This window comes from Nicotiana tabacum, chromosome 1 (genome assembly GCF_000715075.1).
Source record: "Nicotiana tabacum cultivar K326 chromosome 1, ASM71507v2, whole genome shotgun sequence".
NCBI classification, from domain to species: domain Eukaryota; kingdom Viridiplantae; phylum Streptophyta; class Magnoliopsida; order Solanales; family Solanaceae; genus Nicotiana; species Nicotiana tabacum.
Window position 1 is genome coordinate 122507078 of NC_134080.1, and position 144179 is coordinate 122651256.

At 38.8% G+C, this 144179-nt stretch overlaps 5 protein-coding genes across 8 annotated transcripts; 3 read left to right on the forward strand and 2 right to left on the reverse strand.

The window, feature by feature from the left end:
- The first annotated feature begins 8585 nt into the window (after positions 1-8585).
- Positions 8586-15876, forward strand: LOC107819375 (protein MOS2). Of its 2 annotated transcripts, XM_075253196.1 has the most exons (3): positions 8593-10245; positions 15448-15543; positions 15680-15876. In XM_075253196.1, exon 1 carries the CDS (start codon positions 8742-8744, stop codon positions 10182-10184), a length of 1443 nt encoding a protein of 480 aa, XP_075109297.1. In that variant the 5' UTR covers positions 8593-8741; the 3' UTR covers positions 10185-10245; positions 15448-15543; positions 15680-15876. The 2 variants fall into 2 exon arrangements, with proteins under 2 accessions (XP_016500970.2, XP_075109297.1); XM_016645484.2 differs by lacking the exons at positions 15448-15543; positions 15680-15876 and adding an exon at positions 15097-15438 and having other exon boundaries at positions 8586-10245.
- LOC107819376 (cytoplasmic tRNA 2-thiolation protein 1) lies at positions 15650-20956 on the reverse strand. The gene is made up of 10 exons (XM_016645485.2): positions 20764-20956; positions 20558-20672; positions 19566-19708; positions 18527-18646; positions 18066-18178; positions 17878-17970; positions 17711-17751; positions 16533-16599; positions 16289-16400; positions 15650-16019 (listed from the first exon to the last, which is right to left on the reverse strand). The coding sequence occupies exons 1-10, from the start codon at positions 20851-20853 to the stop codon at positions 15855-15857; spliced, it is 1059 nt and encodes a 352-aa protein (XP_016500971.1). The 5' UTR covers positions 20854-20956; the 3' UTR covers positions 15650-15854.
- Positions 20957-30429: 9473 nt separating this feature from the next.
- On the forward strand, positions 30430-90028 carry LOC107815379 (ATP-dependent DNA helicase Q-like 2). Of its 3 annotated transcripts, XM_075253208.1 has the most exons (21): positions 30430-30670; positions 30784-30854; positions 40162-40382; positions 41425-41571; positions 41638-41853; positions 46767-46871; positions 46980-47084; positions 47173-47295; positions 48608-48696; positions 52582-52618; positions 52698-52731; positions 57177-57229; positions 57299-57376; positions 57456-57521; positions 63034-63100; positions 63196-63249; positions 75256-75363; positions 75798-75862; positions 76229-76307; positions 77082-77299; positions 89569-90028. In XM_075253208.1, exons 2-21 carry the CDS (start codon positions 30788-30790, stop codon positions 89755-89757), a joined length of 2121 nt encoding a protein of 706 aa, XP_075109309.1. In that variant the 5' UTR covers positions 30430-30670; positions 30784-30787; the 3' UTR covers positions 89758-90028. The 3 variants fall into 3 exon arrangements, with proteins under 3 accessions (XP_075109309.1, XP_075109307.1, XP_075109311.1); XM_075253206.1 differs by having other exon boundaries at positions 57177-57376; XM_075253210.1 differs by lacking the exons at positions 57177-57229; positions 57299-57376; positions 57456-57521; positions 63034-63100; positions 63196-63249.
- A 3310-nt stretch (positions 90029-93338) lies between these two features.
- On the forward strand, positions 93339-93874 carry LOC142163798 (uncharacterized). Its single transcript, XM_075220942.1, has 2 exons — positions 93339-93344; positions 93494-93874. Exons 1-2 carry the CDS (start codon positions 93339-93341, stop codon positions 93872-93874), a joined length of 387 nt encoding a protein of 128 aa, XP_075077043.1.
- A 1240-nt stretch (positions 93875-95114) lies between these two features.
- On the reverse strand, positions 95115-100154 carry LOC107762838 (uncharacterized). The gene is made up of 11 exons (XM_075220946.1): positions 99705-100154; positions 99516-99571; positions 99355-99442; positions 97666-98472; positions 97102-97401; positions 96922-96952; positions 96615-96824; positions 96442-96504; positions 95931-96351; positions 95719-95839; positions 95115-95630 (listed from the first exon to the last, which is right to left on the reverse strand). The coding sequence occupies exons 1-11, from the start codon at positions 100152-100154 to the stop codon at positions 95115-95117; spliced, it is 3063 nt and encodes a 1020-aa protein (XP_075077047.1).
- Positions 100155-144179: the final 44025 nt, after the last annotated feature.

A 144179-nucleotide genomic window follows, 5' to 3' on the forward strand; every position in this document is an offset into this window, starting at 1 on the left:
TTGATTTTGCTTCTCGAGTACCAGGTGTTCCTTTGAATGTCCTTTGTTTCTTCTCCTTTTAGTACCTACCGGTGAATGATTTTGTTTTAGCCGTTAAACTCTTGCAACTCTTTGCCATCTCCTATACTATTTTTTGAGAAATTATATTCTCAGAACTTGGTAATAAAGAGATGACTCATTCTTGAATCTAATTGGAACTCTACAAAGATTTAAAAAAATGGTACGGTGAGGCTCTAGAGTTTTCAATGCATTGAGACATGATGAATTTAGAATTTTCTCTGTTTCTTCTTAGAGACCATGTCAATCTTTTGTTCTATTTCTTTAGAGACTATCCATTTAAAATTTCATTTTGCCTATGAAATTCTTTGCCTTTCTGCTTTATTTTCTATTTTTAAAGTGTTTTTGGATAATTTGATGTATATTTATATTTGTTTTTTTTCTCGTTATTCATGTTTTATTGGTGAGTTTGGACATGAATTTGGTTATTTGTTCAAATGCCTTTATGAAAACTTCTTTCTTAGTTGCACACGTTGCTAAATTACTTAACACACAAATAACCAAAAACAACAATGGAAAAAGGAAGAACTTTTACGTTACCAAGTTATTCGGCGAAATGTCCAAAACAACTAAGTAGTTTTTTTGTTCCATTTTTCCCCTTAAGGTTTCTATTCATAAACATATGTCATTAAGCACTTCTTAGGGTATATTATTGACAACTAAAAAGAATTATGGATTATATGTATCATATTTATTGTAGAAATATTTGTATGAAGCATTTACGTAGATACAAGTTGGGTCAAGTGATGATTGCATAATTTTTAAAGGAAAAAAAGAATGTAACTTTTGGAAACTATACAAAATAAAAAACTTTCCCAGCTTCAAATGCCTCCCTAAAAATTTTCTTATTAGGTGCACAAACTACTACATCACTAAATATATTAAATTTTCATGTGAAGATAAATATTAATGATAAGGGAAGAACTTTGACACTACAAAGCTCTTTGACAAAATCTCCAAAATAACTAAGCAGTTTTTCTCTTTCCAGTTCCATAACATAGACATCTTCCAAGGCCCAAGGGTACATTTTTAACATTCACGAGAAAGAATTATTAAACAATATATTATGCGTTATATGTCATTTTTGTTAAACAAGTATTTGTTTAAAATGCATTTACCTAGATATGAAATTGATCATTGACGTTCAAGTTGGATCAAGTGATGATATTAGTAGATCGAAATGTAACGACTGACTTCGACAAGTAAGATTTATTATGCAGAGTTGTATAATAAGCAACTTGTGTGAACAAAGTTTTGTAAATCCTTGGATATTCTGCAACTTTGTAATGTTTTTGGTTAGCTGCATTATTTTATTTGTAAAAAAGAAAAAGTCGTTCCTTATAGTTCATAATTTTTTGAATAAATGGTGGAACTTTATTTTTTTAGTAACTGCAGTTCATAGATAAAAACTAGTACAATTTAATTGCTACTATGTGAACTTCGCTTTTCGTACAATACTGAATTCTTTTAATTCCATATTGTAGAACTTGACAGTTAAATAATGTGGTATTCACATTTATCTGTATACCTTTCAAACTTACACTTTATTTTTTCCGTCACCAAAAGTTGCCCATCTGTCGGAACATTGCAAACTTTTAGATTGTGTATGTGCTAATTGTTTGTGATACAACTTGTTCTTTCTTACAATTTTCCTTGTAGCTTCATATTGTTGGTAAGGTTAGTCTCTGACTAGGGATAACCCTACTGCATAACATGTCCTTCATCCCTATTTTCATTCATCGGTCTTCCACTCTTTATTCTATATTGAAAAGCGCCATTTAATGACAACTTTATATTGATGAGTATGCCTTCTTTTTGGTGCAGACAACCAAATATTGATTCATGTTTCCAGATTCTTAACATATGAACAATATATTCATCTCAATCTATAGCCTTCAAATTTTTCGATTCCAACAAGATTTTTTTTCTTCGGGAAATGTGGTTCTCAGTTCTCTGTTTAATTAAGCTCTTAAATTATGTAAAGTATCATTCCATATATTTATTTGTATATGTTGAATGTCCTAGATTTCCTGGGATTTTAATTCTTTATGGTAAAATTAGTTCATAAATTAGGATGCTCCAGTGTAATTTTAACACATTTAGCCATGAATTAATGCCTTAATGGGAAGATTCTGTGTCATATTCGTGAGTTATCTCAAGAGAGACCGGTTGTTTCATGTATTGTAGATATATTTTTATGGTATCGAGCTTCATTTAGCTTTATGTCAAAGATCCTTTCATTGGTGTTTCGTTCAAGAGAGAGCATGTATTGCAAAAAGAGGATGGTTGAGGCTGGGTTAAGCTATCAAGTTTTTAATGTTCGTAAAGCAGGAAAAGTTGATCAGAGCAAAAAAGATCTTGAAAATCCTATTGTTGGTTTAAGAGTTCTTTACCTTTCTCAGTGAAGAAATAATAGATACTTACACCTCTTAATTAAGATCCAAACTTAGGATCGAGTTTGCACGTGTAATGCTCTCTGCTGAATTCTACAGCAAAAATAAGTAGGGCATGATGCTATGTTTAACATGTAAAAGAGAACGTTATCACAGCTTCAAAGAATAAAAACAAAATTTTAGAACAACATGCTAATACTAAGGTGTCGGGCCGGGGCTTAATCCGAGCCTATCTTTCTAGTTTAATATAAGTTGGGAGTGTTCTCCATATTTAAGTTTTTATACTAATTTATTTCTTTGTTATTCTTAATATTTTAATTTTAATACTATAAAGATTATTTCATTAGTACAATGAGGTTTTTTACCATTGCGCAAGCAAATTTAACAAGTAATTCAAATTATACTCAATTCCTGCTGACCAAATAGTAGTAGCAATTAGTTGGGAAAGAAGAAATAAATGCTAAATGTTATGAAATAAAGACTATAAAGTAAAGACAAGTATAGAGAGAAACTGATATATTATTCGAATTCAAACTGTTGTACATAATGAACTGAAATCTCTTCTATTTATAGAAGAAAGGAAACTGCTCTGTAAGCTGTTACTACAAGCTGCTGTGTAAGCTGCTACAAGCTGTTGTGTAAGTTGTTATTGTACCAGATATGGATAATCTTCTACTGAGAGCAATATTTATCCATAACGGAGTACTGAATGGATAAGCTTATTATATCCGGTATGGATAATCTTCTACCGGGGTAATGTTTATCCATAATCGGGTACTGAAAAGATAAGCTCATTATACCCGGTATGGATAATCTTCTACCGGGGGTAATGTTTATCCATAACTGGGTACCGAAGTGATAAGCTTCTTCAGGAAGCTTATTTCCAATATAGTACTAAATAGATAAACATATTTACGGTGGAGTCCCATATGGATAAGCTTCTTCAGGAAGCTTATTTACAACGGAGTACTAAATGAACATCCATAATATAATATATTTATAACATTCCCCCTTGGATGTTCATTAAAAAGATAATGTGCCTCATTAAAACCTTACTGGTAAAAACCACGTGGGAAAAAAATCTCAGTGAAGGAAAAAGAGTACACATATTTAGTAAGACGCATTGTTAGGTGCCTCATTAAAAACCTTATAAGGAAAACCCCATGGGAAAAAACCTTAGTAAGGGAAAAAGAGTGCATCGCGTATTTTACTCCCCCTGATGAAAACCTTGTTTCAAATATTTGAGTATCCGCATTCCAATCTTGTATACCATCTTCTCAAAAGTTGAAGTTGGCAAAGATTTAGTGAATAAATCTGCTGGATTATTACTTGAACGGATTTGTTGCACATCAATGTCACCACTTTTCTGAAGATCGTGTGTGTAGAATAATTTTGGTGAAATGTGCTTCGTTCTATCTCCTTTTATCAATTTTCCCTTCAATTGGGCTATGCATGCAGCATTGTCTTCGTATAAAATTGTGGGTCTTTTCTCACATTCCAACCCACATATTTCTCGAATGAATCACTGATCTCAATCATATTCACTCCCTGCTTGCCGGTTTGAGATCGAGCTTTATGGGTATCGGATAAATAACCTGCATCTGCATTATCAATACGATCTGCACCACTTTTGTTAGCATTAGCAAGATAAATAAGTGCAACATCTACACCGAGATAGAATATTTCAGGACCAAGGAGCTCCTCATCCTCTTCTAGAGGTTGGAACAGATCCTTATTCACTTCAAGTGATTGAATATCCAATGGTGTACTTAATGGGTACACTTTGTCCATGTAAAAGCATTTTTAAGACCCTCTTGGAGCTCTTCTGGAGTTCCAATTTATGTCACCAACATAAACAGCAAGTGTAACAAAGTCTGATGACATTTTCTTTATAAAAATACATGGACAAATAACATAATTTATGTAACCTTCTTTCAGCAAATATTCACTAAGGCGATTATACCACATGCGCCCAGATTGCTTTAAACCGTACAAAGATCTTTATAATTTGATCGAGTACATTTCTCAAGACTTTGAATTATATGCTTCGGGCATTTTCAATCCTTCAAGGATCTCCATATAGATTTAGCCAAATAAGTCATATAGGTTAAGACTTGTATATAAATGGTACGACATCTTCAAGTGTCTGTACTGCTAGTCCGATCCTCACAATCGTTTACAATATTGTGCACTATATTGTATTAAATGTATCGTCGACGATCATTTTGTGTCAGTTCCGAAGCGACATAACTTGTGGAGATCTCATCACTTTCTTTATTTTCAGGTACTTGAACTTTTCCGGGAGTTTCATGAAATGTTATGTCGTGGGCTCTTCTAGAGCATATTTCCTCCTCATTATGATCATTTTGATCATTAGCTCCTACTATTTTTCAAGAATTGTTACCTTTGGAACCGATTGGTCTACTACGCTTCATGCGTACAGTAAACTCTATCCTTCAGGGACTTTAATTTTAATAGGAGCATTTGCAGCTGAAATATGATATTTAATTTTAGATCAGCAAATGCTTCTGACATTCGACTTGAATTATCTTCTAAGTGAGGATCATGATAATTCGATTCATATAGCATATTTTTCAACTGCTTATTCCATCCCCCAAATGTTAGAAAAACTAACATATATCCCCAATCATCTTTGGGAAACATATCTTTGTGTATTATGGTAGAGAAATTAATCATATACCACGCAACAAAAGATAGTAAAAATATTTGGTTTCTGATCCTAAACCAATTGTGAAGGGAGGACTTATCATATATTGTTGATCTGATGCATACAAGTGTTGCTATATGCAATTTAGAAAATCTTAGACCAACACATGAAGCTTTGTTCTCATAAGCAATGGTTTAGACATTAATAGGAGGTATTCAATGCTAAACCAGCTTGGATATAAACCAGCATTATCAAGATGAACTGTCTTGATTTCATAATCTGAAAATTATGCTCTTAATCGAGAAAAGCAATTCCAAATGCCAAACTGCAGGTTGACAATAATTACACATGTAATCATCTCATATATGCACCTATAAGTGGTTCACATGATAGGTGAACGGACCCATATTCACCTTTTATATATTTTAGAATCAGGGGTCTTAGTCCCAACTTTAGCTGGTATAATCAATTCATTATGAGAACAAGCAACACATGAGAATTCCTGAAGAATCTTCTAGTTATTTAGTATATGCTTATTTGAATTCTCAAATAGCTCATTTAAAAATGGCAAATGAAAACTTCAAGTTTATCATGTCATGTGCTATCTCTTAGTAAATTTCTGGTTTACTATGGCATAAACTTTTGCTTTAGTAAACTTCTGGTTTATTGTGATACATGATATAGTACAAATTAAAGAATAAGGCAGGTAACTTCTCACATACATATTATTTTACCCCCTATGATTGTGGAAACATGAAGATTATCAATCTTCCAATCATTTGTAGTCCCAATATGATAGCCATTTGTATTAGTAAACTTCAGGTTTACTACAATATATGTTTTGACCATAATCATATAATATGAATGACATATTTGTATATAAGCTCTTCGAGAGCCTTAATTTATTATCCACAATCTAATATTTATCTGGCACTACTGGTGTCATGTATTCTTTAGGCAAACATTTAGCTCTTCAGGAGTTATTGATACATTTTGTACTATCAAATATTGCTCAGATACTGCTGGTGTCATGAGAGAAAATCACAATCAAATAAACAATGTAAAACAATTGTTTAAGCACACGAAAACTCTTCTTCATAATATTTTTCCACTTCATGAGGCAATTTCAACTATGTTACTTCTTCAGGAGCAAATTTAAAATACGAAATATTGAGTATATATTCTCTCGATTATATTAACTCTTCTGGAGGTGAATTGTAATGTATTCACATCAAGAGCGCGTGCATATTTACCCGACTTATTAGTATTGTCACATTCACTTCAGGGAATGGATTAATGTTATCAAAAGTTCTCATCCTTCAGGAAATCGAACATAATTATCTGAATGCGCATTAATCACATCAAATTGTGATGCCTCAACCTCTTTTAAAATATTTACTACTTCAGGAGCAAATCGAGGCGTGCATTTAATATAGAGAATATTTATGTAGCTTATCTTCAATTGTAACTATAGAAAGCCTAAATTATCACTTCTGGTGATCATAGACATATACCACTTCTGGTGGTTAACAAAATATAATTACAATGAGATATATGAAATATAACTACTTCTGGTGGTTGTATATTTCTTGCAAACTCTGCTAGAGTTTAAGTTGATCTAATAATATTATCCATATTCTTTAAAATGACATAAATAAGATATATTATAGTAAACATCAAATCATAATTTTTCTTTATGTACAACAATTACATAACCATACTATCTATTGCAAATAACAAAAATTAAAATATTTACATTTCTACAGATTCATCACCGATTACATGACTTGTTTCTCCTTCTGGGAGTGCAAAGTAATCAGCTACATCCAAATGCATGAAGTCTAAATTATCTTCAGAAATAAAATTTGCTTCAGCATTTTTCTCTGTCTTCTTCAGGGAGGCTTGATAAAGCTCAACCAGGTGCTTTGGCGTACGACAAGTACGTGACCAGTGTCCTTTTCCTCCACATCTATAGCATGCATTTTCTGCATTTGGCGTTTGCACCGCTTCATGCTTTTGTTCCTTCCTTTTCCACTGCTGGTGGTGAGGAGGCTTCTTTGGTGCATTATTATTACCATGATTGGGGTTTCTTCCCCGACCACGGCCATGACCACGACTGGGGCCACGACCTCTTCCACGTTTAGCTTGGTGGAAGTTCGTCTCATTCACTTCAGGGAATGGACAAGAACCAATAGGTCGGCTTTCATGATTTTTCATTAATAGCCCATTATGTTGCTCTGCTATAAGAAGATGTGAGATAAGTTCAGAATACTTTTTAAATCCCATCTCTCGATATTGCTGCTGCAGGAGCATATTCGAGGCATGAAAAGTGGTGAAAGTTTTCTCCAACATATCATGATCAGTAATATTATCACCACATAATTTTAATTGGGAAATAATTCTGAACATAGCAGAATTATACTCACTGATAGATTTAAAATCTTGTAGCCTTAGATGAGTCCAATCATAACGTGCCTGTGGAAGAACGACCATCTTCAGGTGGTCATATCTATCTTTCAAATTATTCCACAGTATGACTGGATCTTTAATAGTGAGATATTCCATTTTTAGGCCCTCATCAAGGTGATGGCGTAGGAATATCATTGCTTTGGCACGGTCTTGGTTTGATGCCTGATTTTTATCCTTGATGGTGTCTGCCAGACCCATCGCATCAAGATGAATTTCAGCATCAAGCACCCAAGACATGTAGCTTTTGCCCGATATATCCAGGGCTACAAATTCAAGTTTAGAAAGATTTGACATTATTTAGGAAAAGAAAGTTCTTACCTCAGATACTTTCAAAATATTTGCTCAAGATGGTAGAGCTTCGTGCTGATAACATGTTATGAAATAAAGACTATAAAGTAAAGACAAGTATAGAGAGAAACTGATATATTATTCGAATTCAAACTGTTGTACATAATGAACTGAAATCTCTTCTATTTATAGAAGAAAGGAAGCTGCTCTGTAAGCTGCTACTACAAGCTGCTGTGTAAGCTGCTACAAGCTGCTGTGTAAGCTGTTGCTGTACCAGATATGGATAATCTTCTACTGAGAGCAATATTTATCCATAACGGAGTACTGAATGGATAAGCTTATTATATCCGGTATGGATAATCTTCTACCGGGGGTAATGTTTATCCATAACCGGGTACTGAAAAGATAAGCTCATTATACCCGGTATGGATAATCTTCTACCGGGGGTAATGTTTATCCATAACTGGGTACCGAAGTGATAAGCTTCTTCAGGAAGCTTATTTCCAATATAGTACTAAATAGATAAACATATTTACGGTGGAGTCCCACATGGATAAGTTTCTTCGGGAAGCTTATTACAACGGAGTACTAAATGAACATCCATAATATAATATATTTATAACAAAATTATAGTAGTACTAGTAGGAGTATTTTCTTTTTTTGTTAATACACCGAAATCATATAATTAGAGTATTAGACACAAATCCAATTTCATTCCAAAGTGGCTAAGGTTTTGTACGGCATTATCACCTTTTAACAAAGTAATCTCCTTCAAATCACATTCACATCAATCATTCTCGGGTTTTGGATATCGGCAAATTCGCCGACGTTGAAGTTTGCGATCGCCGACTCCGGTTCCAGCGACAATGAAGCTATCGTTTTCTCTCTCTTCAAAGCCATCTTCAAACCTAAAAAAGCATCTACCGTCTTCTTCTCAGACCTTTTCCGCCGACGATCCCCGCAGCTCCACCAACCCCACCGATAAAGAGTACGTCACCGAATTTGACCCGTCCAAACCTCCGGCGAGTTCCACCAAAGACGCACTCATAATACCTCCAAAACCCAACGAATGGCGCCCTATCAAACGGATGAAAAATCTTGAACTCCCTCTCCAACCCGATTCCACCTCTTCCGCCGATCAACCGCTCCAATTCGAACTTGACACTGGCGGCACTGCTGTCGATCCGTCGTCAGATTCCATCTCTTACGGCCTCAATCTCCGCCAATACGAAAACTCTAACCCTAACCCTAACACTAACCCTAACCCCAGCCAAATGATTGATCCGATGGCGCGTCAGTTTAAAGAAGATATGAAGAGGTTACCAGATCATAACGGGATAGATGAATTTACTGATATGCCGGTGGAGGAATTTGGGGCTGCTTTGTTGAAAGGTTATGGGTGGGTTGAAGGTAGAGGGATAGGTAGGAATGCTAAAGAAGATGTTAAAGCTGTTGAGTATAAAAGGTGGACAGCAAAAGAAGGTATTGGATTCACACCTGAAATACCAGAACCAAAACAAAGTAGTAAGAAGGGTGAAGGAGGTGTTAAGGGAGATCATAGTGATGTTAATGGTGGGAAGAAAGATAGGGAAAAAGGAGGGAAAGGATTATATGTAGGGAAGGAAGTGAGGGTAGTGAGAGGAAAAGAAATGGGAATGAAAGGAAGAGTTTTGGAGGTGAAAAGCTGTGGGGATTTAGTAATTTTAAAGCTTGCGAAACGAGACGAAGAGGTGAAACTTCAGGCACGGGACGTGGCTGAATTGGGTTCAGTGGAAGAGGAGAGGTGTTTGAAAAAGTTGAAAGAATTGAAGATTAAAGAAGAAAAGAGTAATAGTAGTGATGGGGTTAGAAAGCAGTTTTTTGATGGTAGAAGTAGAGATGAAGCGACAACGGAGCGGAAAAAGGACAGCAGAAGAAGTAGAGATGAAAGGCGAGATAAAGTATCTTGGCTTGCTAGTCACATTAGAGTTAGGATTATAAGTAGGGATTTGAAAAGGGGAAGGTTGTATCTAAAGAAAGGGGAAATTATGGATGTGGTTGGGCCGACGACTTGTGATATATGGATGGATGAAACTAGGGAGTTGATACAAAGTGTGGATCAGGACTTGCTTGAGACAGCTCTGCCAAAGCGTGGTGGTCCTGTTCTGGTTCTGTATGGCAGGCACAAAGGTGTTTATGGACACTTGGTTGATAAGGATAGTGAGGATGAGACTGCAACTGTCCGAGATGGCGATACGAAGGAGTTACTCAAAGTGCGACTTGAACAAATTGCTGAGTATACTGGAGACCCAAGCTATATTGGTTATTGATCCAGTCCTTGTGAGTAGAATTTCGCATTGGCATGATTAGGAATTACTATTCAAATCAACGGTATTGAAAGTTTTACTTCCCTTTTCTCTCATTTTATATGAAAGTACACATTATATTTTCGTTGTTATTCGTATAAGTGAATTGAAGGCTGTGTTCTCTCCATTGAATTACTTGTAATTTTGATGCATGTATAAGCTGCTGCTGATATGTTTTCTTTTAACCACTTTTAGTTATTAATAATTCAGTCATTTCATTTTTTTCGTCATCTTTAAAGCTGTAACTCTTCTGTGTTTGTTCTACACTATTGCTTTAAATCTAATAAATCATTGATTATAGCAACTCTTTTTGAACCAAACTAGCCTCCATAAGTTTTTTGATTCTTAGGTGAAACAATTGATGCACAAGTGTGTTCCAACTTTATTCGCTAGTTGGACATTTAAGAGAATCCTCAGAATCAGTATTAGAGATGATAGTGGTAGCAATGTTGGATCTCCTAGACTGTTCTTATCCTCCATCTTATATGGAGTCACTGACTGCAGCGGCGGTACTTATCCGGTTATCCCCAATCTTGGCGACAAAATCGAAAAAAATAAAAAACCAAGTGGAGAGGACTCAGTTTATGCTGTGGGTCAAAGCATAGGAAATGTAACAACTATATCCTACTGGAAATCTCATAGGATTGCATTGCAGCACTGCTGATAACTTCTTCAAACCCGGGAACAATCAGCATGCATCTTTACTTCCGAAAAAAAATTTCTTTACTAACCAGTGTTTACCCATTAAACGACATGGTATCTTGTTGCTATAAATTGACCGAATGTGTCTCTTATGGAAGCTTAATTCAATTTTTTTTTATCCCAGTCAAATACAGGTCTTTGCTACGATGTACTTCACGTCTAGCAAACCACAGAAAGATCTGATAGTTTTAATGTGCAGGGACTTTCTTAGTCAGTATGCTGATATTTGTAAAGCATGCTTGGATACGGCATGCAGCTGATTAATTAAGTGAACTCGCTCAGCATACATCAGTATCTTATTTTCCCATCGTCTGGTTCTGCTAATGATATCCTCAACTAGTTCATGTAGGCTTAGTTGTTCAGCTTGCTAGAAGTAGAGGTACTCTGATGGTAGTTGCTATAAGCAAACTAATCAATCCAACCAAGTCTTCCTTCCTCATTTGATTATTGTGAAAGATAAGCACAATTCTTTTGCAAGTTTCAACATAAGTCTTAAAGTTCTTGAAAATCATGCAGCAAGTCTTGATGAAAGAAATTGACAGCTCAGTGGTTCCAATATGTGTAATAGACTAATAGCTGTCTCTCTTGACATCTCTGATGAAAATCAAAAGTATGAGCATGGAAACTTATGTTGGTACATGCCTATGAATACCTCCATTCCTAGTAGCAGTGGGTCGGGAGGGATATGCTCCCCTGTCCAGGTCCTCAACCACAGCCAAATATCCCACTGGAGCACCATCTAGACACACTGAGAATCGTGTATTAGCTGAGAATCGTGTATCAATGCAATTGACAAACAATTGGAAAAATTCAAATACGCCGAGTATAGCAGCAGAATTGCCCAATTTATTATGTCATGTAGCTGCATGATGTCAATCCTTAGAGCGCATTGTCCCACACTCATTTGTTATTTTCTCAGCTAGTTTCTCTGGCTATTGCTTAGCAGATCAGTGTAAATCTATCATTAGTAGCTTTAGACATAACCTTATAGAGTTCATTACGACCGGCTATAGTTCTGAATACCATGTGTGCACCAGTGTCTAGGAGAGGAGTTAACAACATGTAACAGGTACGTATCAATAAGAAGTTAACATTAGCGGAAATGAAATCGGAAGCCCAATATCCCAATTTGCTGTGAAAAAATTCATACGTACACACTTCTGTTTCCGTCCTTACCTTTCTTCAAGTTGAAGAGAACTACTTTGATTTCATATGTTTGATATATTGTGCAGCTTAACCTGTTCTTCAATATTCAATCTATTATGAATGAAATTCTGAAGGATGACAACCTATGTATCTAGTTTGTCTTTTAGATATCAGATCGTAGAACCCAATGCCTTCTTTCTGAAAACCATTATTTTTTTTCTTCTCAAAAAAATTATCATCCTTCTGTTGAAGCCATCTAACCCTTGCATTTGATTTATAAGGTTGTTTTTAGTATGAAATAAATCTGCACTGGGAAGATAGCTTGCCAAAAAATACTCTGGACCTCCTTTGCACAAGGTGGACATGCTTAAATCATCCCGGGACACTTCGATGTCTATTTCAGAAGTGGTATGGTGGGTTAGATGAAAGGAAAGAAATTCTAAAGTTTGTGAAGATATGAAGGACAATGTAGTTAATCTACAATTCAAGTGTATATTTTTGCATAGTGTTTGGTGCAATAGGGTGGCAGAAATGAGAATGAAGGTGGCAGAAATAAGGATGTTGAGATGGATGTGTGGGCATATCAGGATTAGTTAAGATTAAGAATGAAGATATTCGGGACAAGGTGCATGTGGCCTCCGTGAAGGACAAGATGCGGGAAGCGAGACTTAGATTGTTCGGGCATGTGAAGAAGAGAGATAATGATGCCCTAGCAAGGAGGTGTGAGATGTTGGCCTTGGTTGGTCTTAAGAGAGGTAGAGGTTAGGCCACAAAAGTGTTGGGAGAGGTGATTAGGCAAGACATGTTGTTGCTTTAGCTTACCGAGGACATGACTCTTGATAGGAGGGTGTGGAAGTTGAGAATTAGGGTAGAATGTTAGTGGGTAGTCGTGTGTTTTCCTTATCCATGGCAGTAGTATTAGTATTAGTCTTGTACTTTCTTATTTTTAGATTTCTGTTATTACTTGTTGTTTCTTTTGCTTCGGTTTTTTTGCTATGTTGCTGATATTACTGCTGGTTGTTACTGCATCCTTTTTTCATCATTCTTTGAGTCGGGGGTCTATCTGAAACGTCTCTACCTTTTCAGGGTAGGTGTGAGGTCCGCATACACTATCCTCCTCCGACCCCACTAGTGGAATTACACTTGGTTTGTTGTTGTTGTTTTGGTGCAATAGTGCTACAACAAGTGTATTAGAGCCGGATGCCACGATTGACTTTGTCAGTTCTTTTTTACACACTATAAAGTTCCCTTTGGATGTACTGTTCGACGGCATTCCCGTAGTGCTGGCTTTTTACATCAATAATTTCCTTACATTACCTATAAAAAAAACTTGCCCCTCCTGCTGAATAGTGTTCCAGTCTAAAGACTTTTCGCAAAGCTGCTTTTGCAATTTGCAGTAGCTCCATCTGGGCTCTTGCTTATGACTCTTGATGCTGTACAATTGGGTCTCTTAGAAATCTTTGAACACCTTTCTGCCTTAAATTTTCTCTATCGTTTCAATAAAGCTTTCCAAGACTTATTTGATACCATGGATTCCAGTTTTATTGGTGATTCTTCCTTTTCCTCTTCTTGGGATCCAGGTATATTAAAAGTCCTAGCAAGATCCTTCACGTCAGTATCCTCTAAGCAATTGTTAAAAACTTGCAAAGTTTGATAATGAAAAAATAGCACCACCTCTTTTCCCCTATACACTTATGATTTTAGATCCCTTAGCAAGATCCAAAAGAGAGACCAGTTGGCCGATGTGAGGTATTGCCTTAAAACTCTCCTTCCCAGTCATTTTTGGAGCCTTATATGATATGCAGTCATAAATGACATGGTGCATCCATTCTTCAGATGAAATGGCTTGCAAAGACTAGCAATAATTGTATTATCCTCCTAATGATCCAGTAGCTTAAATTATTGATGACACCCCTTCACCGTATGACTCAATTGGAGTAAAAGAAAATTTTCTTGCCCTCCTTAAGCATTTGAGAAAAGCGAAAGAAGAAAAAATTGAAGTTGATAAAAAAAAATGTTGCGAACAAGGAATTCAAGTAAACATTCCGAGAGAGATGGAAAATACGTACGGATTGGAAAAAGAAGGGTTAATCTAATAATCAAACTAACATTCAATTACTAGATTAAAATCAAGGGGGAAGAGAATTGAATTCATGCATGAAATTCCTTACATAGGAAAATCAAACAGAGTTTCAATGAAGAGATACAAGGGTTCTTCCCTTGACACTCACAAGGAGCCTCAATATTTCAATCAACAAAAACTAATGAACTATAACCCTACTGCAACTATTTATGCTAGGGATTACATTTGATTTAAGTAATTTACCAAAATACCCTTAGAATTCATCTTAATTAAAATATGCTAGAGAGGCTAAGTCTTGGTTTCCTCCTTGTAAATAACCACTTAAGCATATTGTAGACCTTCAAATCCTCTTAAATGGCTCTCTTAAGGTTTCTCAAGCACTTAAAAGATGTTAGAACTCTCCAAATTCATGAGTGCCAACTCGGGAGTTATCAGAAGTCCTAGCAGTTGTTCACAATTGGAATATATTTTTTAGATCAGTCGGCTCTTCCGTTTACATTTGAGGTTCTTGGATTTGATTGTATGTGATATGTAGGATTTCAAGTGATTAGGGGAAAAAGTTGGAGTATGTCCTTTGGGTTAGATTGATTTACTTTTTGATGAAGGATGTACTACTAGTCCAAGAGGAGTCAGATGATTATATTGCATGTCACATAACTGCTTTTGCTTGGTGTTTTTAAAGGGGGATGTTGTCATATGCAGATCCAAATGTAATCTTATTTTCTACTTTTGATCTTGGATCAGATGATTATATTGCATGTCACATAACTGCTTTTGCTTGGTGTTTTTAAAGGGGGATGTTGTCATATGCAGATCCAAATGTAATCTTATTTTCTACATTTGATCTTGGATCAGATGATTATATTGATGTTCTGAAAAGCCCTTCGATGAGGCCTCTTGGATATATTTTCATTTAAATTAATGAAGTTGTGATGGAATACGCAGGAAATACTGAATCATGGATGTTCATTAATGAAGGGGTGCGCAAGAAGTCATAGTTGCTGAAGAGGACTCCCATGTTTGCTTATACTCCATATAACTCACGTCAATTGTACATTTGTTGAACCTTTGAATTTCTTAACTTGAATTTTGTGGTGCGCGAGATGTCATAGTTGCCAAAGAGGGGTCTCATGTTGCGCAAGAATTCATAGTTGCCTAAGAGGACTCCCATGTTGCTAATACTCCATATATTTTAGCTCATCTGCATTGTACATTTGTTGAAAATCCTTACAGACATTGAATTTCTCAACTCTGAATTTCGTATTGATATGAGGCTTTTAATTTGTATTGCTCCAGTGTTACAGTGAGATAACGTGCTCTTGTTACGGAGAAGCTGCAGTTGTTCTATTCAGTATCCTTTGCCGTGTCTGTGTCTCCTCAATTCGGAGAAAGGTACATGTCTATTTGGACTTCTTTAGAGAGTCTTACAAGTGGAGGCGACGGAATTCTTATTCTAATTGGATCGTTGATAAATTGAAGTATATCAGTGAAAAGAACGTTATTAAAAGCTTTTGGAATAAAATTGCAGGATAGACTTGGGAGGCTTCTTTCGGACCTCCATAAATGCAACAAACTCGGATTGTAATAAGCTACATAGTTGAGGCAGTACCCTGAATTAAAGCCGTTCTTTTAGCTGTTTCAACCAAAGATCGCAATGATCACCACTGAGAATTCATACAACGATTATACAGCTATATGATAATTCAAAAGTCCAAGCTTCCACACTGCTTGCTCTGTAAATTTTGTGTTCCATTAGCTTGTCTCATATTAGTATTACGTTTGTTATCAAGATCTCGACTCCGCCCAATGCCTAACTTCGGTAAGCCACGATTGAGGCCCTCAAGCAAGACACATGCTTTGCACCATTTCTGCAGATTTACACAAGGAATGTACCAGTGAGGACTCAATTCAGTTAAATGCAAGTACTAACAAGCAGTCCTTTCTGTAAAATTTAACCAGTCAAGTTTGCTAGTGCATAGGAGATTGATGTCCAATGACAGCACTTACGAGTTACATCTTGAAGAAGTAATAACCAGTAAAGGGAAAGCATACTGATCATCTGAACAAATTATACTTCAAGATAGATGCTAGAACTCGAGTATTGCAAAATGCAAGGCACTAGAAGAATCGTCTTTACCTGGCTGGATATATAACCACATCTTTCACAATTTCCTTGTTCTGGCATCTTTGTAGAGGTGGAGATCCGAAAGTCCTCGCCTGATTTGATAATGTCGAGAATGGCTCTTGGTCTGTCATCATGATTACATAGTTATTTGTCAAGAAGAAAAGCATTTTGCATCCACAGAAAGACTAATTTATACACCACAGAAAGCACTTTAAAAGAAATTTTCTTTTCTGGAAGACTTTCAACTGGGAACTACCTTATCCTTTCTAAATCTTTAATGAACTCACGAGCAAAGCCACGGTAAGCATTAGGGGAATAAATACCTGCATTTCATAACAGCTAACCTTTTTAGGATGATGCACAAGGATATGACAAAGCTAAAACAAATTAGTAAGATGAGTTCAGTATTGGATCATATGGCATCTAAAGGAAACAAGCACTTGTCGCTGCCACTTATTCCAGACAATTATATTGAAAATATGTTTCACGCGTGCAGTAGAGATGAAGCCTCAACGACATTGAGTGCTCGGACGTTCACAATACATACGTAAAAGAAATGTCCCACAACCAGGAATGAATGTAAAACCATAATCAATAGATGGGCAAAGGGCTGGCAATGGTAAAAAATTCAAATATTATAATATAGACATTATATGCATGTCATACAAGAAAATTATTACCAATAGATGATCATTAAATGTTCCCAAGTGCAACAAGGACATATAATGGAGGTAGTTGCAGATTCAAAAACATCCAAATTACTACTTCCTCCGTCCAACTCTAATTGGTCAACTCTCAGAGCTTAAGAGTAAAATCTTGTCGATAATTATTATAATGAGATTGATAAAGAAGAGCTCTGTAGTTTGAAGAAGTGAAGCAGTTGGCCGAAAAATATCACTATATGGAACAATACAAGGTAGCATTAGGTCTATACTGGTAGATCTTCAGACAGAAAAATGTTAAGATAGAGGTCAACTTTTTGCTACAGACAGCGCTAAAAAGTAGATCAATCATAATGTGGTTGGGGAAGTACTTGAGTAGTTCAGATGTTGCTACTTTCATATATTGTAGACAAAATATATTTGAAATGTATTTTTGCAATGTAGATAGTATATGGTACATGACTATCATTTTGTTCAGTAAAGGGCATATAGAATGACCAGATGTGGGGAGAAATTTTTAGTACTGAGCTATTCTAAGATGTAGCAATTTTAAGACATGTTCATACTGTCACTTTCTCTCAAAAACCTCTTTAACAACATATGCGCCTCTTTCTATTGTAAAGGAGGGAAAGAGAGAGAATAAGGTGGACCAGCATGCACACGGCACACAATAAAGAGCTTCAACAAAGAGAACAGAAATAATAACAGCAAATAAAGAAAACCAGAAGTCCTAGTACTAGAACTGAAAGTGACGGAAAGAGAATACACTTACACTCTGTAGAGAAGTAGTCCAGCTTTTTAAAGTATGCGTACGTAAACAGCAAGTTAAGATAAGACAGGCATAAGTGACCACAATCAGAAAACTAAGATTTTACTGAGGAAGAAGCAGCTCCTTGGGGGTTATAGTAAGGGGTACCAATAAACCCTAGAAAAGGATATATGACAATTTCCTTCTCATATGTGTATTTGAAAGGCTTGCATCTTGGTATTGGCCCGTCTTCTCCAGTAATTATAGATGCGCATCTACTCAACCTGGTTTGTTAGAGGTAAAAAGCCTATCAATAATTTGGGGAAGGAAAAGAGTAAGAGAATCTTAAAAGAGAACTAAATTGCATTTTTTCTTTTACCTTGCAATATCACCTCGTAAAATATTTAAAAGGACTGTTTCAGCAATATCATCCGCATTATGTCCAGTAACAAGCTTGTCTACCTTTAGCAATGCAGAACCTCGATCAAGAGCCTTACAAACAAAAAATAATCACTGTGATATCCATATTACCAGTTTCGAAGAAGAAGTTTCAAGAAACTGCAACTTCCAGGGGAATGTAAAGCATTCCAAACATTACTACAAGAAGAATGCCAAGAAAGCAACTTCAGGAGATTGCTAAGTGAAAAACAGAAAACTATGTCAGCCACAGAATAGAACTCCCCATATTTCAAAACTTAGTTTGTACTCTTGCATGTACCTTTTATGCAATGACATATATTACATAGAAATTGCTGGGAAGGTGCGAATTGTGTGTACAGACGTTGGAGACATTTATGAAAAATATAATCCTTAAACCCAAATGCAAGTATGTCAAATTACCTGACGACGAAAAACACCACAAAATGTGCAATTATTCTTCAAGCCTATCAATTTCACTATTTCATCCATTGTCCAACCATACAATTCGCTGTAGGAAACTACTTTTAGAGGAAGTCCATACTGAAAAGAGAAGACAACAATAACACTGTCACAATACAATTGAGTAGATATAGAGGTTAAAAATTAGTCAAAATTTCAAACTCGTAATGTAGAAACTCTAGATGCTGCAACACCATCTTAACACCCGGAAAATGACAACTACAGATGCTAATTTGATGCTAAAGTAGCAATTTAAAATTATACTGGACGAACACCATCATTAGAGGAGAAAAAAGCTATAGTTAGAGAACCAAGAGATATTGGTGGACGATGTGAGCTCCTCAATTAGAATAAACAACTACACCCCCAAAACCAAGTTAGTGGGATCGACTATATGAATCCTCACTATCCTAAGCCAGAGAATGTTTGGACATAGCAAGTTCCTACTGAATGTTTGCTGACCCTGGAAGTATAAAAGAGTCGCGATCATATACTTTTACATTGTCCTTCTCTCATGAAAGTGCAGATGAAATTGTCTGTTACCATGCAAGATACCATTCTTGACTTAGCTGCTTTGAATGAGATGGTTCAAGCTAAGATGCTGGTAAAGGAAGAGAGGAAAAACTTTGGGATTTTTCCGCTGTTTGACAATAATATAGGAAAAATGGCTGCAACAACTGCAATATTTCATATTCAAAGTTCGTTATGACTAGTTTAGGCACTATGGTTTACAAAAGACAAGGTTCCATTCACCTCCATCAAAGGATTGGAACATCTAGCACAAGATGGCTAAAAACAAGCTATGCCCTAAGACATACACAGACTATGTTGGTCAAGTTAAGAAAAACAAGTGAGATAAGCTTGGCTTCGTGCAGTTTTGCTCTCATAGGTTAGCGAGAAAAGTCAAAGATAAAGATGAAGCATATGATAGATTACAGAGTTAGTAGTTATTTAACGAGATCTATGATTCAAACTGACAGCTTTAAAAGATTTTCCCTGCCTGTAATTCATTTCTTTTGACTGTTTCAAGAGAGTCATCTCTGTAACCAGTTATGCCTTCATCCACTGATAGTAAGAAGAGATCCAATCCATAGTTGTGTCTACGGTTCAACTCTGACATTACATATGCAAGCACTGTTGAATCTGCAAACAACCAGATTACCATCACAATTGAGGCTAATTCATCAAGTATGAAAGAAGGCATGCTTAAAAGGAACCAGCAACTTTCACATATGGAAAATATTTTGTGCAGCAACCAAGGGTGTGGCTAGCGGTCAATGAAGCGGGAGGAGAACCATGAGTTCTCATGTTCAAGTCCTAGTGGAGACAAAAACACAAGGTGAATTCATCCTATCTGCCTAAGCCTTGATCGGCAGAGTTACTTGGTAACTGTGATGTTGGGAGATAGCAGATATCTGATGGAATAGTCGAGTTGCGCGCAAGCTGGACGAACACCATCATCATTAAAAAAGAAAAACATTCTACCCAATTCCAATTAAAAAAGCAGCTCTCCACTATGGGGCAATTTACAACAACAGATTAACCAGGGTGAAGATATACCAATTTCGACAAGCTTAACGAGGCTTGCAGTATACAGTAAAGATCCATGCTTAGTAGTAGGTGATAGTGGATTTAGAACATTCACAAGAGAGTAAAGAAGGGTAATACTACTCTCTCCATTTCAATTTATGTGACATTATTTGAATCGGCATGAAGTTCATGAAAAAAATGACGACTTTTTAAAACTTGTGTCTAAATCATGCCATAATATTTGTGTAGTTCTAAAGCCTTTAATTAAGTATAAAACGGGAAGTGTAATGTTAATTATTTCTAGCTATAGAAATGTGTCATTCCTTTTGGAACATACTAATACGGAAATAGTGTCACTATATGTTAGCAATTTTTTGTCCATGATGGCATAAAAAATTTAAAGTTTTGGTCGAAGGTATCGACTAGAGAGGCACAGATTCTGTGAAACACATATTAACTGACCTTTTCCACCGGAAGCTCCAATAGCTATACGTTCCCCAGGCTTGAAAAGCTGGTTATCCACAATAACCCTATGAATCTCATCTTCAAACACTGCGTAAAAGCACTCCCTGCATATCTATTCAGAAAAAGAGAATAAAACTTTAGCTCTTCAAAATGAGAAAAGGAAAAAAAAAAAAAGAAGTGAAGAGGAGGGAGCGTGAGAATACTTGTTCAAGGGTTTTAGGACGTTTCAGGGCGGCGCGTTTTTCGTTACAGAGGGTACACAGTCGGCCCCTTGGCTTCGCCGCCTTCTCCATCTTTCACGCTAACTAACCACCAATCTGATCTCAGGCCGTCACCGGTGAAAGCATCTAGCCATCTATATTCAGTTGTCTAAGTTTTTGGCCAATATTGTACTTTGTTATAAATATATTATATTAGGTATGCTCATTTAGTACTCCGTTCGATACCTGATTATAGATAAATATTACTTTCGGTAAAAAAGATTATTCATATCGGGTATAATAAGTTTATACTTTCAGTACCCAGTTATGAATAAATATTATTCCCAGTAGAAGATTATCTATACCGGATATAATAAGTTTATCCTTTCAGTACCCAGTTATGGATAAACATTACCCACGGTAGAAGATTATCCATACCGGGTATAATAAGCTTATCCTTTCAGTACCCAGTTATGGATAAACATTACCCCCGGTAGAAGATTATCCATACCGGTTATAATAGCAGTTTACACAGCAGCTTCCTTTCTTATATAAATAGAAGAGATTTCAGTTCATTATGTACATCAGTTTGAATTCGAATAATATATCAGTTTCTCTCTATACTTGTCTTTACTTTATAATCTTTATTTTTATAACACGTTATCAGCACGAGACTCTGCCATCTCGAGAAAATATTTTGAAAGTATCTGAGGTAAGAACTTTCTTTTCCTAAATAATGTCAAATCTTTCTAAACTTGAATTTGTAGCCCCGGATATATCGGGCAAAAGCTACATGACTTGGGTGCTTGATGCTGAAATTCACCTTGATGCGATGGGTCTGCCAGACACCATCAAAGACAAAAATCAAGCATCAAACCAAGACCGTGCAAAAGCAATGATATTCCTACGCCATCACCTTGATGAGGGCCTGAAAATGGAATATCTTACTGTTAAAAATCCAGTCATGCTGTGGAATAATTTGAAAGATAGATATGACCACCTGAAGATGGTCGTTCTTCCACATGCACGATATGATTGGACTCATCTAAGGCTACAAGATTTTAAATCTATCAGTGAGTATAATTCTGCTATGTTCAGAATTATTTCCCAATTGAAGTTATGTGGTGATAATATTACTGATCATGATATGTTGGAGAAAGCTTTCACCACTTTTCATGCCTCGAATATGCTCCTGCAACAGCAATATCGAGAGATGGGATTTAAAAAGTATTCTGAACGTATCTCACATCTTCTTATAGCCGAGCAACATAATGGGCTATTAATGAAAAATCATGAAAGCCGACCTACTGGTTCTTGTCCATTCCCTGAAGTGAATGAGACGAACTTCCACCAAGCTAAACATGGAAAAGGTCGTGGCCTCAGTCGTAGTCATGGTCGTGGTCGGGAAAGAAACTCTAATCATGGTAATAATAATAATGCACCAAAGAACACTCCTCACCACCAGCAGTGGAAAAGAAAGGAACAAAAGCATGAAGCGATGCAAACACCAAATGCAGAAAATGCATGCTATAAATGTGGAGAAAAAGGGCACTGGTCACGTACCTGTCGTACGCCAAAACACCTGATTGAGCTTTATCAAGCCTCCCTAAAGAAGACAAAGAAAAATGTTGAAGCAAATTTTATTTCTGAAGATAATTTAGACTTCATGCATTTGGATGTAACTGATTACCTTGCACTCCCAGAAGGAGAAACAAGTCATGTAATCGGTGGTGAATCTGTAGAAATGTAAATATTTTAATTTTTGTTATTTGTAATAGATAGTATGGTTATGTAATTGTTGTACATAAAGAAAAATTATGATTTGATAATGATATTTACTATAATATATCTTGTTTATGTCATTTTGAAGAATATGGATAACATTATTAGATCAACTTAAACTCTAGCAGAGTTTGCAAGAAATATACAACTACAAGAAATGGTTATATTTTGTATATCTCATTGTAATTATATTTTGTTAACTACCATAAGTGGTATATGCCTATGATCACCAGAAGTGATAATTTAGGCTTTCTATGGTTACAATTGAAGATAAGCTACATAAATATTCTTTATATTAAATGCACGCCTCGATTTGCTCCTGAAGTAGTAAATATTTTAAAAGAGGTTGAAGCATCACAATTTGATGTGATTAATGCGCATTCATATAATTATGTTCGATTTCCTGAAGGATGAGAACTTTTGATAATATTAATCCATTCCCTGAAGTGAATGTGACAATACTAATAAGTCGGGTAAATATTAACGCGCTCTTGATGTGAATACATTACAATTCACCTCCGGAAGAGTTAATATAATTGAGAGAATATATACTCAATATTTCGTATTTTAAATTTGCTCCTGAAGAAGTAGCACAATTGAAATTGCCTCCTGAAGTGGAAAAATATTATGAAAAGGAGTTTTCGTGTGCTTAAACAATTGTTTTACATTGTTTATTTGATTGTGATTTTCTCTCATGACACCAGCAGTGTCTGAGCAATTTTTGATAGTACAAAATGTATCAACAACTCCTGAAGAGCTAAATGTTTGCCTAAAGAATACATGATACCAGTAGTGCCAGATAAATATTAGATTGTGGATAATAAATGAAGGCTCTCGAAGAGCTTATATACAAATATGTCATTCATATTATATGATTATGGTCAAAACATATATTGTAGTAAATCTGAAGTTTACTAATACAAATGGTTATCATATTGAGACTACAAATGATTGGAAGATTGATAATCTTCATGTTTCCACAATCATAGGGGGTAAAATAATATGTATGTGAGAAGTTACCCGCCTTATTCTTTAATTTGTACTATATCATGTATCACAGTAAACCAAAAGTTTACTAAAGCAAAAGTTTATGCCATAGTAAACCAGAAGTTTACTAAGTGATAGCACATGACATGATAAACTTGAAGTTTTCATTTGCCATTTTTAAATGAGCTATTTGAGAATTCAGATAAGCATATACTAAAGAACTAGAAGATTCTTCAGGAATTCTCATGTGTTGTTTGTTCTCATAATGAATTGATTATACCAGCTAAAGTTGGGACTAAGACCCCTGATTCTGAAATATATAATAGGTGAATATGGGCCCGTTCACCTATCATGTGAACCACTTATAGGTGCATATATGAGATGGTTACATGTGTAATTATTGTCAACCTGCAGTTTGGCATTTGGAATTGTTTTTCTCGATTAAGAGCATAATTTTCAGATTATGAAATCAAGACAGTTCATCTTGATAATGCTGGTTTATATCCAAGCTGGTTTAGCATTGAATACCTCCTATTAATGGCTAAATCATTGCTTATGAGAACAAAGCTTCATGTGTTGGTCTAAGATTTTCTAAATTACATATAGCAACACTTGTATGCATCAGATCAACAATATATGATAAGTCCTCCCTTCACAATTGGTTTAGGATCAGAAACCAAATATTTTTACTATATTTTGTTGCGTGGTATATGATTAATTTCTCTACCATAATACACAAAGATATGTTTCCCAAAGATGATTGGGGATATATGTTAGTTTTTCTAACATTTGGGGGATGGAATAAACAGTTGAAAAATATGCTATATGAATCGAATTATCATGATCCTCACTTAGAAGATAATTCAAGTCGAATGCCAGAAGCATTTGCTGATCCAAAATTAAATATCATATTTCAGCTGCAAATGCTCCTATTAAAATTAAAGTCCCTGAAGGATAGAGTTTACTGTACGCATGAAGCGTGGTAGACCAATCAGTTCCAAAGGTAACAATCCTTGAAAAATAGTAGGAGCTAATGATCAAAACGAGGAGGAAATAAGCTCTAGAAGAGCCCACGACATAACATTTCATGAAACTCCCGAAAGAGTTCAGGTACCTGAAAATAAAGAAAGTGATGAGATCTCCACAAGTTATGTCGCTTCGGAACTGACACAAAATGATCGTCGACGATATATTTAATACAATATAGTGCACAATATTGTAAAATTATGAGGATCAGACTAGCAGTCCAGACACTTGAAGATGTTATACCATTTAGATACAAGTCTTAACCTATATGACTTATTTGGCTAAATCTATATGAAGATCCTTGAAGGATTGAAAATGCCCGAAGCATATAATTCAAAGTCTTGAGAAATGTACTCGATCAAATTATAAAGATCTTTGTACGGTTTAAAGCAATTTGTACGTGTGTGGTATAATCGCCTCAGTAAATATTTGCTGAAAGAAAGTTACATAAATTATGTTATTTGTCCATGTATTTTTATAAAGAAAATGTCATAAAAATTTGTTACACTTGTTGTTTATGTTGGTGACATAAATCTTATTGGAACTCCAGAAGAGCTCCAAGAGGGTCTTAAAAATACTTTTACATGGACAAAGTGTACCTATTAAGTATACCAACGAATATTCAATCAGTTGAAGTGAATAAGGATCCGTTCCAACCTCTAGAAGAGGATGATGAGCTCCTTGGTCCTGAAATACTCTATCTCGGTGTAGATGGTGCACTTATTTATCTTGCTAATGCTAACAAAAGTGGTGCAGATCGTATTGGTAATGCAGATGCAGGTTATTTATCTGATACCCATAAAGCTCGATTTCAAACCAGCAAGTAGGGAGTGCATATGATTGAGATCAGTGATTCATTCGAGAAACATGTGAGTTAGAATGTGATAAAGGACCCACCAATCTGATCTCAGGCCATCACCGGTGAAAGCATCTAGCCATCTATATTCAGTTGTCTGAGTTTTTGGCCAATATTGTACTTTGTTATAAATATATTATATTAGGTATGTTCATTTAGTACTCCGTTGTAAATAAGCTTACTGAAGAAGCTTATCCATATGGGACTCCACCGTAAATATGTTTATCTATTTAAGTACTCTATTGGAAATAAGCTTCCTGAAGAAGCTTATCACTTCGATACCCGGTTATGGATAAACATTACCCCCGGTAGAAGATTATCCATACCGGGTATAATAAGCTTATCCTTTCAGTACCCAGTTATGGATAAACATTACCCCCGGTAGAAGATTATCCATACCGTGTATAATAAGCTTATCCTTTCAGTACCCAGTTATGGATAAATATTACCCCCGATAGAAGATTATCCATACCGGGTATAATAGCAGCTTACACATCAGCTTCCTTTCTTCTATAAATATAAGAGATTTCAGTTCATTATGTACATCAGTTTGAATTCGAATAATATATCAGTTTCTCTCTATACTTGTCTTTACTTTATAGTCTTTATTTTATAACATCCTTCAATTTTTTAGCTAGTTTTATTTTAGTCCCTTAAATATAACCCTCAGCATATTTAATCCCTTAAAATGGAGTATATTTAGCTTGTGAGACCCCATGCATTTTTTTCTCTTCTCTTACGTAATATGCGTAACGTGGCGTGGTTATATTAGGTATATACGATTGGGTATAGCACATTGGGAGAATAATACTGAAAATATGTGGTAATATCAAGGAACTAACTAAAACTTTAGGTCAAAGGAATCCCTTAAATAAAGGTTCGTGGTTAAAAAAATGGCTCGGGTAGCACCCCGCGCGTTCGGAAGGTTTAAGTTAACTTGCACCTGTGGGATAAGACTAGGAGTATCTAATATGCTAAGAATAGTGTATTATGAGGTATTATAATATCACACGGGTCACATGTTAAGTTTTGGAGTCAAGCAAGTTGCAAAATAAAAGTCGGCAAAGGTTATCGTAAATTTCTAATAATTTTTCTAAACTTTGGGTCAAATGTATCAGATCATTTCTCCCAATATATAATGAGTTATAGGACCCACAACCTATCGAATTGAAGGTCTACAAGTCTACTACGCAACAAAAAACCTCACATCAAACGGACATTGGAGTAAAAAGTTATGACTGTTTTACCCCGAATTGTCCAGGCTAAAACCGGGTCACGAACCGAGTCGGGTCAAACAAGTGGTATAAGTTGGAAAATCTGACTTGTAAGACCCCAAAACATTTTATTTTCGTCCCAAAACAGTGAGGGAGCTGAAGAGAGGGTTCCATGGTGTTCTTGAGTGATTAAGGTACGTTTTTAACGATTTCTACCGTTAAAGTTTGTCCTCGTGCCTAGAAACTCAATCTCTACGCTTTGCAATCGTTTCCCCCTTCTATTAGCTGTGTTTGGAGCTATTTTTGGAAGATAGGAATTTGTTGTTCTTACTGGTTCTTCAGGCTTTATACTTGATTTTCCAAGGTAATCATCTTGGGACTTTTTTATGATCGTTTTTACAAAGTTCTACGGACGTTTCGTCAAGTTAGGGCCATATGGCAAATATGCCGATTTAAACTCAATTATGAACTGTTTATAGGTGCGTATAAGCTGTATATATATAGTGTTTGTGAAGCTTAGGACATAAGGAACAACTTTCGTGAAGGAACTACAAGCATTCGGACGTTCGTTGGGAAGGTATGTTAAGGCTAAGCTCCGTCCTTCCTTTTTGCACGAATTATTGGAAATTCCTAGGACGTCAAATATGATATTTTACTATTATATTGCTAGAAAGACCTTATGTGAAAGATAATGGGATCGTAACTAAAGTATTTTCATGATGCTATTAGGTTGATATTCCACTCGTTCGGTTAATTAGGGTATTCGACATCTATAGATGTCATTTTGTCTGTTTTCTTATCCATATGTTTATATATATGAATTCTTATTCGTCTTTGGGTTGCGTGACTAAACAAAATAAAGGCATATAGTATTTATGATCAGTCCTTCTTCCTTGTTAAAGTATATTTTAAAATCTCTAAAGTGACACATCGATTTCCAAAAATCTCAAATATAAATTTTACGTTTAAACTATTAAAACACTTAATTTTTGATATACTTTCCTTTACTAATTATCAAGAAATCAGGTATAAGGACTAAGTGAAGCACCTTAAGCTTTTTATGAACATCTTTAGAGTTAAGTTATCTTTCTAAAAGTGGAGTTAAGTTTTCAAGCTTATTTATTCAAAGAAAACATATGAGGTTCCACGAGACAATTGTATGCGATACGAAGGTGATTATGAGATCATGAGGATAAGAGTACCTATGAGCCAAGATTGGCTAAGTTCTTGTTATGGCCTATTATGTGCATTCAAAGTTCATATCATACATGGCATATTATGCATGGACTTCGAGCTATAATCGGAGGTAAGGGGCCTATTTGCCCGAAAAACTATATATATTGTACAGATGGCCACAAGTTGGCAATATGATACCGGTTAGCTACCGGGAGAGACCACCATTGCTAGCATTTGGTTGGGTATGTCATGCATTTGCATCAATATATATGTATTCACGACATACGCTTACACAAGCATACCATGCATAATTGATTACTATGAGGTCGGATGTCGGTCATGGAGGCTATAAGAGTTTCAGTGTCAGGTGATTTCAGTATTATTTTTTTTACATCAGCTATGTATGATTCTACTTTCTGCCTTACATACGAGTACATTTTTATTCATACTGATGTCCCGTTGCCTGGGGACACTGCATTTTTGTTTCGTGCATGCAGGTCCAGGTAGAGACTCTAATCGACCCCTCCGCTAGGATTTCGGGGTTCAGTTGTGAGTTGGTAAGCTCTACCTCTTCCTGGAGCTTTCATAGGATGGTTACTTTTGTGTACAGTTTGGGTATAGTCGGGGCCTTGTTCCGACAGTGCTTATGACACTCTTAGAGGCTATTGTGGACACAGTATTCTGGGTTTCTTTTTGTAGCTTTTCAGTCTCCAGCCCATAGGCTTGGCATGTATATATATGTGTGTAGGCATGTATGTCTCCAATCGCGGCCTCGTCGGCCAGCTAGTACTTTATTATTTTGGCTCGTCTACCTTTGTTTATATGGCTTATTGTTATTCAGGTTATGACCTTAATGGTCCATGCTTAGTATTTCAGATGTTGTGCTGCCCGATCTGTTGGACCCCTAGTTTAGTTAGCTAGTATGTTTAGTGGATAACTCGATCGAATACAGTATCGAGTGCCAGTCGTGCCTCCCCTAGTTTGGGGCGTGACAAATCTGTCCAAGATTAATTACGAGATTGGTTTCGGCACTCATCGTCTTTTTAATTTACTTATCAAAAATATTTTATAAACCAACACCCACTAATAGTACAGAGCTGATAAATTTAAAATTTTAATGTTAAAACTTTTACTTTTAAAAATTTCGGTTGATTTTTCCAAAAAGAAAAGTTAAATATTGAAAAAAATAAAGCTGCCAAGATCACTTCTAGGCATATTATTGAAGCAAACAATAACCAGATCAGCATTATCACTTAGCCCGCGCCAGAAACTATTTACATCTGCTAGCCGAAAAAGTATATAAAATTTGTATAATTTATATTAACACACATACACACACACAAATAATATACAAATTTTATACGTTTTTTCGGCTATTATTTTTACAGAAGCTATACAGTGTTATTTTCTCATTGAAAACCGGCACAGAAGGAATATTTTCAAGGTCAAAATTTTAGAAGAAATTATTTAAAAATGAGGAATTAAAGCGATATTTTGTGTTATTCAATAAAAGGAGAGGAAACGTTTTTCTTCAGAACAAAAGATTTGATTCATGAATCAGAGTTGGTTAATACCGTTAGTTTTTGAACACATTCTGTCAGTGAGACTAAATGTGATCCACTTTAACATACTTAAGAGACTAAATATACTCAGGGTTATATTTGATGGACCAAAATAAACCTACCCTCAAAGATAAAGGACAATATTGGTAAAAAATTCTTCAGTTGTCCCGCTATTTCAATGGCTAATTGCCCGAAAAAAAAAACATACAAGAAAAAATGACAAAAAAGGCCTCCTATGTTTGAAGTAGATTCAAAATAGTCCTTTAAACAACGTCATAGCATTTTTTTAGTCCTTAAAGTTTGTGACATTGCACTTTTTATTTCCGTCAAATATTTAACAAACTCTTGATTGATAATTTTAATAAGAAAACAAATCAACGAGAACTCATATTTGGATGCTCATTTTGTATCGTTTCTACTATTTTTTGTATCTATCTTCAAGTGTCAAGTGTAGTGTAGTGTTGCAGTTTCTAGGATTTGGCAATACTTTCTCCATGCTAATAGTTGAATGTTTTTTTAACAGTTTCAATTAAATCTAACAGTTATGCTTGTTAAATATTAAACGAAGACTAAAAATACTTTTAGCAAACTTACAAGGCTATTTGTACAAGAATATTTTAAGAGACTATTTAAACCTACCTAAAAGGGACCATTTGTGTCATTTGATCCACCCACAACAACAAAAATGGTATTCCGTTGGTTCCAATTTATGTGACACTCTTTTTCAGTCAGTACCAAGAGAATATAATATTTTCTTATTTAGAAATAATTTATCTTTAAAATTTCTATTTTTTCCTTAATGAAGTCACACACACGTACATGCGCACACACATATAAAATAATATTTTAGACTATAAGTTTACCGTCTTTCTTTTTTCTTAAATTTCGCGTGGAATCAAATAGCACCATATATACGAAGGGAGTACAATAACATGTACAATGGTCTATAACTTAAAAAATTACCCCTTTTACTTTCTACGTGGCACTAGGAAAGTTGAGCTTTGCACAATTAAATGATTTTTTTTTTTTTATTTATTTATTACAATTGTTGAGGTTTGAACTCTCCACCTCAACTATGGATAGTTGTGAGCTATCCAAGTGAGCTAGCACTCAATTCCAATTAATTAAAATGACTGGTCCAATACAAAGCATAGGCCTGTTTTGAATCTCACAAGCCCAATTTTGATTAAATTCTTCAACTAATTTTCTCATTCTCTATGTAGCGAAGTGCAGAACAGAGGAGGCGAATATTAATTTTATTTCTTCAAGAAAATCATATGCTGAAGAAGAACACTACAAACTCATAGGTATTTTCTGGGTTTCTTTTACTTTTTAGTACTATTTCTTAATATTGTTTTTATATAAAGATGCACAAGATAGTGAATTCATTGATTTTCTGGGCTCTTTTTTTTGTCTTTAGTAAAATGGGAAGAACTGAAGAACTCTTTGAGGAGCTTATGAATGTTGAAGTAGAGCTTCACGACGTCCAAGGTAAGCTTAGTATACTGTTTTTTCATCTTTTTTTCCTCTTTACCTCATCTTTTTCTTTTATATTCGTTCGTCAGTAACATTGATTGAAAGGTTATTCTTTGTTTAATTCTACTAAGAACCAAGATACATTGTTCTATATTTGGTCATGCTCTCTCTGATGTTTATATTTGTTTGTCAAATGTTTAATCTGTAACATTGTGTTAGAATATGTCATAATGCTAACATAAAGTTTTTTTTTTTTTTTTTTTTTTGTATTAATTGCTTCTTGTATAGTGTGATATGTCATTTTTTTTAATGACGGTGGTGTCCGGGCTAGTTTGCGTGCAACTGGACCATTTTAGGTGCCAACTAACTCCTACTACATAGTTAGTGGGTAACTCTGGCTACCAAGGCTTGGGCTGATGGGAAGAAATCATCTAGTAGTGACATATGGGCTTATGATTGTATTTTGGAATTTTCTAGTGTAAATGGAGAATTTTTATTATTGTAGAAAACATTTGAGGCTCTCTTTGTGTCTAAAGTTAAAGCCTTTTAGCACTTTTGACCACCTCAGATCTTAGAATAAGTGTATACTCTACTGTGTCTATAGCAACAAGAATAACTATTCGTTTGTAGTTGTTAACTAGGTCTAAGTGTCTTGGGAAAATGGAAAAGAAAGAGAAAGAATGTTGCGACATGTGATGGTGAGATCATAATATGATCTTATCATTGTTAACAAAGTCGGGGAGCATTTTTGTGAATCACGGTACTTGTTGGCGACAATTAGAAAAGATTGAGATTTTGTTAGTTTACTCTAGGTCTCCTACTTTTGAACTTGATAATGGGTTTCAATATGTTGACTTGATCACCAAAGTCTTAAATTGTTTCAGTTACATATAGGGTCATTAGTGGAAAAGATGTTGAGTACAAATATTGGATTTCATATTCTAATTCATGAAAAATATAGACAAGCAGAGAGAGAGAAAGTAGTTGGACTATGATGGTTGAGATGCTTTTTCAGAATGAGTAGTCGCTTCTGATTTTGGCATCTGGAATCTGACAATATTAGCTACTATGTGCTACCTGGTTAGTATTTGTTACGACTAGGCTAGAAGGGAAGCTGGATGAGGTTTTAATATATACAGATATGAGTTTATTGAGTTGGTTTGAGCTTATGCTTCTTCCGTCGTTGTGAATACCCAACTTAATGCTATGATATAAGAGCATGATATTTTTCCTTTGATAGTTAATAAGAGTATACTATAGATGTGTGGCTGTGTTCCAGTAAAAAGTGGTGAAATTATATCCATAAGAAGAGCTTTACAAAGAGCTTATGGGGCTAAGAAAATCAATCATGATTCATGGCCTCTGGCTCTAAAACATTAGCTAAGCACATGTTGCAGTTGCACTAAACTAAGCAAAAAGTTACATTTGTGTTTGAGAGGATTTAGATAAGCCCCTCTCGTGCCAAGTTGAGGAGGAAATCAACTGTGAATCTTGGAAAGCACCATCTAATGCCCAATATATTGATGAAAAAGCACCAGATTTGTATGGTGAAATTTGTATAATAGCATGGTATTGTCCGATCAAACACATCAAACAACCTTGCCAATTGGAAGCTCCGGAAAGGCAGAATCTTATCCATTGATTTAGTATCACCTCAAGTGAAAGTGTTGGTTTACGTTTAGTCAACAATGGCATGCCAATTGGAAGAGTTGGTGGAAAGAGTTGGAGTGAATGCTAGGAGGAAGCTTCCTCCTTTTATGTCACCCATGACATCAAGAGGAGGTAGTTTGATGTCACCAATGACATCAAGAGGAGGTCTTTACCTCTATAAATAGATGCACTCCTTCATTTGTAGAAACCATCCCAAAAATAATACAATACATTGTAGTGAGTAGAGAGTTAAGAGAGAAATTCTCTTAAGTCTAATTGGGAATTCTCCCCTTCCTTTGTTAATAATAAAAAGGCAACTGTAAGGATTATTTTGATCCGAACCACGTTAAATCTTGTGTTCTTTCTTTTACGTTTCCGCTAACAATTGGTATCAGAGCAACATGATTCTTTAACGATCCAAGGAGGAAGAATAAGCAAAGATGAGTTCCATGAAGTTTGAAATTGATAGATTCAGTGGACGCAACAACTTCAATATCTGGAAGATCCAGATGATGGCGTTACTGCGGAGGGAAGGTTCAATCCATGCTATTGACGGAAAGTATCCTAAGGATATATCAGCTCCCGACAAGGAGAAGATTGAAGGGGATGCATTGAGTGCAATCCAACTATCCCTTGCACCTAACGTGCTTTGTAAAGTGAGTACGGGTACCGAAGAGACGGTCAAACAGTTATGGGAAAAGCTAGAAGGGCTATACCAAGACGGATCAGTGACAACAAGGATGTTGTTACAATGGCGTCTTCACACATTTAAGATGGGTCGGGTACTTCATTACAAGATCATTTAGATGCGTTCAGTAAACTTGTCATGGACTTACAGATTGCAGGATTAAAAAGGAGGAGGAGACGCTTGCATGTGCTTTGCTATTTTCATTGACTTTAGGATATTGTGATATTGAGAATTCAATGATGTATAGCAAAGAGCCTATCAAGCTTGAGCAAGTGCGGCAAACACTTAACTCTAGTGATGTGCGGAGACACATTGAAGGAGATAGAGATAACCAGGCAAGTGGGCTCTTTGTGAGAGGCCGGACTAGCCAACAGGGAAAGAGCAAATTAAAGCACAGATCAAAGTCTCATGTGAACAAGAAGAATACAGAGTGTTGGGGTTGTGGCAAGAAGGGGCACTTTGAACGAGACTGCCCAATGTCAAAGTCCAAGGAAAAGGCGAGTGCATCCACAGTTGAACAGGTACATGATTTTGATAATGATTATGTACTAACAACATCGTGTAATAATAATAGTAGTTATGGAAACAAATGGGTGTTAGACTCTGCTTGCACTCTGCATATGACGTTCCGAAAAGACTGGTTTAGCAGCTATGAGAAAAGTGGAGGAACCGTAGTAATGGGCAATAATGCAACTTGTGCAATAGTTGGCATTGGCTCAGTTCGGGTTCGCTGCCATGACGGAGTCGTGAGGACTATTACACAAGTCCGTCATGTTCCTGATCTGAAGAAGAATTTGATCTCCCTGAGTACTCCGGATGAACAAGGCTACAAGTACATGGGCGAAGCAGGAACTATAAAGGTGACTAAAGGTTCTTTAGTCATGCTGAAAGGCAAGCTGGAGAACGGCCTTTACACATTGGCCGGAAGCACCATTGTTGGCTCTGCAAATGCATCTACAGTGCAGTTATCTAATGATGACAAGGCAAAACTATGGCACATGAGACTAGGTCATATGAGCGCACATGGACTGGAGATGTTGAGCAATCGTAACCTTTTGGAAGGTGAGAAGATCAACACACTTGACTTCTGTGAGCACTGCGTTCTAGGGAAGCAGAAGAAGGTCAACTTTAGCACTGGCAAACACAAGACAAGAGGAGTGCTAGACTACATCCATTCAGATTTATGGGGTCCCTTTAAACTTCCATCGAAGGGCAGAGAGAGGTATCTTCTCACTTTTATTGACGATTTCTCACGAAAGGTTTGGGTGCATTTTTTGAAGGCAAAAAGTGATGCTTTTGAAGCATTTAAAGAGTGGAAGATTTTGGTTGAAAATCAAATGGAGCGGAAAATCAAGTATCTTCGCACAGACAATGGCTTGGAGTTTTGCAATGAAGAGTTTAATGAATTCTGCAAGGTTCATGGGATCTCAAGACATAGGACTGTCAGGCATACCCCACAGCAGAATGGAGTTGCCGAGAGAATGAACAGAACTCTTCTTGAAAAGGCTCGTTGTATGCTCCTACAAGCCAAAATGTCCAAAGTATTTTGGGCTGAAGCAGTTCACACTGCTGCTCATATTGTCAATCGATCTCCAGCATCGGCAATTGACTTTAAGACTCCGAATGAGGTATGGTCAGGTGAACCCTCTAACTATTCATACTTACGAGTATTTGGGTGTCCAGCTTATTATCACGTTAATGAAGGAAAGCTTGAACCAAGGGCTAAGAAGGCCATATTCGTAGGGTATGTGGATGGAGTAAAATGGTACAAACTTTGGTGTTTGTCTTTACTCAAATTTATAGTTAGTAGAGATGTCACCTTCGATTAATCCACTATACTTGATCCCCGTAAAGTTTCTGTGGAGTTTTCAGGAAACTAGAACGACGAGCAGGTGGAGCTTCCGGTGGAGCTTGCCAAGGAAAAGGATCAAGAGACTCAGGTTAAAGATGAGTCAGAAGATGCAGACCTTGAATAACTTGCTCTCAATGAACCATACACAATTGCGAAGGGGAGAGAGAAGAGGCAGACATGAGAACTGGAATGCCTTATAGATCAAGCAAACTTGATTGCATATGCGTTCGTAACTGCACAAGAAGAGATTAAGGATCTGGAGCGCTCCTCGTATATTGAAGCAACTTCTTGCAAGGATGCTGTACAATGGCAGTTAGCCATGACTGAGGAGATGGAGTCTCTTCACAAGAATCAGACATGGTCTTAGTGAAAAGACAAAAGGGGAAGAGGACAGTTGGATGCAAGTGGGTCTACCGAAAGAAAGAGGGAATTCCTGAAGTGGAAGATGCTAGGTTCAAGGCGAGATTGGTTGCAAAAGGTTTCAGTCAGAAGGAGGGAATTTACTACAATGAGATTTTCTCTCCAGTCGTGAAGCATAGCTCAATTCGCGTGCTACTAGCATTGGTTGCCCAATTTGACTTGGAGCTTCAACAGCTTGATGTCAAAACTACTTTCTTACACGGTGATCTAGAAGAGACAATCTATATGGATCAGCCTGAAGGTTTCCTAGCCGAGGGAAAAGAAGATCACGTATGCCAACTAAAGAAGTCTTTGTATGGTTTGAAGCAATCCCCTAGACAGTGGTACAAGAGGTTTGATGCATTCATGACTACACATGAATTCTCAAGGAGTGCATTTGATAGCTGTGTGTATCACAAGAAGATGTCTGGTAACTCAATGATTTATTTACTGTTGTGTGTTGATGATATGCTTATTGCCGCTAACAACATTACAGAGATAAATGCTTTGAAGAAACTGTTGAGTAAGGAATTTGACATGAAGGATTTAGGAGCTGCAAAGAAAATCCTTGGTATGGAGATTTCAAGAGAAGACGGTGTTGTACATCTTTCTCGGAAGAGGTGTATTGAAAGGGTTCTCGAGAGATTCAATATGCATACGTGCAAGCCTGTAAGTACACCATTAGCTCCCTATTTTAAACTTTCAGAGTTACAAATACCTCAGTCCGAGGATGAGGTGGAGCATATGTCAAAGATTCCTTATGCCAGTGCAGTTGGTAGCATTATGTATGCTATGGTATGCAGACGTCCAGATATTGCTCAATCTGTAAGTGTGGTAAGTAGATACATGTCCAGCCCAGGAAAGAGGCATTGGGAAGCTGTCAAGTGGATATTGAGATATCTCAAAGGAGCTTTTGGTGTTGGGCTGACCTTTCGAAAAAGTGGTGGAGGTATTTCAATTCTCGGTTATGTAGATTCTCACTATGCAGGAGATCTTGACAGAAGAAGGTCCACAACTGGATACATTTTTACTCTCATTAGCAGTGTCGTTAGTTGGAAGTCGACTCTGCAGTCGATTGTCGCTTTATCTACGACAGAAGTAGAATACATGGCAGCAGCGGAGGCGGTGAAGGAAACTATCTGGTTGAAACGTTTAGTAGCGGAATTGAGTTTGGTTAAGCTGGAATCAACTCTTAGATGTGATAGTCAGAGTGCTATTCATCTAATGAAAAATCAGAGATTTCATGAGCGCACTAAGCACATTGATGTCAGATTTCATTTTATTCGAGATGTTGTTGAAGAGGGAACTATCAAGGTCTTGAAGGTTATCACAGACGATAATGCTGTAGACATGTTAACCAAGATAGTCCCGCTCGCTAAGTTTGCACACTGCAAGGACTTGGCGGGGGTGTGCATCAACTGATGCAACTCCGAAGAGAACAGTTGTTAGGTGGAGGTGGTAGGTTCAACAATGGTTTGATTCTTCTTGTTTCTTACAACGGGGTTGCCCAGTAAGCTTAGAAGTTTTGGCCAGAGTTGTTCACACGCACGCTCGAAACGCAAACCAAGGTGGAGATTGAAAGTGTTGGTTTATGTTTAGTCAACAATGGCATGCCAATTGGAAGAGTTGGTGGAGAGAGTTGGTTGGATGCTAGGAGGAAGCTTCCTCCTTTGATGTCACCCATGACATCAAGAGGAGGTAGTTTGATGTCACTAATGACATCAAGAGGAGGCCTTTACCTCTATAAATAGATGCACTCCTTCATTTGTAGAAACCATCCCAAAAATAATACAATACATTGTAGTGAGTAGAGAATTAAGAGAGAAATTCTCTTAAGTGTAATTGGAAACTCTCCCCTTCCTTTGTTAATAATAAAAAGGCAACTGTTCTCTGGTGGACGTAGGATTATTTTGATCTAAACCACGTTAAATCTTGTGTTCTTTCTTTTACGTTTCCGCTAACATCAAGGGTAATGAATTTGTCGGTACAATGACTAGTTAGGAGCTTGAGTCCCAAAAATTGTTCCTTTCCTCGTCCCCATCCAACTACCTACCTTTTACCATGAGATTTTATCTTACAGGTAGATTTTATCATTAATGATTTTTCTTGCAGAATTTTGTTTCCACACTCTTTCGAGAGGTGATTTATCCATCTTATGGTAAAATTGATGTGTGCAGTTAAGAAATATTTTTGGTTCTATGTCTTAAATGTCATCAATAATAGTTAAGAGATATGTCATCAGTGTATAAAGTACGAGCCTTGTCTTTTCCCAAACTATATGACATGCCTGGAATGGACAAAATAAAGGCAACAACTTGGAATTAATAGATCGCCACAAGATACTACCTAACTGAGTATCGATCTTTTCCCACTGTGCTTTGGCTTTTTCATCTCCCTTACTAGGCTTTTTGTTAAGTGATCTTGAACACCTTGATCTTTACACCACAACTCCACAGACGAAGCCCAAGATAAATAATTTGAACTCCCAAGTAGGGGTTCAGAAGTATTCATAAAGGCTGAATTTTCAACTCACTATTTTTGGAACCAAAAGCATCAAGTCCGAGAGACATGGTTGGATTGAAGAGAGGGCTAGCAAAATATCAACAAATAATAAAAAGCAAGTCGAAATCTGGATACTGTTGCCGGGAAAACCAGAAATTGTCGCCGGAATCTGGAATTTTTCGCCGAAAAATAAAAAGGCCATCAGATTTTGGTGAAACTTGGATAGGTAGGCTCGGAAAAGCCTCGCGAACAAGCTTTCCAAAAGAATTTTTTTGAAATTTGGACGGAAAAAGGCACAGGCGCCGGCGCGTAAGTTGAACCTCCGCCGGAAAAAAAAACTGCTAACGACGCATGAGAGCACGTGAAACACTTTCTACCGGAGAAATTTTGGGGTTTGGTCGCCGGAGGCTGATCTACCTTGTGGTGGTATTGGTTTCTAGACAAAATCGTTGGAAAATAACTTTCTTGCGGACATCCCTAATTTGCCGGAAAAAGGACTGTATTTTTCCTTCCCGAAAACGCTGGAATTTATACACAACGATAAATCTCTCACGATTGCTCTGATACCATGTGAGAAATCACGGAAGAAAAATATATTATATTGATTTTTAACAATGATTTAATGAGCCCTATATATAATACATGTTCTACTACTACATATGGGACTAGGATTATTTACGCATAACTATTTAATAACATTTAGATAGGCAGATAGAAAGCAGACTATGTTTAATTTTGACATTTTTTGGTCATATGTACTTGAAGGTCATCCTCACTTTTACCTTTCTTTACCAATAAAAGTTTCTTCCTTTATGCTAAGAAACCTTTATATATTTTCATTATTTTTTAGGTATTCCTGTACTGAAGAATTGTACTATTTTTTTTTTTGATAAGGTAAATAAGTTTATTAATGTTGGAAAATTATATACAAGAAATATACCAAAAGCAGAGAAACCTACACCAAAATATGGTTCTCTGCAAAAGTCACCCACTCACCTACACAAATAAGGACCTCATCATCATGGGTGCACAAAAAGAAACTAGAGACAAGAGGCTATTCCTCAAATGTACAAAATCATTCTCGATCCTTTCAAATGCTTTTCTATTCCTCTCCCTCCACACAAACCACATAAGAGATAGTGGGGCTACATCCCATGCCTTGTGTCTTCTCTTTCTCCTATTGAAATTCCAGCTATACAATGCCTCCTTTACTTAACTCCGCATAACCCACTGTATTATACTATTTCATAAGAAAATTTTGGAGGCTGGCATTTGGCACACCTCTTATTAGAAAATAATCAAATATCCATGGGGTAGCCAACAAAATAACTTGAATGTTTAAAGAATAACATTAATCAAGCAAACTAGATTGAAGGCCAACATGATGTTTTCTTAATAAATTAAGGGATTGCATATTCTTCTGTCCGGCAGTGTAATACAGAAATCATATATTTTTATTTTGTGTTGATCGACAAGTTTATATATTTTGCATTGTTACTTGTTGACTACTATGTTGCTCGGACTCTCCGAAAATGCTGCCGGGTGCGTGTCGGATCCTCCAAAAATAGTGTTATTTTTGGAGGATCCGACACGGGTGCGGCATCATTTTGGAGAGTCTGCGCAACATAGGTTGACTATGGTAGATGAGGGTCATCTTAGTTTAGCTATTAATGTTTGATTCTCCTCCTCTTCTCTTAGCTAATGGAACAAATGTCATAAAAATTCTAAAATGTCCTTATCCATTTTTTTTGGTTTATTTGGTGTAGCAACTCGCATCAAAGTGTTCACTTTTTTTAAAGCACCAACATGTCAAGGTTGTGTGACGTTTTCACCGAACAAAAAAACTCAAGACAATCTATTGCACGTCTGAGTTGTGACTCATTTCTCCAGCTTGTCTTTATGAACATGGTTCCAAACATGGATTACTTCCTTTTGGAAGTGTCTTTTTACATAAATTTAGTCAATGTAATTTGTATCATGCTGATAAGATGTTATTCTGGACAAGTCAATCCTCACCCATCTACCATTTTGATTAACAAAGAGTTTAGGAACCTCGTTACAGCTAATCTTTTATGATTTTATCTGTTGATTTTAAATTTCCTTTTTTCATTTTGTTGTCTCTATTGTTGTTGCGATGGAGTTCCTTCCTTAAATGCTTGAAGTTTCTGTTCTTCTGCATTGTAAATTATTCATCCATCTGAAATCATTGTCTTCAATGTCTTCTTGTCCAGACCAAATAAAATTATTGCTAGATCGACAAGAGAAATTGCATGAGAGACAATCTGAACTTAAAGCTTTGTTGGAAAGTTGTGAATCATCTAGTGGCCCGGGTGACGATAATGCTGCTGTTTCAGTAGACGACTGGTCAAGGCCGTTCGTATGGGACTCTCAAGCTGATGACATTAGGTTTAATGTTTTTGGCATATCAAAATATCGTGCAAACCAGCGGGAGGTTGGTCCATCCTGTCTACATTTACTTTTTACTGGACTTATATTGCAAGGTTTTGCATGCTTACAGAAACTTTACAATTCATCTTTAAGAACAAGTGTGGCACAGAGTTGTCAACATAAAACAAGAGGTCTGAGTATGACCTAGATCTGTTCTTTTCTAACTTCTTTTTAGTATAGGTGAACCTATCAAAAAGGATTTCAGAATAAAAGGTGGAAGGGGGAGGGGATTGGGGTATTTAATCTTTGGTGATAGTCACTGCAAGAGTTTAGAATTGTTTCTACTTGCACGGTATCCATTATCCTAACAGTCTTGCTCATTCAAGATGAATTGTTTATTGTTGTTTCACTTTTGGTGTAAAGAGGAGCTATTAAAAGATGCTGAATGATGAACTAGGACTTTTGTTTCTTATGAACTGTAAATGTGGCTATCAGCACAACCTTTGCTGAAGGTCTATAATACTCGTACCTGTTTAAAAAATTTATAGATAAGAATATTCCAATGGATAGTAAGCCATGTGACGGATGTACGGATGAACTAAAGAAGTTTCAGCCTATCAAAGCTCTACCAGGTCATAATCAATTGTATAATAGACATAAGCCTTGGTGGGAGGTAGCAGGTATCCACTCTAATAGTCGAGGTGTGTGCAAGCTGGCATGGAATGGATTCAAGATTGGCAGAGAAGAAAATAGCGGGATTCAGTGTCTTATAGGGATGCCTGTACAATAAAATAATTAACGTTGCTTGAGGAATATTTGCCTTAACCTGCAGGATAGGTTCCGTTTCTGGAAATTTTTATTTGGGAGTAATTTAATGGTTGATTTTCGAATCATTAATCATCTCAATTGATCTGTCTGTGCGTTTCTTTTCCTCGTTCTGTAGATTATAGATAGATATAATAGTCCCTGTTTGGATATTACTGAATCCAAAATGCACAGAACTCATAAGTAAAGATTGACATTAAATTGTCTAGTGCCAAATTTTGCAAATTTAATAGTGATTCTTCAAATTAGAGATTTTCTGATGTACAGTAATCTGTTTGTAGATAATAAATGCAATAATGAGTGGAAGGGATGTTCTAGTAATTATGGCTGCTGGTGGGGGCAAGAGTCTCTGCTACCAGCTTCCAGCAGTTCTTCGTGATGGGGTGGCTCTTGTTGTCAGTCCTTTGCTTTCTCTTATTCAAGATCAGGTATCTAAGCACCTATTTCCATCTTCCTCGAAATGGAACAACTGCTGACAAAAGTTATTGCCTCAGGTCATGGGGTTGGCTGCTTTAGGCATCCCAGCTTTCATGTTAACCTCAACAACTAGCAAGGAAAATGAGAAGTTCATATACAAGGCATTGGAGAAGGGCGATGATGAGCTTAAAATATTGTATGTTACCCCAGAAAAGATATCCAAGAGCAAGAGATTTATGTCAAAACTTGAAAAGTGTCACCATGCTGGTCGTCTTTCTTTAATTTCAATTGATGTAAGTCCACAATTTCGTATTTTTCCACTCCTGTATACTGTATTTGAACCTTTAAGGATATCTCTTCTTTTTCATTCTCTCATCTCTGTCTTTGAGGGGCTAGCAGTCTATCCTGTGCATAACATTTATTTCATGTCTTTTTCATTACTTTATTTTCTTTGCTTTGTTGTTGCAACTATGTTGAGGGGGGAGGGGGTCTATTGGCAACATTCTCTTTATCCCTACAAGGTAGGGATAAGGTCTGCGTACACACTACCCTCCCAAGACCTCACTTGTGGGGTTCCACTAGGTTTGTTTTTGTTGTATTGGCTTAATTGTGGGATTAGACTGATGTACTTTCAAGGTTTTGCACCTCTCAAGTACAAAGAAGAGGGAAAAACAAAAGCACCCTGCTAAAGTTTTTCACAAATCTAGCGAAAGCGTTCTTCAAACTCACGTTAGAAGAATGTAAGATGGAAAGAAACCTCACTCACACGTTCCTCAATCTCGTAAGATTGCAAGAAGCGTTGAATAAAGGAAGAAGAATAAAATAAATGATCAATCACGTTTTTAAAGCAAAAGCTTAGAGAAACTAATCATCCCTCTTTATTTTCAGTATATTGAGCCCTTTAAATAGGCCTTATAATGAGTAACATTGATGAGATTAAGGAAAACTAATCCTAATTAAACTAGAATAAGAATAAAATTAAGAAAAACCTATTCTAACTAAAATAGGAAATGGAATTCTTGTAGGAATGGAATACCAACTAATAATCCTATTTGACTAGAACTACAAATATAATCCTACTAAAAGAGGAAATTAGAAATCCTAACCTTTATGGAAAAGAAATCCTAATCTTAAATAGATTCTTGAATTTCTTGGATCCTAGGCCTTCTTGATCTTGCATCATAAACTAAAGTTCCCGGTTTAAAAGAGAGAAAAATCGGGGGTTTGCTCCCTTTCAAGGTCTCAAGTTCGAAACCCACTGGGTGCAAACAATTTCTGAGGGCCATCGGACTGGGTAAAGCCTGAATTAACCATGGTGCACTTGCGAGAAACTCCACGCCGAGGGCCTGTGCACCCCCGGGATTAGTCGGGGCTCTTAGAGACTCGGACACCCGGTGCAAATCAAAAAAAAAAGAGAGAAAAATAAAACATTTGACCTAAGTTGCTCGGATTCTTCACTATTACTGCCGTACCCGTGTCGACACGGCGTGGGTCTGGGCGTGGAATTCGTACCGGATCTGGTCAACCAAGTTTGGATACTTTGACCAACATCGACAGAGAAATTTGGGACAAATACAATAATGTTTGAAATCAAAATAAAAGTTAGGGTGAAATTGAAGAAAATTGAATACCTTGTATATATAATTTCTATGTTAGTCCTTTCCTTTTATCTCCTTTTAGGATTCTCCTCTTGACCAATATTTTTCTTTCTCAGAATACCTTGTAAGTTTTCCGAAGTATTTAGCTAAAATTGTCCCTTATCTTTGAGGGTAGGTCTAACTTTGTCCTTTAAATATACTCCTGAGCATCTTTAATCCCTCAAGTTTGCTAAAATGAAGCTGCTCTGGTCCTACTAACGAAATCTGCTTGAAGACTAACAGTGACTACCAACTTGATCCTCATTCTTTTCTATCTTCTAGTATCTCCATTTAGCCTTCACTTTTGAAACTTGAGCGATGCATAGCTTTTGGTAAAAAACTTCATCATCTTTCCAATGCCAGAATTTGCAAGATCTCTCGTAAGCAAAAGAAATTGTGAACAAATGAAGAGATAAGCTAGAAGAACTCAACAGTTTATATAAAGATAGCCTTTTGTTCAAAACCAGATCTTCAACAAAATAGCTAGAGTTGAAAATTACTCATCTAGCTCTGAGTATATAAAATAACAGTGTCACTCCTCATCTGCATAAAGCTTTGAAATCTACAAATCTGTCTGTACCCAAACTTATAAAAAATGGAAGGCCTCATAATATTAATTGTAACTATGTCAGTTTCAATTTTCATCTAACTTGAGACCGCAAATAACTCTAAAATTTTCGATAGTTTATATAACTGTTTCGTGAATTTAATGAATAACTTTTTCAACTAGTGGGATAAATGAAAAAAATATTTAAGAGTTAGAATTTTTTAAAAAAGCTAAGGTAAGTTCTGATTCACAAGGGAAAAAAGTTTCCAGGTAATATAAAATCAAATCCCACTCTGAAGTAAATAAACAAAGAAAATTAAAATTTCACCTTGAGTTTTTCTTCTTGTCTTTCTCCGTAGTAAAAGCTTTTCAATGGCCATTGTAGTATTGGGGAAATCGGGAATGGGTTTAGGTTTTTTTATTGTTGGGTTTTCTTCTTTACCGTGAAACGTGAGTTTTTAACTGGCATGGGCTGTTACCGTTAGTCTTCAACCAGATTCTGTCAGTAGGACCAAAGCTGCTTCACTTGAGCAAACTTAAAGGACTAAAGATGCTTAGGAGTATATTTAAAGGACAAAGTCTGACCTACCCTCAAAGATAAGGGACAATTTTGACCAGAAACTCAAGTTTTCCACATAATGTCTCATAATTTAGATATATTTTTATAACTCTATTTCTAGACATTTAAATTATTTTTAGCTGAATCCTCACACCCGTATCCGTACCTGGATCCGTACCCACGAATCTTAAAATTTAGATCATGAAGGATCCGACCTCTAAATCCGCACCCGTATCAGACACCCGCACGCGAGTCCGAGCAACTTAGCATTTGACTAGTACATGTATGTGTACAAGAAGCAAGGACAAGATATCCACAAATAAAAGAAAGTTTGATCATGAACATATAATATCTTTATTGATCTCACATAAGCTTTTTATCATTCGCGTATGAGCTTTAGCTCCTCTACATGGATCCTTTTTTTACCCTTTTGGATTTTTTTGAATGGAGCATTGCACTTCAAATAGGAAATGCAGACCCCGCATGTTTAAATCTTGTTAACCTATTAGCTTTGCTTGAGTATTTTAATTTCTCCTCAAAGCCTTATTATCTTGACCAAAGAAATGAAAATGGTACTGTTAGATAGTTATGTGTAAATAGTCCTAGTCCCATATGTAGTAGGAGTAGAATATGTATTATATATATGGCTCATTGTATTATTGTTAAAAATAAATTTTTCTCTCGAGCATTCTCACATGGTATCAGAGCTTCAGTGAGAAAATTATCGTTGTGCGTCATTGCAGCGACATCCGAGAAGAAATATCTCTTCGCCTTGCAATTTTCCGGCAACTTTATCTTGTTCCTAGGGTTCATCACTGCTACAATAATACTGTGCATATACCAGTACCACCATCAGATCTGAGACCCTTGTGCGATCAAACCCTAGAAATCCTAATCCCATCGGAACAGAAAAGTCAGTCATCGTGCGTCTTTCCGGTTGACGACTCAAGATTGATTTGCGTTATCTCCTCATCGGTAAGTGTTGTGCAAAAACCAACACTACCATGTTGTTCGGAAAAGTCAGGCGACAAAACCCCAGTCAATCGCTCCGGTAGAAAGTCCCTCACGCGCCTCCACGCGCCACCAGAACTAGGGTTCCGGCGAGCTACAATAACTTTTCCGGTGCATGTGAGCCATCCCGGTCACTTTTTGACAAAACTTCTTCAAGACAACTTACTCGTCTAGTGATTCCGAGCCTACCGATATAAATTACATCAAATTCTGATAACTTTTATTTTTTTCGGGGTGAATAGTAAATTCCTGAAAAGTTTTTGTTTTTTGGTGGTGTTTTAAAACATATTTTGTAGTGTGGAATTCGACTTAGTCTCACTATTTTCAAAATTTTCCGGCGACCTTTCGGCCAACTTTTATTTATCAACAACCACCTGCTTTTATTGCTCAAGGGGAGTCTAGTGGCCCTATATATCGAATGATCAGCTTGCAGATATTTTCACCAAGTCCTTCACTGGTCCTCGTATTAGTTACATACGTAACAAGCTCGGTACATATGATTTGTATGCACCGGCTTGAGAGGGAGTGTTAGATAATTATGTGTAAATAGTCCTAGTCCCATATGTAGTAGGAGTAGAATTTATCCTAGTCTCATATATAGTAAGAGTAGAATATGTCCTAGTCTCATATGTAGTAGGAGTAGGATATGTATTATATATAAGGCTCATTGTATCATTGTTAAAAATAAATTTTTCTCCCGTGCATTCTAACAAGTACAAGTGAGTCAAAGCATAATACAAAAAATGCCATTGAATCATGATAGTTGCATTCTGAAAGATATCACGGGGATTAGGTACTCTGATTTATAATGTCACAGAGACACGGAGTATAAACTCTCTTTGTACTGCTTGATGAACGTGGAAAGAATCAAGTGTTGCTAGATCTATTTTTCCCTTCCTTTTTCTGTTATGGGATAAAAGATAATTTGAGTAAAAGACAAAAGCTCGTCTCCAATCTCTATGGTTTTGTCACACGCTATCCATAGGGTATGTCCTGCTTATCCAAGCAGGCGAGGATGCTACAATTCCCACATAATATTTCAAGTTCTCACTTTTTTGCTTGTTGAAGGTCAAGAAAATTAATCAAGTTGTATGCAACAATTTTCTAGATTTAATGTATGTTTAAAGGTATAGACTATACTTCCTAATTGTGTCATAATTAGGAATGTCTGTATCCTAGAGAGTTGAATCATTGAAAGTTGTTGCAAATCTTGTAAATCTTATGGTTTCATAGATAGTTATTTTGGTTTGCAATAGAAAGCTGCTATCAACTGTGAAATAAAACTTTGATATTTGGAATACTGTGAAGAGTAACTCTATTTCTTTATTTCTTCATTTGGAATTTTCCCCGTGCTGACTGAATATAATCTGTAGCAGCAGTAGTGAAGTAATATGCCATTGCTTTGATCTACATGTCAACTTACGCCAATTACTTTGCTCAAATTGCTTGCAGGAGGCACATTGCTGTAGCCAGTGGGGCCATGATTTCCGTCCAGATTACAAAAATCTTGGTATTTTAAAGACTCAGTTTCCTAATGTTCCTGTGGTTGCTCTTACAGTATGTATTTTCTTATAGCTTGAAGAGAACAAATTTCCTCCTTTATTCATTTAACTTTGTTGATTAACAATTCCTGAGCAGCAGCTGGACTTGAATATTTATTTCCAGGCAACCGCAACAAAGAAAGTACAGGATGATTTGATGGAGATGCTTCATATTCCTAGATGTGTTAAGTTTGTTAGTTCAGTGAACAGACCCAATCTTTATTACATGGTATAGCTGTACTCAAAGTAAAGTACAATTATAAATTTTGCAGCAATGGGCATCTTATGTTTCAAATTTATTTGATTCATTTTTGCAGGTGCGTGAGAAGTCATCTGTAGGGAAGACAGTGGTTGATGAAATTGCTGAATATATTCGAACATCATATCCAAATAATGAATCTGGGATAGTTTATTGCTTCTCCAGGAAGGAGTGTGAACAGGTACTAGCACTAGCTATGTTGTGTAAGACTCCATCTCGTGCTTTAGTTGTATCTGAAAACATGGTGTTGCACTGTGCTCGGGCACATACGAGTGATGGTGCTTGATTGGATGTGGATAGTTTTACAAGGCATTCAGGTGCTAGAAGTTCACTGCTTGGGTGCCTAACGGGAACTCTTGATATCTTGATATTGCTTAGTTGAACTAATTACACAGCATGTAAACCACCCTGTAAAAACTCTTATTGTTTCTCCCTTGGACTGGGTTGGCAGATTGTGTGTGATCAATTATTGGTGGTTCAAGTTGGGTGAGATTTCTTGTTCAGAATCTCTAATGGTTGTGCAAAAAGGATGCAGCTCATGCATGATTTTCTTTTGATCAGTAGGATGAGGTGTGAAAGGATCATGTTATTAACTGCTTATCAAAAAAAGAATAATGTATTTAATCTTGAACTTGTGATTCATCCTTGGTGGAGGTGGTTTAGCTCGGTTTATATTTTGTGTCCAACGCCTAATATGCAAGACATTAAAGTTCTTCATCCTCTTTTGATACCTTTTTCTTGTAAGACGAGGAAATGGTGCATGCTTTGAGTCTGAGAAGAATTGGGTTTGTGATGTTCTTTTCTCGTGATGTACTTGCATCTAAATTGGCTTTCCTCCTTTGAAATGCTTATGATTATCCTGTTTATATTAATTAAGTACATTCCCTGGAATTTTATCCTGTTTGGTTGGGGGCTTAGCTCATAGAAAATCAAATAATTATACAACCTGCTTAAGCTTGTAATTTAACTCGTTCTAGCTGTCCACACTCTAGCACTTGCTTTTGGAACTTACTTCCTTTGGATCTTCACTTGCAAATCCTTCTTCTTATACCTAATTTGGTTACAATCTTTCCCCAGCAGTCCTCTTTTATGTGGAAATGGCAAAAAGTTTAAAAGAAGTAAAGAAGTTTACTTCAGTTTTTTAATTTATGAGAAGCTAAAGAGGGATGTTATTCACAAAAACATAGTTATGCAAAAAGGCGCAACAAGTTCCATTCTCATTGTGTTTAGATAGACTGTACGGTAGATTAATGAGGCTAAGTTTGGAATATTCTGTTCTGTTTTCACTTGGTGAGACATTGTGGTTTTGGTCACACAACGAACTGTAAAATTCTACGGAGGTGCATCACTGGTTCAGAAGGTCTATTGGTTCGAGTATAAGGCCGGAAACCTGGAACATTCTGAGCTCATTATCTTTTTGATTGGTCTGGCAGCTCTTATTGTTTTACATCTCAAACTTTTGTTTCACCTTCTTATTTGGTCACAAACTGTAGGTTGCACAAGAATTGCGGGAGAGGGGAATTTCAACTGATCACTATCACGCCGATATGGATGTAAATGCTCGTGAGAAAGTACATCTAAGGTATGGAAAATTTTCCTTTGATATTTCTGTCGGCTCATTCTATATATACAACTAGCTTTTTACTGTAATTATTCATGAATAGTGTCTTCGCAAACAGATGCTTTATTGTACCTTTTTAGAGATTTTCCTTTTCCTTTTTTTTTTCTATCATGTCATGGACTCTTGTGCTGTGTGAATCAGCAAATTAAATAAATAAAAATGTGTTCTCTTCAACAACTTAAGCTTTTAGATGAGATGGTCGTACACTTCAACATGGTATCGGAGCAAACAAAGGTCCTGGGTTCGAATCTCACTGTCAATTATTACCAAAATGAATTCCATGTGCTTGGCCATGAGACCTGCACGTGAGGGAGCGTGTTGCATGCAAAATTAATTAATAATAGTGTGTTCTCTGAAACAGATTAGGCTTTCGACGAGATGGCCGCACACTTCAACAAGTCAAAAGATTTGATTAAGAAAACACCAAGTAGGTGTCTTTCTCCAAAAAAAAAAAAAAAACACCAAGTAGGTGTTAAAAAAGTTATGTACAAGCTGTGTATGACTCAATCTCAGTCATCTACAGCCATATATCAAGTATGTCCAGCAAGATATGACTGCTCCTCTCATTATATGAGATGTATATGTCTATGGGCACGTATTATTCGAAGACAGTTCTTTTAACTGGAGTTCCTTTAATTGGCAGATTATGTCGTATTACATTTGATGTCCCACATTGGAAGAAAGTATTATACTTTGTCAGTTATCTATAAAGCCTCACAAGGATAAGACATTTGTCCATGCATTCTCTCAATCTTTTCTATTATTTTATCACATGGTATCAGAGCCTTTATAGTGTTGGTGGAGATTTAATTGTTCACTTATGCCGGGTGGCTTACTAGCCAAAAGTTCTTATTCAAGATTCCATTTGCTATCCTAAATCTCTTCCTGCTGACCATCCAACACCATCCAACACCATCCAACAGCTAGGTGTCTATTTTCAGTATTTGTTTGGTGGCTGTTGCAGCAGCACCTTGTCTCTTTCTAAGGATTGTTCTTGCAGCACCATTCCTCCTTTTCATGGCTGTTAAAGCCGATTGTTCCGCTACTATGCCTCTTTCTGGTGATCATTCTGGCAGTAACATACCTCTCTCTCCTGTCTCGTTGTTTCTCACTACTCTGATATTGTTTTATAGTTTCAGCAATATTAAACTACTGTTAATCATAAGTTGTAGCATATTAAACCATTACTTCCACTTAAGATTCTATGCTTCATTTTTCTTTTTTCTTTTCTTTGCAAAGGTAAATTCTCATTTTTGGGATTTTAGGAGAGTTTTGGAATGTTAGAATATGCTAAATTAAACATATTGATCCCCCCCTCAAAGATAATTATTTTTCTTTTTTTAAACTTATCTGTAAGCTCCTAAGACACTTGTATAAGGAATTCTCCCAATCTTACTTCTTATATTTTCACATGGTTCTACTTAATAGCAAAGCTAAATAAGCACTTATAACCACTAAGAATATTTTTATTACTGTTAGCATAATATCAGGTGCTTGTAAAGGCAGGATAGACATATTTCTTAGAGTTGGTGTCATTTCTTCAAGATGGATATTGTAATACTGTAGAAATAGTTAAGTAAATAAAAATGCACCCTCTCTGACAGCTTAAGCTTTTAGATGAGATGATCATACACTTTAACATGGTATCAACAATTCAACATGATATCAGAGAAGGCAGAGGTCTTGAGTTCGAGTTTCACTACCACCATGATCAAAAAGAACTTCCATGTGTTTGCCCATTAAAACAGGCCACGTAAGGGGAGATGCTGAAGATGTAATTAAGTAAATAAAGTTCTACTATCTCTAACAGCTTAAGCTTTTGGATTAGATGATTATACACTTCAACAGTTAAGTATCCACATTAGTTGAGGGAATGCGTTATATGGTCTTGTGCAATCTCACCCGATGATTTTTAAGGTTTAGGTAGGCCCAAAGTTCATTTACTTAACATGTATCAGAGCTAGGCCTATCCATATTTTCGGTTTACGTAATGTTGGGCCTAATGTTATGTTATCCACGCTTCAGATGTCTAGTTCTAGGTGTGCAGAGGTGTTAAGTGTCGCATGTTGATTCAGAGCATAGTTGAGCATAGTTTTGTTGTCTCCTCATATGGTCTCGGGTAATCTCTCACCTCATGAGCCTTAAAGTTGAGCTAGGACAAAGTCCATTTTCTTTACATTGTTAGAATGTCCCACATTGGCTGAAGGAATGGGCTATTGTCTCCTTATATGATGTTCGGTAATTCTCACCTTATAAGCTAGTTTATGAATTTGAACTAGGCTAAAGGGTCCATTCTCGTAACATAGTATAACATGATATTAAAGTCAGACCTATGCTTGTTCTTGGGTTATGCAATGTTGGGCCCTTAGATTATGTTGTCCGTGCTCTAGATGTCCAACCCTGGGCATGTGGTGAGAAGAATAAGAGGTTAGAATGTCTACAATGACTTAGAGAATGGGTTATTGTCTCCTTATATCATCTTGGCAATCGTCATATCAGCTAACTTTTCGAGTTGAGTTAGACTCAATGTCACAGATGTCACATGTTGTAATAGACTAGTCACCTCATAGACTTCCTCCCACATTATAAGAATCCTTTCTGAGTTGAATAAGAATCCTCTTCGCCTCCAAATTAGGTGAAGTTTGCAACAACAACAAACCCAGTGTAATCCCACAAGTGGGGTCTGGAGAGGGTAGTGTGTACGCAGACCTTACCCCTACCTTGCATTTCGGGTAATTAGTACAGTTGGTGACTATTGATTTGCTTTTTCTTGTTGAAAAACTTCCTGCTCAAAGTTATCTTTTGGAATTTGGACATGTTCTTAAGCTAATGCCTTTAGATATCTAATTTACATTTTACTCCCATGGCATCTAAAAGCACATCATGCATGTCCAAACTCTAAAAAGGCACAGCACTAGTTTGTATCTTGTTCACCATGGAAGTGTGCTCCGAGTGAGTGAGTTCTCACTTCTCACAAAGTTCTGCGTCTTTGTAGTCCTAACGTAGGTGACATTTGATGTTAATGTGCTTTCTGTGCATTCGATAGTTATTTTGCTCGAGAGCTGGCTGTTGGATTATTTTGTGGTAAAGTAAGCTTCTAGTTTCTGTTCATGACATTTAGGCTTTGCTATGGGGATCACGAAGCACTACTTGTTAAGAGTTTTTTATTTATTTTTATTGTTAAGAGTTTCTTTTTTGTTCTTTATGTTTTGACTTTGTCGCTTAAGGACATCTTGTCAGTCCTTTGTGTGCTCTTCATGTCTTACTTAAAAATCTTGTTTCTTTTTTTCCTCTTATGATGTGTATAGTTTGTTGTAAAATGTTTTGCTTGATGAGATCATTTTTTGTTTAATGCCTTCTATCATTGTGAACATTTAGGGGAAAATAACTTACCTCGTAGATGGTTTATGTCATTTTCCTTTATAAATATCTCAATTGTTACTCTATTTCATTTGTTTCAAATAACACATAAAACACTGTTGTTATTCTTAGTATTCAGAATTATCACCGAGACTTCATGCCATGTTACACCCCCACTTTCTACTGTTATTTCAAATAATACATGGCTTTTAGTACACAAAATTATCACGAAGAGATCACCTCATGCCCATCCCCACCTTCTGCTATTACCATCAGTTACCTACCTTTACACCCAACCAATCTCTGGAAAATGATCTACCAAATAGTTTTCCCAAAATTACTACACATTGAAGATATTTCTTATTATTAGCTGCCAAATAGTGATTTTATTCTACTATTTTAGCTGCATGGTTATAGTTCATGGTATCAATTTCTTAATTGTAAAATCTTATTCTAATTCAATAAGTATTATATGTGATGTCATAGGTGGAGTAGTGGGAAATTGCAGGTGATTGTTGGTACGGTATGTATCATGAAGTTCCCTGATTTCTTCTAATTTTCAAATGACAATCATCATATGTAGAAGTTCTTTTCTTTTTCAGGTGGCATTTGGTATGGGAATTAACAAACCAGATGGTTAGTACTTACCTGGTTATATCCTTTTGACATGTCTTATCATATAAGTTCATACATTAGTGAGGATATTATTCTTCTCTGCCTCCGTTCCTGAGTGCTTAGAAACGGTTCATTTGATTTCTTTAAGCAAGCTTGTGAATCTACTCTATAAACAAAGGGTTTGTTTGATAGAAAATGCGATATCTGAGGATTGCTATCACTCAAGATTGGATAATATGGAACGGATTAAGAGTCAAATAGGGAACCTTTTCTCGGGCACATGGTTTTCATTGTCCTTATAATAATCTAGTTATTATATATCCAAAAAGAATAATGATCTTGTCTATTGTCTGATATGCGACGTGATTAATTTCTTCCTTCCAATATCTTAGGCATTAAGATTTTCTTTCCTTCCTCAGACCCTGCGTGAATGCAGGATGCTTTGTGCATCGGACTGCCCTTTTAAAAAAGTTATTAACAAGTGATTGCCTAACCCCAACTCTATCTTTGTCGACTTTTTTTGTTTCTTTTTCAGAACCAAGTCACCAACATTCTTTTTCTCAATCGAGATACGATGTAAAACAACAACAACAACCCAGTATGATCCCACTAGTGGGGTCTGGGAAGGGTAAAGTGTACGCAAACCTTACCCCTAAAAAAAATAGTAGCACAATATTTTCAAACCAGGAAAAGATTTATCAATAAAGAAAATCCTACCGATTCTTCTTCAGGAACTAGTTAACATAAATTGCAAGCAAAATATAAATAAGGGGAAAACTACAAAAATGAAATAATTGCAAGTTGAAAAAAATTTAGACAGAACAAATCTGTATCCTTCTAGCAATCTGGAAATAGCCCCTGTCAGATATGCGGAGGAAGGAGGGATGGGCATATGGTAGTCATCCCTGACGCCAAATAGAACAATGATAGAGCAGCTGCAGCCAGGGAAGATAGGACGTGGGACTAGATCATGGGAATGGGTTGCATAGAAGCAACATCGACAGCAATGACAACAGAGAAGGGTTGGTTTGAGGCTGGAAAAATGGCAAACTGCAGCCATGGGATATTTCGTTAGAACCTGCTTAACAAGAACAACAACAACAAAAAACCCAGTGTAATCCCACAAAGTTGGGTTTTGGGAGGGTATAGTGTACGCCGACCTTACCCCCTACCTTACGAAGGTAGAGAGGTTGTTTCCAATAGACCCCTGGCTCAAGGAAAATAACTAAAAAGAAGCAGAAACAACAAATAGTGGTCATAGCAAGCAAATGTGATATAAAATCGAAGAGATAGAGGCAACATATAGTTAAAGAAATCTGCGGATACGAAGAAACGAAAATGCAAGACTAATACTAATGTTATCGGCATGAAAATGAGACACGCCCGCGTAACCACTACCCTTCTACCCTAATTCTCAACCTCCATACCCTCCTATCAAAGGTCATGTCCTCAGTAAGTTGGAGTAGTGTCATGTCATGCCTAATCATCTCTCCTCAATACTTTTTAAGCCTACCTCTACCTCTCATCAACCCTCCCCCACATTGCCAACCTCTCACACCTCCTCATTGGGCATCAATGCACCTCCTCTTCACATGCCTGCATCATCTCAACCTAGCTTCCCTCATCTTGTCCTCCACGAGGGCCACTCCCACCTTGTCCCGAATATCAACATTACTTATCTTATCTAACCTGGCATGCGCACACATCCATCTCAGCATCCTCATTTCTGCTACTCTCATCTTCTGGACGTGGATGTTCCTAACAGGCCAACACTCTACCCCATATAACAGATAGGTCTAAATCCAGCCTGACTTCCACATCCGCATCATGAGTCACGTCGCTAAACTTGCATTCTAAGTATTCTGTTTTGGCCCTGCTCATTTTGAAACCTTTTGACACCAAGGTCTATCTCCAAACCACCAGCCTCGTGTTAACACCACCCCGCGTCTCATCAATCAGTACTGTGTCGTCCGCAAAGCACCTGCTCTTGAATGTGCCCCGTCAGAACATCTATCACCAAGACAAATAAAAACGGGTTAAGCACGGATCCTTGATGCAAGCCCATCCTAACAGGGAAGTGTTCCGAGCTCCTCCCACCGTCCTAACCCGAGTCTTAACGCCATCATACATATCCTGGATCACCCTAGTATTTGCGACGGGCACACCTCTAACCTCCAAGAATCTCCAAAGAACCTCCCTCGAAACTTTGCCGTACTAGGTCAGTGAACACCATTTGTAAGTCCTTCCTTTCCCTATGCTGCTCCACCAGTCTCCTAATAAGGTGAATGGCTTCACCCAGATGAAGTTCTGACCATGTATCAGAGAAAAAAGAACGAATGAATCTTGTAGGATTCCCACGAAATTCTTCGATTTCTTCCGAAAATAGATGATTAATCATCTGCTTCTCACGTTTCGTGAATATCCAGGATATTGATGAATATTCAGAAAGGCATTTTAGGAATCGGCCTTTCGTTAGAACCTGCTATAGTAGGGAAAATAGGTGATTCACACGTTGTAGCAGGATTAAGAAAATATAATGTTGTTAAGAGATGATTAGCATCTCCTGGGGAGCATCGGGTAAAATTGGAACATACACGAACAAAAGGAAGAAGAAAGAGAGAGTTGATGGTGTAGCAAAGCTAGTTGCTGACTATCTATCTACCAGCATTAGTAGAGTAATGCAGTGTAGACTCTTCACTAGGATGACTACAATTCAAATAGCTTTATGTGAGAAAAATCAAACATTTACGATTCACTGGAATCTTGTTTCCCCAGTCCTATCACTCAATAGAGATGGAAAAAGATGGCATTTGCTGGAAAGTTGTCTTAAAGACATGTATGATGGAGCTAAGACTCGTGTTAGGACTATGGGGGCAACTCGGAGCATTTTTCGGTTGTTATGGGGTTACACCAAGGATCTGCGCTCAGCCCGCTCTTATTTGCTCTAGCGATGACACACCATATTCAAAGGGAGGTGCCATGGTGTATGTTATTCGCCAATGATATAGTTCTGATCGATGAGACGCGATGCGGTATTAACGAGAGGTTGGAGGTTTGTAGATAGACCCTCGAGTCTTAGCGGAATACGTGGAGTGCAAGTTCAGCAGCGTATCGGTAGAAGCGGGCATGGACGTGAGGCTGCGTCTCAAGTCATCCCCAAGAAAGAGAGCTTTAGGTACCCGAGGTCGGTTATCCAAGGGGATGGGGAGATTGATGAGTATGTCACGCACCGTATAAGGGTAGGGTGGATGAAATGGAGGCTAGCGTCTGGTGTCTTGTGTGATAGGAAGGTGCCTCCGAAACTTAAAGGTAAGTTCTTCAAAGCGGTGGTTAGACCGTCCATGTTGTATGGTACAGAGTGTTGACCAGTCAAGAACTCTCATATCCAGAAGATGAAAGTTGTAGAAATGAGGATGTTGAGATGAATGGAGGGGCACTAGGCTGGATAGGATTAGGAATGAAGATATCCGGGTGAAGGTAGGCGTGGCTTCCATTGAAGAAGACAAGATGCGGGAAGCTAGGTTTAGATGGTTCGGGCACGTGCAGAGGAGAAGCTTGGATGTCCCGGTAAGGAGGTGTGAACGGCAGGCCTTGACAGGCATGAGAAAAGGTAGAGGGCGGCCTAAGAAGTATTGGGGAGAGATGATCAGGCAGGACATGACGCGACTTCAGATTTCCGAGGACATGACCCTTGATAGGAAACTGTGGAGGTCGAGCATTAAGGTTGTAGGTTAGGAGGTAGGTAGCTAGTCTGATAGTGTTTTGTCTTAGGCTGCTAGTAGCTCCTGTGGTGTCCATACTACTTCATTAGGGTCGCAGTTAGGTTGTAGGAGGCTATTTGATAGTGTTTTGTGTTAGGATGTTAGTGGCTTTTGTTGTGTCCTTATTTCTTCCGTTGTGTTTGTAGTACGGTGCCATTGTTACTGCTTATTGTTATTGCTTTTCTTTCTATTTTTTGGTTATTACGTTGCTAGTGTTATCTTTCTGGCTTCCTTTGGTGTTAATGCTCCACTGTCTCTTTTCATCGTCATGAGCCGAGGGTCTATCGGAAACAGCCTCTCTACTCCTACGGAGTAGGGGTAAGGTCTCATACACATTACCCTCCCCAGACCCCATAAATTTCTTATCCATCTAAGACATTTAGAAGCAGCTATTGGAGATGGTCTTTCCGTTCTTTAACAGTATCCTCATAAGATTGAGGGACCATGGGTGGAATTCTGTGTCTGTTTCTCACCTAGTTCTCTTCTTTCAAGAAACAGGAGGAGTTCTTTTCTAGTAGTGCCCTAATAATATTTTTAAGCCTCTTTACTTGTGAAACAAAATTATCCCTAAACTTCTTAGATCAATTTCCTTTTCTACTTTATGGCGAGCAGAACATAATAGTTAATATTGCTTGTTCTATTAGTTTGTTATTTCATAGAGGTATTCTGCTCTGATATGGTAAACTCAGTCCTACTAATTCATAGTCAGATTTGTCGTCCATCACAGCTTGAGCAAATCAATGGAGACTTACTACCAGGTCCTAATTCCCTACCCCAAGCTTATGTTGCATGATATAGGCTTTCTTTGTCTAACTGTCTTTGTACAGGAAAGTGGTCGAGCTGGTAGGGATGGACTTCCTTCTGAATGTGTTCTTTTCTTTAGACCTGCTGATGTTCCTAGGCAGGTAGAATTTGTTTGGACTGATGCTGTTAATGTTTCAGTGCAAGATGATGTAATTTGTGGCTGTTGTGGTTTTTGGGCAGAGTTCTATGGTCTTCTACGAGAATTCTGGATTGAAAAATCTGTATGACATAGTACGTTATTGTCAGGTATGGCTCCTCAACTCTTCGCTTTGATGTTTTCTGTGCCATTTTTACTTCGTTGGCTATAATGTTGGCTGTTGAGAATTTTTTCATATTAGTGGTTGTGTTGTCTATATTGATGTCATTCTGATTCCATGCAAATGCAATAATGCATAGCTTTTAGTTATCTTATCTGCTTGCGATTAAAAAGAATCCATTAGTAAGATAATCTCACTCAAGGGATATAGCAACAGCTTATTCCTGCTTAGAATATTATCAGTAGTTTCTTCTCCAAAAACAACTAATGTACGTGGATAAGCCTATATAAATTGAGAATTATACAATTATAAACAATCAATATGCCGTGTAAAATGTGCAAATAAGCAGAAGATTTTGCTGGTATGGAAAGGAAAAGTGATGTAATTTCTTAGTAATGTTTGAAGGTCACCTTACGATATCATCTGATTACCTAAAGGCTAAAACCCTCACCATGTCCAAATATGAGGAGGACATTTTAGATGATAAACATCTTTTGTGCCTACTCTTGTACTGCTTTAGTTTCTGTATGGCTTCCTCCTAAGTTGACTGTTGAAGAATTGCCAGTAGGATTCATGTGACAAAACTTAATACCTCTTTTCTGTTTCAGGACTTCTAGTCACAATCATGTATTTGCACATTTAATGTGAAAATTTCCATCATAATAGAACTACCCAGCTAACCTTTTTTTTTTTTAAATCTAGGGAACTTTACTTAGAGCCTGTTTGGCCAAGCTTCTGGAAGGCCAAAAGTACTTTTTTCCCCCAAAAAAGTACTTTTTTAAAAATTTAAGTTGTTTGGCCAAGATAAATAAGTACTTTTGGCCAGCAACAGAAGCAGTTTTTCTGCTTTTGGGAAGAAGCAGAAAATTCTAGCTTCTTCCAAAAAGCAGAAGCAAAAAATTAATTTATTCAAGACAAAACTATCCTCACCTTAAAATTTATACTTTTTAGATTATCCCTTACTAATTTAAGCTTTTTTTTCATATTTGTTTCTGATTTTTATCATTCTCTTAAATTTAAAGATATCATATACATGAATCACATTGTAACTTTTCAAATTTTCATTGACTTTTCTTGTTTTTGATTTTTTTTGGGTGTAATGTCTTGTAACTTTTCGAATTATCTTCTTCTTTCTTCACATTACAACAAATTATCTACCTCCTACTTTGGATTATCAATTATCTTCCTACAAATAATCATTTATAATTGCTTCTGTTATAGGCTATTAGTTCTTGAATCTTTAAAACAGTTATCAAATCTAATTTGTGAAAATTACCTACAAATAGGTAATTAATTTACAATTTCATTGCATAATCTATCAATATATTATTAAAAGATGAAGAAAAAAACATCCACATTATGCCAAGTGGCAGTCTCACAATAGGTCGCTAGGCAATTTACGACAAAGTTGGTTAGATTAGGTAATAATTAGTTTCTAATTTAAATTTTAAAAAAGTTAAATTACACATTATGTGTTGCTAATAATTAGTTACTCTTTAAAATTATTTTTATTTTACGCTTAATGCCATATTTCAAGTTTGTCTGTAACAGCCCAGCCCGCTAGTGATATTGTCCGCTTTGGGCCTAGGCCCTCACGGATTTAAAACGCGTCACTAGGGTCTCAGGCTTGTTAACTTATATACCCAGCATCTCTCTTGTGTTTTGCCGATGTGAGACTCTGTCTACAGTCTGGGGTGTTACATTGTCACTCAGAATCATCTAGTTACAACTACCATGGCTATACATAATTTCATCAGACGATATTCTTCTACCGATAAGGAATTCAACTATTATGCTATGAAGACATTACTGCAAAGATTGAGGAAGGAGATGGGTATTCTGATATCCCTTTAGAAATGCAAGGCATGTCTTCTACTAATATGGAAGCATTATGTGATAGAAGCAGAGATGAAATTGTTGAAAAATATTATCATGTGAGAGTTACTTTATTTATTATTTCATGGTAGATTATCAATATATAGTAATTTGTGGAATAGACTTCTAATTCATGCTAAATGATGTATTTTGATTTCAAATCATTGTGTAACAATAAGTAATTATACTAGATAATATCATATAATTTGGTATAACTATATATATATATATAATTGAATCTTTATTATGTTTGTTTACTTTATATTTTATATTTTAATTAAATAAAATAAAAAACAATTAAAGTCTCTTAGAATAAATATTTAAATTTATTTTTCTCTTTAAAATAATTATAAGACCTTGGTACTATCCTTTTTGGTAATTTGACACTCAAAAGCACTTTTTAGGAAGATTGGCCAAACACAATTTGTTTACCAAATGTTGCAAAAGGTACTTCTTAAATGAATTGGCCAAACACAGATTATTTTTTTTCAAAAGTACTTCCGAAAAAAGTACTTTTGAAAAAAGTACTTTTGAAAAAAGTACTTTTTAAAATAAGCAGATTTTGGCAGCTTGGCCAAACGGGCTCTTATATTGCTTTTTGTTATTCGTGAGCACTCAAGGCTAATACGAAATCTCTAGATACTTCTAAATTCACATAGTATTCCTTTTTTTTTTTAGAAGGTAACATAATTGTATATTAATATAAAACTTCACTAAAATTGTGAAGCCACCCATAATTACAATGAAAGTGCCCTAGCAAAAAAAAAAGGAAAGACACTTCTAGTCCTTGGTCTTCCTATAAGGACTCTAGTACATTTAAAATGGATTCATGATCCTCAAAAAACTTTCCTTTACACCAAAAATAGAAAAGAGCTAAACATTTCATCTTTATCTTCTGAATATTGCTTGACTTATCTTCAAAACATTTTTGATTCTTCTCTTCCCAAACTGTCCACCATATGCAGGCTGGGACAATCCTCCATCTCTCTTTCTCTAGATAGTGTGCCCTCTTTACTCCAGCTGGCTAGAATATCAAGGACTCTTCCTGGCATTGCCTATTGAATTCCCCTCAAACTGATGAAAATTCTCCATATCTATATAGTGAACTTGCAATGCAGAAAAAGATGGTTAATTGTCTCTGCCTTCTCTCCACATAAGTAGCATTTGGAACATAATTGGAATCCTCTTCTAGTTAAATTGTCCTGTGTTAGAACTGCTTCTCTTGCCAGTAACCATGGGAAGCAGGCCACCTTGTATGGGATTTTAACTTTCCAATTCATCTTTCATGGCCGGCAATCCACCTGATTATTGGATACATTAAACTCCTTGTAGGCAGCCTTAACAGAAAACTTCCCTTGACTATTGCCTTGCCACTTGATTAGGTCTTGATCTTGGTTTGAGTTGATACCACTGAACTGCTTCAAAGAACTGTAGAACTCCACAACTCTGTCAATCTCCCAGTCATTTAACATCCTTCTGAATGTGAGGTTCTAGCCTTGGTCTGTCCATATCTCTTTTATTGTTGCATTCTATTGTTGACACAAAATATAAATGTCAAGAAAGAGCCCCTTCAGAGGTCCTTGTCCTAGCCAGTTGTCCTCCCATAGTGAGATCTTCCTACCATTTCCAACTTTGAATTTTGCTTTGTTGATCAATTTTGGCCATAGATTTCTAATTGATCTCCACAGATTGACTCCATATGACCTTCTTACACTTTTAGTTGTCCAGTTTCCTTCCATTCCATATTTTTCCCTAACCCCTTCTGTCCACAGTTTCCACAGCCACTTCATCATCAAGCTCTGATTCTGGACTCTCAAACTTTTGATCCCCAAACCACCTGACTTCTTGCTTGTAATTAGATCACCCCGCTTGACCAAGTGAAACTTCTTTTTCTCACAGTTACCTTCCCATAGGAAGTTTCTTCTTAGGGCATCAATTTTGTTCACTACACTGGCTGGAATTGGAAATAATGACATCATATATGTAGGCATGGCATCAAGTACAGAGTTAATCAAGATCAACCTTCCCCCCGTTGACAGATATTGTTTCTTCCGGTTAGCTAGTTTCTTTTCACATTTCTCCGGTACATCATTCCATATTCCTTTTGATTTGCTCTTGGCACCCAATGGCATCCCCAGATACACTGTAGGCAATTCCCCTACCTTCCCCCAAGAACTTTCCTTCCACATAGTATTCCTTTTGAACATTCAATCTAATAATATATTAGCTATGCCCATTCAAACAATATTTTGAAAGAAGTAATGCCATTTACTATTTTCAACTATGTTTTTAGCTTAATTCGTTTTGTCATCTTCTGAATTATACCATACTGGTCATGCTGAATTCTTCCCTTCTCAAGAAGACATAAGCTTTATATAGATTGATGCAGTCTCTTCCTTTTGTTTCTGCTACTATGCATGGATGGACCTCCTTTGTGCCAGTTTATTGATCTCCTACAATCATTAACCAATAAAAAGCTCGGTGTCAAACTTAGAATATGATGGGGAGAAAAACTTAGAATATGATGGGGAGAAAAACTTAGAATATGAAAAAGGCTCCATATTGAAGCAATATTTTTTGATGAAAAGATTTATAAATGGCATCAAGAAGATGCAAAAAAGAAATACAAAACAGTTTGCTAGCTCCAGTACTAACAAAGTCCAAAAATTGTCAGGGAAGTTTACAGGGGTAAGAGTACTTCAGCTGTACAAAAATAAAAGACATTTAGCGCTAGGGGAAAGTTTTGGAGTTGCTATTCCATCTAAATATCTCCTATTCCTCTCATTCCATCAAAATAAGGGAGTGATACTCCATATTGAAGCATAAATAAAGCCCTGTAGAGAAGGGTAAACGGTTATAATTAATCAAATCAGTTTGTTTATGCTATACACTCAAACTGAGAGCTACAAAGTTTGTACAAATTTCATGAACAATTTCCATTCCAAGCCACTATAGTATAATCAGGATAAGTACAAACTTTGTAAATGAATGAGAAAGATTATTCCTGCCAGCTTTCCAGCTTCTGCTATAAACTTGCATACCATTTTGATGTGAGATGCTCTTAGAGTACCTGGCTCCTGAATACATCTTTTTTAAGCTGTAATTGAATACTCCCTCCGTCCCAATTTGTTTGATGCAGTTAGGATTTCGAGAGCCAAACTTCTCAATTTTGACCGCAAATTTGGCCATAGAAAATCATTAAGTTTTTTGAAATAAAACTTACATATTTGGAAACTACATAAAAGTACTATAAATCTCAAAATATTTAAAAGGTAAATGCAAAAATCTGGTCAAAGAAAAACTCGTTTGACTCTCGAAATTCGAAAGTTGCTGACTAGTTGGTTTGGGAAAGCAAGAGAGTTTGCTCTGATATTATGCTGGTTTTCCATTCCTGTCAAAATAGGAATGACGGTTCTTGATTGCTTAATCCGTAGTTGTATGTACTGACATTATTTAACCAGTAAGTGACAGTTGCTATAACAAGTACACCGGTTTTATAATTTTGCTCGATAAGAGCCATTGCTCCCAAGTTATAGGGAACCCGGAACTCAATTTCTACTAGTGCTCATGAGTAAACAGTTTATTGTTTACAATCAGCTAGAGGAATAAATATCTTTTTGTTGCAGTCTAAAAGAGAGTGCCGTCGAAGTGCTTTCTTCCGACATTTTGCTGAGTCTTTACAAGAATGTAACGGTATGGTTCACTAACTTCGTAAGTGGATTCTGATGTTAACTTGTCACAATAGCCAGAAGAGCACCACAACTTCACTTGACCTTCATCTTGCTCAGGAATGTGTGACAACTGTGCCTTTTCAAATGAGGTGAAAGAGCTGGATGTCTCAAGTACGTTGTGTTGACTTTAATAGTCATACCAATCTGCTTTTTATGTCTATGAGTTCTCTAAAGGCATGGCTTTACCTTAGTCTGTCTTTCGCAGTCTTCGGTAAGTTATGTTAGTTTTAGTTATCAACCATTTTCTTGGATTTAAGATATGTTCATTTTGATCTGACAATAAAAATGTTGATATATATATATATATATATATTAGCAATAACAGATGTTCTCTTTCTACAGTCTCCAACAAATTAACGAATATCCTAGTAGTGAATGTTTTCTGAAAAAAGCAGCTTTACTGAGTAATATACAAGCTCGCGAAACGTGAATTCTTATTTTAAATGTCCATATTTCACTTGGCTTTAGTTTTTCTTTTTTCTAGTGGACCTTAATCTGGGCATATATATGATGCAAATATTCGAGCTAAGGAAGCCTTTTCTTGTTTTTGTAAAAGGAGTTATGTTGGCTTCTTATCTAAGTCTGAATTTTATAGTAGATATACAAGGACAAAACTACATTGTTGATGCAAATCAAGAAGCTATATTAGCCTTTTGTTATTTAGCTCGTCAAAAACAAGTTCTTATATGCCCGCGGATAGGTGTGTGGACGTGTCTTCAAGTTCAAAAGGCCCAAGATTGATTTCAAGAAGTCAATGCCCTTTCCTTCTTAAAATAGGATTTAATTTATTCCTTTTAGAATAAGGATTTTCCTTTAGTAGGATTCTAGTTTCTTTTCCTTATAAAATAGGGATTTTACTTTCCTTGTCTAGTTATTTTATTTCCTTATTAGAATAGGAATTGTAGTCATCAAAGAAGAGACTCTAGGCCTATATAAAGGGTTCTCTTGCCTTGTAGAATGCAATTCACGCTTTTAAGGTTTGCCTAGCTTTACAATACAGTGTTTTTCTCTATTTTGTCTTCTTTATCCTTGTTTTTGGTTTCAAGCAAGGTGGTGATTGTCTTTATCTTGTTTTCAATTGCGTGTGGTGTTTCTTTATCACGTTAATTGATTCCAAGTAGTGACTGTAGGAACTTGTTTAGTTCTTGATCTTTCAAGAACACGTTTCTTGATCTAAATTCATTCTTTTGATGTCATATAATCTTATCTCTCATTAAATTGGTGCAGCATCGTTATTTACTTGTTTTGAACGAGTAAATAGTCTTTTCTATAGTTCAGATCGTCATCTTTCACCTCGTTTTTGAATCATTAGATTCTGAGTCCTAAAACTTGAGATACGTTGTTATTTGAAACCAGCCCACAAACCACTTTTCAATTCAAGATCTTGATCCTGGTCGGTTGTTTCTTTGTTAACTCGAAGAATCACATCAATTTGGTATCAGAGCAGCAGGTGGTGAACCTAATATGCAAGCAAGAAACGGTCGTTGGGTTCAAGAAGGTGAAAGAAGAACATCCGATCGTGACATGGAGATGGAAGAGATGAGAAGGACAATTGAACAACTACAGAGGCAACTCCAACACTACGAAAGGCAAGAACGACGTAGAAGGCCCAAGGAAGATGATGAAGGGGACTCTGATATTAACCCTTTTCATATGGCTGATGGAGATGACTCTAGTGAAAATTCGGATCCTTCTAGGAGACAACGAGACGATGAATCTGATCGCCCAAGGAGAAGGAGGAACCATACTCGAGAGAAAAGGGATGATGTGAAGGTTGATGTTCCTGATTTTGATGGAAAAGCACAAGGGGATGCGTTTATGGAGTGGTTATTGACCGTTGAACGAATCTTTGAGTTCAAGGATTATTTGAGGAGAAAAAGGTTAAGATCGTTGCCATCAAGTTTAAGGGATATGCTTCACTTTGGTGGGACAATTTGAAGCGAGAAAGAGAAAGAGAAGGTTGTGGTAAGATTCGAACTTGGGAGAAGATGAAGAGAGAACTTTGAAGACGTTTTCTTCCTTATACGTACAAACAAGAGAATTATCTTAAATTTCATAACTTTCGCCAAGGAGACCAGACCGTAGAAGACTATACTCGAGAGTTTGAATACCTCATGATTAAGTGTGATACCCGAGAACCTGAGGAACAGACTAAAGCAAGATATATTGGTGGCTTAAGGCGTGCCATCTCCGATGTTATTCCCTTACAACCTTCTTGGACATTCATTGATGTACGAAAGTTTGCCATCAACATCGAGCAACAACAAAAGGAGCCAAAGAAATTATACTCCAAGAAGAATTACCCCAACCAAGGGAGTACCAGTAGTGGTAGTGGTGGAAATTCCAAGGCCATTTATAGAGGTAATTCTTCTAATTCATCTTCAAAGGGTGATGAAAAGAAACCTCAGGGGATATGACTAGGAGAAGATGTTTTAAGTGCCAAGGTTTTGGTCATGTGCAAGCTGATTGTCCCAACCGAAAGGCTGTTATGTTAGTTGATGAAGAAAATGATTCCAGTCACGAAGACAACCAGCTAATTGAGGAAGATGAGGATGCCTATGTAGAACCTGATGAAGGTGATATGCTTGTTATTCAGAGGATCTTACATGCTGAACATAAAGATGAAGAATCATCGCAACGAGAGGCCCTTCTCCACACTAGGTGTACATCACATGGCAAGGTATGTTCAGTGATAATCGATGGTGGAAGTTGCACTAATGTTGTTTCAGAAGAAATGGTGACTAAATTGGATTTGGAAACTGAGGTACACCCCAAACCTTACAAAGTCGGGTGGCTGCAATATGGTGGAGGTATGAAAGTCACTAAAAGATGATTGGTCTCTTTTTCTATTGGTAAGATCTATAAAAGCCAAATTTGGTGTGATGCGGTAAAGATGAATGCTTGCCTTTTATTACTTGGAAGACCATGGCAATATGATAAGCGTGCTTTTTATGATGGATACCGTAACACCTATTCATTCATAATTGATGGACATAAGATCATTTTGACACCATTGCACCCAAAAGAACTTTCAAAGAAGGCAAAAACCATGTCTGATACGCTAATGACCACATCACAGATTATTGGCCACATCAATAAAGGAGAGCCATTGTACATAGCAGTAGCCATGGAAGACTCACAAGATGAGGAGCATGAGTTAGATACACGAGCCAAGAAGTTACTTGCTAAGTTTAAGTGTGATCTCGGTAGATGTTCCATTAGAACTTCCACCCATGCGCGATATTCAACATCAAATTGACCTTATACCCGGAGCATTGTTGCCAAACAAAGCAGCTTATAGGATGAATCCTACACAACAAGCTGAACTCTAAAGGCAAGTCGAAGAGCTATTTGAGAGGGGTTTAATAAGGGAGAGCCTTAGTTCATGTGTCGTGCCTGCTTTGCTTGTTCCTAAGAAAAATGGCACTTGGAGGATGTGTGTTGACAGTCGAGCAATCAACAAAATCACTATCAAGTATCGCTTCCCAATCCCAAGGTTAGATGATCTATTTGACCAATTACATGGTTCTAAGATCTTTTCAAAGATTGATTTGAAGAGTGGGTACCACCAGATTCGTATGAGAGAAGGTGATGAATGGAACACTGCCTTCAAGACTAGCCAAGGCTTGTATGAATGGTTGGTAATGTCTTTTGGTTTGTCGAATGCTTTTAGTACATTCATGAGGCTTATGACTCATGTGTTTAGACCATTCATTGGGAAGTTTGTTGTTGTCTACTTTGATGATATCCTAATTTATAGCAAAGAGGAAGTTGAACATGGAAAGCATTTGGAGAAGGTTTTTGAAACCTTAAGGAGAGAGAAGCTATATGCACAACTCAAGAAGTGCATCTTTTATACTAACAATGTTTGCTTTCTTGGTTACATTGTAACTAGGTGTTGGTGTCGGAGGAGTTCTTAGCCAGGAAGGTAAACTCGTGGCTTATTTTAACGAGAAGCTAAGTGGATCTAAATTGAAGTACTCCACCTATGAAAAAGAGTTCTCATCATCATCATCATCATCATCATAAGGCTCCGAGGACGGCGCCAACTCAGGTGGGGGAGAATGTCATGGGCTGCTTTCCAGACATGCCCCATGACCCCTTGGTCGCGCCCCATGGCGGCCTAGCAAGCCTCACAATGCCTAGCGCCATGGTCGGCCCCGTGGTCTTGGTTGCGCCAAGTGACAAGCGCGCATGCGCCTCTGTCGCCCCACCGATGCCTCTCGCCAGTGCCCAGCGGCTGGCCAATGACAACAGCGCCGCGCGCACTGACAATGCCGCGCGCGCAGATCCTGATGCCTCGCCAGCGCCCAGCTGCAGGCCCATTCCAGCAGCGCCTCGCGCACAGACCCTGATGCCAAGCACCAGCGCCCAGCCTCAGGCCAACACAACAAGTGTCGAGCGTGCCCACAGCACCGCGCGCGCAGACCCTGACCCGCAAGACAAAGTTGCTGCCATCGGACTTGGTTCTACATTGTAATAAACTAAGTCCTTTTCATTGTAATTATAGGCTAGTTTACATCATTTTCATTCAGTGTGCTTCTACAGCTTTATTAGGACTAGTCATGTAACTTTGGTTTATTTTTTTTAAGTATTATTAGGGGGGATCAAACATTTTCAAGCAAGCAATTTTCTGTACTGGTGTCTCTCCCCCTCGACACCGCATCTTTTGTAATCAGCATTTCATTCATCAATAAAATCATCATCATCATTCAAAACCCAATTCTCTCTCAGCTTCCGCAATTGCTCGTGACATTGGTTTTCCCGCACGACACTGACAATCTAGTGTAGCGTGCGGAGGGAACCTCATTGGTGGACAGCAATCGCACTGATATCGGTTGCTTAGCCTTACGTTGCCCTTCCAAAGAACATCAGGAAGGTGTTGCGTAACAATTGGTATCAGAGCGTAGGCTCGACATCGGATGAGGGAACACATTTGCCATCATCACCATTTCTGACCATGGTGAATCATGGGGAGCGCCTAGCATCCCTAGAAGAGACGGTTGACCGATTACGACCCATCGTGGATACGGTGCCTGATCAAAACAACAACCTAGTGCAAAGGTTGGACGACCTGGACCGCCGAATGCGGCAGACAGAAAATGACATTGCAAACATCAGTCGTGACTCTGAGGATGACCGACAAACGGCAGCCATTGAAACTGCCAATATTCATGGCAAATTTGAGGACCTCCAACAGGAGCGTGCCGACGATTTAGCCCATCGACAACAAGAGGCAGACAGACTAACTGCCATGCAGCAAACCATAGACGACTTGACAGGCAAGCTCAATGTTGTCAATGCTGCCCTACAGAGCCTACTTCGAGGAGGTGACAACCACATCAGGGGTGCAGCAAACCTCACCCCCATTCCGCAAAAGCTTAAGATACCGGAGCCAAAGCCATACGACGGATCCCGGGATGCTAAAGAAGTGAAAAATTTCATCTTCGACATCGAACAATACTTTGATGACGTGGGCCATTTGGAAGAATCCAAAAAGGTAGCAACTGCTGCCATGTATCTTCAGGGCGATGCCAAATTTTGGTGGCGGGTCAAATATGAAGCCATCAAGGCCGGTGAAGATACTCTCTAGACATGGGATGAATTGAAGGTAGCACTATGCCTGCAGTTCTTCTCCGAAAATGTGGAATACAACGCAAGGAGAAAGCTACGGGAGCTCCGCCACACCAGATCAGTGCGGGAGTACGTGCGGTAATTCTCCGCACTCATGCTAAACAAACGCGACATGGGGGACAAAGACAAACTCTTCACATTCATAGAAGGTTTGAAACGTCATGCCCGTATGGAACTACAGAGACAACGGGTAGACACCCTGCCCAAGGCCATTCAAGTTGCAGAATGTCTTGGCGATTATCATTTGGGAACTCAGAACGATAGACCCCAGCTGTCTGTCCGAGGGGGATTCAACGGGAACCATCCCAGCAATGGTGGCCCAAGCAAAAGTGGGGGAGATCGGAGCGCATCCAAAACTAAGACTCCTCCCTCCAGCAGCAACAGTGTTGCATCCATCAACAACAATCAGGGGAGAAAGCCTCCCTCAGAATGCCGTCATTGCGGCGGGGCACATTGGAACAATGAATGCCCAAACATAAAGGTCAATGCTCATCAGAGTGTCGAGGACGAGTCAGATGCATCAGAATCAGACCAGGTAGGCGCCTTCAATGCAATTGTTGGCTCTTTCCCACATGCCTTAGCGGGGACCAGTGCATGTCCTCCTAAGAAAATCTCAACCCCAATCACCAAGAAAGGGAAGGAAAAGATGGACGAGAGGCCTCCTAAAATGGCGAGGACCCTAATGTTCGTCGAATTGAAAGTGAACGGCAAGCCCCTTCACGCATTGATAGACACGGGTGCTACCCACAACTACTTGGCTTCAACTCAAGTAGAGCGCCCGGGTCTTGTTGTGCAAAAGAGCAAAGGTCGCGTCAAGGCCATCAACTCGCCACCCCAGGCATTGGGTGGAACAACTACAGATGTCCCAGTGTAACTTGGCCCATACAAAGGAAGCATCGACCTGCGCATCGCAATCATAGATGACTTCGACATGATAGTGGGTTTGGAGTTCATGAGGCAGACCAACATCATACCAGTACCATATGCCAACATGCTCCTGATGTTGGGAGAAGACGGGGCCAAACCCTGCACCATACCATGCTTTCCCATAAAGATGGCCGCTGAAAACATCTCGGCCATGCAGTTGGAGAAGGTAGTCAACAGACCCGAACCCTTGGTTCCGGCTACCCTTCGCAGCAACAATCAGCCATCATGTCATCGGCCTCAAAAGACTGGTGACGCTCCTCAGCGTGTGAAGACTTGTCAGCCATGCCACAAGGACAAGTCGGATCACTCATCACAGACGGGACCCTTGCAGCCATTACATGTCCCTCAGAGACCATGGGAAAATGTTTCCCTCAGGTTCATCACGGGATTGCCCCAAGTCGGTAATCTTGCATCCATCTTGGTTGTCATAGATCAATTTTCAAACTATGCAACCTTTATTGCAGCCCCGCAAAACATCTCAGCAGAAGATACAGCTCGACTCTTCTTCTCGCACATTGTCAAACATTGGGGCCTGCCCAAAGACATTGTTAGTAGGCGCGACTCACGCTTCACTAGCAACTTTGGGACCCATCTCTTCAGGTGCTTTGGGTCGACATTGAGTCACAACTCAGACATCCATCCACCATCAGATGGCCAGACAGACCGGTTCGATGACATGCTGGAGGAATATCTCCGCAACTTTGCAACCGGATCACAGAAGCATTGAGTGAAGCTCTTGGATGCTGCTCAACTGTGTTTCAATTCTCAAAAGAGCCATCATACAAACAAAAGCCCTTTTGAAATTGTTACCGGACAGCAACCGCTTCTCCTGCAAACGGTGAATGCATCAACCAGGCCGAAATCTCCTCGAGCTGCCAACTTCTCGAGCGAATGGGAGCGCAACATGGGGATAGTGCGGAGCTATCTCGTCAAAGCCCAAGAGCGGGCAAAAAGATTCACCGAACAAAATCTTTGCTTTGCCCAACATCAAACAGGGGACAAAGTAATGCTATGCATCCCAAAGCGATACTTGTTTGCAGAGAGGACCCATGACCCTCGCCTGCAACAAAAATACATCGGGCCCCTGCCCATTGAAAAACGCATTGGGAAGTCCACATACCAGGTGAAAACTCCATCCTGGTGGAAGATCCATCCAGTCTTCCATGTCAGCCGCATGAAATCATTGCATCGCTACAACAACAAGCTCAAAGAACAGAGGGGCGCAGACCTCCCATCCAACAACCACCAGAATCATCATCATCATCATCATCATAAGGCTCCGAGGACGGTGCCAACTCAGGTGGGGGAGAATGTCATGGGCTGCTTTCCAGACACGCCCCATGACCCCTTGGCCGCGCCCCATGGCGGCCTAGCAAGCCTCACAATGCCTAGCGCCATGGTCAGCCCCGTGGTCTTGGCTGCGCCAAGTGACAAGCGCGCATGCGCCTCTGTCCCCCACCGATGCCTCTCGCCAGCGCCCAGTGGCTGGCCAATGACAACAGCGCCGCGCGCACTGACAATGTCGCGCGCGCAGATCCTGATGCCTCGCCAGCGCCCAGCTGCTGGCCCATTCCAGCAGCGCCTCGCGCACAGACCCTGATGCCAAGCACCGGCGCCCAGCCTTAGGCCAACACAACAAGTGTCGCGCGTGCCCACAGCACCGTGCGCGCAGACCCTGACCCGCAAGACAAAGTTGCTGCCATCGGACTTGGTTCTACATTGTAATAAACTAAGTCCTTTTCATTGTAATTATAGGCTAGTTTACATCATTTTCATTCAGTGTGCTTCTACAGCTTTATTAGGACTAGTCATGTAACTTTGGTTTATTTTTTTTAAGTATTATTAGGGGGGATCAAACATTTTCAAGCAAGCAATTTTCTGTACTGGTGTCTCTCCCCCTCGACACCGCATCTTTTGTAATCAGCATTTCATTCATCAATAAAATCATCATCATCATTCAAAACCCAATTCTCTCTCAGCTTCCGCAATTGCTCGTGACATTGGTTTTCCTGCACGACACTGACAATCTAGTGTAGCGTGCGGAGGGGACCTCATTGGCGGACAACAACCGCACTGACATCGGTTGCTTAGCCTTACGTTGCCCTTCCAAAGAACATCAGGAAGGCGTTGCGTAACATATATTCTGATCATGAGGCACTAAAGTATCGTAGTCACCAACAAAAGCTCAATGCAAGGCATGCAAAATGGGTAAAGTTCCTTCAGAATTTTCAGTTCGTAATTAAGCACAAAGCTGGAAACCTCAATCAAGTGGCTGATGCTCTTAGTAGAAGACCATGTTTACTTTCTGTGATGCAAACTAATGTATTTGGGTTTGACCATATCAAGGAGCTTTATGAAGCTGATCCAGACTTTGGAGATATTTGGAAGAGATGCTTGGAGGGTCCACAAAGAATGTTTGTAATTCGTGATGGGTTTCTTTACTATGGAAAGCAGCTTTGCATACCACAAAGCTCTTTAAGGGAGTCCATTGTGAGGGAAGCACATGAGGGTGGATTAGCTGGTCATTTTGGCCATTCTAAAACATTGAAGATGATTCAAGAAAATTTCTACTGGCCTAAATTGAACAAAGATGTGTTGAGGCTGATTGAGCGTTGTGAAACATGTAGAAAAGCAAAAATGCATGGGAGCAATAAGGGATTATATGAGCCTTTGCCAATTCCTACAACACCGTGGGAACATATTAGCATGGATTTTGTGCTTGGATTGCCAAGGAATCAAGGAGGCAAGGATGCTATCTTCGTTGTTGTTGACAGATTCTCTAAGATTGTACACTTTATCCCATGTAACAAGACAAGTGATGCAACTCATGTGGCTGTTTTGTTCTTTAACAATATTGTCAAGTTACACGGCATTCCAAGAAGCATTGTTTCTGATCGCGACACTAAGTTTCTCAGTCATTTTTGGCGTACTTTATGGGCTAAGCTTGGTACGGAGTTGAAGTATAGCTCATCTTATCACCCTCAAACAGATGGACAAACAGTGGTAGTCAATCGAAGTTTAGGTGCATTGCTAAGAAGTTTGATCAAGAAGAACATAAGAGAGTGGGAATCCTTGCTACCACATGCTGAGTTTGCTTTCAACAAGTCTGTGAATCGAACAACTGGAAAAGTCCTTTTGAAGTGGTTTACGGTAAGAATCCTCTTGTTCCATTAGACTTGTCTCTCTTCTTAAAACCCATTATTTTAGTGGAGATGCTGATGAGAGGGTTAAGCAATTAAAAAAGTTGCATGAGAAAGTAATACAAGAGATTGAGAGACAAACAAAGGCATATAAGAAACAAGTTGATAAGAAGAGAAAACAACAATTCTTTAACGTGGGAGACTTAGTCTGGGTATACTTGAGGAAAGAAAGATTTCCTAACCAAAAGTTTCCAAAGAGTTGATGGTCCATTTCGAGTTGTTCAAAAGTTAGGTGACAATGCTTACAGATTGGATCTACCGGACGATTATGGGGTTTCACCAATATTTAATGTTGTTGACCTTGCGCCATTTATAGAGCCTTTAGACTCGAGGACGAGTCCTTTTCAACCAGGGGAGAATGATGCAAATCAAGAAGCTATGTTAGCCTTTTATTATTAGCTCGCCAAAAACAAGTTCTTGTATGCCCGCGGATAGGTGTGTGGACGTGTCTTCAAGTTCAAAAGGCCCAAGATTGATTTCAAGAAGCCAATGCCCTTTCCTTCTTAAAATAGGATTTAGTTTATTCCTTTTAGAATAAGGATTTTCCTTTAGTAGGATTCTAGTTTCTTTTCCTTATAGAATAGGGTTTTACTTTCCTTGTCTAGTTATTTTATTTCCTTATTAGAATAGGAATTGTAGTCATCAAAGAAGAGACTCTAGGCCTATATAAAGGGTTCTCTTGCCTTGTAGAATGCAATCCATGTTTTTAAGGTTTGCCTAGCTTTACAATAGAGTGTTTTTCCCTATTTTGTCTTCTTTATCCTTGTTTTTGGTTCCAAGCAAGGTGGTGATAGTCTTTATCTTGTTTTCAATTGTGTGTGGTGTTTCTTTATCACATTAATTGATTCCAAGTAGTGACTTTAGGAACTTGTTTAGTTCTTGATTCTGATCTAAATTCATTCTTTTGATATCATAGAATCCTATCTATCATTAAATTGGTGCAGCATCGTTATTTACTTGTTTTGAACGAGTAAATAGTCTTTCTTATAGTTTAGATCGTCATCTTTCACCTCGTTTTTGAATCGTTAGATTCCGAGTCCTAAAACTTGAGATACGTTGTTATTTGAAACCAGCCCACAAACCACGTTTTCGATTCAAGATCTTGATCCTGGTCGGTTGGTTCTTTGTTAACTCGAAGAATTACATCAATTGTTCTCTTCGCTCCTCTTTTTTTTTTCTTGAAATAGAAGGAGAACGGTCTTACTTACTCGAGGGGGATGAAAGATAAATAAAGGGATAGGGAGCTTTATAATAGGAGAAAGAGACGGATTGTGGTTGGTGTGTCACTAGGCTGGTAGGGAACCCGTAAGAAGGGGGATGATTGCCCTAACTCACATTAAGATCTTTGACATATCGAGTAACGCCTCTTTCTATTAGTTTTTTATTAAGCGGAAAGGGAAAAGTTATTTTCTGACCAAAAAAAAAAAAGAAGAATCGACAACTCCAGATTCTTATTTTTAATTGTAATTTTTTATTTTTGTAGCAGTCCAATCAAGATGGATCGCCTCACATAGATCTATATTTACTTGTATTAGTAATAAATTTCCACATTGATTAAGGGAATCTAAAGTGGTGTATAAAGATTATTCGGCTATCCACTCATTACCTTACGTGTGGTTTGGTGCTCATATTTTCATATGGCATCAGATCTAAACTATGATAAGCTGGTTCATTGTCTAGTATTCATTTGGTTCTCCTTCCTTTCTAATAGGGCTAATTCTAGTTATTTTCTTCTCAGTTCATTCTTACGATTTTGGACTTCTCTATCACAATTCACAAATATTCCTGCTTATTGAATCATCGTCTAGTTATTCTCTTCTCAACTCATTCTTACGATTTTGGACTTCTCTATCATAATTCACAAATATTCAAGCTTATTGAATCATTGCCTCTACTGTTTTGGACTTTTCTCAATTAACTCCTAGCTCATTTGAGTCATCTGTTCCAAGCGTACTCTTTTTCTTGAGTCACTACGGCCTATCTCCTTTAAAAGAAATTCATGTTTGAAAGATATAAAGTCACCCGATGATTAAGGGCACTTTATCAAAAAATTAAAGAATGGTTTATAAAATCTACTCCACCAATTGACTTAGGGTTGGGTTGGATGGTCAAATTCTTTGACAACTAGCTGCACTGAAAGAAATCATAATATTTAGGATTTCTAAGCTCCATTTCTCTCTCTCTATTCTTCTTTTTTTTGTTGGAGGGTGCACAACTATTGTTGCGATTGTTCTGTACTCCAATTAAAAAAATATCATCCTTTTCAGATTTTATCATATCTACAATGCGATGTTTCAAATTTAATCTTGTTTCCCATTGGGAAGTATCTTTCTGCTTATGCTTTATTTGTGTGCAGGTCATGCAAAACTCATTGTCTCTATGCTGAAAGATATACAAGAGAATGCTCAGAGGGTCACAATGTTGCAACTGGTGGAAAAGCTAAAGGTTAACCAGAAGAACCTAGGTAAGATTCACAAAATCATGGCATTGCGAAAAATATGCTTTTCTTAGAGAAAAAGGAAGTCCAAAACAGAGTCTTGAGCAAAAGCAGTCTCAAGTATCATTAGGCCAAATCAATGCTTTATGTCAAGGGGGAAATATGGCTACTAAAAGCAGCTTTTACATGGATATACATGGATATAGATTCTGTGTCTTGTCTCCAAAGTTGGATTGTCTTCCCCCTTAGCATGAGCGTGTTCCCCTTTCGTTCATTGTCTTGGTCAATGCTTAATTGCTTATATTGGGAGCTTAATGTCGGTCTAACTGAGCAGCTTCTTTCCAAATGCAGTATTTTATTATCACTCTGCTACTTTTTGCTTTTAGTTCTCTTATTTTATTTCTGACTTTAGGGATAGCAGACAGAGAATAAAAAATTTAGCGTTCTTGGTATTTACCCAGGTTCGGATCTGAAAAAAGATGAATTGGAGCAACTTGTCATCAAGCTTATTTTGGATCATGTTCTTGTAAGGACTCTTTTTTTTTATTTTGATTTTCTTAAGTTACTCTCTTACTTTACTAACATATCAGAATAGGAACTTAACACTTCAGCGACAAATTAAATTTGAGGTAACAAATTTTCAAGTATTAAGCTGTGATCCAAGTTTTGGACAAGGGTGTAACAGATTCTAGTTTAGAGGGAAAATAGAATTAATGACGTGACCAGAAGTACAAAGCATATAAATAAAACGTTCCCTTTTCCCCTTTTGCCTTGACAGCAGAAACAAGACAGGGAATAATGGATATGATTATATGAAAAGTGTATCCACTTCTGTCTCCTTTCCCTTTTCCTAAGTTTGAACTAACATCTTTGTGCCTTTTCCTCCATGCAGAAAGAAGAATATCAGCATACTGCCTATGCAACAAATGCTTATGTCACAGTCGGACCTCTGGCAATGCAAGTATTGCAAGGTAACTACCCTTCTTTCCAGATACGCAAATATGCAGCATCTCAACCTTCAAATAACATCCTCGTCCTACTTCTCGGGATGCACAGTATTCAACTTTATCATTTTGGTTTCTCCCTTCAGAAGTCAAGTTGATGAGAAACAGTCTCCCCCATCCCCCCCCCCCCTTCCCAAATTCTCTGTTGGTTCCACCTTCAATATGTGATGCAAAGTTATTGCTGATGCGTGCTACTTTGAAGTTGTGAAGTCGGTGCCTTGCACCACCACTTAGTCCAGTTTGAGGGTTTGTTCTTCTGTCAATCAATCAACCATAAGGACAACCACCTCATCTTGCACCCACTTTGTAGAAATGAATTTTTTATTTTTATTTTCTTTTTCCTAGTTGGATGCTTTCTTAATACTTAAAGGGATTGTCCTGGTTGTGAAATTTAGAAGAGTTCTGCTGATTTTTAGCCAATACAATTAGTATTGGACAATTTCTTCATTCTTTGCTTTAGCACTTGGACAATTTCATTGTTCTAGAGATGAGCAAAATGCGAATCCGATCTTTTCAGTGTTTTGGTCTGTCAAGTTTTTAGCAAAGTTTTTGCCTCATTTAGTGTTCAAGCTGAGTTTGAGCTTGGCTTGAAAGAATGCTAAGTCAAGCCCAGGCACAAAGAATTCGGCTAAGCCAGCTCTTTATCATCTCTAATTACATACACATCAAAGAAAGGAAAAGGGCTTCAAGTCATCATAGAGTCCTATAGTCATCTAACTTCCTTTTCTGGTTAACTTTCAGGTAAGAAAATTATTACGGTTGAGATGTCGACTAGACAATCAAGGACCTCGAGCAGTACGAGATCATCCAAACGAGAAAGATCATCAGGATTGGATGATAAGCTTGACGAGCTGCGAAAAGAACTCGCATCCATCCATGGGGGAATATTCGCTCATTCTGTATTATCTATGCAACAAATCAGTACCTTGACTTCAAAGAAACCAAAATCAATTGAAGAGGTACACTCCTACTGTTTTTTTCTTACAGAGTAGATGCTTTAACTTCTGACTTTCGGTGTTTCATTACTTGATTGTCTGTTATAGTTACTAAAATCTTCAGGAAAGAGGAAATTTACATTTGTTACCTCCAATTGTCTGGTTTCTCCTTTCCATTCATGTCAAAGTAATATCTATGTTGCTAAAAGGAAAATGTAGTGATTGGTACTGTTATCCACTAAACATTTATGGACCCCGCTTTTACTTCTCTCACAAAATGTTTTCTCTTACATTACTCCAAAAATTTAAGAAAAGTAGGTAATGACTTCCACAGTTTTCAACTCTTACCATAATAATAGTGCCAAATCAAGTACAGACAAGTGTAGGAAAAATTTACTTTCTCAAAATGGATATGTATGCGGTGAAATCAGGGGAATCCATTTCCCGCCATTAAGGTATATTCGGAATGTCATGTCAGCACCACGAGGCTGTGGGATCATGATCGGGCTCCTTATCTCGAGGATCATCCGCGGCCCTGCAGAGGCTCCGAGGTTAAGGGATCTGTCCGCGACCCAGCAAAGGTTACGAAGACGGGGGACTCCCGAGCCAAGCAGCTAGAATCAATAGGCTCTAGTGTCATGTCTAGCCGTCCCATCCCCGTATCTTTACATTTAATGCACTTTGTACCTACCGTGTTCCCTCGCTTATATAAGGGGAACCCATACCACTTTGTAAAGGGCTGATGTTGCTCCATTTTCTCCACAAGTGCAATAATATCTCTCTTTTCTCCTATTTTGCTCGTTCCCACTGGCCCGAGGCCGATTTAATATTTATTGTCTTCTTACTTATTTAATGCCATATTGTGCAACATTGCCCGCAAAGAGCCTTGCTTGATCGTATCCTTAATTATTATCCTATTCCCGGTTGCCCTCGATAGCTTGAGCTCGATCTGAATCCCGACCCCGAGGTCCTTATCGACCGGTTCTGCGCCCGGGCAACAGGCCCCTTTCGGTTTGGTTACTACCTTGTTTTAGCTCGCATTCCATCGTCAAGCTTCACGTTCTTAGCATCAACTGCTCTAGCAACTAGCTCAAGAATAGATCACGTATTTTTAGAATTCCATTTACAAATTTAGTTGTTGTTACCATTTTCACGGTAAACAGTTTGGCGCCCTGGGGCTAAAAATAATAGTGATTATTTTCTTGCTAGTTTCGTCACACAAACGCACGTTACCTTTCACACTTTTCTTGTCCAAAATCCTTTGATTTCAGGTTGAGATGTTCGGCTCAGTGAACAGAGTCGAGAACGGCGACCTCGAAAATCATGGAGAGAACGGCGTGGCTGTCCCGGTCGCTAGAGCACCCCCGGTCCTAAAAGGTTTGGATTCGAAGAAGTTCGTACAGAGGCCCTTCCCCGAGGAAGCAGTCCCAAAGCCTATTCCTAAAATTCAGAATGCGGAACTCCCTAAGTACGACGGTACTGCTGACCCCAACGAGCACGTTACCGCTTATACCTGCGCAGTGAAAGGTAATGACATGAGGAATGATGGGATCAAGTCCGTATTGCTGAAGAAATTCGGAGAAATGCTTTCGAAGGGGGCCATGATGTGGTACCATAACTTGGCTCCCAAATCCATGGATTCGTTCGCCATGCTAGCAGACTCTTTCGTAAGAGCGCACGCCGGCGCCATCAAGGTAGCGACAAGGCAGTCTGACGTGTGCAAGATTAAGCAAAGGGAGAATGAGATGCTGCGAGAATTCGTGTCTCGCTTCCAGATGGAACGGATGGAGCTATCGTCGGTCGCCGATAACTGGGCAGTTCAGGCCTTCACCCAAGGCCTGAACGAGCGAAGTTCGGTGGCCTCGAAGCGGCTGAAGCAGAACCTGATCGAATATCCGGCCGCGACCTGGTCGGATGTCCACAACCGGTATCAATCGAAGATCAGGGCCGATGACGGCCAGTTGGGAGCCCCTTCGGGTTCGGTGTGCCCTAACAGACTCCGGTGAAATAATCGAAACCAAACAAACGAAGATACTAGTCGTACCTCGAAGATAGAAGGAACACCCCGGGGCACAAGCTACCTCGCAATAATAGATTGAAGGCAGGACCCTCGAGGGTTCGTCAACAGAACCAGGCTTGATCGAAGCGTAGCGCTAACAAACGCGCCCCACCTATCGGAGTACAGCTTCAGCGTCGACATACCGGGCATCGTGTTTGTCATTAGCAGGATCGGAGACGCTAGGTGGCCCAGGCCGTTATATTCAGATCCTTCCCACAGGAACTACAATTTGATTTGCGAGTTTCACAACTCGCACGGGCACCGAACCGAGGATTGCAGGCAGCTCCGAGAGGAAGTGGCCCGAATGCTTGACAACGGGCACCTTCGGGAACTTCTCAGTAACCGCGCTAGAAGTCAATCGCGAGGAGGAGAGATGGCGAGGGGAAACAAAGCAGACGAGCCTCAACACGTTGCGCACACGATCTTCTGACGATCGCCCCGAACGCATTTAAATAAAGGACCATTCGACGACCGCCAAATAGGCGCCAGAACTCAAGAAGCGTCGTCGCCACCGAGGTATAAGCGCCCATCCCTCTTCCCATCTCCTACTTCACGGTTACCCTTGTGCAGGACAATAACCAAGATAGTCGGGACGATACCCCAGCTCGAAGATTCCGAGGCTTCAAAACGTTCGCTGCACTATTTCCCTTTGATTGGATTTTTTTATCCCAAAACGGGTTTTCTACCAGCAGGGGGTGTGTAACGAGGCAACGCGGACACACTTCCCATGAAGGATCTTACAAGCCTACGGAACTTTCTCTACAACCGGCTCTCGCGCCGTAAAATGATGAACGAGCCCCCAGTTGGGAATAATACAACGGACCAAACGGTCCAAGGAGTCGCACCCATGCGGGCCGAGCTCACAACAACGAGAACATGTATTTGCAGCATATATTTACGCCAAGCAATAAATAATATCTTTTCGGCATTTCGTACTTCGGAAAGGGCGATTTCAACATACTCGCAGCAAATGCTTCTCCATCGAATGCGTCCCGATATACTCGAGACTTAGCATCATCAATTCGACACTCGCGCGACCCCAGGGTCGAAACTCCGGGCTTATCAAACCCCTATAAGGCAACTCCGAGCTCACGAGAAGCGGTCTTCAAGCTTAAACAAACTCGATGACTCGGAAACTATTGTTAATCGCCATATGCTGGAAAACCCGAAACTGTATGACCCCTAGCGGGCAACCTCGGCATAACCAGATCTATTCTACATTACACAAATTGTAAGACCTCAACAAGCATGACAAACTGTAAGACCTCAACATGCATGAAAATCCCGAAGTTTAGGCTATACGTCGCATTTGTAAGAATCCCTAAAGGGCATACCCTTGATGTAGACGCCTAAACTATCACTTGGGATAAAAAATGGCTACAGCCAAACGCATATGACTACGGTCAAAACGGCTGATACAGCCAAAATAACGCGACTCGGGGACGCCCGACTGTCGCTAAAAATCGCAGGCCACTACTTCGAATATACTTCGGAAAGAACCGGTTAAAACATGCTTCCCTCAATAGGCAAAAACAAGCTCCGACCATGTCGGCTCCAAATCGCAAGAGTGTCGATCTACTCGACCTATGAGCTATGAACCTTACGAGGTGCTCGAAACATCGCCGACAACGACTTGAAATCAAGGTTCCTCTAGAACCGACGACGGGTCAGGCAAAAATACTCTAAAAGACCTTAACGAGCGGAAACAAAGCCTACAAAAAAGCCCACGGGCAAAAACAACGTAAAAGCCATTGTCGCCAGCTAAGCAAGCCTACGGGCCTCCTATTGAAAGGTCTCTACGGCCAAACAGCGTAAGAGCCATTGTTGCCAGCTAAAATTTTTTAACAACTTGAGGATTAAAATGAGCTCGAATCGTAACCCGATTCGAAGACCGGATCTAAAATAGTTAACTATGCAAGCCTCCGGGCCACATACTGAAAGGTCTCAACGACCAAGCGGCATAAGTGCCACTGTCGCCAGTCCGAAGATACTTTGGGGTCAATTAAAGCTCGAGTCGCAACACGACTCGGAGACTGGACCCGAAGCTGTTGAAACAACCAAACGCCCAAGGGCAGGAAATAAAAACCATCATCGCCAGCCCGAACAAACGCAAAACTCGAGGGTATATTAAGCTCGAGTCGGACCCCGACTCGGAGACTAAACCCGAAGACAGTTAAAGCATGCAAGCCTAAGGGCAAATACGGGATCGAATCGACCCAATGGAAACTCCAACAAGCAGAAATACAGAAGATACAAGTTGCAGGGTTTCCCCTCTTATTACTACATATTGATGACGAAGCGCAATCTCGGCCTGCGTCGTATGATGAAAGCTATATATATACACAACAAAGAAGGCAGGGAATATTCATTCCCCCTTTTTCCGGTAGCTACGGTCCGACGGTCTCCTCCTCATCATTCTCATCATCGGACGTCAGGAACTTGGCATCGAACTCCTCTCCTTTGGCTTGTTCGATCTCCTCCGAAAGATCAAAGCCTCTGGCATGAATCTCCTCAAGGGTCTCCCTCCGGGATCTGCACCTCTCGTACTCCCTGCTATTGTTTGCACGATCGAGGGTCTTCTTCAGCTCAGCCTTAGCGGCAGCGGCACTCCTTGAATGAGCCGCCATTTTTTGCCCCGCCCTGGTATTATTCATTACAACCTCGGCCCGGACATTCACCACCTCGGTTTTTGCCCTTGATAGCTCGGATGAGAGTCTCGCGATCATCTTCGCCCGAGCGGAATCATTCACACGGGCGGCCTGAATTTGCTTCTCAATAACGGATGCCACGGCCTGAGCCCTCTCTTTGACCTCAGAATGGGCACTAACACGCGCTTGCAGCTCAGTGAATTCACGTTTAGCTTCGCCGACCTCGCCCCAGAGTTGTTCCATCTCATCCGCCTAGTCTTTCAACTGAAACAACAACACGTCAAAGATGGCAAGACAAAAAAGGGAATACAGGCCAGCGCGAAATGCAGAATACCTGTTTCTCCAAAAGGGCCTCCCGGGCACGACTTCGGTCCACCCCACGCCGTAAAGAAACGAGCTCACTTTCGTTTGCCGCACAGAGAAGTTTGAGGGATATTTCCCTTTCTCGAGCCTCCCGCAACGGGGCCTCGCAACGAAGCGGTTCGGCTTTGAGCCTATCAAAAGCCTGAAGAAGAAAAGCCAGGTGAGTAAAGGGAAGAGAAAGGAGCACGGGGCCAAAACATCCCTATCGCGGCCGAAAACTCACCACAAGGCCAAAACGATGAGCCTCGTCGAGGGCCGAAGCAACGTCCGATGGTGCATCAATCCCGGAAGCTTGCCGGCCGACCGAATCACTTCCCCTCAACCGCTGCGGAGAAGGCGCCTCACCACAAGCCTTCTCGCACCACGGAGCACCTTTCCTTTTGCCAACGCTCCTTGATCCCTGGGCCAGCAATCTCTCCTCCTCCCTCGGGGAACCCAGTCTCGCCTCGAATGAACTCCCAGCACCTGCGACAGAGGAATCAGGCGAATCAACAAAAAGGAAGCCGTCCCCAAAAAGGAGGGGGAATGCCAGGCACCTACCATAATGCTTCGCCTCCCATCTCCCTTTTGAAAGATCTCGCCATCGGCGCCTATCGTGAGCCCAGCAAGCTGCCAGCCTACGAGACCATTCGGCTAAATCAGGGACCTCACCGGGCAACCAATGAGTTGCTATAAACAAAGGATAGGAAGACATCATTATGGGGCCAACCTCATATGAAGAGAAAGACAGTTCGAATAGAGTGCTTACGTGCGGAGTTCCATTTCTCAGGAAACGGTAAAAATTCTTCGGGGATAATGTCGGTCGTCCGGACTCGACGAACTGACTCATCCATCCACGGTCCTCATCCTCCTCGCTGCCGATCACAGAAGCTCAGTGGACCTATGCTGAAGAGCAACTAGGCCCCGGTAACGTAATGGCCGGTACAACCTTATAAGGTGACTGAGGGTAAACTCTATCTCGGCCTTATCAGCAAAATATCTCATCGACTGCACTATCCTCCAGAGAAAGGGATGAACCTGCGCCAACGTTACTTGATACCTTCTACAGAAATCAAGCACGACCCGGTCCGGGGAACCCGGCGCGAGAACATGGGTATACACGCTCAAGAAACCCTCAACATACGTCATGACACTCTCCGTGGGGGAAGGTACTTGCAGAATCATGCCTTCCCCCCATCCGCACTCTCTCCTGATCACCCTGAGGTTCTCCTCCCTCACCGATGAAAAAATCCTCGACACGTGCTCCTGATGACCTAGAACATTGGGAGGCTTCCCCGGTGTGGCGACCCCCTTTGAGGCAGCGCACCCCGGGCCTCGCTCTCCCGGCATCGGGGGAGAGCCGCTGGCACCAACCAAAGGTGCAACACGGGAAGGTATCCCCTTCGTCTGTGGATCAGGTGTCGAAGCAGCGGCCATGACTACGACAGAATAAGGAGAAGAAGAGGAGGATCCAGGCAAAAAACTTCCTGAAGCAAAGAAAGAGGGACTCGCACAAAGCGCCAGGCTCTACAGAGGAGATAGGCTTATCAAAGACCACAAAATCGCCGCTTGAAGGGCGGATAAACAAATATATAGGGGCCAGGCAACAACTGCTCAATTGCCCAAGAAGGCTAATTAATTCTGGCCGCGTTAACGTCACCTTCTCCTTGGGGAGTGCACTGGTAGAATCATCCCAGGCTCCCACATAATTCATAAAACCAAGGGACCTCGGGAGATCCCCAACGTCGCAAATATCGGTTCGGAGGAGCTACCGACTCAACCTCGGGACGTGGCTAGTCTTGGGGCCCTTGGTCCGTCCTACGGAAAGGCTCCAAAGGGTCGATGCTCGATGCTCGAAAGCAAAAAAAAAAAAAAGAAGAGAGGGAAAGCAGCAAGAAGGACTAGCAGAATAAAAGCTCCTTTCGTACATTGACAAAAAGGAAAAACACCTTTACACTATTCTCCTAGGAGGGAGAACACATGGAACAAAAAAGGGCTAGAAGACTACTCCCCGCCGCTATCATCTTCACCCCCATCGGGGGCAATCAAGAGCGCCAGTCTTCCCTCCGTCGCACGAGCCTCCTCCAGGTCGGCAGACAGCTCGAAGCCTCTGGCCTCGAGTTTTTCCAGGACCTCCCTCTTTGCCTTCGCTTTAGCATGTTCGACAGCTCGAACTAGTTTCTGCTCAGCCGCCAGGGATATGTCACGAACCATTGCATGCGCTGTGGCCGCGTCCTCCTTATAAGCGGCAGCATCTCATTCGGCCTCAGACTTAGCCGCGGCCAAAGTAGCAATCTCCCTACTAGTGTCCGAGAGAAGGCCCCGGGATGTCGCCAATTCCCCGGTCATAGTCTCGCTCCGCTCCTTCAGCCCGGAGATCTCCGCTTCCAATTGACTAATCCGCGAGCTGCTCTGCTCGACCTACAATGAAGGGCAAGACGGTGAATATGTGAACGCAGAACATGTGTGGATACAGAGTAAAAGGGCAGGTATGAGCAAGGCAGAATACCTGAGCAGCAAGGGCGGCTTTCTCCCGGAGCACCGCCTCTAAAGAGGTCCGAAGCTCCCCCAACTCTTTATCTCCCCGGGCGCCACGAGCCTCCGAGTCTTGTAGCTTCGAAGCAATGTTATTACGTTCCTTCTCGTGGCAAGAAAGTTCCTCACGAAGCCGAAGGATGGCATGATCATACATCTCTTTACGCTGCGGCACAATGAGAAAGTTAAGAAAGATGACGGATAATGCCCGAGAGCGAAAAGAAATGCGCAAGGAAAAGTTGTCACCTGCTGCAGGGACTTCTTCGCCGCTTTAACGGCCAGAGACGTGGAGATCAGCTCTGTCGATTACGCCATCAAAAATGTTGGCAATGAAGCCTCCTCCTCTGAAAGGAGTACCAACCGTGGCGCCGATCATCCTTTCGGCATCCCTCAGCTCTCCTGATGAGACTGGAAAGTTCTGAATAAGATCGTTCGGGTCGCCGATTTCTCCAAATAGCAACCCATGTTCTTGGAAAGCCCCGAACCTTGATCCATCAGGACCAACGGTCCTGCTTGCGGAAGCTACATCAAATCCGGCCGCACGATTCGAAGCTACATCAGTGTCCTCTTCGAGGACCCCCGACTCCTTAGCCATGCCGGACCCAGCCGTCCCAGACTCAGCAGCCTCCAATCGGGGCGCCTGTAAATCTCTCACGCCAGACCTCGTTCTCCTCCTCAACGGACTTCCATCATCGTCCTCCCCCTCGACATCGGGGTTCAACCCAGAGGTTAGAGCAGCAGTTTCATTAGGACAAGCAATGGCCGCCCTGTCTTTCCTTTTCTTGTTCATATCAGGCTACAAGGCCTCCGCTTCACCGTCGTAGGGCGGCCTCATCTGCATATTCTCGCCAAGGCCTGCACTAACACAATAAACGCGATACGTTGTTGCTTAGAGCTCGGAAGGAAACACGAAATGCGGAGCACGGGCGGTAAAGAAACCTCACCGTGATTCTTAGCCACCCAACGCTCCTTGGCCATGACGGTCCAAGACCGAATACGATACGGGAACTTTTCATCCAAATGCCTGATCCATCCCGCCAAATGTGGGACCACTTCGGGATGCCAAGCAGCGGCCGGAGAGAGCACAAAGAGGTTATCATGACAAACAAAAGAGTAATTAAGAAGTGGCTAAAGGGAAGTTCACTTACGTCGATCGTTCCACCGCTCTGGAAAAGGCATCCTCCGGGCCGGGATGATATCCGAGGTCCTCACTCGGAATAAACCTGCTCATCCATCTCCGGTCCTTCCCCTCATCAACACTCGTGAAGAAAGACTTTTTGGACCGATGTCGAAGCTTGATTAAGCCTCGATACAGTCAAGGGCGATACAATCTGATCAAATGGCTAAGGGTAAAAACCTCGCCTGTAACCCCTTCGGTGAAGTGCCTGAGCATTAACACGATCCTCCAAAAGGACGGGTAGATCTGATCGAGGGTCACCCGATATCGGGCGTAGAAGTCAAGCATAACCGGGTCGATTTCCAAAGGAGGAGATTCGACAGGTTTATCAGGACCCAGGGTGAATGGGTAAGTATATATGTAAAGAAAGCCAGCCTTGAAGTCGGTAATGTTGTCGCTGGGGTTGGGAATCTCTTCCTCCACTGCCTCGCTCCATCGGCAGTCCTCCTTCACTTTGTCATCATCGATCACGACGCTAACATATCGAGATACGTGCTCACATCGACCCGGTGTAGACGAGGGAGTCTCGACGTCGAAATCCTTCGGCGTGTCAATATCGGGAGGAGTCCTTTGCTCTAAAGTGGGAACCGATTTGTTTTCCCCCTCAGGTAATCGGGACGATGGCACAGTATCATTCCGTCGAGGGATCCTGGCCATGAAAAATGGTAAAACCTTTCTGTAAGGAGAGGGAAAGATGTAAAAATGTCAAATAGCAAAATTCTGATTCACGGGCCTGAAGGAAGGGTGAAGATGGGGAGTATCTAGCAACCAGTGCATTTATAGGAATCGCTGGGGAAGCAGAAGAGACGAGCCTACGACAGTTCGTGGGTTTCTCGATTACCGCGTTTCACAACGGTCCTGCACGGTTCCCTGGGGCATGGCATTTAATGATCTTAATTGGTTGGCGTCATGGCAATAATGACCTCGAGACGACGATTCAATACCGTTTCCTATTACTTCGTTCTAGGAAACGCGAAGACTATCTGTATGCGGTGAAATCAGGGGAATCCATTTCCCGCCATTAAGGTATATTCGGAATGTCATGTCAGCACCTCGAGGCTGTGGGATCATGATCGGGTTCCTTATCTCGAGGATCATCCGCGGCCCTGCAGAGGCTCCAAGGTTAAGGGATCTGTCCGCGACCCAGCAAAGGTTACGAAGACGGGGGACTCCCGAGCCAAGCAGCTAGAATCAATAGGCTCTAGTGTCATGTCTAGCCGTCCCATCCCCGTATCTTTACATTTAATGCACTCTGTACCATACCGTGTTCCCTCGCTTATATAAGGGGAACCCATACCACTTTGTAAAGGGCTGATGTTGTTTCATTTTCTCCACACGTGCAATAATATCTCTCTTTTCTCCTATTTTGCTCGTTCGCACTGGCCCGAGGCCGCTTTAATATTTATTGTCTTCTTACTTATTTCATGCCATATTGTGCAACATTGGCCGCAAAGAGCCTTGCTTGATCATATCTTTAATTTTTATTGTTTACCGTGAAAATGGTAACAACAATTAAATTTGTAAATGAGATTCTAAAAATATGTGATCTATTCTCTAGCTAGTTGTTAAGGCAGTTTGTGTTAAGAATACGTAGTATAACGACAAAATACGAACTAAATCGAGGCAGTAAGCAAACCGAAGGGGCCTTTTGGCTAGATGCAGAGTAGGTCGATGGAGGCCTCGGGGCCGAAACTCGGGTCGAGTTTGAACTATCGGGGACAGTCGGGAAGGGGATAACAAGCAGAAATATGATCAAGTAAGGCTCTTTACGGCCAATATTGAGCTATGTAACGAAGAACAGGTTAAGAGATAATGAATATAAGGGTGGCCTCGAGCCAATACCGAATGATAAAAAGAACGATCGAATATAAATGACTTTGAACCAAAGAGAATGAGCAAATTAGAGAGACAGAAGATATCATTGCTTTAATGGAGAAGTGGAGCTCTGTCTTACAAGGTGTTAGTGACCCCTCTTTTATAGAAAAGGGGATGCCCAAACTTAGCACAGAATCTTGACATGACAAAAGGGGCGAGATGTGACAGTCCGTTAGCTTTACGTCGTGTAAGGGCTGGCGTCGAACCGCTTGAATAGATCTGGTCGACCCCAGGTACATTCCTCGGGGGATTCTTGCGTTCGTCGGGCCTTCGGTAGATGTTTATTCTCGGTAAGGCATCAACGGGTTTTGAGGGAGACGACCGACCCGAGATTCTCTTCCGGGGTCATTCCCCGAAGTATCACGTCGGAGGAAAATCGGTTCCCCGATTTTTACCGCACACAGTTATCTTATTCCCGGTTGCCCCCGATAGCTCGAGCTCGATCTGAATCCCGACCCCGAGGTCCTTATCGACCGGTTTTGCGCCCGGGCAACAGGCCCCTTTCGGTTTGGTTACCGCTTTGTTTTAGCTAGCATTTCATCGTCAAGCTTCACGTTCTTAGCATCAACTGCTCTAGCAACTAGCTCGAGAATAGATCACGTATTTTTAGAATCTCATTTACAAATTTAATTGTTGTTACCATTTTCACGGTAAACAAGATAGTCTTTGGGTATGACCGAAGAAAGGAAGTAAGACAAGTAATTTTGAGAAAGAGAGTTCAAATTTTTAATGAGGACTTTGCATAGTAATTGTACTTACTGTATGCTTTGTGTGCATGCAACATAGTTATTCCAAAGCATGCTAATTTTTGGCCTCTTAAGTAGTGAGATGTAGAGATGCAATGTTTGTTTGGTATGAAAATGTGAAAATCCTTCTAGCTAAGAGCTGAGACTGCTATAGTTTAGACGATTGTATCAGTGGCATGGCCAGGAATTTCGTGAAGGGTGTTCAAACTTTGAATAGATAAATAATTATTTTATGAATAAGTGCACCAAAACTTTAAAATCAAACTACGCAATGTTCAGCACTAAAAATCCATTATTTGCACCAAAAAGGACCACAATTTGTTAGTGAACGGACATGCCCAAAAAGAGAGGGAAAGAGAAGTGAATTCAACCTATAATCAAACCACTTTTAGGATTTTCTTACTAAGTCAATAGCTTTTAATTAAAACGATTAGTTTTAAGATTTATTTATTTTAAAAAGAATAGAAGAAAAAGGGAAAGTCAAGGACACACCAGTTGCAAATCCAATTGGGTTAGTGTATTAGTGTAGTTCTGTCAAAATTAAAGAGTAGGCCCCTTTAGCCAATGTTAATAAAGCTACTGAGAATCGAACCTAAAAATGCTAAAAAAAAAAAACTACAAATGAAGCGCTACTGAGAATCGGACCAGTGCCCGACTACACTATTTGAGACTTCATGAACACCCTTTAACTGCTGGACTAAGTCGACTAGTTGTGTGAAGGGTGTTCAAAACATATTATATCTCCATATAGAGCAGTATGTTACCTACATATACAGTATATTTCCGGCGAAGAGTGCTCGCCTGACCACCCTTGGTACACTGTAGCTCCGCCACTGGATTATATTGATCGCACAGCCTTACAGCTTCTCATGTGATGCAATCATCTGAAAACTACTCTATGTTTTATGCAGTTGGAGAAGATTATTGGCAAGTTGAAGACTGAAAAATATGGGAGCAGAATTCTTGAAGAGATTGCTAGTTATAAGTCTGACCCCCAACAAGATGCAGATGGAAGCAAAGAGAGCAAAGGCAATGCTGTTAAGAAGTTGAAAACCAAGAAAGCTCTTGTAGTCCTTGAAAGTAGTGAAGATGAAGCATGAAAATTAGGAAGGTTTTGGAAATTCTCATTTTTCTGGAAATATGATGATATTACTTGTGCATAATATCTAATATGCAATGAATGGTGAATGAAATTTTGTATGAAGTGCGCTTAGATTGTAGTTTGATTTTATGGTAATGGCTCTTCTAGTGATGCAAGGTGCAGAGCCATTTTGCACAAAGAGTTCGAATACTTAAAGCCGGAAATATTGACACATTCTAAGGGTCGTTTGGTTCATAAATTCGGAATGAGATAATGGGGGATAAATGTTATCAACTGTTTGTATTCTAGTATTCTAGATTAGTCGGGCCAGTGGTTCTGGCAGCATAGGTAAACATGAGAAATCATTTTGGATCAATTTCTAATGTTTGATGGATATTAAAATATAATAGTTGTATATGGTGGAGTGTAAGGTATGAGACAATGTTTTGCTGGTTTGAATATTAAAGACTAATAATAATGTTTATGTTAATGCACGTGAATAAATTAATAGTCGAGATTCTTGTAAAAAAATGGGGAAAAGACAGGACTACCTATAAAAGTGAAACTATTTACCCTCCCCTACCCATTAAAGAATTCTACCCACTAAATAATTACAACTCCTATCCATTTAATAAATAAACGACAATAACAAAATAACTACCTACACTTTTAATGCCCTACGTATAAAAACGCAGAAGCTGCTCCAAATTTCAGAAAATTAGCGCACAAACGTGGAAAAACGCAGAAGCTCTTCAAAATTTCAGAAAATTAGCGCACAAAATTGAGATTTTCACTGATCGAAGAGCAGTAAGTGTGAAAAAACAGATTGAAGATGCTGATTCGGATTTTAATTTCGTTGTTCTCTTCAGATTTTGATTTTGCTGTTGGTTTGATTTTGATTTTGGAGCTAAACTTCTGAATTTTAGCTGAAAATTCTAATCTAGGTTTGGAGATATGGAGATCTAGAGGTTTGATTTCGTTGTTGTTTTGTTGAAATTTCGAACACTGTTGATTTCGAACACTGTTGAAATTTGCATTGTTGAGATTCAATTTTGGACATAAAAGTGATTATAACTTTAGAATCATGGAAAATATTCCAATTCTGCTGCAACATAGTGGAGAATGGGATGATAACAATAATTTCATAAATTTTCATGTTGATGCAATTCTAATAAAGACCTATTGGAAATTTGAACAACTTCTCAGAGAAATTGCAAAGCAACTGCAAAAGGACAGTAAAACAATAGTTATTCAGTATGCTATTGCTCAAGGATATCCACCAATTACAATTTGCAGCGATATGAGTGTTAGTGTTTATATGGAATTGAAAAAATCAAGTGCAGGGATGACAACACTTCCCCTGTGTGTGTCGTTTGCTAAAAACACTATAGCTGCAAGCACCTCCAGTTTCGATGTTGCTCCAATTTACCAGAAATTGCACAATTTGAAAGCACTGATATGATTACTACGTTTGATGTGCAAGAAGGAGATGACGCCATTTTAGAACTTGATGATGCAAACATCATAACTGATCAATTTCATCAAAATGTTGAAAAAGGACAAATTTACGAAGACAAGAACCTGCTAGCTCTCGTTATGAAACAGTATGCTGTTAGAGAAAAATGTCAATATCGGGTTCATAAATCATGCCCAAGAAGGTTCGTCTGCATGTTTTCAAGTAAAAAAACTATGTGATACCTATATAGTATATAAGTATGCTAAATCAGTATACTATGAGAGTATGGAATTGTATTGGTTTGTCTGTGTTTTTTATCAGTGATACTGGTATAGTATATAAGTATGCTATATCAGTATACTATGCGAGTATATAACTGTATTGGTTTGTCTTTGTTATTATCAGTAAAACATAATACCAATATAGTATATATGTATGCTAAATCAGTATACTATGTGAGTATAGAATTGTGCTGCTTTGTCTATATTTTTTATCAGCAAAATATGATACTGATACAGTATATAAGTATACCAACAGAGTATACCATGTGAGTATATAATTGTACGGATTTTTGTGTGTGTTTTTTATCAATAAAACATTATACATAACTGTATTTGTATTATAAACAGGTATATCCTTGAATGCGTGGATGAAAGATGCACTTGGAGACTTAAAGCATCAAGCCTACGAGCACCAAATCTTTTCAAAGTGACAGATTTCAATTCTGTCCACAGTTGTTTAACTGATAAGAGATTTTGTTCACAAAAGCAAGCTGTCTCAGCTTTTGTTGCAGCTGTGGTACAAGATAAACTTGTTGACCCGAAAACCATATATACACCAACAGATATCCAGAGAGACATCCAAAAAGCATATGGTATGGACTTAAGCTACATGCAAGCATGGAGATCAAAAGAAAAAGCAATGCAATTATTGAGACGATCACCAAGTGAATCATACAAGAAAATGCCAACATATCTTTATATGTTAGAATACGCTAACCCAGGATCAGTGACACGATTACACACTGAAGGAGATGAGAGCTTCTTGTATGCATTCATAGCTATATATGCATCGATTAGAGGATGAGTCTATTGTAGGCCAACAATTGTAGTTGATGGAAGTTTTTTAAAGTCAACATATAGAGGGACCATACTCACGGCTTCCACGCAAGACGCAGAGGGTAAGAATACAATCCAATTACATTCAGCTAAAGAAATAAAAAATATTTTCAAATATTTATGATACAAGTATACCAACAGAGTATATAGTTGTTTTGCTACACACCTGCACGTACCTATAACTATACTACTATATGAAATACTAAATTAATATTTTGTGTACAATCCAATTACATTCAATTAAAGAAACAAAAAAAAATATTTTCAAATATTATATGATACCAGTATGGTATACAAGTATACCAACAAAGTATATAGTTGTTTTGCTACACACCTGCACCTACCTATGACTATACTACTATATGAAATGCTAAATTAATACAATGTGTTGTAATTGATATTTTGTTCTTTGGGTTTACAGGACAAATTCTACCCTTCGCATATGCAATTGTTGATTCGGAAAATGATGCATCGTGGGAATGGTTCTTCGTGCAGTTGAGAGAAACTTATGGACAAAGAGAGGGAATATGCATTGTATCAGACAGGCATGATGCTATATGGAAAGCAACTTCAATTGTCTATCCAGAAGTCCTTCATTGTGCATGTATGTTCCATCTGTGGAACAACATAAAGACAAACTTCAGGAAGAGCCAAAAACAAATCAAAGAAGTATATTTTGCTTTAGCAAGAGCATACACTGTTGAAGAATTCAACAGGCATATGGCAGAGTTAGAAGCTATTGATAGTAGAGTGAAAACATACCTGATGGATATTGGATATGATAAATGGTCCCGGGCGCATTCCAAGGCAAATAGAACCATGACCATGACATCGAATATTGCGGAATCAGTAAATGCAGCAAACAAGCACGCAAGAGACCTCCCAGTTGTGAATTTGCTTGACTTTATGACAACACTGATTCAAAAATGGAATTACACCAATCGGAAGGATGCAGTGGAATCATTTATGAAGATTGGTGCAAAGTATGAAAAAATATTGGCAGATAATACTATCTTATCACAGGCGATGACGGTATGCATTTTCAAAATCATAAAAACACTGCATGTACTATATTTTTACTTTTTTACCTTAGTGATTTCACTAAACAAATGAATATTGTTATTTAAAAAATACTATTACTTCATATAGCTAATGACTTTTCTTAATTAAAATTATACTAGGTGTTGCCATCAACTGAATTCTTACATTTAATAATTGATGGCCAAACAAGAAATGTGGTGCGCCTACATGAAAGGAACTGCAGTTGTGGGAGGTTTCAGCTAGACGATATTCCATGTCCACATGCAATGGCAGCTATACAAAAATTCCATATGGATTCATACAAGTATTGCTCGGATTACTACAGCATAGACTACTTGCTGAAAACATATGAGATACCAGTAAATCCATTGCCTGATGAAATAACGTGGCAAATTCCAGAACATGTCTCTTCGCAGGTGGTACTGCCACCAAAAGGAAAAATCAAACCAGGAAGACCTAAAAAGAAGAGAGGCATAGGAGGCTGGGAAGGAAATACAGTTACATGTGCACTATGCGGGTGAAAAGGACACAACCAGAGAACATGCCGAAATATTCCAAAGAGAGATTGATATAATGCTTCAATGTTTTTGTACAACTCATATATTGTAGAATCATAGCATTTGAATAGAAAAAAATAAAATGCTTTTCTTGCACTGGACATATATTTGGTATGATGATTCTTTGCGAAATTACTTTTTGGCAACAAATTTATATGGCTACTTGTATTTTCAATAAGAATCTGTTTATTTTCTATTTTAGTATATAAAAGTGGGATGCATTTACATCTAGTTGGTGCAGGAAAAAAGATGCTAAAATATATCTGTGATACCCAAGTAGTATATCTGTATACCTTATTAGTATCAAAATATGTGCAGAAATAGAAGTGGTGCACACTTTGCAGCTCATGTCTGTATTGAACTATAACAAATTGGAAGCCATTTACATGCAGTTATTTGTGCATCATCAGGTACATTAATACAAGGTGATACCCAATGTTATATTTGTATACCTCGCTGGTATATAGTGGTATTGCACTAATATGGCTAAAACAAAATATGCGCAGAAATATAAATGGTGCACCAGATACAACGTGATACCTAAAATGCGCACACTTTGCAACTCATGTCAGTACTTACATCTAGTTGTTGCAGGAAAAAAAATTAGTCAAATACAACGTGATACCCAAATGGTATATCATTATACCTGATTGGTATATAGTTCTACTACACTAATACACCATCTATGCTAAAACTACAGATGAACATTAAAGCTTAGACCATCATCACATTCGAAAGCAGATAATTTAACTTCTGTCACAACTACTTTGTATGTTGCTGGAAGTGTTCACTTCATCTGCCCCTAATTTTCACTTGCTGAATCCATTAAACCTTACCCTCTGGCAAATGAATGGACCTCTACATCCTAATAACCAACAACTTTATGGAAGAAGCCTAAGAAAAGCCTAATAAAACAAGCTGAAATCAGAAACAAAATCAGCAAATTTTCAGCATCAAGAGACATAACTATACTGATAACCCCCATGTACTTGAAGAAATCTATTACCACATATTTTGAACCAGAATAATTAAATATGACAAGAAACATTAGCAGTTGGAAATATTTTATAAAGACACAAGTTTCCTACAGTCTTGAATCAGCAGAAGGTCATTTACTACTAATAATACCATACTTCACCAAAAACTATTAAAATCCTGCAAAGTTTTCATGATACAATTAACTAAAACCAAAAAGAGACCTATACTACTTCTTGCGTTTCTTTCCACGAGTCTTTTTAGGTGCTACTGGAGCCTCAGATTCACTTGATTCGCCATGCAACTGCTTGTTCCTCCCATAGTGCCACAACAGTATACCAAACCTAACTAGAAATAGGGGCATCAACACAGCATAAGCCTTTGCCACTTTCTGAATAGCTTTTTTGTGCTTTCGACTACGTAGCGAGTCATATACATAAAAACATCTCTTGTGGAATGACACACACCCCAATATCCAATGCCAAATTTCTGCCAAATTAATTGGAAAAAGGACATGATCAACCTGGTGCCATGGAGTGTTGCAATGCATCCTAAATCCTTTCATGTACTCCATGATATCGTCTGATCTATCAATCAAATGATCTTGTTTCCCACCTTTTACAAATTCTGTGAAAACCTTTTGAATGATATTATTAAAAAGAGTATCTGTAGTTGTGACTTTGATTGACATATTAATTCCATATTTCGCCTTCTTCCTAAGATAGTAGAATATAATATTCAAGTGCTGCAAAAAAGAGAGGAAGAAAACATGACTACCACTAACAATATGAATGAACTACTACAACAATAAAAATAAAAAGCAGTACACATACCGAACTAGAGAGTGGCCTGCCAGAATAGTTTAAGGTATGGAAAAACGTCTTATCATCAATCTGTTCAACTTCAAAGTCAAAACAAGGCTCTAGCTTTTGATCACCAGGTAAATACACTTCCCTATTTCATATAAAAGAAGATATGGATAAGAAATATAACAACAAACATTAAGAAAAAATGAAAACAAAAGTACATGGAAACGAATACGCACTCTCCCAATTGCATATTTGCTTCAACAAAGTTTGAGAATGCAGTCGTAAGCTTAAAATCAACCGTCTCTGAAATGTCATTTACAAATGGAAATCTTCCTTTGATAACCTTCGAGGATCCCCCAACTGCACTAATACCAGATTGCCAGTCATTCCTATACGGTGACTGTTTTACAGCTGCGGGGCGCCTTTTCCGTGTTAAAACTGCAGGAGTAGTTTCAACATCTGTTTGTATCTGAACAATATTTCTTGATACCGACTGATCAGGTTTAGACTTATTTACAACACGAGTTGTCAGATCATTTCCAGATTGATTTACATTACGTCTCCCTCCTTGTGTAATGGCAGCAATTAGATCAAGTTGAGAATCAGTATATTCAAAATCAGAATCCAAGTGAAGATCACCCCCGTGTCGACATGGAGCTTAAATTAGAAAATGCTAGTGAATAAATAAATATACAAAGTTAAGAAATTTAGAAAAAAGAATGAAAAGTTATATATAGAAGACATTACCAGAAGGCAAATTCACATTACTTCCACGAACATCCACTTGACCAACACCATCAACCCGACATGCTAAACACATAAAAGCATTATCATCATCACTACTTAAATAAAAAATAAAAAACTATCAAGAACCTATCATTTACATACTAACTATAGAATTAGTAACATCAACATCGTACCCTGTGGAGCAGTATTAGACTCAATAACAACATCTGCTCGTGTCTGTACAGGGATTCCTGATGGCAGCGGAGCAGGACCCGACTTTTTAACATCATGAGATGACTGCTTATATGTTGCTTGTTGTGTAATAGCGGTGATTTGATCAATTGCAGATGCAGATAGTTCAAAGTTAGAATCCAAGCCAAAATCATGCTCATTTACGAAGGGGGCTGAAAAAAGTTTTTAAAAAAAAGGCTAGTCAATGAACAAATACATAGAGTTAAATAAATAAAAAAATAATCAAAAATTACATATACAACATTTTACCAGAACGCAAATCATCATCCTGTTGCTTGTGCTGAAAATGAGAAACTAACAATTTTAGTCTTATGTATATTACAAGAATACTATGTGCACTAAAAGTAAAGAATGGAATAGTATCCTATAAGCATATATTGCATCTTTGAACAATATACTATAGCATTATATTATATAAAAGATGAATACCGCTGAATTTTTCTCTGGTTTCACTGACTGCCTACCAATAGCTGCAAGCACCTCCTCAAACTTGTTCTCTACAAAAAGCTTCAAAGCTTGTAACTCCTTCATTACCTCAGCATTGGTAGGTTGGGAATCACCTCCAGTACTTTCAGGCATACTTTGTGTCTTTGGTAATTGAGTGCCAAAAACCTGAAAGCTATCGGGCTGGCTGGGTTGGCTGTCAGTGCACTCAACTTCAATTTCAAAGCTTAGACCACGCACATCAAATTGTTTCTTCTCATCATCAGTTGGGGTGATGTTCTTTAGCTGCAATTATTAAGCACACTAGTTAGAAATAGAAATGATAATAAAGTATGAAAGAAAAAAGATCCATATTACCATATGATACCAATATAGTATACATGTATACCAACAGAGTATATCACTGAACTGGGATATAGTATACATGATACCAATATAGTATACATGTATACCAACAGATTATATCACTAAACTGGGATATTGCTACAACTGTGACTAAACTGGTGTACCAAAACATTAAGAGAGGCAATAAAACTATAGGAAAATTACCTGTTTGCGTTGCAAGCTACACATTTGCAAAGCAACTCGCTCATTCGGGATTTGACCCATGACTGCCCATTTCAAAATTCGTGGAAGTTTGTTGTTTCCAAGATGATCAGCAAAGTGACCATCCAAACTTGGGCAACATTCATACAACCAAGTCTGTAAAGCCAACGGGAAGCCACCAAGTCTATAAAAAGAAGGCTTATCTTGAAACTTGTTGGAACACGAGTCAATTGTAGCTTTATAAACATCTATACCCCAGGGATAATTATTAAAATCACCAGACTCAACCAAGTCAATGTAAGACCGTGAAATAGCCTTTGTTTTGAGTTGAGAAAATAAGAAGCTGTTGACAAAATACAGAACTGCTATCTTCAACGCATCATCATCCGTTTCCCATTTCTTCTTCTTAAAACAGTCTGCTAGTTGGGCAAATGTCACGGATGCAGTCCCAAAATATTTTGAAATCAACCTATTCTCTGCTATGCTCTCTATACTTGTACCACCCTTACATTTCAACCCAGTAACAAGTGCAAATTCACCCAAGCCAAACCGCAACCTAGAATCATTCACTACAAACCGCATCTCATTTTTAACCTCATGATGTACTTCTCTCATAAGCAAATGGTGCATAACACGAATCTGCACAATCACTGGTGGCAGATCCAAAAAATAGCCAAAGCATGTTTTCTTAAACAGTCGAAGTTGCCGCTTTGATAAATTCGCTTTCAATTGATGAATAACGTGGCAATTGGTATCCCAATCAACCTTTGGTTTATAATCTAAGTCAATAGGTACAAGGAAATCCCAACACTGCAAAACATGTTCATATAAAATAATTTTAGAAATAGAATTCACTTAAAATGCAACTAAACCAACTAAAAATATCACAACTACCATACGATACCAACACGACATATAATTATACCAGCAGGGTATACAATTATACTGACTAATTTCCGGCAACTACAAATGACTATACTACTATTACATAACAGATAAGAATAAAGAGAAAAAGCAAAAAGGAATGCAACTATAAAGTATTTTCAAGATAATGTACGATACTACTATTATTAAAGGAAAAACAAATAGCGAAGACAACTAAAAAAAGATCCAGAAGCATATGATAGTATATAACTATACTAACAGGATAAATAGTTGTACGGGGTTGTTCCAACAACTGTCTATAACTATAAAAACTATCACATAACACACATACACTATGTCTATTGGCACAAAACTTCTATGGGAAACATCATGCGTGCCATTTCCACTGCAACAAAACACCAGTTACGCAACAATCGGATAAAGAACATAAATGCAATTTTTTAGAAGAACTACGTCAAATAGCATTGCCTCCCCCTTCCAGACTCAAGTAATATGTCAATCATGTAACTGAGTACCTGACATCTTTTTTGTATACTACTTAGAACCTATTCAACAAATCATTTTCATTAGAAAATAAGTCAATCATGTCCTAACTTATTACTTAAGGTTAAGAGATTCTTCAGATGTTTCAAAATGGACAATGGGTGTTATTCAGAAAATGCCCCATACATGATCACTCTACCCCGATGCCTGCCTATAATCAATGCCAGTGGTGGTCACCAGCCAAGGCCGTGGGGCTTCTGCACATTGACCCCATCCACACCATGCCACCTATAAAGAAAAGCTCATTGTGCACACATAACTTACACGGTCCCATTCCTTCCATACTTGCTTCTCCCTACCACTATCAACTGGCCTAAACACTAGATCACGTACAAAATCATCTAATGCAAAGCTGAAAATCAGAAATCACACAGAGCAGCTCTGGCTTCAATAAATTTGGTTGACAACAACAGCTACTGATTGACAGCACTAGTGAATCAGCGACCATTTTTTTAAACCTCAAGCAGAACATTAATTTAATCTGTCTATTTAATTCAAAAAATTAACACAACTGACTATAACTATAATATAATACAAAAGCATAATAAGAAATCAGAAAATAACAATGTACTATACATTAAAAATCGCAAAGATCATAATTGTAAGAAAATTACTTTCTTGGGTGCGACACCAGTTTTTCTCTTCTTTAACTGAGAATCATCGCTACAATCAACATCTACTGGTTGAGTCTCTGTTTCAGGCACGGATTCACGCCGGCTTCCCCGTAACTCAGAATCCTCAACAACTTTACCTTTTCCCTTATCAGTCACAGGAACATCTCCTATGACTGGTTCAGAATTTGTGTCGGGTAATGACAGGTAGGGAGTTTCATCGACTGACGCGACACTAATATTTTTGCCTTTTCCACCCTCTAATTCTACATTTTCAGTTGTGTTTTCAACATGACTACTGCTAGGGTTACGACTAAGTGGAGACTGAGAATCAGAAAATAAGGAAAAACTAGGCCCAGACATGGCTGAGGCAACGGATTCAGCAGCTACTTCTTTTGAAGAATGATATTGTCCAAAGCGCCACCATCTACGCGCACAACTCTTCCGACCCATAGAGAAAACAACAACCCATAGACATTGATTCACAAAAGTACAAAGGAAAACATAAAAATCCTATGATTTTGAAAACCCACTTTCACTAAAATGTACTTTCAGAAGCAAAAAATTCACCCAAAGCAAAAATGTCACCCAAAATTAGGTACTAGACGAAGAGATAGAACGGAATCGGATGAAAAAAATTACAACTCGAATGTGTTTCACTTTTGCGTTCTCATCGGTTGGCTATGGAGTTATGGAAAGTGTACTCTGTTAACTGATAGAGAAAGAAGTAAAACTTGGGAATAATGAGCAGAATGGGCTGGATCGAAGATAAGGGAGAGATGAGTAGATTGGGCCGGGGCCGGGTAAATAGATTGGGCCGACTAGGTAGGCAGGGTAAATAGTTTGGGGATGGGTATTAAAAGGTAAATATTTTGGGCCTAATAGGTATAAAGTGAGATTTTCCCTAAAAAATGACTGTTGAGTCTTGCCTACACTGATGTCATTTTTTCTTTTTTATAATTTTTTTCCATAATTCAGATAAACTAAACATTATAAGATAATTTATTTTTCAAGAAAATAATTTTTCAGTACTTTAGGAAAATATTTTCGTTCTTACTAAAAACACTTAGCTCTTTCAAAAGGCAGTATTACAAAACTACAATTAGTAGTTTGTGCGGTAATCCAAAAACATCTTTGCATTATGTTTCCTTTTTTTTTTTTTTGTAAATAAGCATTGAAAATCTTTTCTCTAAATGGAATTTATTTGAACATCAAAAAAGGTTTAAAGAAGTTAACGTGCAAAAATATCACAAATGAGCTTCAATGGGCAAAACCTTTGACCTGGGAAGGTTACTTGAATGGCCAAAATTTTAAGTTTGGGCAATTCTTTTTGACTTCTGGCGACCTGCCCAAGTGCCAAAAGTTATCCCTTATGGTGATCCGTATTTAAAGAAGGAATTTTACCTCCTATAGAAAATCATAGTACCCTATTTATTTTAAATAAATACCATTTTAAAATTTTACATCCTATAGATACCTTTTATACTTTATAGCCAAATATCTAATTATAGTTACATCCTACATTTAAGGCACCATATATGCTAAATAATATTTTTCTCTCTCCTTTTTAGTCTTTTCTCTCACATAATCACAGTAAAATTGACTAACCATGTTCTCTCTCTTTTTGCATACACTTTACTCTTTCTCCCTCAACCCACGATTCATACCTCTCCTCCCACCCAAATTCTCTAGTTCTCCTCCATTATCACTCCATTACAATCGCCTAGGGTAAGTTTAATTCGTTGATTTTGATAGACGAAGAGCAATTGGTTCAACTGTAGCGGCTCGATTCTGCTTTGGCAGTGGTCGTTGAAATAGGGTTCACAGCTTTTGCGTAATTCATGGCTTCGTTTGTGGGATTTGAGGGTTGGGGATTGTTTGTAGTTGTTGTAGGAGGTTGGACAGATGTGTTCAGGGGCTGACCAACCGGAATTAATGGCTGGCCGCCGGCCGGCGAAGCCATCAGGCTGCTTCTCTCTCTAGATCGCCCAAATCGCCTATTTGTATTCAGTTGTATTCGAATGTATATTTCAGCTGTATTCACGTGTATTCAGTAGCATTAATTTATATATTGTAGATGTATTAAAAAGTTATGCGTATTCTCTTGTATTCAGTTTTAATCAGTTGTATTTAACTATTTTATTCAGCAGAAGTTAGTTGTATTTTGTTGCATTCAAGAGTTTTATTCAGCTGTATTCAGTTGTATTTTGTTGTATTCAAGTGTTTTATTCAGATGAATTAAGTTGTATTTTGTTGTATTCAACTTGTATACAGTTCTACTCAACTGTATTATTCATATGTATTTCTCTTTATTCAGCTATAATCTTTATTATGTATCTTTCAAATACAGATTAATGAGGGATCGTTTTAGTTCGTTGAGTTAAATTAGGAGAATATCATGTGATTTGATTTCCTTAGTTCGTGGAGTTAAATTAGGAGAATATCATGTGATTTCATTTCCTTAGTTCGTGGAGTTAAATTAGGAGAATATCATGTGATTTGATTTCTTTCCGTTTTTAACCAGTTTAACCTTATGTATTTAACGTTAATGCCGCTTGAATACAGCTAAATACATGTCAAACTTAGCTGAAATTCCAGTTTTTACGCCTATTTTTTTGGTTGTATTAATGAATACAACAGCTTAAATACATAAAATACATTGTATAAAAACATAAAAGGTATCTATAACACGTAATATAGCAAAGGGTATCTATAAATGACTAATTAGACTTAAAAGATGGTGCTTTATGAAAAATTCCCTTTAAAGAATAACCAAAAGTTATAAAAAAGTTATAGTTTAGCTCTATCATTATCAACTTCAGACATATGAATCAACTTCTGTTGGTTTCCACCAAAGCCCAATTTCATACTTCAAATCAAATTTAAACTTGACGAGCCTAACTTCAAGCCCAATGGCTTGAGTTAGAACTTGGGCTTTTAAAACTTCACACCTTTGAGAATGAAGTCAGGCTTTTACGGAGCCCAATTTCAAACCCGAAGGTTTGACGAAGAAGCAGCAGGTTAATAGCATGTTTGGCCAATCTGGAAAAAAAATTAACTTATTTTTCAAAGTGCTTTTTTAAAAATGTTGTTCGAAAAAGTACTTTGGAGAAAAACAGTTTATATTTGGCTAATTAATTTGAAATGTACTTTTGAGCAATAATTTGTATTTGGCCAAGCTTTTCAAAAAGTACTTTTTAAGTATCAAATTACGAATAAGGACATGAAGTGATTTACCTAATAGTTAATATTAAGTAAGTAGATAAATAATAAATATTTAAGATAATTATTAAGTTTTTTATTTTATACAATTAATAATGTAAAAATAAAATTGAAAAGTACTTTATTCTTTTAAGATGATTTAAATATATAAAAAAAATCATTAAACAAATATGAAAGTTCATCCCAAAAGTCATTATATATTACTTAATAGTTCAAACTAAGTAATTTTATTTTGGTATATATAATATTTTGCTAAGGGTATATTTGTAGGAAGGAGATTCAAAACTTCTTCTGCTTCTGAGGAGAAACTAATTTTTTCTGTTTCTCAAAAACTGCTTCTGCTTATGCCAAAAGCACTTCTCCTCACCCCCTCACCCTAAAAAAATAAATTGGCCAAACACCTCAGTTTAAGGAAAAAAAACTTTTTTTTTAAGAAAAAAAACTACTTCTGGTCTTAAGAGAAGCTTGGCCAAAAACAGTATAGTTTGTCAAACAAAGCACCGCTAAGATCGTTGTAGGCTCGATCTTATCATGTGTAAAATACTGTTAACTACTCTCGGACCAGTTTAGTTTGAATTCTACATTGATAATAACTGATGGAGTGAAACTTGTTTGGTGAACAAATGCCGTTTGAAAATTAATTTATTTTTTGAGAAAACATTCTCCTAAAAAATGAATATATATCAGCAAAATAAGTTTTTTACCCCTTCCCAAAGTATTTGTCAATAAGGCAAAAAGTTGAAAATGTCTTGTGACGTTCTTAAATTTGAGATGAATTATGAAAATTGTTATTTAGCTCAAGAACTTGCTAGCTCAAATCTTTAGAGCTAACTCCTACCTATCTCTTATATTGTCTCAACTTACTCACTTCTATCGGTTACAAAGAGGGGCGGAGTTAGTTTGTGTCAAAGTGGTTTAATTGAATTTTCTTCGCCAGAAAATTATAATATGTAAATAGGATACAAATAAATTTTTTTGGTTATATATAAATTGATAAATCCCCTTGACAAGATGAAATTATATTTTAGTGGCAAAAGAGGGTAAAAAATTACTTTAGATTACATGTTTAAATCCTAAGTGTGATATTTTAGTTTTATCTTAATTCCCTTGTATTTTTGTAGGAATTTATGGATCTACCAGTGGCTACAAACCACTTTAAACTATAGCATTAAAAAGTTATTATCCTTAGTAGCTATTGTGGCCAGAAGTTAAATTGGGGTGGCACTAAGACGCATCCCACTATGTGACCAAATTCTCAAAACAGTAAAAATTACACGGGGTGCCCTATTTGGTCGCCCCCATTTAATCTATACCCATTTTTTTTAAACTTTTAATTTGTATCCAGTTTTTAAACAACTTTAGCTTCCTTTCTACTCTTCCTTCGTTTTCTTCTTCTTCTTTCTTCTGCTGTTATTGGTGCTGTATTTTAGGGATATCTACGCTTATCGCAAAGAAGAAAACCATTGGAAGATGCAACAATATTCACACTCTAGCCAATAAAATTGACTGACTTATCTAAACTGCTACACCAAGTAATAATGGCGATACCTGATATGAGAAGAAGAAATGAGTATGGGTATCCACACAAAAGAAACCAATTAAGTAAGGTAGAGACCAGCATTTTTTTGGATGGTAAACTTCAGCAATGCACTTTCGCCAATTTTTAGATACACATGTAAACCTAGCAAGTGATTTCAAAGGCAAACCATTAGGTTGGTGTCTAATCCGCCCTTTTTCTTGTACAACACAGTAGTTCCGTAGAAGATATCAGACTAGCATTTTCATATGTGAGACAAGAGCAAATCAGAAAAACTTTAGCTCTAGAGCTGAAATTCGTCAGTTACAAAACAAAAACTTCTGCTCTAGAGCTGAAGTTCGCTAGTTACAAAACAAAACTTCAGCTCTAGAGCTGAAGTTCGCTAGTTACAAAAATAAAAACTTCAGCTCTAGAGCTGAAGTTCGCCAGTTACAAAAACAAAAACTTCAGCTCTAGAGCTGAAGTTCGCCAATTACAAAAACAAAAACTTCAACTCTAGAGCTGAAGTTCATCAGTTACAAAACAAAAACTTCAACTCTAGAGCTGAACTTCAGGCTCGTCTACTAGAATGCTGAAGTTTTGCGTGATTGTCTTTGCTACTTCAGCCCCGTATGCTGAAGTTATGCGAAAAAGCGGGTACACTTGCAATTTTTTTTTTGCAAAACGGGCACAAGTTAAAATGTGACACAACGGGTATAGATACAAATGCCCCCTCAAAACATAACCAAACGATTAATATGCAGAAACTGTGATGACCCGATAGGTCGTTTTGAGTACTAGCCCTTAATTTCGAGTTTTGGGATCTCTATTAGCTTCATTTGATTTTTTTGATTTGCGTGCATAGTCCGTGTCTTTTTTTCAAAAAGTTTTTATGTAAATATTTGAAGAAAATATGATTTTGGCTTTAAAAACAACTTGAGTTGACCACGATCAACATTTTGTATAAACGATCCCGGATTGGTAATTTGATGGTTCCGATAGGTCTGTATTATAATTTTGAACTTGGGCGTATGCCCGAAATTGAAATCAAAGGCCTAGGTTGATTTGGCTCATTTTGCTAAAAGCTAGTAAGTTGAATGTTTGGAAGTTTCTTAGGTTTGATCGTAGGTTGACTTCATGACTATCGGGTTCAGATTTTAATGTTGGGACTTGGTATAGGTCCATTTTGCTATTTGAAACTTGTCTACAAAATTTGGTACAATTCGGAGTTGGTTTGATATGATTCGGATGCTTAGATATGATTCTAGTTGTTCTTGAGTTTTCCTTTGAAATTTCATTCATTTTGATGTTTGATTTGTAGTTTTAAATGTTATTTTGATTATTTGATCATGCGAGCGAGTTCGTATGATGTTATTACACTTGTATGCATGTTTGGTTTGGATCCAGGGGGCTCAGGTGAGTTTCAGATGAGTTTGGAAAGTTTGAGGACTGCTGATGCAGTGTTGCTTCTGGTGTCTAGTGCAGATCTCGCAATCGGGGTTTGGCTCGCATTTGCAAGTCTTGCTTTTTCTAACAAATAATTCGCATTTGCGAGCAGGGCATGGGATTGGGTAACCTCGCATTTGCGAAGAAATGGTTCGTATTTGCGAACTTGCTAGGGTTGTTTTTGCAAGTATTTTGATCGCATTTGTGACGCCTGGAAATATAGGACATCTTCTCATTTGTGAAGAATCTGGCCACATTTGCAAAGGTTGGGTTTTTGCATTTGCGATCAATTTGCCACAATTGTGACACTTGGGCTTCTGAGTTCGCATTTGCGACCTTTGTTTCGCATTTGCGATACTCGCAATTGCGAACAAGACATCTCAATTGCGACATCTACATCTGGGTAAAAGAGGGAAAAATCGGGACTTAGCTCACTTTACACCATTTCTCAACCCTAAACACTCTAGATGCAATTTTTCAAGAGAATTTTCTTTCCAAAATTATTGGTAAGCAACTCTAATCCACTTTCTTTCAATTCCCCATTACATTTCATGAGATTTCAACATCAAATCTAGGATCTCCATGGTTAGAAATTAGGGATTTGGGCAAAAAATAAAATTGAAATTTAGACCTCAAATTGAGGTCAAATTTCGAAAAAAGTCACATAACTGGGCTCGGGGGTGAAAAGGTGATCGGATTTTGTCTGAACCTCGGGTTTTGACCAAGTGAGCCGGGGTTGACTTTTGTTGACTTTTTCAAGAATGATCGAAATTGAATCTTTTTCATTAATGGGTAGTTTCTAAAGCTTATTTTGAATCATTTGATCGATAATTTGCTAGATTTGGTTGGTTTGGAGGCTTGTTCTAAAGGCAAGGTCGTTGTTGATTGTTGCTTTGTTCGTGGAGTAAGGTAAGTGTTGTGTCTAACCTTGACTTGAGGGAATTAGGATTTGTTGAATTAATTGCTATGTGAATTATGTGGGGAAACAGTGTATATGTGAGGTGACGAGTGTATATACGCCATCATGGGATTTAGCATGCGGGATTCGGATAATTATTTCCATGTTTTTGATTATTCAATGATATCTCTTGTTATATGCTTTAATTGTTACATGCTTTTACTTGACTTCCATGCTATATTTGTTACTTGTCATTTAATTGTTACTTTACCTTAATCTGTTCATTCCTCACATGATTTCTGCTTATTTGTTACCTGTTTCTACCTGCCTTAATTGTATATTTAAAGTGTCACATGTTTTACCTGTTTTTATTGTTCTTATATTAATTGATGCATTCTAAAATGTTGTTTCTCCGACTCTTCTGTGGTTCTTTACTGTTTTGTACATTCATCTTCTTGATGTTGATATTTTGTAAATATTATTGTTGAATTGTTTATATTGATGATTTGAAAATTTTATAGGGAGCGGGTTGCACGCTGCAATAGAATTGAATAGTGTTGAAATAATATGAAGGAATAAGGACAAATCATAATGTGAACAAATGATGATGTGGTGGGATTGGGTTGTGCATCACAACAGATTCGATATGTTGTAATTGTTTGTGATTGTTGAGTTATCCTCGATATTGTGATATGAGACTTGAGATATTGTTATTCTGGGCTCTCTGGTAGATGAATTTTGGGTCTGTTTATATGAGTTTACTGCTTTATTCCATTCCTATTTTCTATTATTACTTCGTACAGGTTATTTGTAAGCCATAGTCTCGTCACTATTTCTTCGAGGTTAGGCTCGACACTTACAAGGTACATGAGGCCGGTTGTACTCATACTACACGTCTGCACTTCTTGTGTAGATACCGGAGTTGATCTCAGCTGTGCGTAGCGAGACTGCTCGAATTCAGCTACCTTTGGAGACTTAAGGTATAGTTGCATGATGTCCGCAGCCTTGAAGTCCCCTTCCATTCTATCATTACTGTTTATTTAGATTCAAACAGTTGTATTTGTTCAAACTTTATATGTAGCACTCTAGATGCTCATGTATTCGTGACTATAGATGCTGGGATATGTTTAGATTTCATTAATTAGCATTGTACCACTCTATTTTAGACTATTACGGTTATTATTGTTAATGGTTTGATTCTGAATTGTTAAAACTGATTAAGTAATTTAGCAAACGCTGACTTTCCTAACAAGTGAAATATTAGGCGCCATCATGGTCCCGAGGGTGGGATTCCGGGTCGTGACAAGTTGGTATCAGAGCACTAGGTTACCTAGGTCTCACGAGTCATGAGCAAGCTTAGTAGAGTCTGGAGGATCGGTCTAGAGACTTCTATTCTTATCTTCTAAATGCTATAGGGCTTTAGAAAAATTTCACTTCTTTCTTTCTCTATCGTGTGACTTATTCTATTACTGAAGTTTGAACAATTCTATTCTTGTTCTCTTGCAGATGGTGAGAACAAGCACACCATCTATAGCCGAGCAGGAGCCAGAGCCCCTATTGCAGCCACTACCAGGGGTAGGGGCCGGGGCTGAGGCAGAGACAAAGCTCAGCCTAGAGCATGCGCGACAACACATGTCGTAGAGCCTCAGTTTGAGCACGAGGAGGATGTCCCAGTTTAGACCACACCAGTCGGACCCGCTTATGTCCCGGTGGGATTCATTGCTACTTTCGTACTTCAAGACGCTCTAGTGCTCTTAGTTAGACTAATGGAGAGTGGTTCAGGCCGGAGTATTTCCTATGGCACCAGCTATCTCTCAGGCTGGGGGAGGAGCACAAACTCCCACCACTCACATTCCAGAGTAGATGGCTCCCATATATCAAACTCCAACGGTTCCAACAATTGGGGTAGTTCAGCCCGTTATTGCTACACAGCCCGAGAGAGGCCCACGATGTATTCTGAGAGATTGATAAGGTTGGATAAGTTCACCAAGCTCTTTCCTATTCACTTTGGTGGAACACCTTCTGAGGACCCCCAGGACTATTTGGACCGTTGTCACGAGATGTTGCATAACATGGATATTGTGGAGTCTAATGGATTTGACTTTGCAATGTTTCCAGATGACCGATTTTGCCAATAGATAGTGGCAGGATTATGTGTAGAGCAGAACAACCGATTCACCTCCACTTACTTGGATCAATTTTCGCAGCTATTTCTGGAGAAGTTCATTCCTTCACTATGAGAGAGGAGTACTACATGCAGTTCGAGCGCCTCTAGCAGGGTGTCATGACTATTACCCAATATGAGACCATTTTTGTGGATCTAGCTCATCATGCAACTATTTTGATTCCCAAAGATAGGGAGAGGGTGAGGAGATTTATGTCACATCCCAAACCCAGGAAGTGCGACCGACGCTCAACCCAGTGAACCTGGTCAAGCAAGCCTATTAGATACTTTCTACCCAACTTACCCATGATCAAGAGAAGACATAATTTCATTAATTAGACAGTAGGGAGATCGTGTATACAACTAAATCATTTCATTAGTTACATAATTTTAAAGTCTCAAAATACACACATTCTTATGCTTTGAATGGAACAAGTGATCAAAACACAACATTACTTGTTTGACTTTTCTAGCACCCATGTATAACCCACACTATGTCTACGGAGCCTCTAAAAGATACAAAAAAGTGTTATGATAGTGTCGGTAACAAGTTTCCGGCTATACCTCACAACGTGATAATAACATGATCAAAAGATATAATATATGACCCCCGAATGAAGTGGGGCTCACCAAGTCTACTGGGAAGAGGATGTACCACTATCGTTGATCAACACTGCCTGCTATGGAACCACATGCATCCATTTAAAGATGCAGTGGCCCCGACAAAAGGGACATTAGTACCATCGAATAGTACTAGTATGTTTAATTAAACACCATCTCAATAGGATGAACGATAATACAAGTAGGAACAATTATGAAATCAATAGAAGCCTTAATAATACCAAAACATCAAGTTAAGAATCGCATAAGTTTTCAAGTAAATTTCAATAATTTTAGGTTGGGATATCTTTAGTGCTAATATACCATCATTCACAATACGACCGTATTCTTACACGGAGTCCGATCACGACCCAATCGGCTAGGTCGTCTCATTTGAGACATCAATCATTACCATAATTTCAATTATAATTTCCAGCACAGTCACCACCATGTGTGCGGCATGGCATCCAATCACGGCTCGATCGGCTAGGCCGTCTCACCCAAGACATTACCTTTTTCAATCAATCATCTCACTTCATACTTCTTTCACTTCTTTCCAATTCATTGGCACTAGTGACCACAATTATAAAGTCATTCTTGGCACTTGTCGTATTTCATAATTCAAGTTCCCTTTTCCACATTCAAATATCATTATCATCATGAACAATAACATGGCTTTCCATTCAAGACATTAAATAAACATATGAGCAATTTGGGAATCTTAGGCATATAGAGGCATTTCATACAATTTGGCATAACAACCTTTATTCGATCTTGACTTGAAGTCTTAATATTTTTAACACGTATTCCATATTTTGGACACATACTCAAATGATAAGATGAAATGATGAAGAATTTAGAACACATATTGAACATATATCCTTCAACACAAGCACATTCGGAAGTCAATTCTATAATGATCAATTTGGGACTTACACCAATTATATGAACACCGTGGGATTCAATTCTAAGAAGAAGGGGTTTAGCCAAAATACTTGAAATTCGTCCCTTAATGATACTACAATGATCTACTACACTAAGAAGCTTCAATCTACAATACCGACATCCAATGGAACCATCATTAGTAACAAATTCTATAGTTTAGGCCATTTAGATACTTTATCAAACACATAGTAGGCATAAATCTATACATCTCATAGACATAGAATTAGTTCATCCAACTACCATAATTTACCAAAAATTTGTTCACCCCATCATCTTAAACATTTTACAACTTCCAACATCACATGCATGATCATCCAACCAACAAAATTCCATCAAATAATCACCTTTTAATCTCTATAATGGTTTATGTATTTAAATTGGAAATTTATGGCTTCCAATCACCATACCATAAGTTCCAATACTTAATTCATACTCATATTCCCATAATATATCCATACATGTAAGTCTAAGGGTGTGGGATTACCTTTTGGAATAAATCTTGCAAAACCCTCCTTTGAGTTCTTGAAGGAATTTCTTCAAGATCTATGTATTTTATGTGTAGATTTAATCAATACTAGTGTAGAAATGATGGAATTTCACACTAAGATAATGTGGATTTCTTACCTTGAAGAAGGTAGGAGTTGGTGGTCTTGAGTGAGTGAAGAAGAACTCCAAGATTCTTCCAAATGAAGTGGGGAAAATGAACCCCGAAATTGTGTTCATAGGCCCAGATTTCGGACGCGGCCCCGAATGCTTTGCATCCCCAGTTCACACGTCTTCAAAACTCGGATGCAGACTCGAATGCTATGGCAGCACTTCACTACCAGCCCCTCCTTTCGGATATGGCCCTGGATGCTTTGCATCCGCAGGACACTCCTCTGCTAGCCTTTTGTAATTTGATCATAACTTCTTATAGGAATCTCCAAATGACGAATGGTTTGAAGAGTTATAAACTAGACTCAAAGACCTTTCATTTGATAGGTTTTACACCACATAATTCTTTATATTTTGGGAGCGGCATTCGTTTGAAGTTAGATCTTATGCGAATTGAGACATCCTTTCTTTTTAATGTATCCAACTTGTCCCACACAAAGTCTTGCCATTCACAAAACTCCTTAGTATGTTCCAACACACCTTAAACATATATTTTCATTTCAAAATGATGTGGTTCTATCCCATAAGTTTCCTTTAATATTCGAATACGTTATTCCTGAATACCGCTGTCGCACTTTAAAATCTTAAATCATTAGGAGTTTTTTAATGGGACCTTACATTCTCCCCCTCTTAAGATTATTCGTCCTCAAATGAGGGTTTGAGTCTGCCATAGACACCCAATGTGACTTAAATTTTCATCCACACACCAAAAGTTCCCAATTTTAGTAACTCCATAAATTTCCAAAAATTTTGGCAGATTTCCCCCTGTAACTAGGCCTATCCACCTGCCAGAGAACCCTAAAAACACATCCTAACAACATATATATAATCCAATGACGTAACATAACACAAAACAACACCGACAATGGCCTCATAAGCAACATATATCAAAATGGAACACCTTTAACATCAACTGTACAAGTGATACAAAATTCATAGGCGATAGTTTCATAGAAAGATTACATAGCTATTCAAACAAATAAGGACAGTTCTTCTTCATCTCTTCCTCGGCCTCCCAAGTAGATTCTTCAACCTGTTGGTTTTACCATAACACCTTCACAGAGGCAATTTCTTTATTTTTCAACTTTCGGACTTGCCTATCAAGAATGGAAACTAGAATTTCTTCATATGACAGTTCTTCATTAGCCTTAATAGTATCAACTGGCACAATAAGCGATGGATCTCCGACTACCTTCTTCAACATAGACACATGAAATACCAGGTGCACTAATGACATCTCAGATGGTAGCTCAAGCTTGTACGCCACCTGACCAATCCTTTGAATGATTCTGTACGAACCGACATACCTCAGACTCAATTTCCCTTTCTTTCCAAACAACATTATACCCTTCATGGGGGAAACCTTCAAGATTACCCAATCATCTTCTTTGAACTCCAAATATCTATGACGAACATTTGAATAGGACTTCTGACGACTCTGGGCAGTTCTCAATCGCTCCTTAATGATCTTAACCTTCTCCATAGCCTAATGTACGAGGTCTGGCCCTATTAATTCTGCTTCTCCAATCTCGAACCACCCAAGGGGAGATCTATATCTCCTACCATATAACTCCTCGAATGGAGCCATCTGAATACTAGCATGATAACTGTTGTTGTCGGCAAACTCTATGAGTGGCAAATGATCATCCCAGCTATCCTTGAAGTCAAGAACACAAGCACGCAACATATCCTCGAGCGCCTGAATGGTCCGCTCTGCCTTCCCGTCGGTTTGTGGATGGAAGGCTGTACTAAGATTCACCTGAGTACACAAACCTTGCTGAAATTTCTTCCAAAAGTTGGCTGTGAACTGTGCTCCTCGATCCGAAATGATAGAAAATGGAGTGCCATGCAACCTGACTATTTCCTTGATATACAACTTGGCATACTATTCCGCTGTGTTAGTAGATTTATCTGGTAAGAAGTGTGTTGATTTTGTGTGTCTATCCATAATCACCCAAATTGAGTCGAACTTGTGCGGAGTGCATGATAGTCCTATCATAAAGTCCACAGTAATCATTTCCCACTTCCATATTGGAATTTCTATGTTCGGTGCCAATCCACCAGGTCTTTGATGCTCGACCTTCACTTGCTAATAGTTTGGACACTTTGCCACAAAGTCCGCCACATTCCTCTTCATGTCATTCCACCAATAGAATTTCTTGAGATCATGATACATCTTTGTAGAACCTGGGTGCACGGAATACCTAGAAGTGTGAGCTTCAACCATGATTCATTCCCGTAGACCATCTACATTTGGAACACATAGTCACCCTTGGTACCGTAGTGTAACATCATCCATGCCAAGGGTAAAAACTGTGGTCTTATATTTATGAATCCCCCTTCAACTGCACCAACAATGGATCGTTGTGTTGCTTCTCCTTGACCTCCACCATAAGCGATGCTTTAGCTCTATTTTGTACAATTACCCCTCCTTAACTAGAGTCCGCAAGACGAACTCCCAAACTAGCTAACTGGTGAATTTCCTTGGCTAACGACCTTTGACATGCCTCGAAGTGAGCCAAACTTCCCACAGATTTCCGGCTAAAAGCATCCGCCACAATATTGGCTTTTTCCGGGTGATATAGAATATCAATGTCGTAATCTTTGAGTAACTCCAGCCATCTTCTCTGCCTCAAATTTAATTCCTTCTATTTGAAAATATATTGAAGGCTCTTATGGTCCACGAATACATCCACATGGACCCCATACAAAAATGATGCCAGATATTCAATGCGAAAACCACCGCCACAAGTTCTAAGTCATGTGTTGGATAATTCTTTTCATGATTCTTAAGTTGGATAGAAGCATAAGCTATAAACTTTCCATGTTGCATCAATACACACCCAAGCCCAATCCTTGAAGCATCGCAATATATCACAAACCCATATGTACCCTCTGGTAGGGTCAACACTAGCGTCGTAGTCAATCTTGATTTCAACTCCTGGAAGCTTCTTTCACAAGCATTGGACCATTGGAACTTAATCACTTTCTACGTCAATTTAGCCAACGGAGAGGCAAGAGTAGAGAACCCCTCCACAAACTTCCTGTAATACCCTGCTAAACCCAAGAAACTTCGATCTTTGTTGGAGTTGTAGGTCTAGGCCAATTCTTCACCACTGCAATCTTCTGAGGATCAACACTAATTCTTTCTCTATAGACGACATGACCCAAGAATGTGACAAATTCAAGGCAAAATTCACATTTCGAAAACTTCGCATACAATTGGTGCTGATAAAGAGTCTGTAGAGCTGCCCTGAGATGATCGGCATGGTCCTCTCGACTTTGTAAATATACAAGAATATAGTCAATGAACACTATCACAAAGGAGTCAAGAAAAGGCTTGAAGACTCGATTCATAAGATCCATGAAAGTTCCTGGGGAATTTGTTAGCCCAAAAGAAATTACTAGAAATTCAAAGTGTCCATACCAGGTCCTAAAAGTTATTTTCGAAATATCCTGCTCCATGATCTTCAATTGGTGATACCCGAACCATAAGTCAATTATGGAGAAATGCCTAGCACCCGATAATTGATCAAACAAATCATCTATCCTTGGTAGTGGGTACTTATTTTTAATTGTGACCTTGTTGAGCTGCTGGTATTCAATACACATCCGTAGCGACCCATCTTTTTTCTTACAAAAAGAACTGGTGCACCCCAAGGCGACATACTCGGTCGAATGAAGCCCTTCTCTAACAAATCCTTCAATTGTTCCTTTAGCTCCTATTCTGCCAGTATCATTATGTAAGGTGGAATAAATATAGGCTGAGCATCATATCAATCCCAAAATCAATCTCCCTGTCTGGTGGGATCCCAAGGAGCTCATCTGGAAAGACATCTGGAAATTCATTCACAACAGGCACAAATTCAAGTGTAGGTGCCTCAGCATCGGTGTCCATGACCTGAACCAAATGATAGATATACCCTTTTTAATAATCTTCGTGGCCTTAAGGTAAGAAATATACCTTTTGGCACCACATTATTCCCCTTCCATTCAACAACTGGCTCATTTGGAAATTCAAACCTTATAGTTCTAGTTCGACAATCAAGCTTGGCAAAACATGAATAAAGCCAATCCATTCCCATTATTACATCAAAATCAACCATCCCCAATTCAATTAGATCGACCATGGTATCCCGACCACGTACCTTGACAACACAATCTCTATAAACCCACGCAGCCATAATAGACTCACCAACTGGAGTAGATATAGAGAACGACTCATGAAGTTGTTCTGGTTCTATCCCAAATTCCATAGCAACATAAGGGGTGACATAGGACAAGGTGGAAACATGATCAATAAGAGCATACACATGAGATTGGACAGTCAATATACTTGTGACAACATCTGGAGAAGCCTCTGCACTCTGGCGACCACTCAAAGCTTAGAAACTGCTGGATCCTCCCGAACTCTGTGCACCACCCCTAGTTGCACCACTCCCTGCGGGTGCTAGAGTGCCTCGAGCTGGAGAGGGTGCCGAGGATGTAGCAGTTGCAGAACTGGATGGCTGTGCTGTGCCCCTGCCCCCACCCTGGCAGAACGAACGATACTCTCTCTGAATATGACCTCTCAATATGCACCCGTAGCATATAGGTAGGTCCAAGTAACAGATCCCCAAGTGCATGTTCCCACACCTAGGGCATGGGGGCCTCCGTTGCTGCTGGAATCTCCCTCCTAACCAACCCTGCTGGTGGGGTGTCATGCCCCAACCTCGGGAGGCATGACCGACACTCAATCGAGTGAACCTAACTGAGCAAGCCTTATCAACACTCCCTACCCAACTCAATATGACTAAGGAAACCATGCTTTCATTTATTTAGACGAGGAAAGATAGGACATTCAACATTGTTAGTTCATTTTATATCACAACATTAAACCGTAGTTAAGTTCCAAGATTCCATATAATTTCCTTTTAGAGAAGCGAGAGTTAGAATTACAACATAGTTCGTAGACCCATCCAACACCCATACATAACCCACGCATATGTTTACATAGCCTCTAAAGATACAAAATACAAGTATGACAATGCCGACAATAAGGCTCTAGCAATACCTCAAAAGTGGAAGTCCATAACAAAAGATGTACAATATAACCCCTTGAAGGAGAAATGGGCTCACCAAGACTTTGAGAAGAAGGTACTCCACTACGCACGATCGACACTATCCGCAATGGATCCACCTACATTCATTTAAAAAAATGTAGCGCCCCCGGCAAAAGGGACGTTAGTACCATGGAATAGTACTAGTATGTATAACTAAACACCATCTAGTTAGAAAGAACTTTCATACCAAACATAAGGAAATCACAAGTATAACTCAAAAGCTTCAAACGATCACAACATTATCAAGGTAAAATAATCATACAATTCTCACATTTATTTCCATAGCCTTTAGTTTGGGGCATTTCATATTGTTCAACATTGTTCACAATACCACCGCTAGCTTGAGTGGAGTCCGATCTCGACCCGATCGGATAGGTTGCCTCACTTGAGACATACTCTTCAATCACAATTGCATTTTCCCTTTTTATCCGGGATTCAATATCAACACAATACCACCATGTGTACGGCATGGCGTCCGATCTCGGCCCGATCGGCTAGGCCGCCTTACCAAGGCGTTTCCCTTTTCTATCAATCATCTCAATTCAATCTTTGTTTCATATATGTCATTTTATAGGCACTTGGGGCCACAACTATCACGTCATATATTTGGCACTAGGCCACATTTCACATCATTCCCAATTTCAATGTTAGATTTGTAGTTTAGGATAATATGTGCACACAAGAGCAAATAAAATTGTAAGCATAGATGAGACTTCACATAGAGGACACAACATATGCAGTTTCAATCTCAATTTAAGGTCTAAGCATTTCAGTACACGATTCATATTCCTTGCACCCTTTCAAGTTATCAGGAATAACATATTTATCATATTGAGACACATCTTCAACGCATATAAGGTTGCAACCCCAAATTCATGTGTAACAACAATCAACACAACAATTCAACTTTGATCTTACAGTATTTACACAAACACCAGTGGAGCTCAATTTCTAAAAAACGGGGTTTTAGCCATACATACCTGAAATTCGCCCCTTAATGATACTACAATGATCCAATACACTTAAGCAACTTCAATCTATAATACAACATTCAATAGGGCCAATATTAGGAATAAATTCCATAACTTATGCTATTTAGGCATATTATCAAACACCTTGTAGGTATAGATCTTTACATCTCATAACCGTAGTATTAGTTCATCCAACTATCACTATTAACCAACAATTTGTTCCACCATCGTTCCTAACCAATTTATAACTTCCAACAACATATGTATGACCATCCATTCACACCCAACCATCAACCTCCTTAATTAACCCATTTCACAATCTCTACAACACCAACACAACCTAGGTTAGGCACTTATGGCTTCCAATCACCATCCCATGGGTTACAATACTTAATTCATACTCATATTTCCATAATAACTCCATATATGTAAGTCTAAGGGAAAAAGATTACCTCTTGTAGACCAAATCTTGAAATACAACTTTTGGGATGTTCTTGAGATTTTGGAGAAATCCTATGAAATCCAATCAAAACCATGTTTTAACTAATGATTGAGAAGTGAAATCACCATGAAAACACACTTAAAAACTCACCTTAGGTGTGCAATTGGATGCCTTGGCCGGATTGGGGATGGAGAGGATGCCCTAGTCTTGAAAAATGACTTAAATCCTCTCATTTCCCGTCCTTAGGGGTATTTAGAGGTCTTCTACTAGCGCACCGGCACTAAGACCACGCTAAGGCTGCACTCACGAGGCAGAATACTTCTCAATATGTGCGACCGCGCTTCCGCCACGCACCTGGGCGCGCATATGACACATGTCCAGTAAAATGGTCGTAACTTTCTGTATACACCTCCAAATGACAAACAGTTTGATGCGTCGGAAAATAGACTCAAAGAGATTTAATTTGATAGGTTGGGCATCATACAAAACCTTATATAACTAGAGATATGATTGTCCAAAGTGAGGTCTTGTGCTTACTCATTCACGACTTTAGTCCATTATGAAATTTTCCAACTTGGCTTAGACTTAGGCCTCTCCTTAGATCCCAAATCACTTATAATATGACTTATGAGCTTATTAACATATCTAATTGATATCCATTATATCATGAATCCTCACTTGCACACAAAATAAAATTATTAGCCTACCTTGGCACCACGAAATCTTAAATTACTTAGCAAAATTTTCTGGGGCTTTACATGGGGTCTCCTGTTGCCCTGGCTAAGCCTAAAATGACTCCACTGCTGCTGATTGGGCCCTGATGGCGATGCACTGGCTGAAGACTGAGCAAAAGACTAGGATGGCTCTGATGACCCTCCCTTGGATGTTGACCTACCACCACCAAATGACTCTCCAAGGTTGCCCGCGGACTGGGCCTTTCTGCTCCCATCTCGCTCCATTATGTTCTTCAACATACAGTTCTCTGTAGCCTGAGAAAATGTCACCATCATCTCATAGTTCATGTTAGAATTCAAGGCGGTTATAGCAGCCTCATTGATAACCAAGTGGCTAAGGCCCTGCAGGAACCGACACACTCTAGCCTCCATAGTGGGAAACATGTGAATAACATACTTGGACAGGAGCACGAACTCTATGTGGTACTCCCACAGACGCTTGCTACCTTTCTTTAGGTTCTCAAACTCAGCGGCACGTGCTGACTTTGTCTCGACAAGCAAGAAATGATTCATGCAGGCGTCAGGAAACTCACTCCACCTCGCTAGAGGGATACCTTTCTCACGGGAGTCCTCCCACAGCTCAAACCAAGAATAGGCCACCCCTTTCAGGTGGTATGTGGACAACTCCACTCTCTCTATCTCAGTAGCATGCATAACTCGGAGAGTCTTGTGCATCTCATCAATGAAATCCCGGGGGTCCTCCTCGAGATTAGTACCTGTGAATACTGGAGGATCTAACTGAAGGAACCTGCTTACTGTGGAACTAGTAGAATCCCCTTGCTGGCTAGAAGAAATAGGTGAAACATTTGATCTCTGGGCCTGGGAAGCCACTATTTGATGCAACATCTGTATGGCTCCCCTAACATCCCCATCAGAAACACTAGGACCGAAAGCTGGGGCTGAGGGTGGAACTGGAATATCAGTTGGAGGGATAGTTGCACCCTTAGTAGGTGCAGGAACTGGTGCAGTTTGGTCAGGTGTAGCGGAATCAGGCTGTGTAGTAGTTAGGGGAATATCCTCACCCCTCGGGGTACTCACCAACATCATTAAGTAAAGAATCAACTGCCACTCCTGGGGAATCATTGGCTCTTTGGCCAGTTCTTGCCTTCTTCCTAGGTGCCATGTACTTAAAATTAGAGCAATGCATGAGTTAGGGGTGATTAGTCTCATATTCAGCTCTATCGCACGATGTACAACACCAAAGAAGGGTATTATTCCTAAATATCCAAATAACCCCATAATTATAGATGTGGTCAACCCACACACCGATAAGAAGGGCTCTACTAGACATGACTCCAAGACATCCTAGGACACTTTAAAACCTTAGGCTCTGATACCAAGTTTGTCATGCCCCAAACTCAGGAAGCGCGACCGACGCTCAGCTGAGTGAACCCGGTCAAGAAAGCCTATTAGATACTTTCTACCCAGCTTACCCATGATCAAGAGAAGACATAATTTCATTAATTAGACAGTAGGGAGATCACGTATACAATACTAAATCATTTCATTAGTTACATCATTATAAAGTCTCAAAATACCAACATTCTTATGCTTTGAATGGAACAAGTGATCAAAACACAACATAACTTGTTTGACTTTTCTAGCACCCATGTACAACCCACACTGTGTCTACGGAGCCTCTAAAAAATGCAAAAGAGTGTTATGATAGCGCCGTCAATAAGGCTTCGGCTATACCTCAAAACATGATAATAATATGAACAAAAGATACAATACATGACCCTAGGATGAAGTGGGGCTCACAAGTCTGCTAGGAAGAGGATATACCACTATCACTGATCGACACTGCATGCTATGGAACCACCTGCATCCATTTAAAGATGCAACGTCCCCGACAAAAGGGACGTTAGCACCGTAGAATAGTACTAGTATGTTTAACTAAACACCATCTCAATAGAATGAATGATAATACACGAAGGAACAATCATGAAATCAATAGAAGCCTCAACAATACCAAAACATCAAGTTAAGAATCATATAAGTTTTCAAGTAAATTTCTATAATATTAGGTTGGGAGATCTTTAGTGCCGATATACCATCATTCACAATACCATTGTATTCTTACACGAGGTCCGATCATGACCCAATCGGCTAGGTCATCTCATTTAAGACATCAACCATAACCACAATTTCAATTATAGTTTTCAGCACAGTTACCACCATGTGTGCATCATAGCGTCCGATCACGACCCGATCGGCTAGGCCGTCTCACTCGAGACATTACCTTTTTCAATCAATCATCTCACTTCATACTTTTTTCACATCTTTCCAATTCATTGGCACTAGTGGCCACAATTATAAAGTCATTCTTGGCACTTGCCCATATTTCATAATTCAAGTTCCCCTTTTCACATTCAAACATCATTATCATTATTTACAACAGTAAGCTTTCCATTCAAGACATTAAATACACGTATGAGCAATTTAGGAATCTTAGGCACATAGAGGCTTTTCATACAATTTGGCAAAACAACCTTTATTTGATCTTGACTTGAAGTCTTAACATTTTTAACACATATTCCATATTTTCGACACGTACTCAAATGATAAGATGACATGATAAAGCATTTATAATATATATTGAACATATATCCTTCAACAAAGCACATTCGGAATAGCCAATTCTATAATGATCAATTTGGGACTTATACCAATTATATGAACAAAGGGGGATTCAATTCTAAGAAGAAGGGGTTTAGCCAACATACCTGAAATTCATCCCTTAATGATACTACAACGATCTACTACACTAAGCAACTTCAATATACAATACAAAATCTAATAGAACCATCATTAGTAACAAATTCCATAGTTTAGACCATTTAGACACTTTATCAAACACATAGTAGGCATAAATCTCTACATTTCATAGCCATAGAATTAGTTCATCCAACTACCATCATTTACAAACAATTTGTTCCCCCCATCATCCTTAAATATTTTATAACTTCCAACATCACATGCATGATCATCCATCCACACCCAACCAACAAAATTCTATCAAATAATCACCTTTCGATCTCTACAATGGTTATGTATTTAAATTGGGAACTTATGGCTTCCAATCACCATACCATAAGTTACAATACTTAATTCATACATATATTCCCATAACATATCCATACATGTAAGTCTAAGGGTGTAGGATTACCTTTTGGAAGAAATCTTGCAAAACCCTCCTTTGAGTTCTTGAAGGAATTTCTTGAAGATCTATGTATTTTATGTGTAGATTTCATCAATAATAGTGTAGAAATGATGGAGATTCACACAAAGATAATGGGGATTGCTTACCTTGAAGAAGGTAGGATTTGGTGGTCTTGAGCGAATGAAGAAGAACTCCAAGATTTGTCCAAATGAAGTGGGGAAAATGAGCCCCGAAATTGTGTTCATAGGCCCAGATTTCGGACGCAGCCCCGGATGTTTCACATCCCCAGTTCACTCCTCTTCGAAGCTCGGATGCGGACTCGGATGCTATGGCAACACTTTACTGCCAGCCCCTCCTTTCGGATGCGGCCCTAGATGCTTCGCATCCGCAGGACACTCCTCTGCTAGCCTTTTGTAATTTGGTCATAACTTCTTATAGGAATTTCCAAATGACGAATGGTTTCAAGCGTTAGAAACTAGAATCAAAGAACTTTCATTTGATAGGTTTTACACCACATAAGTCTTTATATTATAGGAGTGGCATTTATTTGAAGTCGGATCTTGTGCGATTTGAGACATCCTTTCCTTTTAATATATCTAACTTGTCTCACACAAAGTCTTTCCATTCACAAAACTCCTTAGTATGTTCCAACACACCATATAGATATATTTAATTTTCAAAATGATGTGGTTCTATCCCATAGGTCTCGTTTAATACTCGAATACGTTATTCACGAATACAGCTGTCACACTTTAAAATCTTAAATCATTAGGAATTTTTTAACAGGACCTCACAATTTATTGATGGTCTTACTTTCGGTATCAAACTATATATGGACAAGTAGACAGACAATGATATTTATTTTCAGATGACCATAGAGATTGCTAGATGGATCGAGATAATTTGTAGTTAGGGTAAAAAGACGATGTTTGAGAATAGGCTTCATCATTTTGGTGGTTTCAGTGGTGCCTTATTTGGAGGCAAGGTTTATTTTTGTAGAGGCCATCCTCCTAGGTTGATTCAGTCATCTCTTCAGATAGCCTGGTGCATCGGGAAGTCGTGATATGAGACTTGAGACTTTGTTATTCTGGGCTCTCTAGTAGATGACCTTCTAGTCCGTTTATATGAGTTTATTGCTTTATTCCTATTTCACCGAGCCTAACCTCGATGAAGTAGTAATGAGGCTATAACAAAGCACTCACTATAATCCTGTACGAATTAAGCAAAAAAAAAAACAATAAGTAATTGAGGAAACAACAGTTGACATAAAAATCGAATCAATAAGTACACAACAGTAGGCCCAAGAATAACATTTATGCTCAATTTCTCAATACAACACTGATACGGAACCAACGGTTAAGAACATTCAATATGTCTTCTCTGTCGCGGCGCATAACCCGATCTACAAATATATATACAAATACCATTGCGGCATGCAACCCGATCCCAAACAATAATACCAATATCCAATGCAATTTACAACCTGATCCCAAACAATAATACCAATGTCCATTACGACATACAACCCGATACCAAACAGTAATACCAATATCTGTTGCGACGTGCAACCCGATCCCAAATAATATTATTATCATCCATTGCAGCATGCAATGTATTCCCAAATAATACAACATGTATGTACAAAAACTACAACCAACTACGGTATATTTCATAATGAAATGCAATATGGGAATTAAACAAATAAAGACGTAAAAATAGATAAAAGTGACTATCTAAGAATATACAAAACATAAAGCAAGTAAATGCAGTCAATAAATAAAGACACGAATTCATGGAGAACATATAGCAAATTAAGGCATGTAGTGTCGCGCCCCTTTTTTCTCGCAAAATCGGGTTTCGACATGTGATAGCTCTTTTAAATGGTAGATAGAGTGTTAAAAGAAGAGTCACCACCTAACGGTTTTTAAGGTGCATTAGGGCACCTATTATGCAGATAACTCTGTTTGACCAGTCAACACCACCAAAATTTGGGTAAGGGATCAAATTACCTCAAAGAGAAGGTGTTAGGCACTTTTTGAGGTCAATAACTGTGGGTCCCGGCGGAACTTAAGACTATGTGGATTATAATTAGGCGAGATGAATAAACAAAGAGAATAGAAGGTCAAAGAGTTTCATTATAACACAATGAGAATTGGTACAAATCTTAAGGACTACAAGGATACAACTATAACGGTCTATATTAGATGACGATGTGTATAAAAGAGAGGGGGGTCCTAAGTTTTTTAGCCTAAAGGATCACCCCGTGCAACATAAATAATACTTCGCAACTCCCTTTAGATAGGAGTTTCTCATATTATTCAGTAGACATAGACTATCATCTCCTACTACCCGATTACTATGTTGAAGTTGTTTACCTAAAGCGTTCTAATTCAATTATAGGTCGCGTCCTATGTGTGCACTACTCGTCCCATGCCTATGGTCAAGTAGGCTTTGGACCTACTATTTGGGTGGTTTTAGACTTTACTTAGGTTGCTAAAAAATAATAAAAAGTAAGCGACATTCAAAACATGTAGGACTACACATAAAACAATAAATGGCTCAACTTAGCCTCCACATATAAGCAACAAATGCAAGTAGGCAGATTTTTACATTATGTAGGCAATTTTAGGTTCAAGATGTCATTTTAAACCTATAGACATGGCTTCTAAATGACTAGATAGTTGAAGAAAAGCCTCATGGCAATATTGCTATTCAGATTATAAGTTATTAAGACCTATAGACATGATCTCTAAGTGATTTATGCGATGCGACAATGAAAGCCATTGGAAAAACTCAGAATTATTCTCGTTGATCCTGTTGGCATTCTTCATAAGCAATTAGCACTGTTTTATAGCTAGGTTCCAATACTTGGTAGATATATCGCTTATTCCTATAGGCGTGCTATCTAAGTGAGCAACTTAATAAGACAACGGAAACAGTTGATTAGTTAATCAATTAGAGCCCTATGTGCATGGTATCTAGCAGAATATAAGTTAGTGTAATCCTATAGGCATGTTATCTAGGAAATATACTACGGTTGCACAAATTTAATGAACATTTATTGACATTTGTTTCCTATAGACATACTGTCTAGTAACACATAGCAGTAGCATGGGGAACAAATAAAGTACTTAAACTCATACTTTGATAGTAAACAGGTTGAGTGAGTGTGTGCTTCCTATAGGCATGGTTTTTACTAGTGTGCAACACATGAGAGCCAAAACAACAAGTAGAGTACATAGGTCCTATAGGCATGCATTCTACCCATTTCTGCGAGAATTAAAATACCCTACCCCTTTTACTAATCTCCCCATCTATTCAACTACAAAATTATTACAGACCCAGAATTAATGAATACAAGTGCGAATTCCACATATTAAAAAATTAGTAGTCCCATATATACATTATTACATTATTTTACCCGAAAATAGCTTTTTGTATTTTTTAAAATACTAAGTAATTATTATAAAACATTTCTAGGCATGAAAAGCATTTTTTATAATCTGTTAATTATTTTTAAAAATTATTTTATCAATTAATTGGGTATTTAACAAATAGCCCCTTTATTCCTTTTATTTTCGGACCTAACCCATTAAACTACCCCAAACCCCTTAATATACCAGCCCAATTTCAACCCCAGGACCAATCTATACCTGGCCGACCCAATAACCCCATTTAATCGTGGCCGTTGATCTTTTAGATCAACGGTCCACAACAATACTTACTATTTTAATTCAATAGCCAACCCTAACCCCCCTTCACTCTTTCATTTCCGCTGTCATTGGTTTCCCTAGCCTCTCCAATTCTCTCTCAACCCAACCTAAACCCTAATCACCGTCACTGGCGAAAAGCTCCCATCTATGGAGTTTTCGTGTATTCTTCGACCACTACCAGCCTTCTATACCTCCTGACTGTTTGATTACATAGATCCTTGAGAGAATCTCATGGAGATTCAACCTGGTTCTAGTCAAAATTTGTCTATAGGCCTGTTTGTGGCCTTTCTCGTTTATGAGTATGGGTTTCCCCTTTTTTTAGTGCGAATCTATAGTTTTTGACCAATTTCCTTTTACCTCTACTATTTTTGAAAACCCTAGTTTTACTATTATTCGAATCTGTTCAGTCATTTGTAGATCTGAAATGATTTGAGTATTATCGGGTGTTTTCTCTTGAAAATCTTTGTTTTAGTCAACTTTTTCGATTTATTTCACTCTTTCTGGAATTAGGATTCGTCCCAGACTTTTCTTCAAAGGTTTTTTTCTAACTTTTCAATGTTTAAACTAATTGTTCTTCACTATCTTGACTGATTCTCGTGTCTATGCTTAAACCCCCAAATGTTTCTGTTTGTGACACTAATTTCTACAGATTTTTCCCGTTATTATGTTTATTTCTGTGAATCAGTCATATTGATAGATTCTATTTAGGGATTTGAACAATCTTTCTTGTTAAATTTAGTATTCTTTGAGATTTTTACTGATTGATTACTATTAGGGATTCAAATAATTGTCCCGTTAAAATCAGTATTCGCCGGGATTTTTACTTGTTTCCGTATTTGTGACCTTGATTAATTATACTTGCCTTAATTAATTATCAGTACAATTTGGGATTTGACTGACTCCCTATATGGTATGATATTAATTTCTTACCTTAGTTAAACCCCAATTTTGACCGTTAACTGACTCTCCCCAATTAAAGGGGTCTTTTCTGGATTTCTCTATTGGAATTGATTCTATAATTGGCTGATTGATTCTAATTGATTGAACTGTAATTTCCTTTATCTTATTTGTTTTACTCCCTAAGTGCTATATATACACTCTCACTCTGCCTCTTCAAGACACGAACAATAGTTCACCAAAAACTCACACTCACACATACTTTGCTCTTATCTCTCCGCTACTTGTGCTTATTGCTTGTCTAGCCGGCTGAAAGCCAAGGCTAGACTACTGAATCCTACATACCTTTCATCTCTTATTTGCTCCCCTTAACTGGTATGTTTCTATCTCTAATGTCATTATGAAGTTGAACCTATATGATTCTCTGTTGCTCTATTCCTGTAAATGTCCATGTCTCTTCTGCACTAGTCTAATTGCCTATGTACGTAATTCTATATTCTTTCCTATTTACTGCTTTGATCAGCATGCTTATGTTTCACTCTTTCTTGTTCATTGTTTTAATCAGCATGTCTTTTTTGCTTGAGTATCCAATATTGCCTTAAAATAACTTGTTTACTTTGTGTCTGAGACTCTTGTCTTCCTTGTCCTGTAACTCCAACTAGTATCGCTACTTTGTGTAATTGAATTAGTATTTTCCTTGGCCCTTTCTGTATTACTCAACATGACTACCCATGTATCTAGGCCTATGTTTCACTGTGTTTAACCAACATGTTTATTACAGTGCTTAAATCCTGTGCTTTCTTGTCTCTTGCATTAAGTTAGTATGCTTACCCTATCTCTAAGTTTGACTATTAGACTTGAGTGATTCCTGTTTAGACCCTAAATTAGTATGTCCTAGTGAATTGTTATGTATCCCTGCCTGCTCTATGTCCTGTTAACTAGCATGACTGCATTCACCCTATTTCTATGTGCTCCAGATTAAGGATTCTGTGCTCCCAACCCCTGTTCCCTCTCTGTGTTATTGTCTATTCTCAGCATGATGTACGCCCACCTAGGGTTAACTAATAAACTAAATTAAAGTTGGGTAATGTGAATCTTGGGTTTGAAACTTGGTGACTTTGTTATATGTGTTTTGGTTGGCTCAACCTTTTCTTAGAATGTTTCTAAACTATTTTTACTCCTAATGTTTTCACCTCTAAACTATTTTCACTCCTAAATATTTTCACTTTCAAACTATTCTCCCTCCTAAACTGTTTTACTTCCATACTGTTTTCCTAAAGTTATTCCTACTCTGTCAAGCACTCTCACTCCTACTCTTAGAGTCCTTAGGATTCTGCCCCTCCAGTGTGTGCACAACCTAAGAATCCATGAGATTCCTCCGAACTCTGGCACAGTGGGGTTGGCCTTCCACACTGCACAAAAACTACTTCTCTTTAAAAGGATCTTGGTGTGAGCATTGTCCGGGGTACCTAAGGCCCTTGGGAACTTTGACACACCAGGATACCCTCTCTTGGACACTATGAGATATGGTACTTTGGACTGTTTGAAGGCCTGGTTTTTTCCCAGGTTTACTTTGGGCCTATCCAGGCTCCCTATAGTATGGTATTATTTATTTCTGTAATTCGTTTATGGTATGTAATAATAATTCTTGTAAACAAATATTGGGGATATTAGTAAAAGAAAGGAATTTTTATATATTTTTGTGGGTAAATCAGTTAGAAATCATGCTCTTAGGATTATTATGACTATTCGCCTGCATTAGAAATCATGCTCTTAGGATTATGACGCTTGTCTACTTGCATTGAAAACCATGCTTATAGGTTGTTTTGTGCACTAGCGAATATGTTTATAGGTGCATCATTTGTTTCTGAAACTTTTGCTTTCTAAAAGTTCTGCATAATCATGTCCACTTAGAAATCCTGTCACTAAGTTGCTACTAATCCTGCCTAATAATCACGTACATTGTCTTATGTGCATTAGAAACCATGCTTTAGGTTTTTATTGCATTCACCTAAATACCATGCCCATATTATATAAAATCTGTAACTACCATGTCTATAAGAATAGGTTTTAAAAAGCCAGTTCCAACACCTAGATATCATTTTTATAAAGATAAATGCGTATAAAGTCAATCCTGTAATGTTCAGCGCTTAGACAACATGTTTGTAGGACATAACAAATAAAATCTACCTGTTTAAAATCGCTTGTTCGCCTATTAAGACTCTGATTACGACTAGTTATCATGTTATAGGACATCTCACCATGCCTAGGCAAGCCTGTAGGATAATTAAAATCTTGCAAATTGTAAAACTGTGCTTTTGTTTAATCATTTGTGAATTGCCCAAATTCGGCAAGCCCTAAAATCAGTAGACAAACTGATTAGGTCTCTATTGCCTCGCTTTAATACAGTGCTGCATATATTCTCTTTGTCATGCTCACCTAGATATCCTGCTCTAGGATCCTTTGAAATATCTGAAATCTTGCTGTTTGAGACGTGCCATTGTCTGCTTGTGTGAGGAGGTAAAAGTGAGCCTTTAATTGTCCCTTTATATGAATGTCCTATTTGTTTTTGCTTGTCACTTAGATTTTCTCCTTTTAAGCACTTTAGGAGAGTCTAGAATTGCCTTAATTAGAGGTCCTAAACACCTCCATGTCCATAAGGAAGGGACGAGTAATGCATGCATAAAGTACGTTTAATTAGAATCACTTATATAACTACTAAGGGGAGGGCAATTAGGTAATAAAGGATATGATGACCTGTGCGCTAATGCTATGTGTAGCAGTCCAACTTGGGGACGATTACCAAGCATTGCAAAGAAGTAATCCTATAGGCTAAAAAACCTAGGATCCCCTTTATCCCTTGTTTTTAAACAAAATGTCCGTTTGTCTGAATTACTTTATTTTCTTAAGATTAATTCACCTAATTCGAGTTTGGATGGGACCCACCGTTGTAGACCTCGAGGGGTACATGACACCTTCCCCTCATGGTTATTTCGATCCCTTACCCAATCTCTAGTAATACAAACTGATTTTATGAGTTATTTGCTTTAGGTACCCTAACGTACCTTAAATCCATTGGTGGTGACTCTTCAAATTCCATACGCAATTCCTAAAAGAAAATGAGTTGTTCCCAAGAAATGTCGATACCCGGACTCCGCAGAGAAAAATGGGGCGTGACAGCATGACGACTCTGCTGGGGATATTTTAGACTCTTACCATAACGAACTTGTTTTACTGAATTAGTCTTAAGCATGCTTTATTCTATTAATAGATGTGCACCTTTTCCCTTCCCCCTTATTTGGATTTAATTGTCTATTTCTCAAGCATTTATGATTTTCTTTATTTTTTGAAACTGACTTGTCTCCTTGTTTTCTTTCTTAACTGTCTTTTAATCATTTAAATACTGCATTTATCGTTTTTAACGTGCAAATACGTGACAACATCCTATTTATTGTTGCATAAATCATGCTCAACATCATATTCCACTCATGCATAATCAATCCTATAGAAACACTTGATGAGTGTTTGCGCTCTTACTCTATATCACCCTTTAAATTTAGAAAGGCGTATTTGTGGTAAAACTAGTCGATCAACGGTGCAGTCAACGGTTTCGTGCCTTTCCCCCTCAAGTTGTCTGCTTGAGGGTACCGGTCTAGACCTCTATAGAAACCTTACTCTGATTAATTATACATGCATCATGGTCAAACTTAGTCGGTTTAATATATTATCCACATAATAACCCTTTAAGACAAGCCTCGTCCAAAGTCCATCGGGTTTTTCATAATCCCAACGGACGCAACCACGATTGTGTGCATTAATTTTGGAGAAATAAGTGCCAATATGTTAATCATTATTGTATAAATAGACGAACCTGGAGGGGGAAAGGGCCTAACCATATTTGTTTTGCAGAAATGAGGCACGAAATCCCTAGGTTCGGCATGGTCGGTAACATACCATCACTATTGCTAGATTGGTGGAGGGATCTTCAAGTGACCAAAATCATGTGAAAAGGGTCTTAGGAAATTTTCCTTCTTTGTTGGACCTGCAGCCAAACAGAATGTTGATCGAGGCTGCCACCATGTTCTGGGACAAAGAAAGAGCTGTGTTCCGCTTTGGAGACATAGAAATGACCCCTCTCTTGGAAGAAATAGGGGGTTTGCTGCGTTGCCTTGGGATAGCCCTGGTTTATTGGTGCCTGAAAATCGCACCACTACGGGTTTCTGAAGATGATGGGGTTAAAGAATAATAATGACTTGGAGTGCCTGAAAAACTCCTACATACCCTTCGACTTTCTCTATGAACGATACAGTCACAACAGGTCTTACTGTATTTTCGATGATGAATTCTCCATCACCTCCTTGGGTTGGATTCACCGCAGGGTCTTCGTGTTTATCGTGTGTTTCTTGGGTATGCTAGTGTTCCCGATCCAAGGGGACATAATCCACACCAGGTTGGCCATGGTGGCCAAAACTTTGATGGACTAGATCGAGGGGCAGACATACACCATTATCCCTATAATCATTGCGGATATGTACCGAGCCTTGGAGCACTGTCAGAAGGGGGTTCAAATACTTTGAGGGTTGCAATAGTTTGGCTGTTAGAACATCTCCAAAAAGGTCAATACCGTCAGGAGTTTCCACGAAGGCCGTGGAATGATCATATAGCCTTCCATCATCCCAAGAGAATGACCTATATCCCAGATAGGTTTGCTCAACCAGAGGATGCTGTAGGATGGGTGGAGTTTTTCAATAATTTGACTGAGGACCAGGTTCAATGGATGTTCGAGTGGTTCCCTACCGACGAGTTCAATCAGATCCAAGGATGTTCCACATTTGGTGTTAATTGGGTTAAGGGTCATATACCTTTATGCTCCCCTCAGGGTTGTGAGACAAGTATGTAGGAGGCAGGTCATACCGCGAGTTGCCAAGATGAGTCACTACAGGGCAGATTTGCAGGATGACGATGTCCCATATAAATGTGAAGCTCAGAACATGTGGCATTTGAAAATTATCGTGGAAAAGGATACCATCGAGCCAAATCAATATCATGCTGGTCATGGGTACTTTTACCCGTCCTGGTTATAGGATGACATATCATGAATATTCAAGCCAAGGGTTGGTCCAGGAAACAGGGTCATAGACGAAGTTGCCGAAGCACAGGTGAAGTATAACAAATTGCGCAAAAGAGTTCGCAAGTTTGAAGCCGAGCATATGGAGCAACATAAGGCCGATATGGAAATGATCAATGAATGGTAAGAGAGGGCTGTTAAATCCAGCGAAAGGCTAGAGTGTCTGGAGTACAGTCTGATAGAATTGGAAGGGAAAATGAGGAAGAGAGTCACCAATTGCCAGAACGCTGAGGGAAACAAATGAGGACATTTAGCAAGGGCATTCTTTCTGCTGAACCTGTGCGAATTGGGGGAGCTGATCGACAAGAGCATCCAGCCTGGAGAGGGTCCTTCTGGGACCAAGTAGATTAGGTTTACTTGCTTTTCAAATGTAATAAGGCCAAGCACCATTAGTGATTTATCTTATTTACTGTCATATGGGTCGTCTATCTTTACATTAATGAAATGAGGCAATTCTTGGCACTGGATTTCTCCAAATCTATTTGTCGCTAAGCCTACCTCGGTCACAATGAGGCTCCCAAATTAGGAGGCGAATTTACATTCCCGAAATATGTGTTTAAATACCGCAAACTTATCAGAAGCCTTACCGACTTGTTTACCTTTTGTTTTTCTTTATTCTTTATTATTCCCATCCCCAAAGGTTGGTTCGCATATACTGGCATCATCAGCATATCACACTAGATCTAGAGTACCTCCACCTCCTCCTCCTCCAAGTAATATAAAATGCAGAGGAAAAGCTAAGATGGATGACTTAAGTGGTATTCAAAAGGAAAACACTAAGAATACGGAAACTTCAGACGGTCGGAGTACTCCAGCACCAAATGACTTGGTTTTACAATTGAAACAAAAGATACTAGAGTTACGGGGAGAACTTGAGCAGGTCCGCAACTTAGAAATCCTCTCCCTTACCCTGAATGTCCCCGACATCAACCAACAAAATACCAAAAACCCAGCATCTCCCCAAAAATCGGCAAACCAGCATCCACAAAATCCTCCCGCACCCTATCGATATGCATCTCCACCTCAAAATCCCAATCCTTTACATATACCAACTCCTCCACAACACCATCATTAGCCAACCCAGTACCCACAAACCACTACCTATCACACTCCTCAGAACACACTGCAACCTATTCCCGATCCTTAAAACTCAACCAACGACCACCACTACACCCAAATCCCTGGCGCTCACCAAAACAACCCTATATACATAGAAACCGTAGCTCGCTCTACTCAACCAATCTCATATACACCAGAATCCGCTGAAAAGGACCTGCTCATCAAGAACATGGCCGAGGAACTCAAGAAATTGACAAGTCGATTTCAGGGTGTCGAAGGAGGTAAAGGGATAGACGGTCTGAATTATGAGGATTTGTGCATACAACCAGATGTGGAACTGTCGGAGGGTTACAAACCTCCCAAGTTTGAAATGTTTGACGGAATAAGTGATCCCAAGGTTCATTTGAGAACTTACTGTGACAAGCTCATGGGGGTCAGAAAAGATGAAAGGATCCGTATGAAGCTCTTCATGGGAAGTCTTACCGGAGATGCCCTGTCCTGGTACATAAGCCAGAACCCTAAGAAGTGGGCCAATTGGGTAAGCATGGCATCAAAATTTATGGACCGGTTTAGGTTCAATATGGAGAATGCACCAGATGTCTTCTACATCCAGAACTTAAAGAAGAAGCCAACTGAGACTTTTCGCGAGTATGCTACGCGGTGGAGGTCGGAAGCAGCCAAGGTTAGACCAGTATTAGAAGAAGAACAAATGAACAAGTTCTTTGTCAGGGAATAGGACCCACAAAATTATGAAAGGCTAATGGTCATTGAGAATCACAAGTTCTCCGATATCATCAAACTCGGGGAAAGGATTGGAGAGGGTATCAAAAACGAGATAGTGACAAATTTTGAAGCACTGCAGGCCACGAACAAAGGATTGCAATTGGGGGGCATATCAAAGAAGAAAGAAGTGGGGCAGTAATGGTGGCCCAAGGCCCAAAATCTCCACTCATATATCAAACACCTCCACCCACATACCAAACACCTCCACCCATATACCAACCCTAATCTTCTAGATACTCTCAACCCGCCACCACCTATCACACTTATAACACCTAGCCAACCTACTATCATTCACCTCCAACTCGTCCAAATTACCAGAAACCCTGACCTAACTTTGATCGCAAACTACCCAGACAATACACCACTATTGCTGAACCCATCGACCAGCTGTACAAAAGGTTGAAGGCCGTTGGTTATGTCACCCATATTCCTGCTATGACAATGGAGAACTCATCTCAATGGGTCAACCCAAACAAAACCTGTGCATATCATTCCATTATGAAGGGGCACACCATTGACGAATGCCGAACATTGAAAGATAAAATCCAAATATTGAATCATAACAAGTTCATACAAGCAAAGAAAGCTGCGCCCAACGTACGCGACAATCCTCTCCTAGATCATAGGGGTGATGGGGTACATGTGATAAAGACGAATGAAGAATGGGATCTTGAGGAGTTAATCGGGCTTATTTGAGAAGACAATGACTTTAAACCCGCAGTCACACTCACTCCTATTGTGGTGCAGCCGTCAGCCGAGGTTGAGGCAACCACATTAGTTCCATTTGAGGTAGAGGTAGCTCCACCTGCAGCCACACCTATTCCATTTGAGGTAAAAGTGGCCACACCTTTCATAGTGATAGTAGCAACCATACCTCATTTCAACTCCAACGCCATACCTTGGGATTTATTTGCCAAAGCTAGGCGAAAGGGAAAGGAAAATATGGAAGAATCTGGTGCCGCACAGGGAATGACTAGAACTGGAAGGATCTATACAATCGAACATTTGGGAGGATCAAGTAAGGAGGCTATTTCTAAGCAACCTATCATTGAAATTGGACCAGATGATCTTTGGAGGAAAGTACAGGAAAGGGAATATTCCGTCATCGATCATTTGAACAAAACCCCTACCCAGATCTCCATCCTATCACTATTGCAAAATTTAGAGGCGCACAAGAATGCTTTGATGAAGGTTTGAATGAAGCTTATGTGCCCAACAATATCACCTGCGGAGAAATGGCCAACATGGTAGGGCAAGTGCTGGAAAGTCATAAGATTACCTTCCACGAGGATGAATTACCACCTGAAGGATTAAGTCACAACCGGGCATTGCATATCACGCCACAGTTTGAAGACAAATTCATTGCTAGGGTCCTAATAGATGGAGGTTCAAGCCTCAACATTTGTCTGTTGACTACTCTGAAAAGATTGGGCAAAGATTTCCACGAGATGCAGGCAGGAAGTATGAATGTGAAAGCCTTTGATGGGTCTCAAAGGGACACGATTGGGGAAATTAACCTTTTCCTGCAGATGGGGCTGACTTGGTTCGATGTCGAATTCCAGGTGCTTGACATATCAGCTACATAAAATCTTCTGTTGGGTCGACCTTAGATACATGCCGCCAGGGCTGTGGCTTCCACACTACACCAGGTTGTGAAGTTCGAATGGAACCATCAAGAGGTGATCATTCACAGAGATAGAAGTAACCCCATTTACACCAGTCAAACCATCCTGGTTATCGAGAATAGAAGAAGGCTAGGAGGGGAAACTTATCACCACATTGAACATGTCAATATAGTTGAGAAAGACAAATGGTAGGGTAGCCAAATAGAAAGCATACTAGCATGGTCTGGGTATGAACCTGACAAAGGGCTTGGGAAGAAACTCTAGGGCATTACCAAGCCGATACGGTTGAAACGTCACGACATAACTTTCGGGATGGGATACCCATACACCTAGCAAGAGTATAATGACTGGTCGCCACCATGGCATGGTCCCTATTACCCTCTCAAGCAACCCGAGCCAGATCTAGGTCAGACTTTTCATCAGGAGCTTTAGCTGGGCTGAGGAATTTGTTCCTAGATGACGAGAATATGGATTGCAATGCGATAATTGAGGAGGAGGAGGAAGACAGCCTCACCATTCAGACTATTGAGAAGGGAGCTGTTCTCAGGAATTGGACTGCCACACCATCCCGAGCCCGCCGAGTCCCTGGGTAGCTTGGCATCTAGCCTAATTTATTTCTATAGCCATGCTAGGCATTTCAAATGATTTCATTAATTTTGTTTTAAAGATGCTTTTTTTTTCAAAATAATTGCTCGATTCATCGAGCTGTACTTGTTTTGGATATTTTCAAAATTTAATCAATGCATTGCTATTTATTATTCATTATTATCTTTCACATTTTTTCTTTCTATAACGTTATTATTACTCTGATGAATCGATGACTGTGACATGTAATGAGACAATGAAACATAAGGATATGACATAGAAGAAGAGGATGAAATACATAAGGAAGTTGTCAGGGAGGTTGAGAATTTTGAGAACAAACCTAAGTCCAACCTGGACGAGACCGAAGCAATAAATTTGGGAGATGCCGAAACCGTCAAGGAGACTCACGTAAGCATTCACTTATCATCGTCAGAGAAGGAAGAGTACATTCGTTTCTTGAAGGAATATGAGGATATCCTTGCATGGTCATATGATGAAATGACCGATCTGAGCACATCCATAGTGGCTCACAAGTTGCCTACCAATCCAATGTGTCCGCCAGTAAAGTAGAAGCTCAGAAGGTTCAAACCAGACATGAGTTTGAAAATTAAGGAAGAAGTCACTTAGTAAATCAAAGCTAAAGTCCTCAGGGTAGTTGAGACCCAACTTGGCTAGCCAACATTGTACCAGTTCCGAAAAAAGATGGGAAAGTCAGGGTGTGTGTTGACTATCGGGATTTAAACAGAGAAAGTCCTAAGGATGATTTTCCACTGCCAAATATACATATCCTGATCGAAAACTGCACCATTCATGAACTCCAATCCTTTGTAGATTACTTTGCAGGTTATCACCAGATCTGGATGGATGAAGAAAACGCAGAGAAAACAACTTTCATCACACCATGGGGGGTATACTGCTACAAGATGATGCCATTTGGTCTAAAGAACGCTGGGGCTACTTACATAAGAGCCATGGTAACCATCTTCCATGATATGATACACAAAGAAATAGAGGTGTATGTTGACGACATCATCATCAAATTCAAGAGGGCCACAGATTACATAGCAGAATTGAGGAAGTTCTTTGATAGGCTAAGGAGGTACAATTTAAAATTGAACCCCGCAAAATGTGCATTCGGGGTTCCCGCAGGAAAACTATTGGGATTTATTTTCAGCTACCGAGGAATCGAGTTGGACCCGTCCAAAGTTAAGGCTATCCAAGAGTTACCACGACCGAAGAGAAAAAAGGACGTGATGAGCTTCTTGGGACATCTCAACTACATCAGCCGCTTCATAATACAGTCCACAGTAATATGTGAACCCATCTTCAAAATGTTGAGGAAGGATGCTGAAACTAGTTGGACTAAAGATTGTCAAAGGGCTTTTGACAAAATTAAGGAATACTTGTCCATTCCACCAGTCCTAGTCTCGCCAGAACCTGGGAGACCTTTGCTACTCTATCTGTTCGTATTAGATGGGGCTTTCGACTGTGTTTTGGGACAATATGTCGAGATAAGAAGAAATGAGCAAGCCATTTATTATTTGAGTAAGAAGTTCACACCTTACGAAGCATGGTATTCTCTGCTAGAATGCACTTGCTGTGCTTTGACATGGACAACTCAGAAATTGAGGCATTACTTCTGTGCCTATACCACATACCTCATATCCAGAATGGACCCTCTGAAGTACATCTTTCAGAAGCCCATGCCAACCGGGAAGTTAGCCAAGTGGCAGATATTTTTAAGTGAGTTCGATATCATCGGGCACCCAGTATCTTACTCAATCGAGTACCAACGTAACGTATCTTTCTTATTACATCATCATATACACGTGACATACGGGCCTAATAGGCCAACATGATCATTTATAAACTCAAAACATAGGCCGACAAGGCCGTACAATCTTTCATGTACATGACATATGTCTACAAGCCTCTAAGAGTACATAAATATCATAAAGGCCGGGACAGAGTCCCGCCATACCAAATAATAACATCTAAATCATACTAACCAAACAATCAATTCCGAAGCAAATGTAGCGCACCGACATCTTCCACCGAGCTAATAGCCTACTTGGAGGGCTCTCGACCTCTCTATCTAGATCTGCGAGCATGAATCGCAGCGTCCCCAGGCAAAAGGGACGTCAGTACGAAAAATGTACCGAGTATGCAAGGCACATAAATAAGTACATAAAAGACATGGAAGAAATATGGAGTACATGACTCAACCTGTAAGTCTGAATAACTTTGTAAATCATGAAATAATTATAATATCATGCATATGCATATGAATGTCATGTCGTGCATAGGTACATGTTTCATAACATCATCAGCCTCTGAGGGTATCCCATCATATCATCTTGGCCACTGTGGGCAAAACCATCAACATATACCAACTGATCAGGTGGTGGTACATATATAATGCCATAACCTCTTCCCATATCCCATATACATATACATACGTATATACGCATATATAATGCCATTTGAATAATATTTCAGCCACTGTGGGCAACATCATTATCATATACCAACTGATCAGGTGGTGGTGCATATATAATGCCGTAACCTTTTTCCATAACCCATATACATATATTTATATATATACGCGTATATAACACCATTTGAATTATATTTCAGCCAATGTGGGCAACATCATCATCATGTAGCAGCTGATCAGGTGGTGGTGCGTATATAATGCCGTAACCTTTTCCCATATCCCATATACATATATTTACATATATGCGCATATATAACACCATCTGTTCATGGGTCAATGCATATGAGTGAAATGCATGAAATATACGTAATAATCTTAATATTCCTTTCGGATAAACTTTTTCAACTGCGTATTATTCTGAGACGCACGAACAGAAAATAATAATAATTTTCATGGGGAATCAAGAATATAGACACCCCTAATAGTTTTATGAATATATTAATTTATGGAAACTGGATATTTGCTCGTTTCTTCAATATAATTTGGACCATGCCAAAAGAAAGAAGGGAGGGCCTTAACATACCTGTTCCTAAAATTATTTAAACGAATTTGCTTATGTTCTTGCTTTAGAACTTAAATGTTCTTAGCTGATTTTGAAATCTCACTTGAAATTTATGCAAGAATTTGGACGGAACTTTCTTCTGTTCCTTAACGTTTTTGAACTAAAATTTGGACTTAAACTAAAACATGCTACAACGTTTTTCTTTGTTTTGAAATCTTAAGAGAAAATGTTTCTGATTCTTTTGCAATTTTAAAGAATTACATCTACTTTTGAGTCATTTTTGGTTTAGATACTACTTTAGCAGATTACATAATTATCCAATTCTTGCTCATGCCTAGGTGGCAATATGTGATTACTTAGTCACTTTGTCTCTTGGCGGCTTCTTGCCACGTTGTTTGGAGATAATTATTAAGTTTTTATCCGTTTATTAGTTAATCGGGTAATGTCCCGTTACTCGGTAATTAATTAATTACCACAAATTACTTAAAATTTTTTATTTATTTTTAAAACACTTCATATATACTTTATATATTATACTACCATGGTCATATGGTACCTTGCGTGGTACTAGTTCATAATTATCGAGTATTATCGCTTGACCCGTATTTTATTCCAAATTGGCCACTTTCAACGAAACTCATTTTCTTTAATTCGTGTACCCCTTTATCCTTCATAACACTTATTTATCGCTTGTTATAAATAGTATAAGTACGTTAATGTCAAGATGATCTCATCCCCGAGTCTACGTCGGTTAACTAAAAACGAAATTTTAACGTACGAAAATGCGAGATGTAACATCATTCCCCCCTTTGGAACATTCGTTCTCGAATGTTGACTGGTGCTCTTATCATTTTCATAGCCTATGTCTTTCGAATACTTTATTACTTTCCTTGCCATCTGGGTAACTATTTTGCGATTAAATCCAAAGGCCAGGGCATTCTCCCCTTTATGCCTCTTTCTCACAGCACGACTTGTGATCGAATTCCTTCCAATCTTGTAACTGTTGCTACCTTCAATCATGCAGCCTCTACGATACTGACCTTGTAAGTGTGCCTATGCGACTCTTTTTTCATTTTTCCTCCATGTTTTAGCCAATCTCTAGGCCTTACTTTGTAAACATATACAAGGCTTAATAGGATGGCTTTCTGGGCATCTATAGGTGTACTGAAATTCTTCGCTCGGTACTTTGTAGAACTTGCGAATATGGTTATATCTTATTTCCTAGACCTGGTTATCCATTCGCGTGACTTTACCGCATCTATGTAGGTCATACTATATCATAATTTTTACTTCGAATTTATCGTTACTGAGGTCTGCAACCAACTCCAGGTTACTCTTCATTGCTCATCAAATATGCATAAAGCTAAGTCTCTTAACGCTTCTTCATTACAGCTCATTTTAAGACTGATGGCTTAATCTCATCCTGTAATTTGTAACTTTTATCCATCCATTGCCGATTCACCTCAATGTTGATCTACAATCTTCCATTGATAACTTGAAACTTCTTATATAATACATTGCTACTAGGGCTTATGTTGCATCGAGGAATCTTTGAAGTAATTTTCCTAATCCAGTTAGGGCAATACTGTACTTCAATAATCGTATTTTATAGCATCCCAATGTGATTCACCTTACGTGGGTATTTTTAGCCCCTTACAATTCATGCAATTCTCTTCAAGTCATTACTCAATCGAAGGCCCCAAACGTCATCCATTATCTATAACAATTATGCCCTTATTCCACTATTAGGGCAACATTCCATCTCTTCTAAGTTCTACTAGTCTTAGACTCCTTTGAGTTCATTCTGGCTATACTGAGCCATCTATAACTTAGAGTATCCATCAGCCCTCTTATTTTCATGAGCTTAATCCCAAAACCTTATCCATTCTTGTCACTTTTGTCACCTTTTCACTCACCTTTTTTTAGCCTTACTCATGTCTTCCTAAAACCTTGTCGCTCTACCATACTTTAGTGTGCAACCTACACATATCTATTCATACTTGTTTACTGGCAAGTAGGTTTCTTTATGTTATTCTAGAACATCAAGCGAGACGTCACATCGTCTCTAACTCTTCTTTTATTCTCTAATTAGACCTTTCAGTACTTAGAAGCCATAGGTTGGAAGGTATACCACTGACTAAGGTGCTATTATTCTTGGATATTGAATCTTAGTGCTTCTAGCCTTCTATCCAAAGCATGGACTATTCACGATCTTCTGGCTTTGAGTATCTTGTACATTGTTCACTTTTACCTTACTTACCTTAAAATCTCGCATCGTATCATTTTATCTCTTTCATGAACTCCTTCCCACATAGGTGTAATTCATATTCACAACTTGAAACTCTATTATAATACTTGCACCTCTGGTGTATACACAATTCGGTGAGAACTTCATACTGACTTCTTATAAGGCTGGTACTTCTTCTAACTTGCTTTCTTGTATAGCCATTATAGATTATGGTTGTACTATCCCTCTTGTACCTCTGATATTAAGTGTGATCCTACAATGTTCTTGATCACAATTTCTATAATTTTCTAGGTCCAATAATCATACTCATGATTTACTTAGTTGATGTAACTCTTTAATTTCCTATCCCCTTTGATCAACCCTTGTGTAGGCTTAAGCTATATTCCGATCTGCGGATCATGGTATTAGTTATTACTTTAACCCTTCATGGACACTATGGAATATCCAGGATACATTCTTCTAATAATTCAATCCTTTGTCTATGACCTGGACTCAATTCTTTCTTTTAACTTATACCGGAGTCTTCTCGGCTGATCATTAATTGAATAATTCCTTTTGTTCCATTTTAACTTTCTTCAAACGTAACCAATTGCTTTTCCTGGTCTTTTTGTCCCTTGTTGAGTACCTACTAAGATTATCTTAGTTCCCATGCATGGTGGAATTTTTGTGCAACTCATATAATCTCGAATACTACCTTTGACTTTACTTCCCGTTTGTACGCGGCAAAATCAGAAGACTTGATTTCTCACTGTCGAGTCATTTCGGAAGCATGCCTTGGGAGCCCGAGGACGGGAGGCCACGACCGCGTTCTCAACCTCAGGGCTCATCAAAGCCCGACTCAGAGGAAACAAAGACCAAAGCCAGGATAGAAGGGGAAGCTCCCAAGGCACACGGCTAAGCCTGGCAGGGCCGGCCTATCCAGAGCCTATGTTGAGGCATCACGTCAAGCCATCCCATCTCCATACTTTGTAATCAACCTCCAATTACTTGTACCCGAAGTCCCCCCTCCTATATAAAGGGGACTCACCCTACCTTGTATGGGACAGATGTTGCCCCATTTCTCCACAAGTGCAATAATCTCTCTCTCTCTCTCTCTCTCTCTCTCTCTCTCTCTCTTTTCTTTCTAACTTGTTTGTTCTCACTAGCCCGAGGTCACCTCGATATTCATCGCATTCTTATTCGTTCTTCGTCATATGCCTTAGTATTGGCCACAAAGAGCCTTGTTTAATTATACCTTCAACTGTTATCCCATCCCCGATCGTCCCCGATAGATCGAGCTCAACTCAAACCTGGACCCCGAGGTCCCCATCGATCAGCCCTACAACCGGGCATCAGGACCCTTGGGTTGATTGCTACCTCGTTTTAGCTCGCACTTTATTGTTAAACTTAATATTATTAGCATCAGCTGCTCTAATAACTAGCTTGGGAATAGATCACTTTTTAGAATCCCATTTACAAATTTAATTGTTGTTACCATTTTTACGGTAAACAGTTTGGCGCCCACCGTGGGGCTAAAAATAATAGTGATTATTTTCTTGCTAGCTTCGTCACACAAACACACATTATCTTTTACATTTTTCTTGTCCAAGATCCTTTGATTTCAGGTTAAAATGTCTGGCTCGGTAAACGGAATCGAGAACGACAACCTCGAAAACCATGGGGAAAATGGCGTGGCTGTCCCGGCCGCTGGAGCACCTCCCCAAAATCGTGATATTGCACTCGGACCGATTCTAGCATAAACAGATTTGCAGGATGCACATCAAGCCAACGAAGCCTCGCGCTCCGATGGTAGCATACATCATATCGACCAACATGAAGCTCAAAAAACCCCGGCCCAGGAAGAATATGAAGTTATTCTTCAGGTTATTTTTTAAATGTTGCAAGCACAGCGGTTGGCTATTGCTCAGCTGCAAAGTCACCCGGAGACTCCCAGCGCAGTAGCGCCGGAAACATTTCCCTACACCGAATGAGTACCCGAGAGATCAAGCAACAACGGATCGGTAACCGACCCCACTGCAATAAGGATGCTTGGAGATCTCTTTGAAAGGATCGAGTCAGGTTCGTGGAAGTTCAAACAGCAATTGTCTCCCGAGGAAGTGGTCCCGGGACTCGCTTTGCGGAAACCCAAAATGCCGAAACTCCCCCGGTGCGACAAGACCTTGGATCCCTGCGAGCGCAACACCGCTTACACGTGCTCGTTCAAAGGAAGCGACCTCCAAGGTGATGAGTACAAGTCTGTCTCATTGAGGAAGTTCGAGGGAGCACTCTCGAGAGAAACCATGATGCTGCGCCGCAGCCTGGCACCTGGCCTCGCAAACTCGCTTACCACAACAGCAAACGCCTCCGCAGGAGCACACACCGATGTCATCGAAGCAGTGACGAAAAAGCTCAACACACCTGGGGCTAGACAAAGAGAGAGTGAAGCACCACAGGAAGCCGCACCTCATTTCCTAAGGGAACGAATAAGATCGCTCCCAGTTTCGGATAATTGGGCAACACATGCTTTCACCCGAAGCTCAAACGAGGCATGCCCGACGACTCTAGGACATTTCAGACGAAGCTTGATCAGATACCCAGCCGAGACCTGTCCGGATACCCGCACCTGGCACTAGCTACAGAGCAGGGTCGTGGACAACCGCCCGGGAACTTCCTCGGGCTCGGTGCATCCAAGCAGACTCCCGACAAAGAAACTAATGCCAAATAGGTAGAGGTACTATCCATGCGCCACGTATGGGAAGAACAACACAAGATGCAACCTACCTTGCAACAATAGGGAAATAGCCCGAGGACAACACCCTCGAGGAATCTCCAGTGGAACCAGATTCAACAAGGCATGACCGACAGGGGAACCCCGCCCAGCTGAGTACGATTTCAGCATTGCCATACCAAACATCGCGATCACCATAAGCGAAACCAGGGGCGCCAAATGACTTGGGCCTATTCAACCAAGACCCCTTCAAAAAAACCGCAACCCGGCACATGAATTGCAGAGCGCGTGCGGCCACGGGATCGAAAATGGACACCAGCTTAGAAGGACGACAACCGTGATACTCAATAAAAATCACCACCAAGTATCATCGAGCAGTCAAACTCAAATCCAGCCCCAAGGGAGGAAAACAACCGGGAAGAATGAAGTAGACAAGCCACGACGTATTACTACGACAGTGAAGGAGCGGAGACACCCCCCGAGAACTCATGAAATGGAAAGTGAAAATCTTCGTTGCCATGGAAAAATGGGTCCCGGGAAATATTTCAGAGGGCACCCTTACATCCAGAGAAAAGGACACAGAGACCTCGCCTTGGTATCGCATTGACACATTGGTAACCCTCCTCCTCGTTTAATCTATTTTCAATAAAATGTATGTTCATGCGTTCAGGGGATTCGATCAAGTACACCAACAATGTCGGACCAAAATCAATTGAACAACCTGGACCAACGAACCAAGTTACTCCCACATCTAGAATCTTTGACGAATTCCTAATGACGAATCGCCACAAAGACCATCCTCTTAACACGGCCCGTATAAGCTCGAGCCAGGACACCGAGCTCTATACCATCGAAGGAGGCACAAAACACGGACGTC

What these genes read in the sequence shown, in the direction of transcription:
- LOC107819375 (XM_016645484.2), top strand. Translation starts at nt 8,742, where the DNA reads ATGAAGCTATCGTTTTCTCTCTCTTCAAAGCCATCTTCAAACCTAAAA.
- LOC107819376 (XM_016645485.2), bottom strand. Translation starts at nt 20,853, where the DNA reads ATGGAGAAGGCGGCGAAGCCAAGGGGCCGACTGTGTACCCTCTGTAAC. An exon ending in GGACTACTTCTCTACAGAGT is followed by an intron (nt 16,600 to 17,710) that starts GTAAGTGTATTC and finishes TATGAAATGCAG; the next exon opens with GTATTTATTCCCCTAATGCT. An exon ending in AAAGATTTAGAAAGGATAAG is followed by an intron (nt 16,401 to 16,532) that starts GTAGTTCCCAGT and finishes TCATGATGACAG; the next exon opens with ACCAAGAGCCATTCTCGACA.
- LOC107815379 (XM_075253206.1), top strand. Translation starts at nt 30,788, where the DNA reads ATGGGAAGAACTGAAGAACTCTTTGAGGAGCTTATGAATGTTGAAGTA. An exon ending in TTTCTCTTATTCAAGATCAG is followed by an intron (nt 41,572 to 41,637) that starts GTATCTAAGCAC and finishes TTATTGCCTCAG; the next exon opens with GTCATGGGGTTGGCTGCTTT. An exon ending in ACATAGTACGTTATTGTCAG is followed by an intron (nt 57,522 to 63,033) that starts GTATGGCTCCTC and finishes TTTTTGTTGCAG; the next exon opens with TCTAAAAGAGAGTGCCGTCG.
- LOC107762838 (XM_075220946.1), bottom strand. Translation starts at nt 100,154, where the DNA reads ATGGGTCGGAAGAGTTGTGCGCGTAGATGGTGGCGCTTTGGACAATAT. An exon ending in TATGGAAGGAATGGGACCGT is followed by an intron (nt 98,473 to 99,354) that starts GTAAGTTATGTG and finishes CATGTTTTGCAG; the next exon opens with TGTTGGGATTTCCTTGTACC. An exon ending in GCAAATATGCAATTGGGAGA is followed by an intron (nt 95,840 to 95,930) that starts GTGCGTATTCGT and finishes TATATGAAATAG; the next exon opens with GGAAGTGTATTTACCTGGTG.